The sequence below is a fragment of the Myodes glareolus genome, chromosome 10, assembly GCF_982192425.1.
Source record: "Myodes glareolus chromosome 10, mMyoGla1.1, whole genome shotgun sequence".
Taxonomy (NCBI): domain Eukaryota; kingdom Metazoa; phylum Chordata; class Mammalia; order Rodentia; family Cricetidae; genus Myodes; species Myodes glareolus.
Genome location: NC_142035.1, coordinates 45,925,135 through 46,064,161, shown reverse-complemented (window position 1 = coordinate 46,064,161; position 139,027 = coordinate 45,925,135). Strand labels below are relative to the sequence as shown.

Genomic DNA, 139,027 nt, shown 5'->3' with positions numbered 1-139,027 from the left:
TTGGATTGTTTCTTGCCAGTTTTCCTTAACTTGTATTATTCTGTCTACCTTTTGCCTCTGGTCTTTTACTGTTCTCTTACTTCTGTAAATCTTAAAACTTACTCTGTAATGTTTTACATTACAGAGTACATGTAATGTTTTACATGTAATGTAAAATACATTACAGCTGGATGGCTGGCCTCTGATGTCCTCCTCCTTCTCTGGCTACCTCTCCTCTCAGATTTCACCTTCTATATAATCTTTCTGCCTGCCAGCCCTACCTATCTTTTCTCCCGCCTCGCTATTGGCCATTCAGAGCTTTATGAGACCCTCAGGTGTTCTAGATAGACAAAGTATCACAGCTTCACAGAGTTAAACAAATGCAACATAAACAAAAGCAACACACCTTAACATACTATTCCCCAACAGGGTTAAAGATGTGTGCTACCTGGCCTGGCTGCACTTGAATTCTGGGGATTCAAACTCAGTTCCTCATACTTAAGCAGCAAACTCTTTACCTATTGAGCCATCTCATCAGCCCTGGAGTAAGACTTTTAGGTTTGATTTTTTATTTTATTTTGAGACAGAGTTTCTCTACGTAGCCCTGGTTGTCCTGTAACTCAGTACATAGACCAGGCTGGCCTTGAATTTATGAGATTGATTGTTTTGCCTCCCAAGTGCTGGGATTGGGAGGTGTGCACCACCATGTCTGACTTGAAGTTACTTTTTAAATATTTTCTTGACTATTTTATTATTTTTATGTGTATGGATGCTTCACTGAGTTGTATGTCTGTGCACCACATGCAAGCACAATTCATGGAGGACAGGAAAGGGATTGGAGTTCCTGAAACTGGGGTTAAAGATGTCTGTGAGCCACCATGAGGGTGATGGGGATTGAACCTGGGTCCTCTGGAAGAGCAGTTAGTGCTCTTAATTGCTGAGGCATTTCTATAGCCCCTGAAAAACAATTTTTATCACCTTTTTCAGCCCACTAGAATTAATTTCCTTCAATAACTGGTCCCTTCTGAGGCAACTTTCAAATAATTGTGTGTAGGAGGGCTTTGCTTGCATGTTTGTCTGTGCAGCGGGTGTGTGCCTGGAGCACACAGTGGTCAGAAAAGGACACCAGGCTGCAGATAATTCCTTTTTGATTCCTGATTAAGGTGCTATGTCTACAGTAGGCGCTCAAATTACATACATACATATAGCTTCATGGAAAGAGGTGGCATTCAAGGTGAATTCATATGTAATTGTAAATCAAAGACTCGAGATAAAAGCCAAGGTTAGATTAATGCCATGACTGATTATAGTTAAAAATGTGTAAAGGATCTAGTTGTATGATAGAGTGAACTTCAAAGTTCCTGCTCTGCTTTGATGGTTAATGTTTAAGTTGAGCTGTTTTAACAAAGAGATATTTTGCTCCAAAAGTACTTTCTAGTGCTCAGTTTCAGTGATCTGGGGCTTGGTAGGCAAGCAAATGCAGTCCATTCTGCCAATACTCGATATGCCATTACAGACTCTGTACCTGCCTCCTTTGGTTTTTCTAGATTGCAAAATCAGTCTCTGCACAATGAGAGATTAATGTCTTTGATGCCAATCTGATAAGACTGTTGGAGACAGAAGGCTTTCCTGCCCCTTGCTGGGGGAGAGCTCCAGAAGTGCCAGCACAGCAACACAGTAGGAGACCTCATGATCAATGTTTAGAGCAAACAAGAGGCTTGGCCTAACACCAGCACCACTCCATGGCTCTTTGGGTGAATTCCCCATTAAATGGGGAATGTTTTACCATTTTCTGATGTTCCTCCCAGTTCAACACAGGCAAACCAACAATGTACCACATTTACAGAATAAACAAAAAGTACTGATCAACCGGGCGGTGGTGGCACACACCTTTAATTCCAGCACTCAGGGAAGCAGAGGCAGGCGGATCTCTGTGAGTTCGAGGCCAGCCTGGTCTACAAGAGCTAGTTCCAGGACAGCTAGGGCTGTTGCACAGAGAAACCCTGTCTTGAAAAAAAAAGTACTTATCACCTTAAAAAGATGTAGAAAATTGTCTACTAAAACTCAGCATTCTGCTGGGCAGTGGTGGTACACAGCTTTAACCCCAGCACTCAGGTGGCAGAAGCAGGCGGATCTCTGTGAGTTCAAGACCAGTTTGAGGCCAGCCTGATCTACAAATTGAGTTTCAGGATAGTCAGGGTGGTTATACAGAGAAACCCTATCTGAAAAACAAAAACCCCAAAACCTTAGCATCCTTTTATGGTAAAAGCTCTCAAGAAGGTAAGCACAAGGGTTGGAGAGGTGGCTCAGAGGTTAGGAGCACTGCCTGCTCTTCCAAAGGTCCTGAGTTCAATTCCCAGCAACCACATGGTGGCTCACAACCATCTGTAATGAGATCTGGTGCTCTCTTCTGGCATGCAGGCATACATGCAGACAGAATACTGAGAATACTGTATATATAATAAATAAATCAATAAATCTTTTAAAAAAAAAGAAGGTAAGCACAGAAGGAATATACCTTTGAATAATAAAGACCATACCTTTTGTCTCTGGCCTTTTACTGTTCTCTTACTTCTGTAAATCTTAAAACTTACTCTGGGGGCTGGAGAGATGGCTCAGCGGTTAAGAGCACTGGCTGCTCTTCCAGAGGTCCTGAGTTCGATTCCCAACACACCCACATGGCAATTCACAACTGTCTGTAACTCCATTTCCAGGGCATCTGACTCTCACACAAATAAACATAAAATATGAATAATAATAATAATAATAATAAAGTAAATAAATAAAGTTACTCTGTAGATAGCTGGATGACTAGCCTCTGATGTCCTCCTCCTATACATCAATATCAAAACATTATCTCATATGGTCTATGAGATTGTTTATACTTTTTAAATTTATTTTTATATGTATGGGTATTTTGCCTGCATGTCCCTGGTGCCTAAGTCCAGAAGAGAGTGTCATATTTCTTGAGATTGGAGTTAGACAGCTGTAAGTCATGTGGTTGATGGAAATGAAACCCAGGCTCACTGGAAATACAACTAATGCTCTTAACTGCTAAGCCATCTCTCCAGTCCCGGAGGAATTTATTCTTGAGCCACAAATGAGTGGCCACGGCCCATGAACACAGATTTAGGTCACCCCAAATTCCACGTTCCATCGCGGAGGCAGTTTTAGGAAGTTTTTATAGTAACGTAACAAACATTAGTCAAAGCACTATTCAGACACAGTGGTGGAAACACTAGGAAGGTGGGTTATGGCAAGTCAGGAAACCTCACCAGAGGCCTCAGATGCCCGCTGATGACACTCTTAGCTTTTTCAGTTGGTGGAAACCAGAATTTGGTTAATATGTTCCAAAGGGTTTTACCTGCTAGTCACAGGATGTTAGGTCAGACACAGAAGTGGGCAAGGAATGCCTATTTAGGTAAACTGTAATTAGGCTCTGGACCTGCAACATTCCAAACTCTCGACAATCCTTGAAGTCCTAATTAGTTAATCAGCCTTGCAGAAGGTTCAGTGGGAGGTCAGCTTCTTTCTGGGAACCTTCATTCACACATCACACACTGGTGAATACCATACTCTAGGAGGAAACGTTGGAAGGCGTCCCGCTATGATTGAGGAGAAAGTCAATCTGCCCGTCTCCCCATTTCTCAACAGCGCAGTACGGAGAGGTTTGGGGCAGTTAGGCAAGGAGGAGAGATGGGAAGACGGCATCCACTTTAGAGAGGAAGAAATCACTCTGTGTGCAGATGCCATGACCTTAGTATAGAAACAACACAACAGCCACTCCCCCGAACTACCAGAATCAAACTAAGTCAAGTTTCAGGGGACAAAACCAACACTCAAGTGAGACCCTGCCTTCCAACAGCACTGCATAATAAAAACGGCAGACACCAGAGCAGGTGGCCTGGCTTGCCCTTGGGCTGCTCATGTGGCCACACCCAACACCTGCTTCGAGGGTAAGGCGTGCCAGCCTCAACTGTGCCAGGCCATAAACCCTCCTAGGCTGCTGGTGATTCCGCTGCTGCCATTTTCAGCGTCAGAAGCCACCAGCCTCAGGGAAGCAGATTCTGTGAGTCTAGAAAAAACCTCCTCTAAGGATTAGCTCAGACTGGAGCGTTTACAGACAGCTTTCTCAAGTTACTGAAAAGGATGGAAGAATGGGCTTGTCAGACTCACGGATGAGGAAAGCCAGCACCTTCGATAATCAGGACTTAAGTCAAGTTTGCGAAAGGCCTTTCCTGCCTCTCTTGGAGGGGAGAAACTGACCAGGCTGCTTTGTCCTCATCTTGGAACTGTGTTGGTTTCTCATGCTTCATGTGTTGGTTTTCTCAGAACCTTTCTGCACTGTTTCCCTGCCCTGGCCTTCTGGAAAGCTTCCTCACCTCCTCCCCCATTGGTTTTGGTTAGAGTGATGGTAGCTGCAGAGGGCTCCATCTCCCGGATTGTCGCGCCATCCTACCCGGCAGCCTAAGGTGAAGACGTGGGATAGGAGGTAGCTCAGGGACAATGAAATCCCAGGATCCTGTTACACTGCAAGCTGACGGAGCGCAGGTCCCAATGCTGCATTCTGACCGCTCCCAAGAGGTACTCTGCTGGGTCGGAGCACCATTCCCAAGCGGTACTCTGCTGGGTCGGAGCAAGCTCCTGCGATGGTCTGGATGAGAAAGGCCCCCGCATGCTCGTGGATTTGTGACTGGTCAGCAGTTGGTGGAAACTGTTTAGGTAGGACTAGGAGGTCCACCTCTAGGCCATTCCCAGTTAGCTCTTTTCCTCTGCCCTGTACTTGTAGCTCAGATGTAAGCACTCAGGTACTCAGTGCCACGCCTCCCTGCTGTCATGCTCCTTGCCATGATGGTCATGTTTAACCCTCTGAAACTCAGCAAGACCCCAGTAAACTCTTATATAAGGGTCTCTTCACAGCCACAGAAAAAGAACACAGCTTCTAAGTAGCAAGGGGCAAGACAAGAGTAAAACAGAGGGGTGGAAACAGAAAGGACAAGCTTCAGGAGGTCACAAATGCTGCTGTCACACACCTCACCTCCAAGGTCTTCTCTGCAAGGTTCTGTCTATGCCTTTTAGAACTGGGGCACACTGGCCAGGCGGTGATGGTGCATGCCTTTAATCCCAGCACTTGGGAGGCAGAGGTGGGCGGATCTCTGTCAGTTCGAGGCCAACCTGATCTACAGAGTTTCAGGACAGGCTCCAAAGCTACAGAGAAACCCTGTCTCAAAAATCAAATGAACAAAAACCCAACAACAACAACAACAAAAACTGGGGCAAAGGCCCAGGCGCAGCCACATACAGACAAAGGATTACTTTACACCCTCCTTACATCCACCTAGGAAAGCAGCCCTGCCTCTGGGGCAGCTGTCACGGAACGGGCCCCTCAGAAGGGAAGGACGGCAGATGAGTTCTCTGGTGGGCCCTGCCTTCTGACAGAATGGCCTTCACTTTTCCCAGCAGCAGCTTTATTTAGAGGATGCTGATGTACTTAGCTCTGTGCATGAGTCCCTCCAACTCTGCCAATGTATCCCTAAGGAAATGTATCCCATGTAATAAAGTAAGTAAAGCTCAAGGTAATATGTCCAACACCTCATAGGTAGGAGTACCCTTTCCTCCAATGCATTAAACCATAAACCACATACCTTTGGGACACGAATCCTCAGGATAAGATTAAGATAACAAGTCAATAAGCTAAATGATTGGCAAGTGACACTTCAAAGGCAAAAAGTCACATTGTGGAGTTGCCCCAATACCGGGTTCCTTTGTTGTACACCAGACGCTCTTCTGAGCTAGATGGTCAGCATAGATGCTGGACCCATGGGTCAAAGCAAAAGGTTCCAGGTGGAGGTCTGACTCATCACCACTGCCAATTGCCTGCATGGCGGCGTGCACAGGACCACATGGGGAAGCCTGAATTAAGCAGAACCAGCTCACCTACCCAAACTACAAAGGAAAATGGGCTGTCTACATTTTTGACTCTTCATATATATACACGAAGACAAATCGTTATTGGAGGGAAATTTGTAGTTTGGGTAAAGAAATAACCAAGCAGTGGGGACTACTAGAGTGAACTGGGAAATCCTGCTCAGTTAGAGCTACCTTCCCCTGTTCCAACGTGCTCACCAATTTCCTTTTTAAAAGAAATCAAACGTAACATCACATAACTCTTTTTAAACAAAATGCAAGCCGTTAGTTTGCAACCTCTGTTCCTCAGGGACCACCCATCTTTTTTTGTTGTACCTCCAGGAAGAATGGAAGTGGCCAATTCATGTCTGATAAACCGGCCACGTGTGGCACTTGCCACCACAATGGCAATGTTTGGGTCTGGTCTTCACCACATGCAGAACACTAGGAGTAACTGAGGCAGTGTCTGCTTTGCGTCTCCTGGAAAGTGTAATAGTGGTCGCAGTGACTTGTGCCGTTCAGTCTAGTCAACAGCCTAAGACAGCAGGCTGCTTTCGGGCAAACGTTCATTTGATAAACGGCCTTGGTCGCTACTGCTCCTACTGTGAGGACTGTGCACGAAGTCTCAGCAAACAGCTTGAGGACTGCTTACCAGAGGCTGGAGAGATGGCTGTGAATAGGAACATGTAGCACTCTTCCAGAGGACCTGAGTTTGGGTCCCATATCAGCACCCATATTAGTAGCTTAATAACATGCACTTCCAGCTCCAGGGGATCTGGCCTTTGTGGGCACTCATACACGTGCCAAATTCTCAAGCATATGCAGTAAGTTTTTTTTTTCAATCTTAAAGTTTAACATCGTCTAGACCTTTTCTATAAAGCACCAAAAAATACAATTATAGTCAATGCATATAAGTCTGATTTTGGCTTAGTAAGAGATATTTGTGTATCTCTCATTAATGAGGCCATTAAAATGAGATGAGTAGTGTGACGTGGGGTACCGGAGGAGGGTTCTAGCTCCAGGCAGTAGTCTTAGGATGGTCTGATTATGTACCTACACAATATAGACTAGTCTACCTTTGACACAGTAAGAGGAGGGTGTGGCTGATGTAGAGTGTTAGCAACAGTGAGGCCTCCAGACCGGGCATTGGGAGAAATGTGGCAGACTTCCTTGGATATATAAAGCTGTGTGTAATAAAAACAGACAGAAAGGGATCCAGGACCATACAACTGGGTCTGGTTTTGGTTTGTTTTCTTTTTTTGAGGCAGGATCTCACTATATAGCCTTAAATATACTAGAACTCACTAAGTAGACCAGGTTGGCTTTGAACTCAGAGTGTATCTGTCTCTGCCTCTAGAGTGCTGGAATTAAAGGTGTGTGCCAACTACCATGCCCACCAGGGGCATGTGTTTCTATGCTCACAACTGTCTGGAAAGTAACACAAGGAACTTATGTGGGCAACATGGAGATGAACCCCAACAGACCTTACCCTTGAATTCTATGCCCTTCTATCATTTCTTTTTCTTTGTAGCATCAACCCTATAATTCCACCAAGATCTTTGGTACGGCTGAGCAGCCAGTTGTTTCCTTCTAAGTGTGTAAGTCCACTGGCGAGCTCTAGCCCCATGGCTCTGACAATACTGTCCAAACACTGACTCTAACATTTCTGCCTCCAGACAAAACCCAATCCGACTCCCAGACATACAGCTTTGCAACTGTGTCCCCTCTCCATAACTCTCCTTGGATGCTGAGTAGACATCTAGTTTCAACATATCCAAAACTTACCTCCCCCCCCCCCAAACTCCCCTATTCATAGTCTTGCAAATCTTAGTTGATGACAGTCAACTTCTAGCTGCCCAGGTCCATAACCTCAGAGGAAAAAACTGATTGGAAAGCAGAGTCTGACTCATACAGCCAGTTACCCAAAAACAAAGGAACTCCTGGGTACTGGGATTAAATGCACCAAATCATTAGAATGTTTTTCTAAAACATGCCTAAAGAAAATCATTTTAAGTCTAGAATTTGAATTATGACGCTTTAGTATTTTTTAAAAATGTCACTTTTTGCAAGCTGAAAACCAACTTTGACCTAATTCATTTGCAGGGATCTTGGCCAAGTCTTGTAATACTGAGCAGAATGATGTCATAGTACCAGGTGCCAGCAGTAGGGTTATAAACTCCAAGCACACGTATCTACAGTTTTACTAAGAAGCAGCCCAGGTCTTGTCCTTAAAGACGGGTTACGCCTCTTGATCTACGAAAGCAGGCTCACCCGAGTTTTGTGGAGGGTAACCTACGGAGAAACCAGAGGTATTTTGGTTTTGCTTTTTATTTGAGCGGTCTCATTTGGCAGCCCTGGTTGTCCTAAAACTCCACGCATAGACCAGTTTGGCCTTGAACTCAGAGATCCGCCTGCCTCTGCCTCCCAAGTGTTAAGAACAGGGCAAGTGCCACCATATCCAGTGAAGCTTACATTTTGAAAACCTACTTTGCAGTTTAAAAATTCTGGGTTGCTGTCAGTTTTTTTTAAAAGCCCATTACAGGCTGGGCGGTGGTGGCACACACCTTTAATCCCAGCACTTGGGAGGCAGAGGCAGGCAGATCTCTGTGAGTTCGAGGCCAGCCTAATCTACAAGAGCTAGTTCCAGGACAGGCTCCAAGAAAAACCAAAAAAAAAAAAAAAAAAAAAAGATCACAGTCTTCTCAGAATATGAAGGTAGAGAGCATAGGGATGAGACAGATACTTTAATTTTATCATGATGTGCAGGTAGAGGAGAGTGTGAGGGGTAAGATAGATATTTTAAAAATAAATTACTTAGTAATAAGAAACTATACATAATACATTTTCCATATGCTACAAAAACTGACGAAGAAGGCAAAAGGGAGGCTCACCCCAAGGGTAGCACTTTTCACTACGGAACAGTCTGCCTTCCCAGACAATCAGCCGCACAGTCTGACATGATGCATACGCAGGTGGAAAAACTTGTCAAGCTTTGCCAGGCCAGCAGATGGAAACATAATGTGTCCTAATTAGCTAATTACAAAGCATGAAAGTTTTGGAAAAGGACTCATACAATCCGGCCATTGTCTTGTAAAACATCTGCAAACTGTAGACTTCCTCAGCCCTCAGCCATAGTTCCTGCTTGACATCTAAGTGGGTGCCTGGTCTCTTCAGAAGGCTGAGGTGACTGCTAGTCATCAAAGTCTGGAATGTCATCGTAGGAGTAACCCCGGTAGCCTTTTGATGCATAGTAGGCAATGCGCAAGTGATAAAATCCTGGCAGGAACACCAAAATGCCAATGATGAGGACAGGAACAGCTCGGTCTGCCCCCTGGTGGCAGAAGGAAAATATTATTACCAAACAAGTTACGCCTTCGTATCTCTTCCTGCAGATCATAAATTGTCACCCCCTCTTTTCTCTTATCCGTGTTGGGGATTGAATTAAGACCCTTAGTCATATTAGGCAAGCACTACACTCCCAATTTCCTTTTAATTACAAATTAACCAACAAATTCAAAATTATAAAAAAAAAAACTTTTTAAGTTTAAGGCTTATTTCTTTCTGCGGTTTCAAACTCTGCATGTGAATGAGCACGCGAGCGCACACCTGTGTTTGGTGTCTACAGTGCACATAATACGCATGTGCACCAGAGGTTGACCTCAAACAACTTCCTCAAGGCTCTTCTTTTTCTTTTTGGTTTTTTGAGACAGGGTTTCTCAGTATAGCTTTGGAGCTGTCCTGGAACTCACTCTATAGACCAGGCTGGCCTTGAACTCAGAGATTCACCTGCCTCTACCTCCCTAACGCTGGGATTAAAGGCATGAACCACCACCAACTGGCTTTTTGTTTGTTTGTTTTTCGACTTGGAGCCTGTCCTGGAACTAGCTCAAACTCAGAGATCCAACTGCCTCTGCCTCCTGAGTACTGGGATTAAAGACATGCTCCACCACCACCTTGTTTTTCTTTTTAAAAGATGAAGGTTGCTTTCACAAACCACCACATTCCACTACGTGGTCCCCATAGACTTGTTGCCATATCATAATGTGAAGTGTACTAGTCCAACTTCAAAAGTCCCAACAGTCTTTCACAGTCTCAACAGTCTAAAAGCCTCCCAGCTCTTCTGAGACTGACAGTCGTGACTCTACCATCCCTTGGAACTGTGAGTCCTGAACTACATGCTTTCTTTTATAAGTTACCTTGGTCATGGTGTCTTATCACAGCAATTAAAAATAACTAGGGCATGTATTTTGCTTGTATGTATGTATGTATGTATGTATGTGCACCACAAGCGTGCCTAATCCCAAGAGGCCAGTGGATGTCCTAGAACTGGAGTTATAGACAGCTGTGAGCAGTCATGTGGGTGCTGGGAATTGAACCCAATCTCCGGGGAGAATAGTCAGTGCTTTTAACCACAGAGCTATCCCTTCAGCCCCAAGATTTATTTTTAATTATGTTCCACATTTATGTTCAATTTATTTTTAATTAAGTTACTAAGAGTAGTCGCTGGAAGTGGTCAGAAGTTCCAAGTCCTCCTGGAGCTAGATTTACAGGCAGTTGTGAGCCACCCAATTTTGAAGCCATCTTTCCAGCTCCTCTGCCTTATTTTTGAGACAGAGTCTCATCTCTCACTGAAGTTGGAGCTCACCAATTTGGCTAGAATGGTTTTAACCAGCCAGCTCTGGGGATATGCCACCTCCACCCTGCAGTGCTGGGTGACAGAAGCATGCCAACACATCTGGCTTTTTCTATGAGTGCTAGGAACCAGAGCTCAGAGCCTGAAGAACTTTCTTGATGAGCAACTTCCCTATCACTTTTGAAAACTGTAAACACAACACACTCTTGTCCTCTAATACCACTAATATTAAGTAATATTAAATTAATATTACATAAGCTGCACACACCTCTAATCCTAGCACCCTGGAGGCAGAGGTAGGAGGATCTCTAAGTTCAAAGCCAGTCTGGTCTACACAGTGAGTTCTAGGTCTGCTAGGGCTGTGTAGAAAAACCATTTAAAAAAAACAAAAAAACAAAAATACCCCCAAACCTTGCTTAAGCTATAATAGCATGTAACATTCCCTGAAATACAAGTCCTACAATTTTATTTAACTGTCATCTGAGCAACTGGATGATGCTTAATTTTTGCTTTTTGAACTATAAAACACCAGTAGGGACTACATTTTTTTTTTCTAGGGTGTGAAAGAACGGACTCACATTGTGATCAGAATACCTGCTTAGGATAATGTAAGACACAGAGTACATAAACATAACCCAAGGGGAAGAACTACCAAGCACCACTTAGGCTTTGAATACTGAAACTCAACAGAACTCTGACCAAACCAATGGAAAAAGGAACCCAATTACAAGGTATGGTGGCCACACTCTGACACAAGACTCACTGCTTCTCCCCAGATACTGCTGCAAAACCACGATGGCATGCTGCTCTAGCTACAGCCTTGTACTAGTCTGGAAGCCCGAAGCCAGGCACAGCTGCACTATTCTAAACTGTATGAGAAGCTGTACCTTAAAGGAATTATGGAAACATTTGCTTAAAGGGGAAAGGAAAACAAAAGAAAACCAGGCCTCATGATCTTAGTGGAATCCAAATCTGGAACATAAAGCGTGCTCTGGCTCACAGGGGAGACCCATGCCATAGACTCACACGCCCACTAGCTTACCCCTTTGCTGATGTAGCCGGAAAGCAGGAGAGAGCCTATGATTATGAGGAAGGTGCCAATCAAAAACAGCACGGTGGCTAGTGCAATGGCCTTATAAGGGATCTTAGGAGGACTTTTCTTGAACTGAAAGAGAGAATAAAAACAATAAACAAAAACGACAAAGAACATTATGAAAATACCAGGCCCAATGTACTTTAAAGCAGAGAGGGTAATTAAGAAGCAAAGTGGATACTTCAAGAGTTTTAAGTATGTCCTAAGTAAGTCTTAAGTCAGTGCAACAAAGCAGGGACATGAGTAGGTGATGCTCCTGGTATTCCAGACCCCTCATTACAACCAAGGAAAGCCCTTTAAGGCTACTGTCACCTAGATGCTGGACACGTATTACTCAGTACATGTGCACGGAAGCTGACACACACTAACCTGTGGGGATTTCAGAGTGGGCACCGTGCTCTGCAGAATGAAAAGTGACTTCTGCAGCTGAAGGGAACTTAGCCGCACAGTCAGGCAAGTTCAGAAACAGAACTTCAACTTTTCTTTCTTTCTCTCTCTTCTTCTTCTTCTTTTTTTTTTTTTTAAAGATTCACTTTGTTTTTAATTATGTGTCTGTGTGGAGGTCTGTACATGTGAGTGCAGATGCCTGTGCAAGCCAAAGGAATTGGATCCTCCAAGAGCTGGAGTTACAGGCAGTATAAGCCACTGGACATGAATGGTGGGAACCAAACTAGGGTTCTCTGCAAGAGTACTTGTAGACAGGAGAGATGGCTCCAGGGTCAAGGCATTTGCCTTCCAGATGACCTGAGTTCCCAGCACTCACATGGTGACTCACAACTCCAAGTCTAGATGACCCAACACCCTCTTCTGGGCTCTTCAGATACTCTATATTCCTTGTACACAGACACGCGTTTGCTTCCTAGTACCCACATGTAACTCTAGTTACATGATCCAATGCCTGCTTTTGGCTGCCTTTGGGCACCAGGCACACACATGGTGCACATGAAAGCAAAACCCTCCAACACATTAAACACAAATATAAAATATTAAGAACACTCGAACAGTACATGCTCTTAACTGCTGAGCCACCTCTCTGGCCCCAATTTCAGCTTTCTCAAAGCACTGCATTCTGAGTAAATTCAGGTCAAGGTCAGAAACAGATTATGGCTAAAATACAGCACAAACACATACAAAAATGTCACAACGAAACCCATTATTATGTACAAATAATATATACTACTAGAAACAATTTTAAAAGGGTTTAGAGGCAAGCGTTCTAAGGTTTGGCTCATTACTAAATCTGATGTTAAGTGTTTGGAAGCACCTCAGAGCTATTCTTACCTTTTCTTCAAATAAGTCCAAAAATAATTGATTTATTTACATTTAAAAGAATGGATTCTTTCTTGCTACTTCACCCTTGGCTCAAACTTCACCCTGGATTAACTGATAGTGACCTGAGTTTACTCAGAATGCAGCGCTCTGAGAAAGCTGAAATTGGGGCCAGAGAGGTGGCTCAGTAGTTAACAGCACATACTGTTCTGGTGTTTTTAATATGAATACTAGAATATTCTATCCTAAGGGAAAGTGGGGAAAAGGAGATGCTATCCTACTTGCGGTCAGGAGAGGACACAAACTTATTTACTTGCTGTCTGCCATAAAGAGTATCTGTAACTAACTGCACCCCATGACATAAGGAAAGAAGATACTTTCTGGATAAACAGAATAAAAGTTGTAGCTACACGGCTTTAGCACTTCAAGTGAAACTGGAAATGGGTAACCCTGTAACTGTTTAAAATGGCCCTGCCAAGACCCCTTCTCCAAGCTGGGGCTGGGAGGGTCTTAGAAAAGAAATAAGCTTGCTTTTAGCTAATCCCGATAACAGATACACAGTTACACAGTTACGTGATTTGTTTGTTGGTTTACTTCCGATTGTGTTACCTGAAGGTCAATGTAGCCATCGTCTGTGCTGGAAAGTCTTGAATATTTTACTTTACTGCTGGGGATTCCAGTCGCCAGGTTGGTACGGGATGGCATCATAACACGGTGGCACAGCTAGTCTGAAAAAAAGACTGTCACTGTCATAGGAATAAAAGTACATGACGGGCAAGGGCATCAGATACTGTGAACTGGAGTTCTGGAATGCTATGTTCTATATCACATACATGGCAACTTAGGCTCCACTGCCCTTACAACAACCTGATACCTCGTAGACACGCTAAGCATACTTCCTCTATGTATCTGGCTTGTCTTCACAGAATGACACCGAATGATGCATTTCACAAAGCATCATACCTGTTACTTTGCCACCAATGTTTCCAAATTCTTCCTAAGTCACACTGAGGTGAGTGAAGACTTGAATTCACATTTTCAACTCCTCCCTTGCAGTACTGCCTGCCCCTTAACTTTCCTCAGGTGCTTATTTTCAAGTTAACTTTTTTTTTTACATGTAAATAACTTTTAATAACAGTTTGAAATTTATAATTTTCTTTTAACTTTCAATTACTGCATTGTTTTAGCCCTGGGACTTTCTTCCTTGGAGTAATAATTAACAAATAAAAACAATTATTTCTCAGGAAGTGAAAACAATGCAAAACAAAATATTTGCATACAAATGAGAAAATATGAAATCAACATACTTAGAAGAAAGTTGTTTTAAATAACTCATAGATAGGACAACCTTAAAGATAGAACATTATAGAGAAAGATCTAGAATTATTCATTGTTTAAAAGTGTAGAGAATATTAAAATGTTTTAAGTAGAACACAATTTTGATCATCTTTTTATTTCTTATAAATCATAATCATCCCCTATTTCTTAGAGATCATGTAAGTATGTTTTGTTAACTTTTTGCTCGCTATGAGAGGGGAGGATAAGCAATGGTATACACTCACATCTGCGCTTTGTCTACTCTAGACGTGATGCCTTCCTAAGAGCAAGTGATGCGAAAAATCCTATCAACGTGGGTAACTTACTGGCTACCAATACCACACCAGAAACTTCAGAGCCACCTGCCTCTCTGCTCCCATCCCAAGCATGAAACAAGTGATTTTACTTTCCACATCATGCAGCCCCTGAAAAAAATGGATTTTAAAAAAATCTGTTTTACTCAAACTATTCAAACCAGACAGCAGTAATAAAATCATAACTACTGTATCATTTGAGAGTAGGTAAGGTTTAAAAACAATTACGTTTAAATTTTAAAAAATTTGAAATTTGAGCTCAGTACTGCTGTAGGTGACTGTAATACTGGCTCCTTGGGAGGACAGGTGTGAATTATGAACTTGGAGGACGGTCTGTGCTGCATAGTGAGACCATATGCTCTCCCCTACCACGACGGAAATTTGCAGATTCTTTACAAAGTCATAAAATTATGTAAACATAACGGTATTTTAATTGCAAAAATAAATGTAAAAGCTTATATCATTAAGAAGAAAATTAAGCTGGGTGGTGGTGGCCCACGCCTTTAATCCCAGCACTCAGGAGGCAGAGGCAGTTGGAGGCCAGCTTGCTCTACAGAGCTAGTTCCAGGACAGGCTCCAAAGCTACACAGAGAAACCCTGTCTTGAAAAACAAAACAACACACAAAGAAGAAAACTAAGTATTTTGAAAGCCATGCCTCCACTGGTGTGGTATTTTGCACATCATCTCCATAAAGGCATGTGATATTCATTTGATCTTGGTGAAATAGTGTAATAGACACTGCTATTACAGTCGAGCTAAAGTAACTAGCATGCAAAAACTGGTGCCAAATGGTCTGCCTTTTTGTTAATTACATTCTAGCTCAAAGCCGAGTATTAAAAAGCGGCAACGCGTTTCTAAAATTGTTAGATCAAGTTGCGTTAAGTACCAAGATTTTTTGGTTGTCATCCAATAACATGCTTAATTCCTTAAACCTGAAAGGTCAAGCTACCAATAAATGAGTTTTGAGGCAAAAAACCACGCCTGATTTGTATTACAATCCACAAACTTACGTGCTCTGCCATTATAAACTTGCATCAAAACAAAAATGTTGACGGAGTATGAACGAGAAGGGAAGATCTGTGCTTTTTTTTAGCCAAGGATTCTAGGAGGGAGTTATCACATGCCAAATGAAAATTTCTAAAAACTACCAGCCCAAGTTTCTACTATGCTTTTACCGGTTCCACCGCAAACTTCGCCATCCCCCCCCACACTCCCAAGCACCTGCGCGTGGCGCTGTGGGCAGCCTCCCGCCGGCCTCCGCCGTCGCCACCCACGGTCAGGACCCACGCGAACTTAGCACTGACAAAAACTGGCTCCCAAGAGCAGCTTCGGTAGCGGGGCGAGGCCTCGCGGCTGGCTTCCGGGAGCGCGCTCCCGCCCCCTATCCGCTAGGCGCACTAGCACCGCTTGCCCAACAGCCAACGGCGGTCAGAGCGCCAGCCCACCGGAAGAAGTGGACGAACAGGCGCCCCGGAAGTGGCGCCACCAGGAAGCCACGTCATCACACCCAGCGGCGCAAGGTTGCAGTTTCTCCATGTAGCGTTGACTGTCCTAGGACTCACTGTTAACCAGGCCGGCCTCGAATTCTGAGTTTCCCCTACTTCTGCCTTCCGAGTGTTGGGAATACCCAGCGGGCCAGCAGTTTGGTCTTGTGCTGGTGACCCGGTCCGGCCACCTTCATATGGTTGGTGGACATATACCTAGATAGAGCCCCTCCTACCGGGATGGAACCCACAGCAAGGCTGTTAATGTGGACCCAGCTGACTCATCATGCCCAAGTCTGTGCATAGCTGAGGCCCGGGACCCGGAGGGGCGGGAAAGGAACTGACCAGGAATCTTCCCCTGCCCTGTTCAGTCTTTGGCTGAGTCTAGTCTGTACCCACGGGAGTTCTCTTAGCCCCAAATTCTTTTGCATGTTTCCCTAACCCCGCCCAGATTAGAGTTCTAACTATCCTCAAGGAACAGTGACCAGTCTTCATTAAGCATGCCCATCACCCCAGAGTTCTGTTAAGTGGGGTTTATCTGCAGCCAATTTCCTTCTCTATGAGTTGGCACAAAGCTTTGAATAATAGTAGCTACTGGGTGTGAGCTCTAACCAATAACCTCCTAGAATTAGCAAAATTGTATCCGCTACAAACCACCAAACACCAAGTACAATGGGAAAATTAATTTGAGACCTGGAGATAGCTCAAGTGTGGCCCTCCCATAAACCCAGACAAGACTTGCTCTGCAAGCCCTGGGTTTTCCTACATTAACCCAGGTTTTCTACATGCATGCCCACATAAAAATTGGAACAGGATAGTGGGGTAACTTGGATTATCAGTACAGAGTGAAGGCACTTGTCTCCAAGCCTGAAGAACTGCACTCAGCCCTGGAAGCTACTTGGTAGTGGGTGTACCAACGCCTATAAATTGTCTCTGCACTCTTAAACATGAGCCTCCCTCCACATAGTAAATACAAAACATTCAAGTACTCTTTAGTATGTAGCATGTCATGACTTTTCTTCAAGCCCACATGGCCTTTTAAACCCTTCTTGCTTAGATTAAGTATCCACAAGATTTAAATTAGGCTTTTGAGATGGGGTCTATGTAGTCCTGGCCAGCCCAGGAAAAGATCCACCTGCCCCTTGCCTCTTGTGCTGGGATCAAAGTATTTTAAAAGCTCCAACTCAAACAAGACTACTCATACTAGAAAATTTCTTGTATAACCTAATCACAGACTAAGGCTAAACATCTATTGTCATCTCCATGATGCATTAACTCCAGGCTACTTTAAAATGAAAAAACAAAACAAAACAAAAACAAAAAACCCCAAAAAGCCATTTACATAAAAGGGTAACTTTGACTGAGTTCAGACTTCATGGTTCAAGACACTGTTGACTTTTGAAATTCAGTTAACTTTATTTAAATTGAAAAACATTTCCTGAAACTGTATTTAGCGTCAAGATCATTTATAAAAATCACCAGTATTTCTAATGCAAAAAGTTTATGTAAAAAGAACCAGTTTTTACTTTGGAGTTTATTCTTTAAACAAATTGTGGAGAAGAGAAAGAAAAAGTAGGTTATTTACAGAAGATATCTACATATGTACTCAGGTACAAACTCGGTGACAGAAAAGACTTTAAAATATGCTGGCATCTCAGAAGCAGTTCTCAAAGGGGATTAGTTTTCTCAGATTCTGGCAATGCCTAAGATCCTTCTTCATCTTCGATCTTGGGAGCCAAATAATATTTTAAGTGTCCCATGTCAGAAATTTTGTATTCTACAACTGAAAGACAGGAAAAGTTAATTACTGAGGAGTATTATAAATACCACACTACAAAACAATGCTCAAAGTTAATAGCTTACCAAGAGGTACATCTGCAGACATACTGAGTGTTACTGTAGGAGACAGTGGTGTGGCTTTTGTGAAAAAGTTCAGATACCTCAGTGCAAAAGTTAGCTGAACCGGCTCATTCATGTCTATAGTAACCTAGAGGAGAAAGCAAAACAGGCTCACTATAGACAACATCAAGAAACTCATACTAAATTAATTCATAATATACAGCACAAAGCAAAACCTTTAGTTTTGGAAGGTTTTTAATGAAAACTTAGGAGACTTAGGAAAAGAAACGCATTTAGCTTGTTTCTCCTGTAGAACCATATCCCAAGCAAGCAAAACAAGGGCAGCTTATCCAGACTGCAAATACTAATCTCGTCTAAAGAATATATAGAGAAGAAAAAAATGAAATGGTAGCTAACCAGTAAACCACTTGACTGGTATGAGTACGAGCAAAGTTCTGGGTTCAATGTCCAACACTCAACTCCCAGACCCAAAAGTAACCCGGGCTGGAGAGCTGGCTTAGGGGTTAATACTCAATGTTCTCCCAGAAGACCTAAGTTTGGTTCCCAGCATCCACATCCAGTAGCTCACAACCAAATTCAATGACTCCAGACCCAAGGGATCTGATACCCTTTTCTGACCTCATGGGCTCACACTGACACACAAGCACATCTAAAAAGAAAAAAAAAAAAAGAAAAAAAGACCAACAGGTTGAATGCAGGCTAAGGGACATGTCCACCAGTTTCCATTGTATCAGCATCAATTTTATTCAAGTCCAATTCAAACTAATGAACATACAAATACTGAAAAAATCTTTAATTTCCTTTCTTGTAGTAATGCTTATACGTCAAACAAAATACTTAGGAATTAAATGTGCTGAGATCTGAGGTTGACAGGGAAGTAGAAATAATTCAGCACAGATTAAGGTTAAGAACCAGACTATGGATTGTATGTATGTATGTATGTATATACATATTCCAATTCTTAGTTATACATTTATTTTAAATCCATGCAGAGGACAAGATAATAATTGTGTCAAGCACTCTGAGATTTCATCATATTTAGCCCTAAAAATAATTTAGTTCAGACTTCTGTCTGCAATTACGAGTCCTGTTGCCTGTGCCTCAGTGGAAGTTGACATTCACCTCTGCTCAGCCTGCTTCTGCACCATTAAACGGGCTAGCACATGAATCTCCAACTCATAAGCTACTACTAGAAGACCTACATGATCCCTACAGACTTTCACAACGCCAACCATTTTCTTCTGTTCACATGTTGACCCTCACATATTTGTCAGTCATTTCTAGGAAGCAGAAAACAGGGAGTTCAAAGACAGCCTGGCCAACTCAGATTCCATCTCAGAAAAGCTAGGGCTGGAGAGCTGGCTCAACAGGTAAGCTTGTATTTCCCTTTCAGACATTAATTATGCAACAACTCTTGCTACTTACAGCTTCCTCCTCTTTATCAACGTTACTTGTTTGTGACAACTTAATGTGTCCATTTCCAAGTTCTCCACTTGCAGAAAACGTCACCCCATTCTTTGCACAGGATATTACCACAGCATCTCCAATATGGCTAAGGTCTCGGCATATGCGCGCAAATTCACCAGAAGGCATCTTCACTACACAGCTGTACTCCTGTTCCTGTAAATCCCAAAGTTAAAGGTCAGTAATGACAAGCGTGAAGGCTGCTTCACTTTCTCTTGAGCATCTTAACCAGAACTCAGAATGCAAGACTTCTGATTTCTTTAAAACTCAATTTTAGACTGTCAGAGTTTAGTGAAATTGTGCCATTCATTCCAAATCCCACAACCCCACTGTGGAACATGCATCAGCGACTATCACAGCTTGGGAAAACACACCATCAAACACGAGATACTCTGCCAGCACCCAGGAGGCAGAGGCAGGCAGATCTCTGTAGAGTTAGAGGCCATCTACTCTACAGAGTGAGTTCCAGGACAGCCAGGGCTACACAGAAACCCTGTCTTGAAAAACCAAAACAAGATACTCACAGGGATTCCAAGTTGCTCAACATCTAAGTCCATTAACTTCATTTCATAGTCTGAAACTTTCTCTTGATCTAACAAAGGAAAGCAAATGTTACTGAAGCACGTTTACATCTATGATGTAAAATTTATAACCATAATAATTCTGATGTTTAGTTTCAAGAAACAGAACATCACACTTTGTTTTCTGTAACTGAGTTTTAAAGGTGTTAACTTACTTGGTGCTTCAAATACAAGCGCTAAAGTATCAGCGTTATCTTCAGCCCTCAGTGTAATTATGTCTTCATTACCAGCACATTTGAGTATTTTGGACATGCTAGAAAGCAAAGACACAAGCTTATCAACATGTGCTCAACAACTACGTTCTTAAAGGCAATTATAAGATGTTATCATTACACACCCACACCGATGGAGAAACAGTTAAACAGACTAAGGTACCCCAAATACCTTCGGAGTGAAGTAAACTATTGGGAGTTGTGACCCTTAAAACCCACTAACTGGCAATACGCGAGGAAACATTTTTTGAGCAAGGTGTCCTTGGCTTCCAATGTACTGAAGAGTGTGCCCTACCACGTCTGGCCTTTTCATAAATCTTTAAAGAATGTAAAGAAATGATTGTTAACTCATGTATCTATAGCAAAACTAAGTCACACATAGCCATTGAACACGCACACAGGTGGCAGTAATCCAAGGAGCTGAGGCAAAGTTAAAAACTAAGATTGGTAAATTTTCCCACAAATGATGCGCAGTAAAATTCTAGAATCCAAGACGGTCTATTGTCCCTCTAAGTGGACATTTTCACTAGCACACGTTTAATAGGCAGCTAAAATTAGCCAGGATCAGGCTGTGCCACTAAAAAGCTGCTGGCATTTAATGAGCAGATCTCTGAAGCGGGCATTTTCCCGCCGCCACCCGTTTTGTGGCTTTGGCGGGGAAATCGCGGGTTCGCGCGGCCGCCAGCGCGGGCTTTTCAGAACGCGCGCTTCGCTGGGCTCCGCCCCCGGCTCCACAGACCAATCAGAAGGCGCGAATCACCACGCCAGCCAATGAGGGCACGAGGCCGGAGCCCCGCCAAGACCCGAGGCGGGAGGGCTAGGGCCCAGCTCCCGCCACCCGCTCACCTGGTTAGGTTTACGCCCATGGCCAGGTTGCGGTCGCAGCGGTACGTGTCGAAGCCTTCGGAGCGTAGAGTGAGCTGCACCAAGGAGACGTGCGACGAGTCCATGCTCTGCAGGTTCACGCCGCCCGAGCTGATGTCCCAGCAGGCCTCGTTGATGAGGTCTTTAAGAGCCTCCAACACCTTCTTCAGGATGGAACCCTGGACCAGGCGAGCCTCGAACATCGTGGCGGAGTGACGACAACTAGATGCTAGCTAGAGACTGACAGAAGCGAGGTCTGGCCGCCGAGGTCTCCCGGTTCGCGATGCAGAAGTAGTAGCGAAGATCCAGAGGGAACAACTGGAGCCCGCTGTGCCCGCAACCGTTTAATACTGCCGCATCCTATGCGCGCGCTCTTCCCGTGCTCGAGGGTCACGACGTCACCGCGCTGCTCCACCCACCTCCCCTTCCGGACCAATCGTATCTGTGAATCGCGCAGGTCCGCCCAGCTGCGCACGCAGAGGCGGGGCTGCGGCGTACGAGCGTGGGTGGCGTGGGGCATCATGGGATCCGCATAAAATGTCGTCAAGGCCCGGCTTTGTGGCGTAGGCTTGGTTGCTTTTTCTTTCCTGCGATGTTTCCGCGCCACCGTAATGAAAATCACGTACGAAACGAGCTATGCGCGGCGGCCCGCCTGAAACCGAAGACTATACCTACTTAAAACACTACTGAACGCGTTCCTTTTCCTACTACGTAAGCGAAAACGCTGCAAAATATCGAGTAATAAAGAGGCCACCGCATCTTAACCCTGATTTCCTAACACTTCACAGTGTGCGTCGCTCGTAACTTTTCTCCCTAGAGATTAAGGAATACCTTCTTACCGTGAACACTTCTGTAAAAACCCACAAAGTATTACTATCTCTCAAGATATATAACCCATAGGTGCCACCTACTTTATTAAGTTTGCTCTTATTTTCTTAACTGTTGGTGTTATTAGTGTTTTTATTTTAATTTTAGGCTGGAGATGAAACCAGCCTAAACCTTATCTAAGCCGGGGATGAACCCAAGGTCTCGACAAAACATTTCGAGTTAGACGCTAAGCACCAATAACCTCATTTTAAAAATCTTTTCCCTTTCATGAAAACGTCAGCTATTACGGGTGGAGCGTCTTTCACTGTTCCTGGGCTGCTGCATTTTGTTCTACTGAAATTTCTTTTTCCTATTGATTATAAGGATGGGGAAAACTGAATGCAGACAATGGACACCAGCTACAAACGGATATAAGGCTAATTGTTTTCCTATTTCTAATTTTTTTTATTTTTGGTGATGGATAAAATATATTTGATGCTTAGTGTAAAATGTTAGTGTGAAACGCCACAGCTTCTATTTCAAATGCTTCTTCTAACTGTATAGAAATTCACTGAGTTGTTATAGATTTTTGGTGTGTGATGTTTTTATTTATTTGCAAGTTTTTAAAATAATAAGGCTTATAAAATTTCAAAAACTTTAATATTTTAGCTGATAAGAATGGTTTACAACTGTAATTCCAGCACACGGGAAGACTGAGGGTGGCTGGTTGTGGATTTTAAAGTTGGCTTTGACCATCTACCAAGACTGACACAAAGGGGAGAAAAGGAATATTTTACATTTTACATATGATAGTATTAATCAGGTATCTTGTTTGTGTATCATTTCCTTGTTTACAGCATTTCTCTTTAGGTCAGTCTTGTCTGTTTTTGCTTTTCCTCTCAGAGATCTAGTCAGAAAACTGCATAAGACCTCTTTATCATTGAGCTACAACCCCAATCTGTTAACAGTCTCTGTAATGTATTGAGGCATGCCTCAAACTCACTCTCTTGTCCAGGCCAGACTTGAACTCACAATCCAATGCCATAGACTCTGGCCTAATTTTTTAGTTGTCTTTAATATCTTAACGTGGCTTGTAGAATTCTGATGTGGGAGAATTGTCTGTACTCTGTCAATCATATTTTAATAAAACGCTGACTGGGTCAACTGTTCCTACTGGAGATTGCTCAGGTGGTCTCCCTTGGTCAAAGATGATTTTTCTTAAATCAGAATGAATCCACAGCCTCTCATTTTCTGTGGAAATAAAAGCAAAATCTCTTCTCCAGAGTAACATACCTTTTGACTTCAAAATATTGACTTCAAAATACCTATCTTGGGTTAGTTCAGCAGCATTTATAAACAAAAGTCTTTTAGCAGCTGTTTCTCCTTCCTCAGCATTCAAACAATTCAAAGAGAGCATAATAACATACAGTATCAAGATTCTCTGTGTATTTTCCATCTTTATTTTAACCTCTATTTCTTTTATTTTTACTTTTACTTTTTGAGACAGGTTCTCTGTATATCTTTGTCCTGGAATAACAGTGTAGACCAGGCTGACCTTGAACTCACAGAGATCCTTCTGTCTCTGTCTCCCCAGTACTGGGCTCAAAGGTGTGTGCTACCTACCACACCTTGAACTCAGAGATCTGTCTGTCTCTGTCTCCCAGGCATTGGGATTAAAGGTGTGTACCACCACACCCTATATCTTTCTTTTTTTCTTTTTTCTTTTTAATGACTTTAACCTTTTAGCCTGCATATATTTTTAAAACACTGTAAACCATTTAGAGGTTTTCTTTGTCTTTGAATCTCTCTTTACTGTATATCTCTCTTTTTTTGACCACATGAGTCTTTAAGGAGAGGACTAAAACTGTGGTTTTTACGATTGGAATTAGCCCATTCCTTAGCTTTACAGCCTCATGGCTGAGGTACCAACTGCAGCCATTTTTATTGCCACAACTCTATGGCGTTTCAAGGTCCTTGCTAGCAAGGAAGCTGCAGCATTCTGCTCACAGACCACATTCATTCAGACTGCCTGCCTCAAAGAGTCAGAGTTTGCCCTGGCAGGACAGCCCAGAAAGCCAGCATTTTAAAACAGCGCAGCTTTTTTCCTGCTACGACTGACTACCGAAAAACATGCATTCAGCTTTTCATCAACACAGTTTAAGTGTTTCGTGGCAGGACCTCTTAATGAGCTGCAGGGTTTTGTAGCTAAAGCTGAGTCAGGAAGCCTCTCTTAGATGAGAGCATTTGCTTGCCTCTAGCAAGCAGAGCAGACTCGAGAAATTGTTGCTACCAAGAAAACATGATTTACTCTATTCTTTCCCAAGCTTTGTCAAGCTTTTTGTGGATTCAGTTATCCATGTCTGGGCGCCATATGTAACATGAAGGCTGGCTTGTTGGGGTTTCTGACCCGCCCAGTACCCCAACAAGCTGGCAAGTCTCAAAGAGAAATCACACACAGGACTCCATAAGGTTATAAACTGATTGGCCCATTAGGTCAGGCTACTTATTAGTCCTTGTAACTTATATTAATCCATTATCATTATCTATGTTAGCCATACAGCTCAGTACCTTTCTCAGTTTGACAGCTTACATGTTGTCTCTTCAGTGGTCTGCGCAGGAGTGGCAGAGGAACCTCCCTGCTTCCCAGAATTCTCCTGTTCTCATTGTATCACCTCTACTTCCTGTCTGGGTTTCCCGCCTATACTGCCTGCCTGGCCAATCAGCATTTTATTAAAATATGATTGACAGAATACAGACAATTCTCCCACATCATTTCCCTCTTTTTTTTTTAAACAAAGGAAAATATCCATAGTCCATTTGTTGGGAAAGTGGGCGTTGTATTTCACGCTACTTCCTGCTGGTTTGGCGTGCTGATAATCTTATGGGGACCTAAAGAAAATTTAGAATTATCATCAAGTCCTGACTGGAGTATCCTGTGAGTCTTGATCATCTCAAGCAGCAGTCTTGAACCTGTTCTGGATGAAGAACTCTGTCATCTGTCTTTCATTGAATATATGTATGTCTGTATATGTCTATATGATTACTGTTTAAGTTTTCCACAATGAACAATGAGTTTTTCTTGCAGTGACATTTGAAGTTTCCAGGAAGAAGATGGGGCCCCATAACAACTCCACCTGGTTGATATGACGTCATGATACTGATAGCGCTACTACTAGACCTGTTTTGGGTACCAGCTGCACAAGCACATTCCAAGATGTGCTGAAATGGTGCACATCTTGTGCAACATTCTGGCCAGACCTCCACAAAATACTCAGAGACTATTTGCAATTTTAAAAGACATTGATCTTGAAATTTAACCATCATTTTACTTTCACAGGATCCCCAGAAAGAACGTCGCCCCCATGACAGCTGGAAGTAATTCTAGAGAACGACGTCCCCTCTCCCAGTAAAGTTTGTCCTTGGGTTTAGGGACATCATTTAGGGGTTGGTTATAATTAGTATACGGGGGAGGAATTTTATAAGCGTGGGAATCTTTAAAAAAAAAAGAGGGATAATTGGATTATGGGATAATAGATGTGTACTTGTGAGCTATTGTTTTTAGACAAACATATTGGTATCGATTCTTATATATTGATACAAAGTTAAATTATGTTGACTATTTTATGCATGCATGCTTCTACCTCTGTTTAAAACATTTTTATGTATTGGTATATATATATATTGTATTAATATATGTATATTTACCATATTGCATTGTACACTTCTACTTCTGATTAAGATACTTATATATTGTTTATGTATTGATATATATAGTTACCATATTGCAATGTATACTTGCATATTGTTTATATTTGGAGGTCACATTGTTCTCATTTATTGCACAGTTGTTTATTATCTCAGTCTTTAAGTTAGATAGATATTGAGAATTATATATATCAACAGTCATCTAAGTTTGTCATTTATAATTAGACTAATCAGGTTCTTTAGATACATAGAGATTATATTCAGTATAGATAGATAATCTTCAACCTCTTCAAAGAGCTGTAGAAAATGGCCTTTAATCTAATTCAGAGTTCTGTGGTAGGGAGACACAATCGCTCCTGGCAACACTGGTCTATTCCCAAGAGAATGTTGAGCACAAAAGACACTCCACCTGGAGCCTTTCTTCTTGGCAGAACTGGCCTTTGGGTAAAGAAATGCTCATACCTCAACTACTGACAGAGTTACAGAATATCCGTAAATGGATAAAACAGGACTGTCATATCCTGCCAAGACAGGGTAAGATAGTTTTGAAGTTTCTTGCCTTTGAAAATGGTATGTCAGTTACATCAGGCCTTAGCCAAAGTTGGTTGCTTCAATGCTGCAAACGTGACTTTGGGTGTTTGCCCAGGTAGCCAGTTGTCTCTGTGATTTGTTACAGAATTCCTCAGATTTTTTTTTTTAAACCATATGTCGGGATCATTCAGACATGTCAGTTTTCCCTACTCTATTTACCCCCCTCCAGCAAATCTATTAGAAGTATCTGTTTTATTGGATTTGGGATATGTTCAGTTTGATTCCCCCCCTTTTATTTTATTTATTTATTTATTTATTTATTTATTTATTTTTAGTGAGGTAGGGTCTCTCTATGTTCCCTGACTGTACTGGAGCTTGCTAGGTAGACCAGGCTAATAATTTTATCTATCTATCTATCTATCTATCTATCTATCTATCTATCTATCTATCTATCTAATATGTGTGGATATTTGCCTTCATGCATGTTTGTGAACTTTGTGTTTGCTTGCTTGCTTGGTACCCTTGGGGCCAGAAGACAGCGTTGGATCTCCTGGGACAGGAGTTAGAGATGGTTGAGATGGTTGTGAGTTGTCTTGTCTTGTGGTTGCTGGGAACTGAACCTGGGTCTTCTTTTTTCCTTTGAGACAGGGTTTTTCTGTAGCTTTGAAGCTTGTCCTCGAACTCACAGAGGTCTGCATGTCTCTGCCTCCCAAGTGCTGGGATTAAAGATGTGTGCCACTACTGCCTGGCTTCGAACCTAGGTCTTATGGAAGAGCAGACAGTGCTCTTAACCACTGAGCCATCTCTCTGACCCAGGATTTATGTCAAAACATGGGAGCTATGGATATATAGTGAGAGAGTGCTTGCCTAAGCTGTACAGGCCCTAGCAGGATCCACAGTGTCACAAGAGAGACAGAGAGGTGTTTGCACAATTTGTTTACATTCTTACATCCAGAATTTCTCACTCTGTTGATGCCACTACTGTTTTTAATGCATTACGCTGCAACAACTCAAGTAAAACAACTTCTAAATCCCTGCCATCCATTTGTAAGTTTTTAAAAAAATTACTTACTATGTACACAGTGTTCCACTTGCATGTATGTTTGCAGGCCAGAAATAGGCACCAGATCCCATTATAGATGGTTGTGAGCCACCATATGGTTGCTGGGAATTGAACTCAGGACCCCTGGAAGAGCTGCCAGTGCTCTTAACCGCTGAGCCATCTGTTCAGGCCCATGTGTAAGTTTTGATATTTGGTATAATGAATTGTTTTATTAACCCTTATTTATATGTGGTGTATGCATGCCGCAGCTCATGGATGGAGGTCAGAGGAAGACTTTGAAGAGGCAGCTCAGTTCTTCCACCATGTGGCTCCAAGGATAGAACTCAGGTTGCCAGAGTTAGGGGTAAGTGCCTCTACCTGCTAAGCCTAAGCCATCTTGGCAACCTGAATTATTCCTTCCCATATCAAAACATAATGTAGGGTGGGGTTTGAAGCTTAATATTACTTTGTGTGTGTGGTTAGGATGTTGGGTTAAATCTCCAGCACCACAAACAAAAATAAAACCCTATAATATAGTTACATATATCTGTGAGGGTTTTCTTTTCTTGAGTTTCTTAAAATCTCATTTGCTTTGCTAACTGTAGAATGTGTTCTGTCCTACCTACCATGGTATTGCTTTGCTGACAACAGCTGTGCATTTTCTGTTTCTCTGTCTCAGTGCAAGCTAAGCAGAAGCCCTGCCACTGAACTCACCCCATTCCCTGAAGGTATTTTAGATGGCACATGAACTCCATTGGCATGCTACCTGCAGTGTCCATGAATTAGTTGAAAACAAATACTTAGAAATAGCTATGCTGTATTTGAAAAAGGCCTGTCTAAGGAGGTAGCGTTTTACCAGAGATGCTGGCTGTTTTAAAAGAAGAAAGAGCATAATAGGCTGAGATAATAGAATGATTAAAGTGGCAGACATTAGGACTGGGGATGTAACTCAGTGGGAGAGTGCTGGCCGAGAGACCAACAGATAACCAGAAGAGAGACATGCCGGGAAAATGTACAATCAGTAGCTGGTGATGGAACTCAAAGGCTGAGGTGGCTAGAACATAATGAGCCATTGAAGATGATGCAAGTGAGAGAGGCAAGGTGGATTATGAGGTCTGTGTCGGTCCTTTGTAGTAAGTCCAAGGAAACGTTAAGACACACCCCTCCACTTTCAATACAAGGTCTCACCGTGGAAGTCAGACTACTTGGAACTTGCTACATAGCCTCACTGCTCATAGTCTAGCCTCAAACTTAGGACCCTTCTACAACATGTCTTTGAAATGATTCAATTTGCATTTTCAAGGGGTCTCTTTAACATCTAGGAAAGGTATAAATGAATTATGCACGCTTTTCTCTGATGCCTGGTTAAACTTGTAGAATAGATCTGTGGGCTTTTCCCGAAACCATTCCTCAAATTCCAGATGAGGAAATCACATTTAAGCTAAGCGTGGTGACAAAAGTTGGTAAGATGTAGAGAAGAGCAATTATTAGATACTGGTTATTGATTTATTTTGTGAAAGCACTGCTTGTACTGCTTGTTGTCAAACGTAATTTCACCTTGCTACCTAGAACAGAGGGACCTGGGCAAGGGCCAAAACAATTGAAAAGTCCCAGCCCAAGACAGTCATTGCCCATAGCAACCTGACCACAAAAGCATATACCTGTCAACCCTAACATATGCATTTGAAAAGCAAAGGGCTAATAGCCACTCATACTTCTGGAAGAAGTCCTGCTTGCTTGCCTGCTCACCTCAGCCTATGGTTCTAGAATATAAAAATGAGAATGCAAACTCAACTCAGGACTGAAATCTTTTGTTTGTTTGTTTGTTTGGTTGGTTTATTTATTTATTTATTTATTCAAGACAGGGTTTCTCTGTGTAGTCCTGGCTGTCCTGGAATATGCTCTGAAGACCAGGCTGACCTTGAACTCAGAGATCTGCGTACCTCTGTCTCCAAAAGCTGGGATTAAAAGAGGACACTACTACTGTCCAAAGAGGATCAGGAGTCTGAAGTCATCCCTGGCTACATGACAAGTTTGCAGCCAGCCTGAGCTACATGAAACCTTACCCCGCCCCCCCCTAAAAAAAAAACCAAACAAACCAAAAAACAAAACTGAGAATAGTGTGGGGACTGTCAAATTTAAGTTCAAATGAATGTAAATTCACTAAGAAAAATACTTTGATAAATTCTTATGAGATCTTGCTTCTGTTTTTCTAAACAAATATTCGATAAGACATGAAGAATGACATGACTTTTAAACTAATATTCCTGCCAGTCAGTGGTGGCACACACCAGGACAGGCTCCAAAGCTACAAAGAAACCCTGTTTCAAAAACCAAAAAGAAACAAAACAAAACAAAAAAAAGAGGGAGTTGCTGTGGTCATGTGTCTCTTCACAGCAATAGAAAGCCCAGCTAAGACAGAGGGAAGACTAATAAGCAGGGGAGAAAAAAAAAAGAAACCAGTAATTGAGGAAGCATAAGAGAATGTGAAGGAACCAAATTCTATGTCTGGGGATAGAGTCTTTTTTTTTCTTTTTTTTTTTTCTTTTTTTTTTTTTCTAGATGGGGTTTCTCTATGCAGTCCTGACTGTTTTGGAACTCATTCTGTAGACCATGCTGCCCTCGAGTTTGCAGAGATCTACCTGCCTCTGCCTCCCAAGTGCTGGGATTGAAGGATGAAGGTGTGAGGAAGAGGAAGATTTTTTTCCTTTTGATATTTTGTGCAATTAAAGAAAGGTATTAAAACTGACATAAAGTGCCAGTAGCATGACTTCTAAAACTGTCTGAGTAATGAATTCTTGCTCCCCACAATGCTGATTTTAGGTGTGAGTTCAGTTAACCTCACAAGTGAGTTCAATTCACTACTTGGTGTGATCCAGATAGGTCTGATGATGATAACGGAGAACTTTGTTCAGGTAAAATTCTAAGGCATTATCTAGTTGAATACATGTTTCATAACTCCATAACTCTGACTTATGTTAATTGTTTTCAGGGTCTTGGTTTATTTTATTTGATGTGTATGGGTATTTTATCTCCATGTATGTCTGTGTACTATGTGTGCTACTGGTGCTGTCAGAAGCCGGAAGAGGATATTGTATGCCCTAGGACTGGAGTCAAAGACATTGTGACCTGCCATGTGAATGCTGAGAGCCAAACCTCTGCAAGAGCAACAAGTGCTCTTAACCTTTGAGCCATCTCTAGCCCTGTATTTTGGTTTTTGAGACAGGGTCTCTCACGTATTCTAGACTGGACTTGAACTCACTATATAGATGAAGATGCCTTCAGACTTTTGATTCTCCTGTCTCTACCTTTCTCATACTGGTATTACAGATGTGTACCCTCATTACACCCAGTTTGTGGGGTGCTAGGGACTGAACTCCAGCTGTGTGGGTGTCATGCAAGCACTCTACCAACTGAGCTTCATCCCAGCCCTCTAACCTTCTTATATTAGACTGGGCTTGAAATGCAAAAACTGAGTTTGGGGCTGGAGAGATGGCTCAGAGGTTAAGAGAACTGACTGCTGTTCCGGAGGTCCTGAGTTCAATTCCCAGCAACCACATGATGGCTCACACCCATCTGTAATGAGATTTGGTGCTCAGAACACTATATACATAATAAATAAATTTAAAATAAAAAAAACCTGAGTTTGATCAATGCAACACCCTTCAACTACATGATTGGTACCCAAAAGGAGTGGATCTGGATAATAACACCTTTACTTGTCCCAAAGATGCAGTTGCTCTGAACTGATGCTCTAGTCCTTTAGATGCTCTGATAAATAAAGCAGTGACAAATGGTGTTGGTCCAACTGGTTCTCACACAGACTTCGAAGCATTTACAAACATTTTAAAATTATCATTGATATGTTGATTTTTAGAGACAAGAAAGAGCAGCTTTGGTGGTCTGAAGGCAGTGGTACTTTTTATCTGACAAAACAAAACCAAACCCCAAAACCAACAAAAACAACCAGCTGAACAAGAACACCTAAGTATTTGTGCAAAGTTGTTAAAAAGGAAACAAAATTCATAGTTCAGGGGTTCTGAAGTTTGTCTAAGTGTTATACTGCCACTTTGACTCCATTCTTCTTCTTCCTCTTCTTCCTCCCCTCCCCCTTCTTCTTTCAAGACAGGGTTTCTTGTGTAACAGACCTCCTGTCCTGGACCTCACTCTGTAGACCAGGCTGGCCTATGAACTCACTTGAGATCTGCCTGCCTCTGCCTCCCAAGTGCTGGGATTAAAAGTGTGTGCCACCACTGCTTGGCTCACTTGAATCATTTTAACAGGAACTGAAATATACTCACAGAGACCAGTATCATTTATTTATTTATGTCTTTTTCAGATACGTTTTGAAAACTCACTGTTCAGATCGAAATCGCTAAGAAGAAACTGGACCTCCCTGTTGCAAAGACCTCTTACTGTTAGATTATAGTATGTTTTAGGACTGGGATCCCCTGATTTTCACCAGGGCAATGCTGGAGCAATACCAGTGTTACTGAGTTCAGGCAGCTAATGGGAACAGTGGCTACAGTGTGATTTTTGGTAATAGACTGGGTTTTAGTTCTTACTATTTTGTAGCTGCCAGCTAAATACAAGTTTAAAATCTATTCATCAACTGCTTAGGCTATGTCAGGCATGTAGGGAAGCCATAGAAACGGTCCAAAAATCAGTTACGGGAGTAGCTTACTCGTAGAATATGTTAACATAAGCTAGGCCTGAATTCTGTCTTCAGCACAAAGCAAGACATAGCCTTAAAACAAGAAATTTGTAATACTTTGTGTAATGGTTAAGTAAAACGGTGCTGTTCTCTAGCGTGGCAGCAGTGGGCAGTGGGCACTAGACCATGCCGCAGGTCCCTGAAGGCAGCTGGTCCCGGGCAGGGAGCCCCAGAGTGGCCCACGGGCCATGAGTGGCAGTGGATCCCAGGCAGGGAGTCGCGTGGCGGGTGAGAGACCGAGAGGGATAGGCACGCCACACAGAGAAAGTGGGTATTTATTTATTTAGTGGGTTATGGAAAGGAAGGGGAGAGGGAGAAGGGGGGGAGGGGAGGAGAGAGAGAGAGAGAGAGAGAGAGAGAGAGAGAGAGAGAGAGAGAGAGAGAGAGAGAGAGATGGGGGGAAGGAGAGGAGCCACAGCAGCAGCTACCTCTTTGGGAGAGAGAAGGAGAGGCTCAGACTGGAAGCTGAAGAAAGATCGGTCTGCCTCTGTGGTGGACAGGGAAGGCAGTAGGCGGGGCTTGTCTTGTCTTTTTTTTTCTTTTTGGCAGGGTCTCATTGTGTAGCCCTGGCGCAGGCTACATAGATCAGATCCACTTGTCTCTTCACTTGTGCTGGAAAGAAAAAAGGCATATGATTTGAACGAGACAAACCAGCCAAAGCGATTTCTGAGCTCGGTGCCTAGACAGAATCAGTGCTCACTAATTTACTAACCAAGGCTTGGCAAGGCAACGTGAGCTGAAGTCTGGGTTTCACCTCTGCTATGAAGCCCTCTGTTCAGAGGTCCACCTGGTCTCTCCATCTGGACTCCAGGCTGAGAGCAGCAAGTGATGGCCAGTCTAGACCGCCGGGAGGCGCTGTCGTCTCCCAGTAACCGGCTACATCCTGCGCGGGCACACGCGGTAGGACGCAATTGCCCACCGCTCCGTTTTGCTCGCTTATCCCGCCCCCTCCCTGTCTTGTCCAATGAGCTTCATTTTCGCCTCGCACCCACCCCCTTCCTTCCCGCTGCCCCGCCCCCTAGCGTCTAGGCTCCCGGGTCGAGATGGCGGCGGTGCGCGTGCGCTCTGGCTCACATCTTCCCGGGAGGAGGAGCGAGCGGCCTCTGGGGAGGCAGCGGCTCCGCTCTCCGGGCAAGGGCGGCGGCGGCGGCGGTGTTGGGCGGGGCCGGGCTTGGGGCTAGCGGCGCGGCTGCAGGAACTGTGCGAGGCATTGCGGGGCTGCGAGGTGCTCGGGCCCGCGGAGAGGCCGTGCGCGCTGAGTCTACCTCCGCGGCCATCGCGCTGCTCGTCCTGGGTGACGTTGTGTCTTGGTCCCCAGCATGACCGAGCTACGGCAGAGGACTGTCCGCGAGGACGCACCGCCGGAGGACAAGGTAGAGGCGTCGTTGAGTGCGGGGGGCGCGCCGGCAGCCTCGTCCTATTACCTTTGTAGCGGCCCTCGGCACCGGGCCTGGGCTGCGCAGAGGGTCGGCGGGCGTCCTTCGCTCGTGGGGTAGCCGTCCGCGGGCGCGGGGAGTAGCGCGTGAGCTCTGGGGTAGGGGGGCCCACGCTTTCCCTAGGCCTTCCCGGTGTGGAGACACTGGACACCCCATAGACCTTGCCTGGGGCCCGGTGAGTGCGAGGTAGAGTCACCGCTCGCTTTAAAAATGCTGTCGTTAACTGGGGAGTGGGGGAGACTCAGCCATAACATTTGTTCCCTGGGAGATTAAAACCCTTTTTTGAACATGATTAAAACATTAAATCTGTTGGGGTCTATCGAGGAGGCGTCTTGATTCATGCGGTGTGCCGTCCGGTTAATGAGCAGGTGTGTGCTCCCAATGGTGGGTTTGTTTACTGCGCCAAGTGTGGGCATTGATGGGGTAAGGGAGGAAGGTAAGGAGGAGGCCATTTTGGCAGGGACACAACCAATGTGGGGAGCTTGAAAGTGCAAGGTTTGTGTGAAGTTGGGAAAGGTGGAGAGTGGTTATGTTACTGTGGACATTGTGTGGCAGCCTTTGCGCTTCTCAGCTTTTGCAGTGGTCAGGATCGGTGATGTGTAGAACAGACTGAGGGCTCCTGGACCAGAATGATGGAGACTGGTGAACTCAGGGATTGCCAGCTGGTGACCTGCAGAGATGCTTTCTTAGGCCCACAAGCTGATACGAAAATAAGGGTTCTTCTGACGGTTTCTAGCCTGTCTTCTATATTGCAGCATCTGCCGTTTTTTCTCTGATTAATAGTTGACACAGTTTAATATCTTTTTGCTTATTCTAGATAGGCTTTCTCTGTGTTGTAGCCCTGGCTGGCCTGGAACTCGCTCAGTAGGTCAGACTAGGCTCGAACCTAGAAATCCTGCCTTCCGAGTGCTGGGATGAAAGGTGTGGGCCATCATGCCCGGCTTAGTATCACCTCCCCTTTCCGGTTTTTTTTTTTTTCCATCAAACCTACAACGTCCACTTTTGTCCTCTGCACTTTTGTTTGGTTTTAGACAGAATCTCCCCATGAAGCCCTGCTTGCTGGCTTGAACGTCATCCATCTTTCCTACCTGTGCTAGGCATGAACCAGCCAGCCAGCTTGTACCTTTTGACTGTTTAAATTGGTTAGAGAGGACATCAGGAAGGAAATAGGCATAAGCTTTAGTGACAGTATGCCAACAGTGATTTTACCAGGAAGAATGTTTCAGATGAAAGATAAAGGGCGTTGATAACTTTGTTACTACTGTAGACAGTGGTCATCAGAGGAGAGCTCTATTCTATCCCTTTGGAGAAAGTTTAGGGCTGAGGTCCAAATTTCCAAGTATCTTGCAAAGACAGAACTTACAAATCTCTAATCCTCCCACTTGAGTATGGTAGATTGGCCCTGGGTCCTTGCTGGTGAGTTTGAAGGCTACACTGTGAGCCCCTGTCTAGTCAGTGGGGGTTCTGGACCCAGGAGGTGGGAGAAGTGGGAGAAGAAAGGGCGGAGTGTTGTGCTGCACCCTTCGGTCCCAGCAAAGGCAGAGGCAGGTGGAGCTCTTGAGTCCTCTGAGTGAGGCCAGCCTGGTCTATGGAGTAAGTTCCAAACAGCCAGGGCTATATAGAGAAACTTTGTTTTTTTTGGGGGGTGGGGAGCCTAACACTGCCCCTCCCCAAACCCCCGTTAACTATAATAACTACATAAAACGTTGGTGATGTTAGCGGGTGAAACAGTTTTTATACTCACTGCCCAGTTTTTTGTCTCCATTCCCCAAGCATTAAGTGTCGGTTGATTCTTCCATTCACATCCTTATTTTACATAGAGAAGGTCTGAGGAGCTGTCCAGCCTTAGTAATTACAAGTGCTTTTAAAGCACGTGTGTCGTGCAGGAGGCTTGTGGTTGTGAAGTCTGCTAGGTGTATGATCCCTAAAATATAGCAGTTATGCATTCTGTTCAAAAGATTGTTGTAGGCAATTAGCTCATGCAGGGTAATGATTGTTTATTATATCTAAATCATATATGGGATTTTAATAAAGTAAAATATATAAAAATTATTTTAATAGAATAAAATGAGATTTTAAAAATAAAAAATATTTCTAATAAAAAGTACATTAGGAAACATTTTAAGATACATTATTTTCTTTTGATGAATATATATAGTGAATTTTTTTTTTTTTGAGACAGGGTTTCTCAAACCCTGTGTAACAGGATGTCCTGAAACTTGCTTTGTAGACCAGACTGATCTTGAACTCACAGAAATCCACCTACCTCTGCCTCTGGAGTGTTGGGATTAGAGGCATGCACCACCACTGCCTGGCTTAAAAGATTTGTTTTTATTTATGTTTCTGTGCCTTTTTAAGGAAATGAATTGTGGAATTTGAACTCTGTTACTTCATATTGCAAGAATTCAAAGAACAGTTTTCAGGTCAGTTTTTTAAGGAGCAATCTTGAAAGATTCCTCTAAATGTTGCAGTTGCTAAACTGTGTTTGCAAATCTGTCTTGTTAATAGACAATCACCACTATCAAAATAATCTGGAGAATGTGTTTATAAAGGTCAGGAGGTATTTTGATATATTTAGCATCCTAGAATGGAATTCTCAAAGCCAGTTGCTAATAAAGGAAATGTTCTCTGGGATCTAGAGTCCCAAAGCAGTTGCCAAGCTAAGACCCCTGGACGTTAGCTTTAGCAGAGTTCTGTGCTGCCCGGTCATGTTTTCTCAGCATAGTTTAGGAAGCAAAAGGATGAAACCTGGACCGAAATACTGAAAACGATTGGTTTGTCATTTCAGGAGACTGTTGTTATGGACTTAAACGGAAGGCTCTGGGTTTTTGCTCGACTTAGATGCAAAATCATCTTGTAAAACGTAAAATATAAAAGCAAGTGAGGTTTTAGTGTATGTGTGAATGTGGGGGTAGAACTTTTTTTTTTTTTTTAAAGAAAAAATACTGCACTCCCTCATGGTCTAGTGGTTATTAGGATTTACACTTTCACCTCTGTTGCCTGGGTTCTATTCCTGGGCAGAAAAGCCTCTCCAGGCTGGGTGGTGGCGGCACAGGCCTTTAATCCCAGCACTGGGGAGGTAGAGGCAGGCAGATCTCTGTGAGTTTGAGGCCAACCTGGTCTACACAGTGAGTTCCAGGACAGCCAGGGCTGTTACACAGAGGAACCCTGTCTGGAGAAACAAAACAAAAGAAGAACAAACAAACAATAACGAGAGAGAGAGAGAGAGAGAGAGAGAGAGAGAGAGAGAGAGAGAGGATAATTCTCAGTCATTGCTTCTCTGATGTATATATTTTGAAGTCCAGCCCTGAGAGTAGCCACTGGGGCATCTTTGAGTGGAACTCCCTGTTTGGCTTGGCCACCACAGAACTCCATTCAGGGCAGTGTGTGAGGCTTAGAGCAAGTGCTGTCCAGGCATGACGAAGCATCAGAACTATGTGGTCTAGCATCGTCAGTCATCAATGTCAGCAGGTCCCAGAACATTCTCTCTTCAGTCAACTGTGTACATTGCCTGTGACTCTGATATACTTCATGACTCTGGCTGAGGTTGATGTCAGTATATGTGGTCATGTCTATAATTTAGTTCCAGTGGTGTACTCATGCTCACAGGTGGGACTGGAACCCAAGGCCTTGCACATGCTAGGTAGATTGTCTACCAACTTACCTATTTATGTCATAGACTCTATTCCTATTTGTTTTTCAGTGATATTTTTTCCTGATTTAAACAATTGTTTTTGTTTTTGGTTGTGCATGGTGTTAAACCCAGGCCATAATGGTTGCTACTTCAAATATTCTATATTGCTAACCCTTAAAAAAATTAAAAATTATTGTGTGTGTGTGTGTATGTATTCTATACCCCTAGCCCTTAAAAATTCTCTCTCTCTCTCTCTCTCTCTGTGTGTGTGTGTGTGTGTGTGTGTGTGTGTGTAGGTTGGGGGAAAGTTTTGTGAATCAGTGCTCTCATTCCACTTCTCTTTGTGTTTGAACTCAGGTCACCATCTCTCAGGTCAGGTTCTCGGTGTTTTGAGACAGGATCTCATGGAATTCAAGCTAGCCCCGTACCCTTGATCCTTCTGCTTCTGCTTCCTGAGTGCTGAGATTATGGGCATGTGTCGCTGTCCCCAGATGGAAAACTCGAAGTGAATCTTTGTTGTACATTTCACAGTACAAATAATCATTCTTTGGACTGTTTGAAAGCATCTCGTCCATGTGTGTAGTTTTCATAATTGCTTGCCTTTCTGGTGTTGTGTAGCCTGAGCAGACTCCTTTAGAGCTTGTTTACCTGCTCCTGTGCTGTGACAGCTCTAGTCCCCCACTGGTGCAAGAGGCTATGGGGTTAAAAAAATACAGCCACTCCTCCAGTTTGGAAGGACTGGGCTCTTGACTATTAAGTTTGCCAGAGTCTTGTTAAATGAATACTGATTTGTTCCTGGCATTAAGCAGAGTTTCTACTTTCCAAGTCTTGCTCTGTAGTAGCTGTTTGTGGGGAAGTGGTTACACCCCACCCCCACCCTCAATTAGCTACCTTATTTGTGCCTGTCGCTGATCTTTGACCTCGTGTTTATCCAACAGTAGGGATGGCATTGGATCCACAGAGCTGCATGACCTCAAAAAGAAAGTTAAATTTTATCGTGTTATTTTAAGTGGCAGTACTTGCTGGGTCAGGATTTGAGGGAGGGGTTACTGTGAGGCTCCTTCCTCCTGCCTGATTCCCCAGAGACATACCCCCTTCCATGGTAAGCTGTAGAGCTCCTGAGGGCTGGCACCTGTGGAAAGGCCATGACCTGTCTTGCCAAGATCAGATATCCTTTTGATTTGGTACCTGTGGCATCAACCTCTTCGCAATAGGGTCTCTCCAGAGTCATCTCGAGTGTTCCTGAAGACTTGAGAATTTGAAAAAGTCTTTGGGTCCTGGGATCCACGGATTGTTTTTGAATCTCTGATATGGAAAGATGCCTGTCATGGACTCTTCCCCACCCCCACTTAGTGACTCTTAGAGCTGTGTCTTCCCCCTCTTGTTTCCTAATTAGTCTTGTGGTTTCACACACACACGTACGCACACTAAATTATTCTAAATTATTAGAAAGAAATCTGTTAGTCTTGTGTATCTCTTCTGTTCCTCTGCACAATTCAGGACTCAGGCTCTAACCAAGCGTTTCCTGGATTTCTTACCTGCTGCCCTGGCGCATTTCCAGTAGTTTGGGACTTGAAGCCTTTACCTTTGTAAACTCCCACTGAGTCTCGCCTCGCTCTTCAGGATGGGCTCTCAATGCCTGCTGTTCTAGTCCAGCTGCGCTCGGCATCTTCTAGGCCTTCTGAAGTTACCCTGTGAATTATGGAACAAAGGCATAGACTCCTTCCTGTCTCCCTGCTGGGTGCCTCTGTGTCACTGATCTTGGTCCTTGGTTCCAACCTCTGAAGTATCTTTTGTTGTCATCTTCTGCCACTTTGTCTTGTTTAAATCCCACTTTCTCACTGGAAATGATCCAGGCCGATACTGTAGAAACAAATGAATGTGCACATGTCAGAATAAAATCTGTGAGCACATGAGAGACCCAAACATGGTTCAGCCCCTGTGCAGTAGCTGTGACTGAACCAGTGGCCATGAGTAATTTGACAGCTTTCCTCTTTGTGCTCGTGGAAGCCAGTGCCCTTAAGGTTCTTTGTAAACAGTGTTTCAAATGTATTCATGGCTGTGAAGAAACAGATGAAGGTAAAGATACTGTAGAAGCACCAAAAAGAATGACAGAAAAGCTCTTAATTCTGCTGATTAGGTACCACTGTTAATATTCTGATATATTATGTCATTTCATTTTGAACATTTTACACATTCTTGCATTCTGTGTATACAGCTGCTTTATGACCCATGGTTTCCCCATTTTTCTAAAAATAGGATTTGAATATTGGGATTTTTAGCTCAGTATTTTTTTTTTTAAGATTTAGCTAACTTGTTTATTTTTGTGTGTGGTTGCTTTGTCTGCGTGTATGTATCTGAGTACCATGTGTGGGACTGACACCTGCAGAGGCCCAAATGGGGGTCAGTTTCCTTGGAACTGGAGCTACAGAAGGCTGTGAGCGATCATGTCAGCTCTGGGAACTGGACTTTACAAATAGTTTTTATTATATATTTATTTGTGTGTATGTGGCAGAGGTCAGTTTATGGAACTTGAACCTTGTTTTTTTTTTCTTTTGTTTTGTTTTTTCCCTTTCTCTTTGTGTGGGTTCTGGAGACTTAATTTAGGCCACTAGGCTTGGTGGCTGGCGCCGTTCCTTTATGAGCTGTCTTGCTGGCTTTTTTTTTTTTTTTTTTTTGAGACAGGGTTTCCCTGTAGCTTTGGAGCCTATCCTGGTACTAGCTCTTGTAGACCAGTCTGGTCTCGAACTCACAGAAATCCACCTACCTCTGCCTCCTAAGTGCTGGGATTAAAGGCGTGCGCCAAAACCGCCCGTGTTTTGTTTTTGTTTTTGTTTTTTTAACTTAAAAAGATTATTATTTTTATGTGCATGTACCTAAATAAATTTGTGTAGGAATTTGCAGAAGCCAGAAGAGGGTGTTGGATGCCCTGAAACTTGAGTTATAGGAGGTTATGAGCTGCTATGTAGGTGCTGGGAACCACACTCAGTCTTCTAGAGCAGGATGTACTCTGACCACTTAACCATTTCGCCAGTGCCAGCACCCATCATTTTAATAGCGATAGGCCATTGTGCTGTGTGCCGAGCTTTAGTCTGTTAAACTAGTGAATAATTTAAATTGTTTTTAAATATTTGGCTATTGTAAGTCATGATGTATGAGAGCTGTGATTAAAAAAAATACAGCACTAAACTCTTATTCTTGCATGATCTCCATGGCAGATTCTTTTGTTTAGAATTACTGACCCAGAAAAGGATGTCCATTGTTTAAGCTTTGATACAATTGAATGCATTTCCTTCTACAGGAAGTTCGTAGTTTGCACAATGTGTTTGTAATCTTTCCTTCACTTGTTTCTTGATTTTAGCCTAGCAAGGACAGTGCAGACTTGGGGGTTGGCTGGCCTGGTTTGTACTGTAGTGCTGTGCTAATTTGCCATCTGAACAGTGGACTGGGAATGGTGGCTTATTAACTGTTCTGATGCATTCTTTCCTTCTCCACATGAAACATACTTTAGAACAAGCTACCCATTTTCTCCAGAGAAATTTTTACCTGACTCTGGGTATATAGGTAAATAAAGTAGATATACAAATCAAACATTTAACCAAGTTCATAAGTTTATTTTAGGGACAGGGACATCCCTAATAGCTTAACCATCAATTTGCTAGCTATATGAGCACAAGGAACTGAGTTTGGTACCCAGAACCCATCTAAACAAGCTAGACATGGTGGCACATCTTGTAATCTAGAGCTGTGGAGGCAGACAGATGACTCTGGAGCCAGCCAACCTAGCTTACTCATCAAGTTCCAGGCTTTCGACTGACCTGTCTCAAAAACAAAGCAAATGGTTCCTTAGTAATGACACTTGAAGTTGACCTCTGGCCTTCACATATGTATATATACACATGCAAATATATATAAGCCACCACACTAACACATGTATATATGCATGCACATACAAATTTTATTTATTTTTTACATTTATGTAGGGCTTGAGCAATGGTATATATATGATCATAGATCACTTGCTGAAATCAGTTCTTTCTTTCCATCGTGTGTTTTTCAGGGACTCAAACTCACACTATCAGACTTGGTAGCAAACACCTTTATCCACTGAGCCACTTCCTCAGCTCCAATAGTTTTCTTTAAAGTTTCTATATGTATAATTTTTGTTCATTAAACACAAAAGCACATGTATCTGAGTTGGATGCTCTTATTTTTTTTTTATTGTTTTTCTTGAGCTTTATATTTTTCTCCATTCCCCTCCTTTCCTCCCCCTCCTCTTCTGCCCTCTCCCGTGATCCCCAAACTCCCAATTTACTCAGGAGATCTTGTCTTTTTCTACTTCCCATGTAGATTAGATCCATGTAAGTCTCTCTTAGGGTCCTCATTGTTGTCCAGGTTCTCTGAGATTGAATTGTAGGCTGATTTTCTTTGCTTTATGTCTAAAAGCCACTTATGAGTGAGCACATATGATATTTGTCTTTCTGGGTGTGGGTTACCTCACTCAGTAAGATGTTTTCTAGATCATCCATTTGCCCGCAAATTTCAAGATGTCATTTCTTCCGCTGTGCAGTACTCCGTTGTGTAAATGTACCACATTTTCCTTATCCATTCTTCAGTCGAGGGGCGTTTGGGTTGTTTCCAGGTTCTGGCTATGACAAATAATGCTGCTATGATATGTACACATGTCCTTGTAGTACGATTGAGTATCCTTTGGGTATAAATATACCCAAAAGTGTATAGATGGGTCTTGAGGTAGGTTGTTTCCTAATTTTCTGAGAAATCGCCATACTGATTTCCAAAGCTGCTGTACAAGTTTGTACGCCCACCAGCAATGGAGCAGTGTTCTCTTTAGCCAACATTCTCTCCAGCATAAATTGTCACCAGTGTTTTGATCTTGGCCATTCTTACAGGTGTAAGATGGAATCTCAGAGTTGTTTTTCATTTCTCTGATGGCTAAGGATGTTGGGATGCTCTTATTTTTATAGAGCTAAATCTTACAAAAAGTATTGTTAAGACAGATGTGGTGATACGCTTTTAATCCCAGCACTCAGGAGTAGGAAGCAGGCAGATCTGTGAATTTGAGGTTAGCCAGGTCTACATAGTGAGTTCCAGGATAGCAGGAGCTACGTAGCAGAGAGATCCTATCTTAAAAAACAAACAAAATATTATTACTTTGTGTGTGTGTGTGTGTGTGTGTGTGTGCGCGCGTGCATGTGTGTGTAGGGAGCGTGGTGCATGTGTGGGTGTCAGAGGACAGCTTTCAGGGTTGAGTCTTTGATCATGTGGGTCTGGGAGATCAAATTCAGGTTGTCAGACTTGGTAACAGTTGTCTGTATCTGCTGTCTTAGTTTTGTACCTTACTTTCTTTTAGGTTTTATTTTTGTGGGGCCTGGAGTGATGACTCAGCATACTACTCTTACAGAGAACCCAGGTTTCGTTCTAGCACCACTATGAAGTGCCTTACAACTGTTTATAATTCCAACTACTATGGATCCGAGGCCTCTGGCACACACCTACACATAGATACATCTAAGCAAAGTTAAAAAACGATAATAGGAGATCTTTTTTTTTAATTGATTTTTATTGAGCTCTATATTTTTCTCTGCTCCCCTCCCTGTCTCTCCCCTCCCCAGCTTCAATCCTCCCTGAAGGTTCTCATGCTCCCAATTTATTTAGGAGATCTTGTCTTTTTCTACTTTCTACTTCCCATGTAGATTAGATCTATGTAAGTCTCTCTTAGTGTTCGCATTGTTGTCTGGGATTGTGGTTTGTAGGCTGGCTTTCTTTGCTTTATGTTTAAAAACCACTTATGAGTGAATGCATGTGATAATTGTCTTTCTGTGTCTGGGTTACCTCACTCAAAATGATGTTTTCTAGATCCAAACATTTTCCTGCAAAATTCAAGCTGTCATTCTTTTTTCTGCTGTGTAGTACTCCATTGTGTAAATGTATCACATTTTCCTTATCCATTCTTTGATCGAGGGGCATTTAGGTTGTTCTCAGGTTCTGGCTATGACAAACAAAGCTGCTGTGAACATAGTTGAGCACATGTCCTTGTGGCATGATTGAGCATCCTTTGGAAATATACCCAAAAGTGGTATTACTGGGTCTTGAGGAAGGTTGTTTCCTAATTTTCTGAGAAATCGCCACACTGACATCCAAAGGGGTTGTACCAGCTTGCACTCCCACCAGCAATGCAGAAGTGTTCCCTTTTCCCCACAACCTCTCCAGCATAAGTTGTCATCAGTGTTTTTGATCTTGGCCATTCTTACAGGTGTAGGATGGAATCTCAGAGTTGTTTTGATTTGCATTTCTCTGATGACTAAGGATGTTGAACATTTCCTTAAGTGTCTTTTATCCATTTTAGCTTCTTCTGTTGAGAGTTCTCTGTTTAGGTCTGTACTCCATTTGTTTTTTTTTTTACTGGATTATGTGTTCTTTTGGTGTCCAATTTCTTGAGTTGTTTGTATATTTTGGAGATCAGACCTCTTCTAATGTGGGGTTAGTGAAGATCTTTTCTCGTTCTGTAGACTGTTGTTTTATCTTGTTGACCGTGTCCTTTGCTTTACAGTTTCAGGAGGTTCCATTTATTAATTGTTTCTCTCAGTGTCTGTGCTGCTGGGGTTCTATTTAGGAAGTGGTCTCCTGTGCCAATGCGTTCAAATGTACTTCCCACTTTCTCTTCTATAAGGTTCAGTGTGGCTGGCTTTATGTTGAGGTCTTTGATCCATTTGTACTTGAGTTTTGTGCATGGTGATAGATATGGGTCTATTTTCATTCTCTACATGTTGATATCCAGTTTTGCCACAACCACTTGTTAAATATGCTTTCTTTTTTCCATTTGATATCTTTTGCTTCTTTATCAAAGATCAGGTGTTCGGAGATGTGTGGATTGATATCCAGGTCTTTTATTCGATTCCATTGATCCTCCTGTCTGTTCTTATGCTAATACCAGGCTTTTTTCAGTACTGTAGCTCTGTAGTAGAGTTTGAAGTCAGGGATTGTGATGCCTCCAGAAGTTCTTTTATTGTACAGGGTTGTTTTGGCTATCCTGGGTTTTTTGCTTTTCCAAATGAAGTTGAGTAGCATTCTTTCGAGGTCTTTGAAGAATTTTACTGGGCATTGCGTTGAATCTGTAATTAGGGCTCTCTTACTGTCATTAAATATCATGACCAAAAGCAACTGGGGAGGATTTATTTCTGCTTGCAACTCTGGTCACATTCCATAACTGAGGGAAACCAAGCAGGAAATCAGACAGAGCAGGAATCTGGAGGCCGGAGCTGATGAAGAGGCCTTGAAGAAATTTTTCCTTCTGGCTTGTTTGGCCTGCTTTTGTGTATAGTACCCAGGACTTCCAGCCCGGGAGATCCTTGTTTACAGTGAGCCGGGCTCTTCTGCTTCAGTCAGCAATCACGAAAATGCACACAGGCTTACCCACAGGCCAATCTGACGGAGGCATTTTCTTTTTTCTTCTCTCTCCCTCTCCCTCCCTTTTCTTCTTCCCTTCCCTTCCCTCCCTCCCTCCCTCCCTCCCTCCCTCCCTCCCTCCCTCCCTCCCTCCAGACAGAGTTCTTTGTGTAGCCCTGGCTGTCCTGGAACTAGTTCTGTAGACCAGGCTGATCTGGAGCTCACAGGGATCCTCTGCTTCTGTTGGGATTGATTAAAGGCGTGCACCACCACTGCCTGGCAAGGGGGCATTTTCTTGATTGAGATTCCCTCTTCCAAAATGACCTAGCTTGTGTCAAGTTATCCTAACACTAGTCAGCACATTGAACCAAATAGTTGAGTAGGGAAAGTTTGTCTTTATAGGAAGTGGCAAAGGAGTGATAGAGTATTAAGGACTGTGGAACTATGTAGATCAGTAGTCAGGCCCTGGGTTCAATCTCCATTATTACCAAAACAATAATGGAGCGGTCTCAGCCTGGATTGAATTAATGGAATGAGATAGTAATTGTGCTCTCATAGAGGTAGCCAGATATACTCTGTAGCTTCTGATGGGGGAGTGTTCTTAGAAAAGTCCTACTTGCCAGTGATCAGAGCTTTTTGTTGTAAAGACTAATTGACAGGAAATTGAAGGACAGAAGAACATGCTGTAAAGCCCGACTGGACTAATGGCCTGGGTGCTTCTGTAAATAAATGCTCAGAAATGCACTGCTTCCCCCATGAAAACAGGAATAAGACAAGGTTGTCCACTCTCTCCATATCTAGTCAGTGTAGTTCTTGAGGTCCTAGCTAGAGCAATAAGACACCAAAAGGAGATCAAGAGGATACAAATTGGAAAAGAAGAAGTCAAACTCTCCATGTTTGCTAATGATATGATAGTTTACATAAGCAACCCCAAAAATTCTACCAAGGAACTTCTACAGCCCATAAACACTTTCAGTAATGTAGCAGGATACTAGATTAACTCAAAAAAACCCACGCCTAGAGTTCTTGAGGCTTGCATACTGTGGAAGCGGAGCGTCCTGGGCCAGTGTGAAATGATGTCCACAGAGCCCAGCCTCCTCTGTCAAACTCTCAGGACCCTCCAGCCATTTCCGTATCATCTTCCCCTGCTCCTGTGGATATCACTGTCCACCTCTCCACTGAGTGGCATCTCCTGCCGTCTTCTTAGCACATGGTCTCAGGTTTGCCTCCTAGATTTCTGCAGCCGCCATGTGTGTGTTGGACTAACAGGCCTGGCTTTCTTGCAGACTCGGTCATGGACTCCTTTCAGATGGCTGGACCCAGTATCAGGAGGTTGAGGTTGGTGCTAAATCAGCTGTGGAGATTAACAACTGCTTGGGCAGTGAGAACCAGGCCTGGGATTTAGGGAGGAGTTAGTGAGGAAAGTGGTGTGAAGCACAGAGAAAATTGGCCTGTCAGTGTTTTATTTTAGCGCTGAAGTACCAGGTAAATATGTGTTAATGCTTCATTAACACATCGAGTATTTTATTTAAAAGTGCTTAGGAGTTAAGAAATAAATAAAATCAAGCAGTTCAAATATTCGGTGTTTGGATATGCCGCAGAATAGTAATTAAAAACCCAAGTTGATAAAAATGTAATTTTGTACATTCTTCCTGGGTAGGTTAGTAGGTAAAATATAAATATTATTTTTAATTAAAATTTACCAAAATGTCCCACATTAACTGAGTTTATTAAATATAAATTCAAAACATAGAATTAAATGAAATGCCCTCTTAAGATATGCATCAGTGGTGACATTGACTTCGGTATTTTTGTTCACTCCATGAGGAGGGAATGGTGGGACCACTAAACCGCCACTCTTCCTCTTAGCCTGACATTGCTCCGGGCTCCCCTGTTGTGTGCTAACTTTGAGGACATTGAGGTCATGCTGACTGGCCCTTAGTTGCTAGTAATCTGGTTTATGTCTCCAAGACAGGATTTCCCATTTGTCTATCATTGATGCTCTTTAGTCTCATATCCTTTTTAGAAAGTCCTTGAACCCTATTGAGAGTTAGTCTTCAAACAGAACCTTTGCTTTATTGGTTGGTTTTCTTCTGAGGATTATTCAGGGAAGTAGGCTTCTAAAAGAGTACACTTGGTACAGGTGAGCCTCACAGTGAATACAGGCAACGGGAAAAGCTGTTCTTCAGAGTGTATCATGCAGGGGTGTGGTGCGGTGCTGAAGGTGACACCCAGGGCCTTGCACATGCTACCCGAGTGCTCTTCCACTGAACTATACCCTCAAACCCAAGATTTTCATTGTTAAAAGGATGTCTTCTGTCTGCCTCGTCACTCTTGTTGGCCCCAACACTTGGATTTTCATGTGTGTGTGTCAGCTTCCATGTACATGTGATTTGGGAATAAAAGCTTTACAAAACAATACTTCACTGGCTGTCCTGGAACTCTCTCTGTAGACCAGGCTGGCTTCGAACTCAGAGATCTGCCTGTCTCTGCCTCCTGAGTGCTATGATTAAAGGTGTCACCACGTCCTTGCTACAAAACAGTAATCTGTCTGTGAACATGTCAAAGTTTGCTGCTCTTTGATTTTATCATATCTATTCTTTCTGTAAATCTTTGTTGAACAGACGTGCAGAAATGTCCACACACGGTAATTTCACAGTGACTTTTCATAAATTAAGCACATACCTTAATCAGATCAACCAGAACATCCCTGGTCCCTGGGGAGGGGGCTCCTGTGTGATGTCTTCTGTTCACTCACTTCTCTCCTGGAAGCCACCTGCCTTCTGGCATGTGTGGATGTGTGGCTAGTTGTGACCCACTAAATTAATTTCAAGACCTAGTGAGTTTCAACGTGCTACTTGAAAAAAATATAGCCATATTTTATCTAATTATTCTTGAAATAGAAATTTTCTTTTTTGTAGATGAAAAAGATGAAGTCCAAGATGACTTGATTTCTCCCAGGATCATGGCTTGTGCTGTTTGTCTTGTTCCCATGTCGTCTTCTTCCTGAGATGAAGAGTGTCTTGTTTAGAAGGTCAGTTGTAGCTGCTTTGTTTTATGCTCAGCTTGTCCTCTTAATGTGCTTACAGAATGGATGCTCATTAGGAAGAGAGTTTTAGTGAGTTGCCAATATTAGCACTCTGAGCATGAGTCAGGTCCATGTGCATGTTGTTTTGGAAGCTTTCTTGACATTTGTCCTCTGGTCTCAGGATAGCAGGAAACTACAAGGCCATAGCTGGCTTCCTTACATCACGTGTCTGTGGTGTTTTTGGCAGTGCTTACCCGTGCTGCATTGTATGACTTCACTGTAGCCTTGGTTCTGAACACAAGACAAATGCATTTTGCAGTGTGCATACTGTTGCATCATGCATTATGATTTGACATTCTGCTTGAAATGTTTCAATGCAGATTTCAGACTATCATATGTTATGTACTGGTGTGTTTCTGTTGTTGTTGCTTTGTTTTTGTTTGTTTGTTTTTTTTCTCCCTGTACACATAGTTTTCTGCTCGTGTAGAAACATAATGGCTCAGGTTAAGAGGGGATACTGCTTGTGCAGAGGACCTGAGTTCAGTTGCCAGCTGTTGGGTGGGTTATAACTACATAGTAATTCCAACTGTAAGGGAATCCAGTACCCTCTGTTGCCTCTGTGGGCATTGCACCCACATGGTGCATACTGCCTCCCCTCATCTACCCATAGTTGAAAATAAAATCTTAACAAAAAAGAGACATGATGATTTAATTGTGGGAAACAAAGAATTTTAAACACCTTCTGTGTTTTAACAAAAGACTTATTTTTAATTATGTATGTGAGTGTGTGTGTATGTGTCTGTCTGTCTGTATATGGGTATGTACATGTGAATGCAGGTGTTCCCAGCAGAGGCACAGGATCTTCAGGAGCCGTAGTTAAAGATGGTTGTGACCCACCAGACAAGGTTGCTGGGAACTGAATTCAGGTCCTCTGGAAGAGTCTTGAGGTGCATCATTAGGTTGTTTGAGAACTCACTAGTTTTTAAATATGAGCTCTCATTTAGAATGGCTGCAAGAGACAAAGCTGGAAATTTATCCAAGATCGGATCCTAAGGGAGTTTGAAAGGATTTAGACATAATACTTGGAGACTATGCTACTCTGCAAGAGGTCTAGGGTGGAGGAGCATGTTAGTACCTTTCCTATTCCTGTGATAAAACACCATGATCAAGACCACTTACAGTAGAAAGAATTTATTTGGGCTTACAGTTTCCAGAGGGCTAGAGGCCATGATGGTGGAGTGAAGGCGTCACTGCTGGAGCAGCAGCTGAGAGCTTGCACCTTGAGCTGCAAAAAGGAGGCAGAAGAGTGAACTAGGAATGGAGTTTTTAAACTCCCAAAGCCTGCCCCCTAGTGACTTACTTCCTCCAGAAAAGCCACTTCCTAATCATATCCAAACCTCACCAACTTGGACCAAGTATTCAAATGCCCGGACCTAGGGGAACATCTTATTCAAACCACCTCAGGGAGGGATGAGGTTAGCTGTTCTTCCCTTGCTGCAGAGTCAGAGTGGGGAAGAGTGGGTTCAAGGCTGGAGGAATGTAGCTAGTTGGGCTGTTGACGTTATCAGAGGAGGGTGATGATACTAGCTTCAATTCAGGAGTCACAGAGGTAATAAGATAAAGTGTAGCCAAGTCTTTAATCCCTACACTCAGGAGGGAGAGGCAGGTGGATCTCTGTGAGTTCAAGGCCAGCCTGGTCTACAAGAGCTAGTTCCAGGGCAGCTAGGACTGTTTCACAGAGAAACCCTGTCTCGAAAAAACAAACAAACAAAAGACCAACAATAAAAAAAGATGAAGTGTAGCTGAAACCAGTTTGGGAGGTAGCTCTTACAAGTTTAGTGATAGGTGTAAGGATTGTGGGAGAAGTCACATTTTACACTAGGAAATTCAAGGTGAACACCACCATTTGCTAAGATAAATTGCACGGTAGGAGGAGGGGGTTGTAAAGGAACTGGTAGATTTGGTTTTGGACACGTGGAAAATTTTAGGTACCTGTAGAGACCTCTGAGAGGTGTTTGGACATAAATGACTGGAATATAGCTTAGTGGTATAGAAAGCTTGTGTAGCATGTACAAAGCTCTGGGTTTGGTCTCCAGTAATCTCCCTCCCCACTACCACAATCCCCCCCCCCCCCCCGCCAAAGGAGAAGGACAGTGAGGCCTGATTTGAGTGAGATTACTTAGAGCATGTCCAGTGGTAGAACAACTTCCCGAGGGATCCCCAAATTAAGGGACAAGCTGAGAAAGAACTGCTGAAGAAAAGGCTGGCTGAGATAGCCTGGCCAGAGAGGCAGATGGCAGACCAGGAAACTGTGCTGCTTGGAAGCCAGAATTTTTTTTTTTCTTTTTAATAGCAATATCAGAAGCTGCTGAGCTGAGGATGGAGCATTCAGAGGATTCAGTGATGGTTCTGTTGATGACGGAGCTGCTTAGTGGACCGGGCTTAGATGAAGTTGTCTTGCTGCGGTCTGAGGAATGGTGCAGCCAGGGACTGCTTTTCCCTAAGGTTTTCTGTGGAGTAGGGAAGAAATTGCATTAATTGGATGACCTTTTAGAAGTTGTGTATTGTTGAGCCTGCTTAGATGGCTGGGAGGAAGTGGTGAGAAGAGGGAGGAGGGTAAGCAGTGGGGTGAGGTAGTGGGCCAGGCAAGCGCCTGGCAACCGCCCAGTGTAGCTTTCCGGGAGCCCTAATGGGGTACATGGTCATCAGTGCTGTGTCCTCTGCAAACATCCCTTACCCCTTTGAAATAGTTTTACCTGGATTGATGAAATGGTTTACAGCCAATTAGGTTTTTAAAAGTTGAATCTGCACACCCTCCCCTGCCTTGATGTTTTCTCTGAGTGCTTTTGCTGGTAAGGAGAGCCTGTAATGACTTTCATCTCGAGAAGCTGAGTGTACTTTCTGTAGGTCTCAGCATTGATTGAGACTTTTAGGAGGCAGGGCATGCTGTGGTGGGGGTGTCTCTGTAGGGCTCAGAAATGATACCCCAACGTGTGTTTTTAACTAAGTCTCAGAACCAGCATCTTTTGGTGCTTCTCTCCCGTGGTCACTCCTAACTCTCCTGACACCCAGAGGAATGCTCTTTAATGTTCTGGAATGGCCAGCAGAGTTGCAGTTATAACTTTTCTTTTCCCAGATTCCTCAGCAGCGAGCTGCTGAACCACATCACAGGAAGAAGGACTTGACTCCATGCAGGATAGACTTGGTCAGTTAGCACCAGCTCTCATTTCCCTCAGAACTGCCAGCGTGCTCATGAAGAGTGTAGATAGTAAGCTTCTGTTCCCTGGGGTCATGAGTGTTCACTGCCCTGTGATTGCCCCTCCCTCGGGAGGTAAAATCTATGTGCCGCTTTTCCTGTTGATCTGTGTAGGGCAGGGAGGAAGTTCTCTTTGCTTCCACAGGTCCAAACTCATAGTAAACTCGTCTTTGACCTTTTCTTCAGACATATGAACTTGTCAAATGGGATTAGTATTGAAAAGGGCTATAAGTATTTCTTTGTTCTCCCTAACAGTCATCCCTGCCGCCGCCCATACAGTACACATGTAAGCGGTCATCTTTCTGTCCTGTAAGAGCTCAGATGGAAATCTACTGGACTTTCCCATAGAGGACATGGGGATCCTGACATTCCTTAAGCACCCTCTGTCTAGCAGTTTCTCTCCTAGGGTCTTGTCTCATAAATGGGGGAGTTGATTGCCCTGGCAGCTGGCCAAGGCTTCTTTAAGATGGTAGGGCTAGGTCTTTGCCCCAGGCAGAGGCTTGCAGTTTGGCAGTTTGTGAGTTGTGGAGTCACTTCAGTCGTGAACCTATGGATTGGGACCCAGAGAGAGGGGAGTGAGTTCCAGTTACCTGGGTCCCCAGTCCACAGGGACTTCTGTCTTCCTGGGCCCCAGTCACACTTCTTTTAAAAGGTCAGAATGCCACATGAGGAGCATCAAAAGGTTGCTGCTTTTGTGAGCCCAAGGCAGTCCTTCATGAAATTCTGAGAATTGAGTGGGAATGAGAAGAAAGTAGGGTGTAAGTCAACAACAGCGGTTCCACCCAGAAAGCAGTAGCAGGCATGAGTTAGCATAGGCTGTTGCGGGCTGAGTGAGGTTCCACCACAGCAAAATCCAGACCTTGACATGGGGCTTCCTTGCTCATCCACTGGCGCTCTGCTTCCTTCTGCCATCTCTTTCTGTTGGAGCCAGACTTCTGTGCTGTTCTGAGACTTGTGTGCTCTTGGGCTGGGGGTGAAGAGTCTGGAAGGCTGGGCAGGGGCACTTTTTGAGTAATAGCTTCTCCAACAATGACAGTGTCTTTTTGCTTGGCTCTTGGTGTCCAGGACTCTCCCTGCGTCCTCACTCTAAGTGCTGCCGCTGCTCCCTGAAGGGTCTGTGTGAATCTAGAGGGGCAGAGCTGTTTCCTGTTTACATCAGTATCCCCTCTCCCCTGGGACTGGCTCAGGAACTGTGGGAGGATGGGTGGAGGCTGAGGGGCTGCTCTGCTTATCCTCTGCTCTGGGCTCTGGGGAGTAGAAAGGAGGAAGGCTCTTGGGAAGGAGGAGGGGCCCCGGGAGCAACCTGTTCCTCATACACTGACCTGTGCCCATCCAGGAAGGAGGCAGGAGTGGGTTCCAAGAGCACTGAGTAGCAATGGAGGCAGGCTAGGTGTTGTCCATGTGAGATGGGAGTTGGTGAGGGTGCTGTAGAATAGAATAAGGTCTTGAATGTGGGTTCAAGAGGAACACTAAGATGTATTGTTGGGGGCATTGAGTTTATTTAAAGAGTTACTAATTCATGGACAGACAGAAAACAGCATTGCATGGGCTCTGAGGAGAGCTCAGGCCCCAGCACCAGACAAAAACAACGTGGTGGGCCTGAGCAGACCAGTACCATCAGTGGTCCTCTCAGATACCCCACAAGCATGTTACTAAGACGCTGACTCCTAGTTACAAGACTCCCGGGTGTCAGGATCTCATCTAGGATTTGACACATTAAGGGCATTGCTATCACATATCCTGCTTCCCATTCCCTGCCTCCTGCCCGGGACTCTGACAACCTGGCTGCAGCTTGTGCTAGGAAACCACCCATTCTTAGGAATGTATGAGAGACCCAGGGCCTAGAAAAATGGCTCAGTGGTTAAGAGCGTTCACTGCTCTTCCAGAAGAACTAGGTTCATTTCTCAGCACCCACATGGTGGTTCATAGCCATCTGTAACTCCATTTCCAGAGAATCCAACTGTAGCGCAATGCCTGCTCTATGTGCTAAGTTTTGGTTCACGAGGCGGGCAAGGGGCTGGAGCTTGAAACACACATACAGCCACGTGCAGAGACACAGGTCATCCTTGAAACAAGAACGCCAAGAATGCTCCCTTGAGTCAAGAATGCCCCTTTATTGTGTTCCAGGGCAGGTTATATAGGATCTCCTTGGCTAATGGCCACGCCTTAACTCTCAGCTGCAAGCCCACCAGAAACCACTCCCCTGTCTTGTGCTCAGAGCAGCTGCAAACACAGGAAAACAAGTTGTTTGCTCAGAGCAGCTGCAAGCATAGGAAAATAAGTTGTTTACAGGAAATTCAGGGTCTGGGGGTCCGCAGTCCCCAACATCCAACAGCCTCTTCTGGTCTCCAAGGGCATTAAGCATGCATATTATGTACATAATGTATGCAGAGAACAAAACACTTATATGTATAAAATAAAATAACAAATCTGTAGAGGAGGAGACCCTCATTTCTGTATTGTGTACATTCCAGTGGAGAGTGAGCACATACATGTATTGTTGCTTTAACAGGTGGCCTGCATGTGTTAGAGACTGCACACTGGCTTAAGGAATCTTAATTTTTGTGTGTGTGTGTGTGGGGGGGCTGCCTATATGAAATAAGGAAACCCTGCAGGCAAATGCTGCATTCAAATAATTTGTTAGTTCTCCAGCCCAATGTTTTTCTCTCAACCCTTCCTCCTTTGTGTGATGTCCAGATTGGCTGGGTGTTTAAGGTTCTCTTGCTTCTGAACTGTGTGTTTTGGGTGTGGGAGAGACTGACAGGGTAGCCATAGCAGACTCCCTCCCAGCAACGTGTGAGGTAAGGGAGTCTTTTCCCTATTGTAAAACCAGAGAATGAGATGCCTGCTAAGTGTGACGAACATGAGCCCAACCTTGCTTCCCAGACTGAAGCTGCCACCTCCTGTGGAAGGTTTTTCTGGGCTTCTGTCTTTCTTGGTATCGCCTGGAGTGCAGCACTTTTGAATTTTTAGTTTTTAAATTATATTTATTTACTTATTGGGGGTGGGGGCATATGTGGAAGCCAGAGGACAACTTTTATGGAAGTCAATTCTCTCCTCCCACCTTGTAGGTCCCAGAGATTGAACTCAGGTCATCAGCTTGACAGCAGCTGTCTTTACTCTCTAAGCCTTCTTCCTGGCTCCACATCTGATTTAAACAAAACAAAACAAGAAGCAACCAACCCAAAACGTTAAAAATCTTCATGTGTGTGCTACATGTGTGTTGGTCCCTGGTGAGGCCAGAAGAGGGCATCAGACCTCTTGGAGCTGGAGACCCTGGGTCCTCAGGAAGAGCAGCCAGCTCTCTTCACTGCAGAGCAACTTCTCCTGGCCCCTCCCTCTCATTTTTCTCTGCAAAATGTGCTGCTTTTATTCTGGGCCAGGATTTGGCTACAGGTCCCTGCCTTCTGCCCACTGGGGAGTTGCTGTGGGCACTCCACTTCTCTGGTGTCCACACGAGCAGCTGCTTTCTTGAGTGGGAGGCCTTTGCCTGTGGGTTGAGGAGAGGCTAGAAAACCTGCAGGCTCTAGGCTCTCACAAGTTTCTGTTCCCTTGGTGAATTTGGTCCTGAGCTCCATGCTTGGGTGTGAGTGTGAGTAGCTGGAGAGGTGCCAACTTCAGGGCTCCCAGTTGTTGCATAGGAACGTGGTGTCAGGAATGGTTGTTGGCCTTTCATCTAGCAAGTACTTCTAGGTGGGCCCAAGGTGTTTCCAGAGAGATCCTGAGGTTGCTCATTGGAGGCAGGTGAGAACCAGGGAGCCTTCCTGCAGGCTTGTTCCTTCTAGACCTACTCCATTTCTTAGTCCCTCATCCTAGTCACCCGGGGTCTTGGGACTAACACAGTCGAAGAACTTTATCTCCTTTTACTGACTTGTATTTCAGAATGCCTCTTCTTCTTCTTTTAAGGGGAAGTAGAATCAGGTTTGGGAAAGTGTAGTATCAGGCTTGAAGTTCATAAAAGGCCCATGGAGACTTATTCTGTTGTGTTTTTTTTTAAGATTTATTTATTTATTATGTATACAATATTCAATATTCTGTCTGTGTATATGCCTGCAGGCCAGAAGAGGGCACCAGACCTCATTACAGATGGTTGTGAGCCACCATGTGGTTGCTGGGAATTGAACTCAGGACCTTTGGAAGAGCAGGCAATGCTCCTAATCGCTCAGCCATCTCTCCAGCCCCGACTTATTCTGTTTTTGAGACAGTTTTACTATGTATTCTTGACTGACTTGAAGTTCCCTGTAAGCCCAGGCAGGCCTCAGTCTCAGAGCAGACTCCCTGCCTCATCCTCCTGGGCTGAGATCTCAGGATTGCAGGCAGGTAGGTGCTGCTCTGCCTGGCCAGAGAGGTTCTTATCATCCTCTGCTTGCTTCTCCAGCTCTACCTCTGTTTTTGTCCTTTTCTGCCTGGGGACCCAGCAGTCTTTGTGAGTCTCCTTGACAACAGGATAGATAAGCTAAAAATAACCTTATGCTGGGCTTTCTCTGGTGCTTGGCTCAGTTCCTGGGCCTTCTAGATGCTCCTAGAGTATGTCAGTGAGTGGCTTACAGGGTGGGGGTGCTCATGTTTGGAAGCCTGAGGTCCAGGAATCAGAACTAGATAATACCACATGGCATTGTTATCTTGTCCTCCTTACTAGTCGGTGGCCAGTGCTGTGGGAGTGTAAATGTTGAAGAGTGGAAACTGACGTTGGTGCCAGGACTTGGCATCCTCGGAGGGGACCAGTAATGGAGTTAGTGTCTCTGTGACAGTGGAGTAGGACATAATCCTGGTGGGGTTTGCTTCTCTCTCTTCAGGGAATACTATACTAGACTGGAGGCTATAGATCAGTGGTGGTTAGGTAGTGTGCCTGCCTAGCATGTGCAAGGCCCTCGGTTTAATCTCCATGCTGTAAAATAAAGCAAAACAGCACACAAAAAGGAACTCGCAAGGATGAGGAGGACCTTTCCTGAGCCCCTTTCATAAAATGGAAATAAAGGATTCAGAGCCATCTGGGTCAGTGGTGACAAGCTGTGGCTTCTCCTCACTGTGTCCGTAGGTCCTTTACCAGAGCCAGCAGCTGTCTCTTCATGTCAACAGTCCGTGCTAGCCAAGGACCCCATGTCAGGGCTGACCACAGTTGTAAACGGCTTAGCTGTAGCTGTCTTTCTTAGGGCAGTGGCTGGGTCTCTCTGTCACACCTGGGATTAATCCCCCTTCCTTCCCTCCCCTACCCATGGCATTTTACTGTGGACCAGGCACGAGGAAATGAGAACAAGATGTCAGGGTCCAATGTTTCAAAGTTGCCTGGGAAACAGTTTTATAAAAGAAGCCTCACTGTGAGCAGGAGGGTCCCAGGGTGAGGGAGAGAACATGTCTGTGGCAGAGTTCTTAAATAAAAAGGGTACATTTTTAAACATTCTGCAAACTAATAAGACAGAAAGCTCAGAAGAAAAAAACTTACCAGTAGCTTGATAAACATTTCACAAAAGATATAACACTGGTCAATAATCATGAAATTATGTATGGGAGAGAGTAAAATTTATTTAACTTTTAAAAAGTGATGGTTTTTGTGTCATATTTCACAAGGTTTTGAAGGGTAAGATGGTTTTGAAAAATCTCTTGCCTGTTAAAAATAATCTGTCAGTTATTCTAGGCCTTAGTCAAAGTTGGTTGCTCCAACGCCGCAAACACGTCTTTGGTGATTGCCCAGGTAGCCAGTTGTCTCTGTGATTTGTTGCATGTTTTGGAAGTTCTTTGATTGCACTTCATAATTACTCAGGTAACATTATTTCCCTTCTTGGATCTTCTATGGGGTTGAAGACTAGATAAATGTAGCTACTTTGCTCTCATGACTTGGCCAAGTTATTTATTATACAAGACTTAAGCTAGTTAGAATAGGATATTTGTACTTATCGTATATAATTTTGTAGGTTTGTATTTACTGTATATAATTTCATAGTAGGCTTAGAACTCTCTTACTTAAGCAAAAGGGGGAGAAGCTTCTGCTCCTTCAGCCAATAGCCGCTGAAAATACCAGCCCACTGGGGCGTGGTATATTTCTCTTTTAAAAAGAGCCGCAAGTCTCGGCTTGGCCTCTCTTGGTTCTGGCGCTTGTTTCCGGCTCCTGCTCCAGCGACTAGGCTCCTTTCCTGACGGTTTATGTGTATGTAAATTTTACCCCCCAAAATAAATACCCCTTTAAAACCTAACTGGTGTGGGATTTATTTGGCTGACCAGATTGTTCTTGAACTCAAAGAGATCTGCCTTCCTCTGCCTTCCAAGTGCTAGGATAAAAGGTATGTGTCACCACACCTTGAACTCACAGAGATCCATATGCCTCTGCTCCCAAGTGTTTGGATTAAAGGTGTGTGCCACCAAACCCAACTACTCTCTTTTTTTATTTTAAGGACTTCAATCTTTTCTCTCCCAAGCCTGCACAAATTTTTAAACACACTGTAAACCGTTTAGAGTTTTTTTTTTCATCTGAATCTATCTTTACTGTGTATCTCTCTTTTTCTGATCACATGAGTCTTTAATTTGCTAAGTGATATGGCTAGGATTAAAGCTGCGGCTTTGACAGCTGGATCCACCCCATTCCTTAGCTTTCTGAGAGTCTAGCCTCATGGCAGAGGTACTGGCCAGAGCCATGTTTATTGCCACAACTCTATGGCATTTCAAGGTCCCTGCTACCATCAAAGAGCATACAGTCAGCTTTTCATCTGTCATTTTTAGTTTTTTTTTTTTAATTTCTTGGTGAAGAATAAAATGAATTCCAGACTGAAAGAAAATATAGTGGAGTAAGCATGTTGAAGTTAGAAGAGGTGGGTTAGTATGGGACATTGGGCCAAACAGGCTTCCCAGAGCCCATTTCTTATTTGTAGACAGGGCTGACTGTGTCTCCTTTCCTCCCAGTCTGCTCTGAATCTCACACTGTGTTGGGTTGGGGACAGTCCACAGATTGCTAAGAGGTGCTGTTCAGTTCTAAGGGATCTGATTCCCCCACTCTTCTCACAGCACCTGGTCCAGTTGCTCCCAAGAAAGAAAAGATCTGGGAAACAAGATGGTTTGTAGGAGCAGAATAGTCTGTTGCTGGTGCTGGGGTAGCGTTTGTGGCTGGTGTGCTTTTGTTCCTCCTCTCAGGCAGGGGACAGGTCAGTTCTGCAGGCGTTTCCTGGAGGATAATTCTGTACGGCAGCGCTGCGAGTTCCATTGCAGAGTTTGCTGATGGCCAGCCTCGTGTGTGAGGCGGAGGGAGGTACCCCAGTTCTGGCTAGAGCATTGACTTGAATGGACCAGAACGTGGGGCTTCTACTCTGGTTGTGGCAGCTCTCACAGTGTATTCTTGTGAGGGCCAGAAGTCTCCTGGGCTTTGGGGCATGGCGGTATTTACTAGTCTCTGGGGACAAAAAACCACAACTTTGGCTTCTTCTGGCCACTCTGGAACTTATGGGAGTCCACAGCATGCCATGGCACAATAGGGGCTGCTCTCAGGTTCAAGTGCTGCTGGAGAGGGGTCTTCAGAAGTGGATAGCTGTTTCTGGGTGCTTGTACCCTGACAGGGATGAGCCTGGGATACTTAGATAATGGCAGGCTCACGGGCAGGCCCTCAGGAAGTTAGTCACAGTCTCCTCCTTTTTGCATTCTCGGGATACAAGTGAGCTATGTCTGTCTTCTCCTCCCCTCCCCCATGGTGTGCATGGCACAGATGCCCCTTCTCATGTCAGAACACTGTCAGGATTACTGCGTGCCACCTGCTCTGTCACCTCACTGTCCAGGTGCTCTTTGAGCTCTTTTCCCGTGGGCCTTCCATGATGACCACACACTTCTTAGTAGTTAACCCAGCATTTTTGACCTTTGCTCTTCTGTTTTTGCCATGTAGGAATCGGAGTCAGAAGCGAAGATAGATGGAGAGACTGCATCAGACAGTGAGAGCCGAGCAGAAGCAGCTCCCCCACCAGCCTCCATAGATGATACCCCAGAGGTCCTTAACAGGGCTCTTTCCAACTTGTCTTCAAGGTAACCGACTTAGTGGTGCACCGAGCCAATTGCATGAAAGGCTGAGGTTGAGGTTTTTAGGGTTTCTGGTTTAAGATTATTTTCTCTCCACATATATCCGCTGTAAACATTTCTTTCAGTTCTCCAGGGAGAACTAAGAAGTGTTTCAGCTCAAGTGAATCAGGGGTAAAACTCCTGACTCAAGAAAACCAGTCCCCTAAATACCAGCTGCGTGTATGAGAAGCACAAATCATAAGACTCCAGAGCATTCTCTGAAAGTGTTTGTGTGCCTTCTGTGGGTAAGGACATCATGGATCTGGGTTCAAAGCCCAGTTTTCCATTAGCTTGCTGCAGGATCTGTCCCCCCCCCCCCAATTTATTTGTATACAGTGTTCTACTTGTAGGCAAGAACAAGGCACCAGATCCCATTACAGATGGTGTGAGCCACCATGTGGTTGCTGGGAATTGAACTCAGAACCTCTGGAAGAGCAGCCAGTGCTCTTAACCTTTGAGCCATCTCTCCAGCCCCCTGTTTCCATTTCTAAGCATAATATGTACAAATATTATATGCTGATTTAAAAATGCCAGTTGAAATAAAACCTATTTAGACTGTTGTGTTGAGGGTTAAGTGGGTTAATACATAAAGTTCTATAGATATGCCTGTTGCATGTTTGTGATAGTTGGTACTCTCTTTGTCTAAGACAATTGCTATCATTATGATTTCAGGGCCATGCCATGTAGAAGCCAGCTGTAGAAAAAAAATGATTTTAGCCTTAGAAATGGCTATGAAAGCCATCCATGTAGACACAGGAGCAAAGGACATTGTCTTATCCGCTGACTCTCCCCACACTACCCTCAGACTTTGAGGTGTGTGCTAGTGTGACTTCTGAACCAGCTGAGTTTGGCTGTGAGCTGGCATCCTGCCCTCCCCAGCTGCGCCTCTGCTGAGGGGAAGGAGCTGCTCCGAGAGGATTACTACCTGCAGGGTCCTCCAGTCTCACTCCTTTAGGCTTGTGTTCTGGTTCTCCCTGGGCTCCTGATGGGACTTTCTTTCTCGCCTAGATGGAAGAACTGGTGGGTGAGAGGCATCCTGACTTTGGCCATGATTGCATTTTTCTTCATTATCATATACCTGGGACCAATGGTGTTGATGATGATTGTAAGTACCGGTGACAAGCCATGGTAGTGCTGCATTCAGCTTTACCTCTGGGGTGGGCCATCTGCAGTGCCTGCTGCCAATTGTGCCTTGTGTAGGCTTGGTTCTGGGAATCCTCGGAGCCCCAAGTTTCTCAGAAGCTTGTGTCATGGAGCACTGTAGCCCCCCCATTTCTCGTGTGCTGGCTGTAGGGTCACTGGCATGAAGGGCCTTGGCTGCTGGTTTGTGTGAGATTCCGGTTTTGTTTCTTGTTTTCCTGGGGCTTTACGCACAGACTCAGAACTTTCATTAAGAAGTTGCAGTCCACAGGAGTTCAATCTTCCTGCCTGTTTTAGTTTGGCTTTCTGTTGCTATGATAAACACCATAACCAAAGGCAACTTGGGGAGGAAAGGGTTTACATGTCCTGATCAGCCTATCATGAAGGAAGCCAGGGCAGAAAACTGGAGCTAGGAGCTAAAGCAGAGACAATGAGGAACACTGCTTGGTGGCTTGCTCCCCATGACTTGCACAGTCTGCTTTTTTATACATCCTAGGGTCACCTGCCCAGTGATGGCACCACCCTCAGCGGACAGGAAAATGCTCCACAGGCTTGTCTACAGGCCAGTCCAGTAGAGGCGTTTTTCTCAGTTGAGCTTCGCTCTTCTCAGATGTCGCTGGTTTGTGTCAGGTGGACAAAATGTAGTCAACACAACCATTCCAGACAGTTCTAGATGTGACAGCTGGATGCTGAGCAAAGCAGTGGAGGCCCCCAATGTATATATCCAAGCTCAAAGTAGGAAGAGGATTGATTGAGTCCTAGAAGGTTCTAGAATAAAAGGTTAATGAGGACACTAGGACTGTACATTTTACTATGAGAAATTGTGAAGTAGAGGTCTATATTACCCTGGGGTGGTCTGAGAGAAAGGGGGGGGGGAAGCAGAATCAGTGTAAGACGGAAACAGCTCTTAAGTGCCATGACTGGGCTGAAGGCCTGTGAAGACCCTAGGAAGAGCTCTCCCTTTTCTGTTTTTCAGGTGATGTGTGTTCAGATTAAGTGTTTCCATGAGATAATCACTATTGGCTACAATGTATACCACTCCTATGACCTGCCCTGGTTCAGGACCCTCAGCTGGTAAGCTTCTTGGTCCATGGGGCACCTTGCCTGATGTGGGTCATATGATTTATGGTAGTACTTAGAGAGTGATGGTGGAGACAGCCATTGCCACAGAATTGCACGGTATCTTTGAGCCTGTGTCTTTCATAGACTGGATTGTATGGCTGTCTCAGGAGTCTTCAGTAGCTGGTGTCTTCCCTAGAAGAAACATGTGTGTGTGCCTGAGTCTACCTCAGTAGTAGGAGTCCTTAGTTCCTGCAGCCAGGGATGACATTTTGCGTCCCCACCTGAGATCAGCGTAGTTTTATGCTGCAACCCAGCACCTCACTGGACTCATTGGGAGCTGGGAGCTGGCAGGTTCTGGTGTCACTGTTGCTGTCTCTGGAACTTGATTTCCTCATCAGTACAATGGATCATTGAGGCTTCATCTGTTGGAACGCTTCTTCCTCTGAGGAACTCAGGGTGCCAGCACGGTTATGATTTGAGCTCCTTCAGAGACTGTTTTTTTTTTCTTCATCTCCTAAAAAGGCTTGGCTGCCTAACAGAAAAGCTAAGTAAAGAACTGTAGCATGTATGATTTCTGAGCCCCTTCTGGACACACCTGCTGTTGGCTCCCCTGTTCTCAGGTGGTGCTATTTTAGCAGAGCTGGGAAGACTCACTGACTGTGCTGTTTTGTGGCTTAATGGACTGATGGTACTGATTTGTGCGTGAGAAACGTGGTAATGACCAAGGAAGCTGACTTGCTCAGCCATGGGTACACTCTTCCATGTGTTTGACATCACTCAACAGTACAAGCTGACCCTCAGCCTCCATCTGCCCTTGGGATTGCTCTCTGGGTCAGATGTTCTCTTTGTGGCTGTTCTGCAGTTAGCCAGCTGTGTTTTGAATTTTGTTACATACTCTGGAGGCCCGACCCTTGCTAGGGTCACTTTGCAAAGAAAATTTTTCCACACAATGGAAAATAAACCCAGTGTGGGGGTTTTTCATAATTAAGAGATGGGAAAGAGAAGATCTTTGGTTTCTTCTGTTGAGAGCTTGGGCTGATGCAGCATGATCCCGTATCCAGAAGCATAAGGGAGCTGTTGGTTGTGGCTTCCCCTCTTGTTCCTCCAGTTGAAGAGAGGATGCAAACAAATAATAGTTAATGCTAGGTGAAGGGTCTGCGTCACAGCCAGGCTTCCAAAGGAGGCTGTGTCTGGAGACGGAGCCCAGTTGCCTAATGAAGTCATTAGCTACTGCTTGCTATAGAAAATATGATGTGGTAATGGATATCAGGTTAGGCCTCATCTATCTACCTACCTATCTATCTGTCCGTTCATTCATCCATCCAACCATCCATCCACCCATCTATCCATCCTCTGTCTGTCTGTCTGTCTGTCTATCTATCTATCTATCTGTCATCTACTTAAAATGGTGTTGGAGCAACAAATGAAAACAGTGGATAGATGGAAGGGTGTTCCAAGCAAGGAAGAGATAAAGCAGAACAGACAGTGACAAGGTCAAGTGACAGAAATAGAGAGATCCTGTGTGAATAGTGGGAGTGACCCTAGGGAGGTGGGCTGAGGCACCCTTTGGAGGGTCCCAAGATTGGGTGTGGGAACACTACAAAGAGGGTGGGTGATGACAGACTTCCAGGTTTGTAATAAAGGGAGAATAAAATAAAATGTGCCATAAGTTTCTAGATCAGATCTCAAGGTGGTGGGCTGTTCTCCTTTCGGGGCTTTCTGACAGCCCATGGAGGAGGGGTGCACGCAGTTCCCTGGCACTGCGTTCTCGTCATTTCCAGGTACTTTCTTCTGTGTGTAAACTACTTCTTCTATGGTGAGACAGTGACGGATTACTTCTTCACTCTGGTCCAAAGAGAGGAGCCCTTGCGAATTCTCAGTAAATACCACCGGTTCATTTCCTTTACCCTGTATCTCACAGGTATGTATCGTGTGCTTCCCCAGTTCTCCTCTGGGCATGTGTTCCTTTGTTTCATTTGTACGAGTTGGTTAAAATTTTGTGATGTCAACTGACCACACTAGGAAGCAGGCTTACGACTTTGATTACGTTGGCTGTAAGCTAATTTTCCCTGTGGGCTTTGAAATCTCTCTACTGCTTAAGTTAGTCAATAGACCACTTAACTCAGCTAAAGAAAAAGAGAAAGAAATGCAGTGTGAGTCATTTTATCCTCTCTCCTGTCTCTAACTAGGGTTCTGCATGTTTGTGCTGAGTCTAGTTAAGAAGCATTACCGACTGCAGTTCTACATGGTAAGGGGAGTGGGAGTGGGAGGGGAGAGTATGAATATTCATTTTATGTGTGTGTGTGAGAGAGATTGAAGTTGATTTCTTGGTTTACTTGAAGATCTGCAGAAACTAACCAGCTGAGTTTGTTGGACTGATGATCTGTGGAAACTCATTAGGCCTTTTGATGTTTCTGTAACAAATCAAAACTTGATATGGCTTGTTCTGTATTCATCTAGAACCTAGAGCAGGAAGACAAGAGTCCTGCCGTCCTTCATCTACCTAGACCAGACTCTCAGCTTACACTTTCAGAGGTCTTTCCTCTGAAGGTGGGCTCTAGGGAGGGCCATACTGCAGCCGTAGAGGCACTGCTGCAGAGCCTCCATCTCATTCATTGTTGGTGCTGGCCATTTCTTGCCTTGGCCTGAGACAGTCTCTGTGAACAGGAAAATGAAATGTCCCAGGCTCAAGAGCGGGAAAGGACTCATTCACTAGTACCAGGCAGACCCTGCTGGTTTCTGTTGTTTGATTGGGTATGACTATGTAACTTAGACTGGTCCCACATTTACAGTCCTCCTGCCTCTGAAGCGCTCAGATTTCAGGCGTGCCTCACCCGTGTCTGACTTAGTCACTGGGAGGGGCTGTGCTGCTCCAGAGACTCGTTCTGTGCTTCTCCCTGCCCGTGAGCAGGTGTTACAGCAGGGCTTCCCTGGTTCTCGGTAGTTTCCCATTTGTCCCTTCCCGTTCTTTGAAGCTGCTTTGGCAATACACTTGGTAAGTAGAGTTCATTCCTTTCTCTTGCAGTTTGGCTGGACCCATGTGACCTTGCTTATTGTCGTAACCCAATCACATCTTGTTATCCATAACTTGTTTGAAGGAATGATATGGTAAGTAGTGACACCGGGACACTTTTTCCCTTCAGGGTTGGGGGTTCTCATACACAGGTAGGCTAAGGATCTCTGCCTCCGTTTCTAAGCTTCCCACCATGAGCACATCAGGATTTTCTGTAGGCGGTTTACAAAGTATAGGTGATTCCCATAGGTCTGGAGTGGCACCTAATTTAATTTCTAGTCCATTCCGAGGTGAGGTAGATGCTGTTGTTCAGAACTGGACTCTGAAATGCTCTAATCTAGATTGGCAGGTTCATTGAAAGTTAAAGAACCAAAGGTCAAAAACTGTGGCAGCAGACTTGATAATGTAGGCTAAATAATCATGATTTATTTCCTACAGCCTATAAACAAGGAAGGTAATGAATATACACATGGAGGTAGATTTTTCTCTCCTATCAGTCAGCTCCCAAATAACCACACGGAAAGCTCAGTTGATGGCTTAGGCCTGTTTCTAGCTCTTACAACTTAAATTAACCCATTTTCATCTATTTACTTCCTGCCTCCTGGCTTACTTACCTTTACTCTGTGCTGCCCATGCTGCTTTCCTGCTTCCTCCGTGCCTGCCTCATCTCTCCACCTTCTTCTTCTTGGCATTTTCTCCGCCCTGAAAATCTTGCCTAGCTATTAGCTGTTCTGGCTTTTTATTAAACCAATCAGTGTGACACATCTTCACAGTGTACAAAAAGATTATTTCACAGCAAACACATGTGAATAGGTCAGTAATTACAAGGAGCTTTGAAAACTGATAGTTCCCCATGTGGCAGAAGAAACAGGACCAGACAGGTCAAGAACTGATAGTTACCTGACCCCACTGAAGATCATACAGAGGGAGAAGGAGATGGGAAACTGATTTCCTTTATGATGAAAAATAAATAACATGCTGGAGAATTGTCTCTGGCAGTGGGTGGGTCAGAAGAACGGTATGCTTCTGTGTGATCTGATTTAAGGGCGTGGGAACTTGTCTGTTGTTATTCACAGGCTGACTGGAGAAGCTAGGTGCCCTCAGTGGGATGGTCAGGACACAGTGTACTGAGAGAGATAGTAAATGCTGTGGGTGACAAGCTCACAAGCTTCATCTCAGAATGTACTCACCTCTAAAAACAAGTGTAATGGCCCACCAGCTCCTTCCCTGTCTGGGTTTTTGTTAGGTATTTTTTAAGAGTGCTAAATTCAGGGCTAAGCATACCATGAGGATCATTTGTGGCTATTATTAGCATTTCTAATGAAGGCCTCATCTTAGTTCTGTAGAATAGAGATGGCTGGAAGCCTCGATGAAGGAAATACTGAGGAGGTGAAGAGCCCATCACTTTCAGCTCCCTCAGAGCAAGCCAGGAAATACCACAATTTCCATATAGCATATTACACTGTGTGAACAGAGGAGCTTAGAACAGCATCAGAGTGCTACTAAGGGGTAGACTGGACCAGTTCTGTTAGGAAGGACATATCAGCAGGGGAGGAATAAGGAAGAAGCGTATCTCTGAACCCTGAACTTGTTATAACCAGGAAACAGAGAGAGCAAGAGAGAGTGAGAGAGTGCTAATTTGAAATAACAAGTCTTTTTGAAACCTCAAAGCCTGCCCCCAGTGATACACCACCTCCAACAAGGTCACACCCCTAATCCTTCTGGAATAGTTCTACCAGCTGACAACCAAGTGTTCAAATCTGTGAGCCTTTGGGGGTCATTCTCAGATCACCACAGTCCACTCCTTGGCTCCTGTAGGCTTGTGACCATATCTTTGTGTAAAATGTATTTATTTGAACTTCAAAAGTCTTCATAATCTTCAGACTCAATAGCTTCACAGTACAAAATCTCTGAGATTCAAGGCAATTTCTTAATTATAATGCCTTGTAAAATAAAAAAAAACAAATTATATACTTTCAGCATACAGTGGCACAACAGTTGTATTACTATTCCAAGGAAAGAAATGGAGTGTAGTGAGGAAATACTGGACCAAAGGCAAGACCAAACCCAGCATGGCAAATTCCAAATCCTGTAGCTCCATGTCACGTGTCAAAGGTGGAGCTGTCTCCTCCCCGCGTTGCCGACTACAGCACACTTCTTTTCTTGGGCTTGTTCTACTTATTGTGTGCAGCTCTCCTTGCCTGGGTTCCCACAGTTTTGGCACCTCCAACATTCTGGGGTCTACAGTACAATCCAGGCCCTACTTTGACAGCTTCGTACAACGGGGACTATTATGGGTCTTCATTCAGGGACTCTCCTGCCACATGTCTGTCCTCAGTAGCTTCCCTTAACCTAGGGAGAAGATTCCAAAACCCCTTTGCTTCTGTATCTTTCATGAATAAAGCCAGAATCACTTGGTTGATGCTGAGGATGGAACCCAACCTCCTTGAATATCATTTGCATAAGCTTTGATTGTTGTTGCTCTAAGGAACAGGTAATTCCTTAGGCAAAACTTTTCACAAGTTGTGGGTTTAGCTGGGTGATCTCTTACCTTGAGGGCAGCACTCACTTTATCCATTTCTCCTCATCTCTCTCAGCACAAACCTTGGCTCCAACATTAAATTTCTTGGTTCTTTTTTTCTTCTCAAACTGAACATTTTCCATTTCTTTTTACCCCACTTCTCCTTTCCATTGAACATCTGCAGTAGAGTGATCACTAGTAACCACAGCAGAGTCAACTTTAGGCTATCCATCGAAGTCTCCTCTGCCAATGAAATTAGTCCAAAACTCCTCAATTTAGCCTCTGGCAAATTCTTAGGATGGGGCAAAAGTAGCCACATTCTTTGTGAAACTATCACAAGACCAGTCTCAAGCTCAGTTGCTAATACTGTTCTCTGAAACCTCTTGAGCTGAGCATCCACGGTCCACTCAGCACTACTAAGCGCCTATTAGGATGGCCAAGTTAGCCCTATTACAGTGTTCAACTACTTTCCTCGTTCACAGTCCTAAAGTTCCACATTCCTCCACAAACAGCGTGAATAGGCCTGTTACAACAATAGCCCACTCCCTGGTCTTTTGTTGGTCTTAGTTGCTTTTCTGTTGCCATGACCAAAACATGAAAGAAAACATTGTATTTGGGGAGAGTCCATGACAGAGATAGAGACACAGATGAACACACACACACACACACACACACACACACACACACATACACACACACAGAAATGGGGGGCGCTTAGACTTTTGAAGCCTCAAAGCCTGCTTCCAGTGACATACCTCTTCCACCAAGGCTACACCTAATCTTTCTCAAACAGTTCCACCAACTGATGACCAAGCAGTCACATAAATGGGCCTGTGGGGGCCATTCTCATTCAAACACATAGAGAATATTAGTGCTAGTAATTAACATGGGAAATTCAAGTATGACGTATATGATGTGTATTACTTAAAAACTAAAGATAATTATTAGGCAGAAAAAGATTTTAGGTTGCTGTTTTGGGGAGTAGTATAAAGAGTGGGGAAATAAGCAATGCCCCCACCGTGAGCAGTTTCTTATCTTGCTCATGTACTACTTTGTAGTGAAAGAGATTCAGATGGCATTTATAAAATGCTGTCTTCATTTGTTCAGTCATTCAGTCATGTGCCAGGTGCTAGAGACAACACTGGTGTGTGTTCTTCCACTGCTTTTCTTAGAGATGGTGTCTCTGTAGCCTGAGCCAGCCTTGAACCTAGAGCAGTCCTTTTTATCCTCTCCAGGTGGTGGTAGAGGCTTGTACAGCCATACCTGATTTACTTTCTTTTTAAATTTGTATTTATAGATAATCAACTAAGCTTAGTAATGTATTTTATTATGTTTTCATGTGTATACAGTATATTTTCATTACTCACCCCTTATTGCCCTCTCTTACTTCCTTTCCATTTCACTGATTCCTTTCCTCTTCCCATATTTATTTTCTTTCTTCTCAACCTAAATCTTAAAGAGTTACAAATACACCATGAGTTATTTTGGTGTACTGAATTATTACTGACATTCTTTGGTAGACTTCTGAGATCATCTTGGTAGAGTTACTTCTCTCTCGGATTTTTTTTCTAGGTTCATTGTTCCCATTTCATGTGTCATCTGTAATGATATTATGGCCTATATGTTTGGCTTTTTCTTTGGTCGGACCCCGCTCATTAAGGTAAGTGGGTCACCTTGATATGGGTTGTCCCGGTGGGTGGTAATGCTTTCTGTATGGCTTGTCAGTGGATTAGAGAAGAAATCTTGTTGGTGTGTATCTACTCAGTCCTGTCTTTTGTCACTCCAGGGATATGTAAGAGAAAAAAAAGCTCAAAGAGACATAGGCAAATACTTATTTCCAAAAACCTACCAAATAAAATATTTTTATGTAGACATACTTTGGGGGCTCCAGTCTTTGATTATTATTATTAATGTGTATTTTTATAATACAATAAATGTGTAAGTCACTAATGAACTAGAAAGAAAACTAATCTGAAGAACATAGGATAGGAAACAAGAAAAAACATTTTTGGGGAGAATTTTGAAAGTGATATGATTAATTGAAGAGGGATTTTATGTAGCAATACTTCCTGTTTGTATGGTTTTGAGATGGTCTTACTGTGTAGCCCTGGTTGGTCTAGAACTCACTGTGTAGACCAGGCTGACTTCAAAGAAATCCTTCTGCCTCTGCCTCCTTAGACCTGTGATTAAAGGTTTGTGCCATCACACCTGGCTGGAAATACTTTTCCTAAGTAACCAAGCAACAACTGAAGTTACAAACTTATCGTTTGCTGACAGTGTGTTTCTGTCTGCAGCTCTCCCCGAAGAAGACCTGGGAAGGCTTCATTGGGGGCTTCTTTGCCACTGTGGTGTTTGGCCTTCTGGTAGGTGATAACTACTGTCTGGATGGGGAGGGTACAGGGCCTGACACTGTCTTCAGAGGCCTGTGCAGGAGTGGAGAATATGTCTTGTCTTTCCAAACCAGAGACTCTTTCCTGCCCAGTGCTGGCCTTGCTCAAAAGAACACATTTTGTAACTGGCATGGCAGCTTCCAGTTTTCAGGTAGTTGTGTAGGGCCCATGCATACCCTGTATGTCCTCTTATGCCCAGGCACCAGGTAGTAAACTAAGACTGGGGTGGCGACTGGCAGCTTGGATTAAGGGGTGAGGTAAGAAGTGTTGCTTCCTCTCAAGGTTTTCTTCTGCATATGACTTGTTCAGGAGTACAATCTTCTAGCCGTTTGAAGACACTGTTCCCTGCTGCTGATTCTCAGTCCTTCCCTTTTCTAGTGTTGGCTGGCTGTCACTGTACCCTCCCCACCACACCCCAACCATGGCTTCTCTGTAGCACTGACTTTAGAGATTCTTAGCACAATGGGACTGGGCTCCACAGGTGGGAAGAACTGTCCTACAGCTCTTTGCTCAGATCTTTCCTGCGTTTTTTTTCAAGGTTTGTGTTTGGACATACATGTGTGAGTCCCCAGTGAGACATATGAACCTTTTTATTTTTATTACCTTTTTATTTTTATGTTTATTACCTTTTTATTCAGGTAAAAATATACATGTAGTAAAACACAAGACTTTCTTTGAGCCCATGGCATCCAGTGAGCAAGGTGGGAGGAACTCTGAGAATCATGGTGCTGGCCATTCAGGCTGGATGTCTACAGCTGATGTTCCTGCTTGCCCCTCTGCTCTCCATCCCTAGCTCTCCTATGTGATGTCTGGGTACAGATGCTTCGTCTGTCCTGTGGAGTACAACAATGACACCAACAGCTTCACGGTGGACTGTGAGCCATCTGACCTCTTCCGCCTACAGGAGTACAACATCCCTGGAGTGGTCCAGTCGATAGTGGGCTGGGTATGTGCCACTTAAATGCTGGGTGGCTGCAGGGAGGGGTTCCCTCCAGAGATACTAGCTCCCTCTCCTCCCAGAGCTCTGAGCTCTGGGTCAGGATCAAGATAGAGGAGACCTTTCCCCAACTTCATGTCACTTAGAGGAGTGGTTCTCCTGCTGTGTGGGTTCCTAGAGGACCCTGAGATCTTTTTAAAGGGGTCTGTGAAGTCCCCTGGCTGCTTTCTAAATAATATGCACCTCTTTCTCTGGGTTGACATCTTCTGATGATACAGAATTAGTGGTGAAAATTTGTGACACTTGGGTATGAGTGAAAACTACAGCCCTGCCTGGACCAGCTCCTGATTGCTTGCTTCATGCTATACCTTCCTGGCAAATGTAGACAAGACAGTTGCTCTTGTGTGTGCCCTTGATGGAATTCTAAAATTAGTAACTTCATTAAAATATTTCCGATCCTCGACACCATTTTAATATTCTCTGTACTGAAATGGAAAATACACAGAAAGTATTTCTGCCAAGTACTGAAGCATAGTGTGTCCTAAGGAAAGAAAGGTGCACAGTTGTGTGCGTCGTGAGCTCAGCTAGCTGCTGAGTTCTTGGCAGGGAGTTTTCATTTGAAGAGACTTGGGTGTAATGGGACATTTTTCTTGAGAAGAGTGAAGTAAGCCTGTTACTTCAAAGAAACTGACTGATAGTTGTTACCAATGATAAAAATCCACATTTCAGGTGAAAATGAGAATTTTGAAAACATGCACCTGTCATTGTGAACATGGTGGCTTTCTGGCACTTCAAAACTGTCTGACCTCACATAACAGAATGTGCTCACATTTGCCTAACAGTTGCATAACAGTAACCTGGTGTTTCTTAGATGTTGGTATATGGTGTTCACAGTCATGTCTGGGTACATTGTAGACCAATGGATTTATGTGAAAAAGCACAAAAAACTCATTAGGAAGACTTCAGATTCCACACTGTACCTAACTTTTTTTTGGCTTTTGTTTTTGTGAGGCAGGATCTCACTATGAACTTGAAATCCTTCTGCCTCCTTGTGAGTGCTGGGATTGTAGGTGTGTGCCACCACCTGGCTCTCAGCTATTTTTCTTCTCTTCCTATGTGTATGGTTGCATGAATGTATGTATATTTTTAGGTGTCTGCATTCATACATATGTGTGTGGAGGCCTATGGTTGATGACAGAAATCTTTCTCAATTGTTCTTCTACCTTATTCTTTTGAGGCAGGGCTTCTTGAGTTAATCATGAATTTAGCACTATGCCTTCTTGCTAGCCAGTTTACTCTGGGATCCTCTTCAGAGTTTGGAGTTATAGCTGGTTGCCATGCACACCCAACATTTCCATGAGTTCTGGGGCTCTGAACTCTGGTCCTCTTGTTTGTAGGGCAAGTACTTTAACTGGTGAACATCTCCCCAGCCTTCCCCTAAGCTTTAAGAAACCATACCTGTCAAGTTCTAGTGAAAAGTTAAAGAATGCCCACAATTCTCTAAGAAGACTGCTGAAATACACATCTTTTTAAAATTATATTCTCTGTAAGGCTAAGGCTGGATTTCTTCATATATTGCCTGCAAAACATCATAGGAAGTTGATTACTTCTTTTGTTTGTTTGAGACAAGTTCTTATGTAGTATAGACTGGCCCTAAAGTCTCTGTAGCTAATGGTACCTTTGAACTCCTCATCCTACTGCTTCTGCCTCCCAGTGCTGGGATTATAGGCGTGTACCACCTCAAGGCCAGAATAGTTTACTGTCTACCATTGGGCCATATGTTAGAGACTTTAACTAGGGCTGTATGTGTGTGCAGTGCCAGTGGAGGCCAGAAGAGGGCGAGAGATCTGTTGTGGAATTTTTGATCACACCATGAACCCTGAGATTATGTTAATTAAATAAAGTCAACATTGAGGCTGAGCCAGCAAATAGTTGACAGGAAGTAGTCCTAGAGAGTAAGAGAGAGTCAGGAAAACGAATAGAGCAACACACAGGAAGCAGTAGAGAAGGATTTTGAGTTTGGCAGCCTTTTTGGTTTGAGATTGTGGAAGAGAAGCTCTCTCTTTTTTGAAGTTGTCTAAAGAGGAGGGTCAGTTGGTTGGTTGCTCCTCGACTTCTCTGAGCTAGCAGGTTTTCATCCCAGCATCTGACTCCAGAGTCTTTATTGATAGAATCATAAGATTGAGATTTGGTTTAAAAATAAAACAGATCTCCTTGAACTAGAGTTATGGGTGGTTGTAGGACTACCATGTGTTCTAGAAACTGAACCCAGATTCTTGCAGAAACAGCAGGTGCTCTTAGCTACTGAACCATCTCTCCAGCCCTTCAGTCTTCTGATTAATTGAAAAAGAGATACCTAGTTTTGTTAACTTGTTCCATTAATTGTAAAAAGCCAGACTTGACCATTGCTTGACTTGAATTTCACTCTCTTCAGAAAACAGTGAGGATGTACCCTTTCCAGATCCACAGCATCGCTCTCTCCACCTTTGCCTCTCTCATCGGTCCATTTGGAGGATTCTTCGCAAGTGGATTCAAACGAGCCTTTAAAATCAAAGTAGGGAAACGCCCCCCTCTATCCCTCACCCCTCACTTCCTGTTGCCTGTCCATGTTCCCTTCTCTGCCCTGCTCCGTCAGCATTTACCTCTCCACCATACCAGCTCATGCACCTTGTCACTTAGCGTCTGCTCTTCTTGACCCATGCGCTGGACTTGAGGGTCAGTAAGCGGAAGTAAAGTCAGTTTTTAGTTTGTTAGTTTTTTTCAACAAAAGAACATTTTGTAATTTATAGTTGTATTCTGTGACTACCTGAGCATTTGATTCTATACCTCTTTCCATCACCTTTTCTACCCAGCAGGGCTCTGGTTATGGGGTGGATCTTTTAGTCTGGGATTTGGTTGTTGTGAGGCCAGGCTCACCCTTCTTTTCTCTGCCTCCAACAGGACTTTGCCAATACCATTCCTGGTCATGGAGGCATCATGGATCGCTTTGACTGCCAGTACCTGATGGCCACCTTTGTCAATGTGTACATTGCCAGCTTTATCAGGTACGGTTACCCCCACCCGAACCAGATGAGCAGATTTCTTTTTTTTGTTTTTTGTTTTTCTCAAGACAGGGTTTCTCTGTGTAGCCTTGGCTGTTCTCTCTATAGACCAGGCTGACCTCAAACTCGGAGGTCCACCTTCCTCGGCCACCTGAGTGCTGAGATTAAAGGTGTGCACCACCATGCCTGACTGGATTTTTAAAGTATGATGATATCCTCAAATTAGTCTCCTAAGTTCAGTAAAATCCATCCTAAGCTTGAATGTGGTTTTTAGATGTTTATGTTTATGGATTGTCTGAGGTCTCTTCCCTCTACTAATAGTGAATTTACAGATCAGAGTTCCACTTGGATAACTGGGCCTGCAAAGTGACTGCCCCTGCTCAATCATGCTTCATGTTCTGTTGTAGGGGCCCAAACCCGAGCAAACTGATTCAGCAGTTTCTGACGTTGCGACCAGATCAGCAGCTCCACATCTTCAACACACTCAAGTCTCACCTGACTGACAAGGGGATTCTGACCTCTGCCTTGGAAGATGAGTAGTGTCCACCCAGGGCCAGGAGAGCCGGAGCAGGACTGAATGAGAGGGGCAGGTCACCAAGGCCAGCCCAAATGCTGTGACTTAGATAATGAAAAGCTAGAACTCACTGTCTTTTTTCCCTCCCTTTTACATTTGTGAGTTTTGTGTTTTAAAAATCTGTATATACAGTCTGTTTATAGTGTGGACTGTGAGTAAGTTATGGCTTTGAGTTGCAAAGAAGTCACAGGGGAGAACCATTTGGGTTTCTTAAATACAGGTATTGAACAACATGAAAGACAGTGTTGCCCAGCTCAGGGGGTCTGCTTGGTGGTTCTAACCCCCACTCGTCTAGTTTCCGATCTATCTGAGAGGTCATCCATTCATCTAACTAGTAGAGAGACTCTCCCACCTGGCACAGCTTCATGGCCTCATTGCTTTCGCTTGACACCTTTCATTGGGGCTTCTCCAGGCATCCCTGCCTGGGAGCCGTGGAGGGCTGCCCTCTGTAGACTTGAGGAGGGAGAGCCGTGGAGGGCTGCCCTCTGTAGATTTGAGCGGGAGGCTTACTGATCCAAGCCATACCCTACAGAGGGCACAGGAGCTTTGCTCCTGGTTTGCTTTAACCATACAGGCTGAAAGAAGATTTCAGGCTTCATTTTTCTCAGAAAGCGTGAAGAATTGATGAAGTCTGGAAAGAGAACCCCACACTGTCGTATTTCAGGTATATGCAGTAGAATGCACTGTCACCGCCTTCCCCACCACGCAGGCTCCAAGGACTTCCAGAGGAGGTCCTGCACACCGTGTCTTTCAGAGCTGAGGCCCTCACATTTGCACTGTGGGTTTGCTGCTGCTGAATTCGTCTGGGGACTCGTGAGGGGTGGGGCGCAGAGGGCTTTGGTTCACATACCCCTTGCTGGAAGCCCACTTGCGTTGCTGCTGTGTTGTGTACATAGTACTCTTGAGGTGAGTGTGTGTCTGTGTCTTTAGAAGTCTCTTGTTTCCTTCGTGGTTTCAGTCATATCCGGACTTCTTCACAGAGTACCTGAGTTCTGCTCAGTACTACGGCGAGGCTAATCTCAAGACTCATTGTACATTTTATGAAATGTGACCAGTGTAGATGTAGTTTATATGTTACTGGGGACCTCTTGCTGTTGTTTGTGTAAGCTGTGATTGTTCTTTTCCTTCCTAAGCATAAGCTGAAATTGCTAAGTCGAGAGGCTGGTTCTTTGTCAGGAGCAGGTGGCAGAGAAAGAACTTGTCCCCAAGCATGTTAACACCATGGCCGTGGTGTACCCACTGCTGAGGAGGGCACCATGGTTTGCTTTAAGCACATTGGTCTGTGCCTGTTTGTTTTCAAATTAGCCTTTCTATCTCCTCCAATAAACAGACAGCTTTCAGAGTGTCTGTCATGCGCTACTATGCGCCCCACAGGGAAGTGGGGTTGGAGTGGCTTTTTGGCTCTGAGCTTTGACTTCCACGTCAGCCTTGTGGCTTTTCTTTCTCGGCTTCCAGGGCTGCATTGAACCCCCTGATGCCTTGGGTTTGGGTTGTGTGGCCCTGGCTGGGAAGCTTTGCTCTCAGGGTTCTCCTTTTCTCACTTACCCTGGAAGTTCACCAATTCTGTAACTCTCCAGAGAAGTTCCTGTCACTAGGGCCCCTGTTGCTATTGAGTCATGTCTTGGGCACCCAAAAAGGAAATACACTAGGTGTATTTTACAATTGCTTTTAGGGTGAGTCAGTGTCTTCTTAAGATTTTTCAGTGGTACTTAGGAACGAGACTGTACTTTTCTGACTGAAAAATGACCTTGGATCACCAGACTAGATAGAGAAGGGCACTCCGATCCTCAGCAGCCAAGACTCACTCTTGAGCAGCAGCAGTTGAGGCTTGAGGAAGTAGTTGCTGGTGCCTAAAACACTGAAGGTCAGTGCTCACTAGAGCTGCCAGCCAGAGGTCTTTATTCTTTTCTGAGTTCCTGGGAAACAGGAGAATTTCCCAGTCAAGTAGCCAGGAGAGCAGTGCCACCGTGTGTCTGTCCAGCATGTTTGTCCCATTAAATAGGCAGGATCTGAGAGACTACTTTAACACGCACCGTGCAGGTCTCGGTGGCTCACATAACTTGCTTTACACTCATTTTGTCAGAAATAAAATTTTTGTGCCTTTCCTTGTCATTAATTTAGTGCTTGTCACTTTCATGCATGGCTTTATGTTTCCACTCTGTGATTGTAAGTATTGTGCGGTTTTCATTTAGAGGGTTGGTTTTCTGTTTGTGTGCCATCTATTCCTAGCAGCCTTCTGAGGCCCCTCAAATGAGAGCCAGGGGTCAACCAGAATACTGCATCTCACAGTTTGTTTGCGGGACAGGAATGCCTAGTCCTTGGCGTCCCCACACCTGAAGTTCTTCAGTGTTCCTTCTCTTAGGTCCCGGGGGCCTGAGCAAGGCCTGAGCCAGTGCTTAGTTGACTATTAGCTTGTAACTGGTGATAGTGGGGTCGCAGAACCCAGGCTGACAGAACAAGCCAGGGTGGCTCCCTGGTGAGTTTGTTCACGATTGTTCCCAGGAAATGGAGGCTTCCCTTTGTGTGTTATCCCCACCCTCTTAACCACCTCAGTGTGAAAAACAAAGTTCATGTTGGTATTTTACTTCTGAAAGTGAAGTCCTGTAAGGAAATTGGAGAGTGTACACACACACACACACACACACACACACACACACACACACACACACACAGCCTATTTCACAATCTCAGCCTTTTAGTGTGTGCTTTCTAACCCATTTAAAATGTATTTATTCTTATTGTGCTGTAGTAAACATGAATTGGTCTTCAGAGGTATTGAATCTAACATGTAATCTTACATAGGTGGACTGTGAAACTATTTTTATGATTATTTTGCCCCTGCTTGCTTTTCCCTTATAACCTGGCCTATATTACACAAGAAAAGTCGAGCAGTGTATTTCAGAAGAATCAACAAAGACATTATGGGCTAATTGCTGGATTGGCAAGAGCCAGATTTGAATGTGTCCCTGAGTTTACTGAGCCCATGGCAAGCTGAGGTCAGTCCCTGTTGAGAAGCTGGGTGGAGGAGTGACGTAAGGACTTAGGACAGGGTATCTCACACACAAGACTGTATGGCAGTCACTTTTCTTGTGAAGTCAGCCTGAGGTAGTTCTTCAGGGGAGACTTTTCCTCACTCCCAAAGTGGACTAACACAGCTAAATCTTCTTGTTAGGAACATCTGAGGCCATGTTGTCCTTGTCTCTCAGAGTATATCGTGTCTGTGCCCACTGTTCCTGCTCACTGGCTCGTGGGGAAGAGGGTGGTTTTTTTTGCCCAGGTCAGGATGAGGAGGGAGACCTGAGTGAGGGTGGGGCAGGGTAACTCTGACACAAGGTAGTCAGCTATGGGTGGACTCTGTCTGGAGCACAGGGTACAGTGGGTGCCCAGAAGAGGGGAGGCTAATTCTTGGGCAGCGCTTCAGACTCTCCCTTGTCTTGGGCAAATGAAACTTCCTTTCCCATTATCACACTAGTCAGCTGTTCAGCATCCTGTCTGTAAAGAGATTATTAGCGTCCACTTCCTGATTCAGTTTCCCTGGGTGAGGGGGGACTTACGGAGGGTAGAGAAGGGTCCTTATTTCAGGGCTGTGCTAGGCCCATCTGCAGCATCCTAGCCAGTCCTCACTCACGTTATTCCAGGGTGAGTCCATGCTTCGGAGCATTCCTAGCTGCTGACCTGTTCTGTTAGAGTGTGGTTCACCTTCTGCCTCCTCTAGCCTTCCTCTCTTCAAGTTGACTGGCAGGGACCCTACCTGGGCCCTGGGTTCTCCTGTGGGTGGAGACTGTTACCGTTGGGTTGCTGCTTCACTGGGCAGGCCACACTGTTGTTTTCAAAGGTCAAAAGACCATGATGTTGGGAGCAGTTTAGAGGTGTGCTTTGAATGCTGAAGTGTTGGGGTTTTAGGACATGGGAATGGTTTTTGAGACTAGAAGGGCAGAATATGCAAAAGCTAGAGTTTGATGACTAGTGGTCTTCAAATCCATTGGCTGTCTGAAGACTCTGTCCCCGCCCTTCCTCTCCGTCAGTGCCTGTCTGCCCGGCTCTTTATCTTGTTCTCCAGCTGGTGAAATGCAGCAGTGTGTTGTTAACAAATTGCAGTCATATAGTGCTCAGTATGTGCCAGGCACAGTGCTAAGGGCTTGCATGCGTTACCTCCTTTGATCCAGAAGACGCCCTGGCTAGGTGTTCTCCCATCTTAAAGATGGGAGAACTGAAGCTCTGTGTTAGAAATTGAGAACAATGTGAAGAAGACAGACTTGAGGCTCAGCGCTCCATCTGGCCAGGTTACAGGGTGCTGGCGGTCTTCACTTCCAACCAGCTGGCTGTGAGGATGCTTGTGCGGATCTCCTGAGCTGATGCATGTGTTTAGCAAAGTGACTGGCACATAGTCAGCACTCAATAAACAGTAGTTGCTTTTTTTATTTTGTTTAAACTGAGCTCAGTGAGTGGTTCGGCCCACACTGATGGGCTGCTGGGTATTCAGCTCCCACGTTCCCACTGCTTGCACGTAGTTTGCTGTTTGTGTCCTATAAAGTGACCACACTGGCCTCCCAAGAGGAGCACTTCAGCCGTCCAGTGGGAGAGCCCCGTGCAGCAGCTTGCTGTTTTCCATGGTATCGAGGCCACCTTGACTGAGGGACAATGTGAGGCTGCTTCCTCTTTTCCTGTGGCTGAGATTGCTCACAGGAAGGGTATTTGCTCTGACCTGGGGGTGCCTCCACCCCGGGCAGCAAGAGCCTGTCTTGCTCTGGACCCCACTTCCCCAACCAAGGCCTGCACTCTTGTACAGTTCAGGGATCCATGGTTCTCTCTACAAGTGTGCATTTTCAGGAATAGACAGGATGGAGAGAACAATTCTGCTGCTGAGTACACCAGCCAGAAGCCTAAATGCCCTGCCTGTGCTCTTGACACCACAAGCATTCCACTCTGCGTTTCTTTTAAAAGAACAGGTTATAGCAGGTGACCATTGAGGCCAGGTGATGTGTTTCAGTCTGTTCTAGATTAACAAAGGATCACATATCACATAATTATTAATCATGAATGGAGAAATGTTTAATCAGTTTTCTGAGTGGACATGGGGAGTTGGGGAAGGAGAGAGAGAGAGAGAGAGAGAGAGAGAGAGAGAGAGAGAGAGAGAGAAAGAGAGTATGTGGGTGTGTGTCTTAGACAAGCCTTCCCTTTGATTGAATGGCATTGGCTAACATGGCCCAGGAGATTCTCAGACCACACGAGTAGGAACCTCTGTTCTGACTGTGGAATATCCCAGGGTGTTAATGGGACCTGCAGGCCTGTTGCTAGAATCCAGAGCCTGGAGCTTCTCTTGCTCTTCTGGACTTGTGTTTGCCGGTCCTGGCCCTTCCTCCTTCACTGTGCCATCTGATGGACCGGGCAGTCCTTTATCTGGAGAGAGAAGTCCAGTGCTAACAGAGGTCCTGGGGACCTGCTTTCCTAGACCGTGGCCATGCCCAGCTCTAGCTCTTGAAGGACTTTGAATGAGTACAGCATTCAGAAGGACTCACCACACGGCCATCTACCCCAAGGGAAATTGTTCTCAGCCACCTCTGCCCCCTTACTAGAATTCCTTTCTCACCCGTTAGGTTTGTGTGTTGGTTTTTCTGGCTTTTATCAAAGGAACACTGATGTAGAGAAAGGATAAGAGTGTTTTTGCAGTGAGCTGAATGTGCACACGTGTTTGAGTTCTTTGTATGAAGTTTCTCTCATTTCTTGGTTTGTATGAAGTTTCTCTCATTTCTTGGTTTCTGTCTTGGGACACACTGAGCAGGTGTCGAAGGCTGAATAACAAAGCGAACGAGTGGAGGCCCTGGGAGGCAGCGACTCTTTGTCCAGTTTAAGGACTCCAGAGAAGTCACAGGTACAGCAACAGGACCGAGAGCAGGGGAGGGGGTGGGAGTCACACAACCAAAGGTGGACTCGGGCCAGTTCAGTGCTTCTTGGTGGCTGTAGGTATCAGAAGTCACCTCAGAAAATCTATCCTGGGATTCTTGGGCTCATTGGCCCCTTCTAGAGTCTGAGCTGAAGTTAACACTTTCCTGACAGCAGTGGGGATCACAGTGGCAGACGGCACAGAGCACCCTAGTTTCTTAGCCTCTTTTATTGTGTGGAGGGACCTGCTGCATCCAGTTGTCCTACACTGCCTGGCTGCTTTCCTGTCCTCAGACTAAGGGGCCTGGGACACAGCATTTGGCTGTGTGGCATCCATGTGACAATCCTTAGTTTTCTTAGATAGATATGTACGTGTGTGTTCCTGTTGGGTCACTTCTCTAAGCCAGGCTTTACTAAATCAGTGTTCTCACCATGCCCTGCCCTTCTCTCTGCACTTAGGATTGTATAGAACACATGTAGATTCTTCTCAGTGCAGTGTAAGAATGTGATATATTGTATATTGGAAAGTATTTACCTTATTTATATACCTGAATGTTCCTATTAAACAAATAAACATATCTTAAATTCTAGATTGTGTGTGGTTTTTGATGGGAGAAACCCTTTAAAAATTATTTTATGCATATGGATGTTTTGCCTGCATGTGTGTGTGTGTGTGTGTGTGTGTGTGTGTGTGTACCACACATGTGCCTGTTACCTACAGAAACCAAAAGAAGATAGATCCCCACCACTAAAATTACACATGGTTTTGGATTACCATATGGGGGCTGGGAATCAAACCTGGGTTCTCTAGAAGAGCAGCCAGTGCTCTTCATCTCTGAGCCATTTGTCTGTTCCCAAGAGGTTGGTTTCTGTGTTTTGTTTTTAAGACAGTCTTACTATGCAGCCTGGGCTGACACTGGATGTAATATCCTCTCACTTCTGCCTCTGAACAGGGGTCACACATATCACTGTCAGTCAGGAAGTGTATGCTCTTTTTGGTTTTTGTTTTCATTGCATGTATGTGTATGTGTGTGTGATACGCTTGCATGTGTGGGCACGTGTGTGGAGGCCCCCAGGTTGATGTTGCGTGTCTTCCTCTCTTTGTTTGCACTCCACCTTATATACTGAGACAAGGTCTCACGCTTTTCGATTGTTTGGTAGGTTCCCTGTCTTTGTTTCCTAGAGTATGGGATTACAGACAGGCTGTCATGCCCATTGAATTTTTATGTGATTCTGGGGCTCTTCACTCAAGTTTATACAACAAGCATTTTACTTGCTGAGCCATTTCCCCAACACTGGGGGAGTGTTGATTTTTTTAATATATTAAAACTTTAAAATTAGATTCATTCATTTTTTTTTTATGGGTGGATGTTTCCCCTCCTTGTATGTGTGTGCAATACTTGCACGCTTGGTGTCCAGAGAGGTCAGAACACGGCATTGTATCCCCTAGAACTGTAGTTCCAGTGGTTGTAAGACAACATGTGGGTGCTGGTTATCAAACCCAGGTCCTCTGGAAGAGCAGCAAGTGCTCTCAACCGCTGAGCCACCTCCCCAACATCCAAGAAGTTTTGAAGACCGAAGGTGGAACAGGAGTATGGTGACCTGGTGTGCTTACTTCCTGCAACTGGGGGTGAACACTGTGTCTAGCCAGTGTTATCTACCAAGGTCCTGCTCACCACCCTCGCTCCTAGAGACATCTCTGCCCTTGGTCTTTGTGCCAGCTCTTCTGGCAATCTTCCCGTCTTTTTGGGTACTTCTCAGCCTTTTTGCTTTCTAAGTGGCTCATCACTTGTCTATCTCATGGATGGGCACTCTGCCCAAGCTTCTCCGCTCCCCTCTAGTTTCCTAGGTGTTCTGTCATTCTGAGGGCCTCAGCCACCACGTTCCCCGTAGCTCCCGGGGCCTGTGCTTGCAGGTACTGCCTTCCATGACCAAACCCAAACTCATGGCCTTTTCTAACATGTTCTTATACTCACCATCTCTGCTCTTTAAGCCAGTAATATGAGTGACCTCATCAATAGTTGGATTAGCCAGTCTGCCTTCTGGCAGGAGCATGTTGAGTCAGGAGGAGACACAGGCAGCAATTGCAGCCCCAGCAACAACTGTACTCTGGGCAAAATGAGGTGCTGAGGGAGAGGGAGTTTTGACCTGTGTTGTTTGATCCAATGTTTCCAGATGGTCATCTAGCAGCTGCTAGATGACAAACATACCGCAGAGGGACAAGGGCGGGGGCAGGGAAACAGAGGAAGGAACGACAGCAATGTTGGAAGGAATACAGTGATAGACCAACAGAATCAGCCTTAAGATTAAATGCAACATGGGAGAGAAAAAGAAGAGCGAGGGATGGCTGTGAGATTGTCCTTGGCCACCAGAAGAATGGCGCCACCAGTTTTGAGCTGTAGAAGCTATGGAGCAAGGAGAGTGAAGATGAAGAGTTTGGTGTGGGCATACTTAGGAACGAGGATGATCCTCACGGGGATGTCTGGTCCAGGGGCATGGTCTTTTCAGCACTGAGAGAGTCTGGAGACTGGATAAAATCGCCAACAGGAAGTGTTGAGGTCTGTCTAAAGTACTATTTTCATGTAGTGCTGGTTTCTTCCCATCAGCTCAGACAATCCTGTGTTCAGGCCCAGTCAGGCTTGGTCCTGCCCGGCACAGAAGTAGCTGCTAATTTCCACCTGGGGAGGGACCGGGTTCTAGAAGTGCAGTGTTTTCGCCCTGAGGAGGAAGAGTGACACAGCCTTCAGTTTTCTGGGAAGGAGAAGAAGGGAAGCAACACAAGAGTCGTCCATGTTTGATGATTCAGAGCAGCCCGGGGGAAGGGGACCCTTACGGAAGGACTCAGTCATGGCATTCTGAGTCACAGCCCATGTCTCCCCATAGTTACCAAAAGACATTGATCGCCAGTTCTGGAATCAACCTAAATTCAAGGAATTCCCAAATAGAAAGCAAAAAACCAAAACCAAAACCCTAACCCTTTCTGAATGGTAGCAACAGTTGTGGGAGTGAAAGCGCATCGTCGGGTAGAGGAGTTCCAGGACGAATTCCATCTTCCTATGACCAGTAATAGGAACTCTCTCTGCAGCAGGAGGGAACTCTGGTCTTGACCGCACAATCCCCATTGCTCTTAGGTTCACAGTACCCTCAAGGTTGTGTGTGTGAAGACAGAGATTCTCAAACTTGGCTGCATATTAAAAATATCACAGAGTTTCCAAAAGTCCTGGTACCCAGATAACTGAGACCAGTTAAGTCAGAGATGCTGAGAATCAGACTTGTCCATCATTCTCTTGGAAAAAGCTCGCTTTGTGCTTCCAATGTACGGCAATGGATGGATGAGAGTGGTTGACTCTCCCTGCAGTGAATGCTGTCTTCTGACATCCTCCACAGTGGCTGGCCGGCTCTGCTGGAACATCGTCTAGTGTAGCCGTGCTCTTTGAGCCACTGGTGGCCCATAGTATAGAGTGATGTTTATCTCTGGTACCTCTGCTCAGTCCTGCCGCCTCAGACTCGAGTTTTTTGGCAGAGCAAATGTCTGTAACATTTTCCACCTGTTTCCTTTAGCTTCCTGGTCTTCTTGTCCCAAGTTTCTCATCTTTATTCTTCATAAAACAGACTGGTCCACAAGTCCCCCAACTGCAGTGCTGGCCAGTGTCGTCTGGATATATGTTTACTCTTTTGGGGTTCCCTATCAGTTCCTGTAGTTGTGTGTGTGTGTGTGGTGTATGCATTAGAGGAAATATGCATGGGTTGTGTGTGCGTGTGTGTGGGGTGTATGCATTGGAAGGGACATGCATGGGTTTCTGTGTGCCCTGAAGATCCTCAGAGCTGCTTACTGAGAGGCAGCTGTTCCCTCCTGTACCTTCAAGGGTCCGTTCACTTCCCGCCTACCATGGTGGTCACTCCATATGGAGTAGCCAGGCAGGAGCCCCATGGATGACAGGCGCAGTCTCCCGTGGATGCCACTGGTTACAAGAGAGCATGGCTGGTCCCTTCCTCAGGGGCAGCTGTTAGCCCTGTTGATTAGTTCAGGCTTCTAGAGCAGTTACAAGAACAGCATGAAGAACACCCTACATCTTTTAACCAAATTGCCCAAATGTTATTTTTTTGTCATATTTTTTGTGTTTCCTCATGCACTCTTTACATTTTTTTCCTGAACCATTTGAAATTGTGGGCATATTGCCCTTTTACTGATTTATTCAACTTTCATGTTATCCTAGTGTGTCCTTCATACTGAAATATGAATTTCTCTTTTGAAAAGTTAGAAGTGTCCCTGGGTGGGAGTGGATGGTTTACACATATAATCCTAGCAATTGGAAGACTGTGGCAGGGGAGTTACAAACTTAAGCCTAGCCTGAGCTACATAGTAGGACTGTTTTTAAAGAAAAAAAATGATTTTATTGCAAGCAATAAAATCCAGAAACACAAGATTCTCATTTTAAAGTAGAAGTGTTGCATCTTACAGAACTTTCCTATTACTGCACCATTCTTGTTGCTGTTAAAAAAAAACAAAAACCAATTTCCAGATCCCAAATAGTAAATGCACAACTAGTAAGCCTAAATAATTAGGGCAGCCCTAATTATTTTTCTAAAGTTTCACTTGTAGTAGTTTAAGAATTATGTATTTTTAGTGTGTTTGTGTATGTGTCTGGGTGTGTCTGGATGTATCTTTGTGTGTCTGCTTTTGTGTATGTGTGTTTTTGTGAGTCTGATTCTGTGTTGGTGTGTGTCTGTGTCTACATGTTGGTGTGTCTTTCTGTGCCTTTGAGTGTGTGTCTGTATGACTATGTGTGTCTATACATGAACGTGTTTATCATGCTTTTTTTTTTAAAAAAAGAATCTGGTTTTTTTTTTGCCTTTTGTTTTTTAAAGAGAGAAAGAAAGTTGTGGAGTTGGAAGGATGGGAAGTTGGGAAAGATCTGGGAGGAGATGAGGGGGAGCCATGATCAGAATGTATTGAAGGATTTTTGAAGAGTAACTCTTAATAGAAGCCATCTTGTAGAGACTCCTGTCTTCCAAAGGAAGGCAGTCTCTGAAGCAACACCTTTGTCTTACAGGGTGAAGTCTAGAGAAGACTCTGTTTGTTTTGTTCGTTAGATAAAGAGGAGAGGTCTGGGGGTGTCATGAATCTCCCTGGGAAGGGGAAATAGAATAAATTTTGTGGATGAACTGGTGGTGGGTGAAGATGGGGACAGGAGGAATCTGGTGGGGAGGGTGAGATGGAGGTAGAGAATACAGGGAGAGATGACTGACTAGGTGGGCATTTAGGGGGTGGTATGGAAACCTAGTGTACTGGAAACTTCCTGGAACCTACGAGGGTGACCCTAGTGAGGACTCCTCATAATGGAGGAATTGGAGCCTGCAACAGCCATTTTCTATGACCAGGCTAGGCTCCCAGTGCAACTGAGACACCAACCCAGCCACAAAACCTGGGACCCACATAAGTCCTTGCTTGAAAGGTCTGCTGGGGCTGGGGGGAGGGCAAGAGGGGAAGAGGGTAGGTGGGAGGAATGAGGGGGAAGGGAGGCTGTTGTTGGGGTATATTGTATAAGAGAAGAATAAATTTTTAAAAAAAGTATGAAAATACGTGTTTTTAATAAAAAAGAACAACTAGCATTCTAGATTGATTAATGATGATGAAAACTGGGCTCACTTTCTTCATGGTAATTAAAACCGAATCCCGACCCTACTGAGACTCAGAGAGACTATAGAGTTGTCTCCAGTACTCACCTGCTCTAGACAGCTCCTTCTCACTTCTTAGCATATTAAGCCCCTGTTTGATCCTTGCTGCAAAAACCACCTGAAAGACCAGTTTCCTGAGGAAAGTGGAAGGCAAAAGTTAAAACCTGATGCTGCAGAAGGAAAACAAAACAAAGCAATGCATGGGGCCGTGAATGGGGGCTGTGGAGACGACAGAGCCATGGGACAGCTGTGGTGCTTGCTTGTAACCAGCCACTTGGGAGGGAGAGAACGGCAGAGGGTCCTCAGTTTGCGCTCATCACTGGTTGCACCAGAGACCCTTTTTCTAAAAAACCAAGGACCGTTAGACACCCACTTTCCTGTAGAAGTAATATTCCTTTAGGATTTTAATGAACCAAATTTCTGTCTTCTTCTCTGTTACCAGGAGACATCAAAACCTTGTTTGGGGACTATACTTTTAGAGGCCTGCCCAGTAGTTCCCATGGAAGGTAGTTCGTGTGTATATGTCTTTTTCTGGAAAGTTGCCATCTCCCTTTCTCCCTAAAACACTGTGACCACCTCTAGTCCCTTATTTATAAATTTGAGATGACCTAAAACTTTTTATCATAGAGATTTCTTTAAAGTCGCATAGTTTACAAGTTGGCCCCAATAAGGCAGGTGTCTTCAAATGGCAAACCATTTACGCATTTCCACAGAAAGCGGTTAGTTCTGATTTCAATGGTTTGAGGTTTGAATACTTTTATTTTGTTGATAGTAAAATTTTGTTCACATGTTAAATGATTTCCTGATTATTCAGACAGAAATAAGGAAAGCAGGAACAGTTGTCAAAAGGAACCACCCAACTTAAAGAGGCACAACTTTCACACTGTGATAAGGGGAGGAATTCCAGCATGGGCTTCAAAGTGCCTGGATGCACAAGCCGTCTGTCTGTCTACCTAGCTACTTGGCTTATCTATTTGTAATAGTTACTTTTCTGTTTGTTGGATAAAAACCATGACAAAAGCAACTTACAGAAGAAGTTTATTTGTACTTATGGTTACAGAGAGATAAGAAGAGTCCAGGGTGGAGCAGAGACAGCAGGAGGCAGGCAGCTGGAGCAGAAGCTAAAGGCTCCCAAGTATAAAAACAGAGAGAGGGAATTGGTAATGGTATGGGACTTTGAAACCTTAAAGCCCACCTCAGTGGCATACTCCTTCAAACAACACCACCAACTGGGGACAAATATTTAAACACCTGAGCCCATGGTAGGCATTCTCTTTCAGGCCACCGTACTCTCTACCTATTTGTCTGTCTGTCTGTCCATCCGTCCATCTATCTATTATCTATCTATCTTCTATTTATCACCTACCTACCTACCTACTATCTACCTAAATACCCACACATCTATCCATCTACCTATTTATCATCCATCTACCTTACCTACTATCTACCTACCTATCATCTATCTATTTACCTACCTGTTTACCTAAAAATGTATCTGATTCTTAAAAGGGGAGAAGAAACCCGGAAACCCACGTAAAGAACCAGAACAACCCTGCTATGGTGAAGTGGCAGTGTTACACTATTGTACTTGTTTAATGATGTGGGTGAGTGTTTTACAGCAATAAAGGAATTGTCATTTTATTTTGCACAGAGTTCTTGCTACACAGAAGAATTCCTGGGAAACGGCCAACTTTAATCCTGATTATTCGCAAAGGAGAAGCACTCTAGGCAGCACTATCTCTGAGCTATATTCTCTCTTCTATATGTGTACTCTTATCTGGGGCAATTTTGAGGGGCCCCATAATAGGTTGGAGAACAAGAAATGCTCTCCCTGCTCCCTCTCTGACTGCTCCATATCGCCTTTGACGGAAACACCACTGATCCTGTCCTTTGCAGTTTGAGAGACCTTAGTAAAACACAGTACCTATTTAGAAACATGTATGTATAGACATATATGCACGTAGCAACAACTAATGGAAAAAGAGGTCGTGAGTTTGTAAGAGAGAAGTGAAATGTGTCTGGGAGGGTTTAGGGGAAGGAAAAGGAAGAGGGTAACGTATAAATATCTTAAAAAAAAAGGCAACCCCTTTTCCCCCTCAAAATCAAACCAAACCAAACAAAAACCCAAATCAGTCAACCAAACCAAACCAAAAAAAAAAAAAAAAAAAAAAAAAAAAAACCCGCAATACCCATTGCATCTCGGCAGTGCTGCCGTAGGCCCAGCAGAGGGCAGTGGTGGATCAGGGACTAGACTCAAGTGCTCTAGCACAGGACACAATTGAGTAGGATCCTGGCCCCAAACTTCACTGGCTTTTCCTCCTTGAAGAAAATCGCTCAACCACTCAGCCTCCTCTGTATGAAGCAGACATAACTGAGAAAATATGCAAAGCCCTTGTCCAGCTCCATTCCTAGCATCTAATAACCGTTGTGGCCAGAAGCTTCTGCTTGTAATGCCATCACTGTGGTCTGAGAAGTGAATTTCTCTCTGTGCGAAAGAAAGAAAGGGCGTCAGTATTCCAGGGAAATCGGGGTTGGATGCTGCAGCTGCGCGCGCCAAGAAGTTCAGTCGTGGAAACAAAGAGGGAAGCAGGTTCGAACTACTAGAGTTGACTTAGCTCGTGTGCCCTGGGGCCCCCTGGGACTGAAAGTACATGGAGATGTCGTTGGCTGACCATTTCATGGCTTTGTCCAGAGTTCCAGCCAGCGCTCGACCTCCCTCCGCAGACGTCCTAAGCCATCTGGAGAGGCGGAGGGATTCCGTTTCAGTTTGTCTGGCACCGGGCAGGTCAGCTATCGCGTCTGAGCTGTAGTTTTCTCACCGTATAACGAGCAGCGCAGGGTCCTCCTGTCGAAGTGACTTTTTCTCGCTGTGTAAGGCAGTGGTTCTCAACCTTGCTCATGCTGCTGCCCTTTAATACAGTTCCCCGTGCTGTGGCGTAAATATCTGATATGCAGGATAGCTGAAGTGTGACGCCAAAGTGGGTTGAGAACCACTGGGTCATGAAATGCAGTGTCCCCCCTGTATTAGTTGCAATTTTTGTTGCTGTGACCAAATACCTGCAGAAGCCATGTAAGGGAGGGGAGGGCTGTTTGGGCTCATAGCTTTGAGGGATACAGCCCAACATGATGGGGTAGACATGGCAGCTGCAGTGTGGCCACCTGCTTCCTGATGTGCTAAGACAGGAGACAGCAGAAGCAGAGACCAGAGGAAGTGTGAGATAGACCCTCAAGGGTCCATTCCCACGGCCTGCATGGAAGCACCATGTCCCAGAAGTTATCTAACCTTTTTACTATCAGTTAGGGACCAGGTACTCAAAACAGAACCCGTGGAGGACATTCCCCATTCAAGCCATAGCACCACTCCATGCAATGGTAAGGATTGAAGGAGCATCTGCTTGTAAAAGCTTACATAACCTCTGGCACACAGCAGATTTTCATAAACACTAGCTGTAGTCAATTTCATAAACCTAGCCGGCGGCAGGTGGTGGCTCATACCCGTTTATGGTATTTAGGAAGCTGAGACAAGAGGAGCCCGCTGTGTTCCAGGGTAGCTTGATGATGCTGAGCTCCAGGCCAGCCTGGGCTACATAGTGAGAGTCTGTCTCAAATATCCGAAAGCCAAAACCACTGCCTCTAGCGAAGCGCTGGTATTTCCCTTTCATTCCTTTGGTTCACGTGGAGAACTTGGCTTTTGCTTCATTTCTTTCTTTCTTTCTTTTTTTTTTTTTATCAAATAATGTATTTTTATTTGATGTGCCCTGGTGTTTTGCCTGCATGGATGTTTGTGTGAGTGTTAGATCTTGGAGTTATAGTTATTAGCTGCTATGTAGGTGCTGGGAATTGAACCCAGGTCCTCTGGAAGAGCAGTCAGTGCTTTTAATTGCTGAGCCATCTCTCCAGCCCCCTTAGTTTCTTTCATTTCAATGTCCCCTACAGGCTCAGCTTTTTGTCTTCTTCTCTCCTATCTACCCAGTCAGGGCTTCTGTCACCCAGTCAGGGTTTCTGGGTAGTCCGGTCTGGCTTGAATGCATCATCTTTTTGCTCTAGCATAGTAAGTATGGAATTGCAGCCGTGCACCCCACACTGTCATTAGCCTTCCCTGTCACCTTTGAGAAGGTCCTGTTGTGGGCAGGGAGTAAGCCCCAGTCTGGACCAGTGGGCTCCCAAGCAGCACTCCCATACGACAATACAGAACTCTTCGTAGTGGTCACTCTGTGTTGTAGGACCTTTGACCAAAGACTTTCTTTGTGTCCATTATGTGCTATCATAGATACAGAGGTGCCAAGGAAATGATAAAAAAGTCAAACGACTCCAAGACAGTAAGAAGAGGCTTCTAAAATGGGACATTTGTACTGTGGAATCCTGTAAAGATTTTTCACTTGTATTGGTTTAATAAAATGCTGATTGACCAGTAGTCAGGCAGGAAGGATAAGCAGGGCTAGCAGAATAGGAGAATTCTGGGAAGAGGAAAGGCTCAGTCTGCAGTTGTCACCCAGACACAGAGGATGCAAGATGAGACTGCCTCACTGATAAAAGGTACCAAGCTATGTGGCTAACACATACAAGAATTATGGGTTAATTTAAGATGTAAAAGTTAATAAGAAGCCTGAACTAGCAGGCCAACCAGTTTATAGTTAACATAGACCTCTGTATGTTTCTTTGGGACTGAACCGCTACGGGATCAGGCAGTACAGAAACCTCTGCCAACAAATGGTGCCAACATGGACAACTACAACCACATAAAACCTGAGAGAGCTTGGGAGTAATTCTAGACACAAAAGTGTTAAGCATGGCTTCTTGGTAGCAGCATTTTCTCAGTTGAGCTCTGTTTGCTAGAGGCAAGTGCATCTCATTTAAGAGAAGCTTCCTGACTCAGCTTTAGCTGTAAAAACCTTGCAGCTATTTCAAGAGACCCCATCATCAAGTGCTTAAATTGTATTTATGAATAGCCTACAGCATGTTTCTTGGTGATGGTAGGGACCTTGAAATTCAGAGACCTCTGGGGGCTGGAGAGATGGCTCAGCGGTTAAGAACATTGCCTGCTCTTCCAAAGGTCCAAAATTCAATTCCCAGCAACCACATGGTGGCTCACAACCATCTGTAATGAGATCTGGTGCCCTCTTCTGGCCTGCAGGCATACATGCAGACAGAATACTGAGAATACTGTACACATAATAAATAAATCTTTAAAAAAAATTCAGAGAACTCAAGAAACTAAACATCAAACTACCAAATAATCCAATTAAAAATAGGGTACAGGTCTAAACAGAGAATTCTCAACAGAAGAATCTCAAAAGGTCAAAAGACACTTAAAGAAATGCTCAACATCCTTAGCCGTCAGAGAAATACAAATCAAAACAACTCTGAGATATCATCTTGCTTTGATCAGAATGTCTAAGATAAAAAACACTAATAACAGCTTATGCTGGAGAGGATATAGAGTAAGGAGAACACTCCTCCGTTGCTGGTGGGAGTGCAAACTTGTACAGGTGCTATGGAAATCAGTATGGCAATTTCTCAGAAAATTAAGACTCTACCTCAAGACCCAGCAACACCACTTTGGGGCATGTACCCAAAAGAAGCATACTCACACCACAAGGACATTTGCTCAACTATATTTGTAATGATCTGCTCTGTCCCTTTAAGAGACAAGGCATGCCCACTCCTTACCCATCAGCTGAGGCAAGCTGATCTTCAGCTTCCAGCCTGAGTCTTTTCTCTCTCTCTCTCTCTCTCTCTCTCTCTCTCTCTCTCTCTCTCTCATTCTCTTCTCTCTTCTCTCTCTCTCCCTCCCCCCTCTCTCTCCTCTTTCTCTCTCTCTCAAAGGTAGCTTCTGTCTCTCCCTTCTCCCCACTTCTCTCCTTTCTCCCCTCTGTTTCTCTCTCTCTGCCTCTCTCTCTGCTCTTCTCCCCTTTTCCTCCATAACCCACTAAATAAATATCCAACCTCACTCTGCATGGTGTGCCTAGCCATCTGTCTCTCTTCCACCGGGTGGCTCCCTGCCCAGGACCAGCCACCTTTGAAGACCTGTGATGACTTGTGACCTGGTCTCGTGGCATGCCCATCATCTGTCTTTCCTCATGGGACTGGCTGCCCCTTCAAGGTTTCTCACCCATCACACCTCTCTTTGCCTGAGCTTCACTGCTTCTTGTGGACTGCTACAGCTACTTGGGGAACTGCACTGTCCCTGCCTGGGTCTGGCTGCTCTCAGGACCCGCTGCCCACTGCCTGCCGCCATTTCGGGGACCTGTGGTGTGGTCTCATGGCCTGCTGCCCACTGCAGCCATTCAGGGATCTGCAGCGTTTTACCATTACAATATTCATAGCAGCATTATTTGTAATACCAGAACCTGGAAACAACCTAGATGCCCTTCAACCGAAGAATGGATAAAGAAAATGTGGTATGTCAGGGACCAGCCTCAATAAAAATACCTCTTGCCAGGGCAGAGGCATGGAGATTTAGAAACTATTAGTAAAGAATATGAAGATACAAAAGAAAATAATAAAACAGAGAAATATATAAGATAGTATCGGGAGGGAATTCCAGTGAGTACTGAAATTTGCCCACATTTAATTTCCAAGTGCTTAAAATTCCCCTGATTTCTAAAGGTAGGAGCAAGACAAAAAAAAACTATATTAATGTGATACAAGGAAATGAACACACCAATTGAAGGTCGCAGGCTACACCTGCCATTAAACATTCTGTTGCTAGAACAAGACAAGTTACATTCACACCCTAGACCAAACATTCTGTAGGAAAACCACTCCCTGGGAACTGGAACTTAGTTGGATCCTTCTTAGACTTCTGTTTGAGGTAGGAACACATCTTCTCTGTTCCTGAAGAACAAGGGCTGGCTATTAGCCGTACCTGTTGACCTTGAGCAAGCAGAACTCTCTGACCCACTTCTAGGTGGGACCTTTGTTTGAGGTAGAAGCACAATCGTCTCGAAGGAACTAGAGGTAAATTCCAACTCTGACCTTTGGTCAACGTGGAAATAGGCTCATAGTTTTGGGCCTTCATAGTGGTACAGTTACTCAGTGGTTAAAAACGATGACATCTTGAAATTTTCAGGCAAATGGTCAGAACTAGAAAAAGCCATCCTGAGTGAGGCAACCCAGATCCAGAAAGACAAATATAGTAGGTACCCACTCATAAGTGGCTATCAAACATATACCAAAGGATAACTAGTCTGCAGTCCACAACCCTAGAGAAGCTAGAATCCTCATCCAGAAACAGATGGAAGCAGATACAGAAATCCAGAGTACAATCGAAGAGAGGAATGGACGATAATATGAACAAAGGGGCCAAGACCATGATGGGGAAACCCACAGAATAAGTTGACCTGAGCTAGTGGGAGCTCACTGACTCTGGACAGAAAACTGGGGAACCTGCATAGGACCAAACTAGGCCACCTGAATGCAGGTATCAATGGTTGGCTTAGGCAGTATGTGGGGTTACTGGCAATGGAGCCAGGATCTACTCATAAGGCATGAGCTGGAGCCCATTCTCTATGGAGAGATACCTTGCTCAGCCTAGGCATGGAGGTGGGGTGGGGTGGGGGTGACTTGGTCCTGCCTCAGTGAGGTAATGGGGCAGACTTAGCTGACTTCCCAGGGGAGGCCTTATCCCCTCTGAGGTGCAGATGAGGGGTGGAGTGGGGGAAAGGTGAAGGGAGGGGGAGGAGAGGAAGGAGAGGGAACTGGGACTGGAATGTAAAAAAAAAAAAAGTTTTAAAAAAGTATGACCTGACCTATCAATCAAAACAGAAAACCAACTCCACGTGCTCCTTAGTAACCAAGCTTGTCTTTCTCTTGACCCTATAAAAAAGAGGCCTCAAACAATGGCTGGGGCCTTGGGTGTCCTCACCCATGTGTCCTGGTGCTCCCTTGCAGAGTCGTCTGATCTCTCAGTTGCTTTGCTTTAAATAAAGTCTCCTGCTGCTTTTGCAAATCTGTATGGACTTTTATTTCAGTTCCTTAAGTAAGAGGTCAAGAATATGGAAGCATATTATTGGGATAAAATACCCTGATGGAAGTGACTTAAGAGAGAAGGGACTTATTCTGGCCTGCGGTTCAAGGATACAGTCCTTCCGGGTTGGGAGGTAAAGGTGCTGGAGCTTGAAGCAGCTGGCCAGTCACATTCACCATCAGGGACAGAGAAAGGTGAGTGTGTCCTAGAGGTCCCTTCCCGTCCTCCACTCACACAGTTCAGAGCTCCATCCAATAATGGTCCAGTCCCATGGGTGAGAATTCCCACTCAGTTAATACAAGAAAACACCCCAAGTCCAAATCAGAGGCTGGCTTCCTGTTGATTCTAGGTTCTGTCAGGTTGGCAACACTACTCAGCCAAGTGATTGAGCAATGAGAAGCCTGGTGGGAGGAAGAAACAAGGCTCTCCTGTGAGTCACCAGCTGAATCCTGTCATCAACACACTGAGGTTGGGAAATTTCAGTCGGTGATGATGCTGATTCTGTGTCCTGGGGGGAAGGGAGGGTAGATGTTTCTGAGAACACAACCTGAGGCATTTAGGGAAAGGGAGAAGCTGCTGTGTAGAATCTAGCCTAACTGTTCGCTGGGTTTAGAGGTGGTTTCTCTGCCCTTCCCTCCCCTCCCCCTCCCCTTCCCTTGCCTTGCTGTATACCCTGGATAAGGTGGGTATGAGGAGCCTTGGTCCTCAGGCAGTGACAGGAGTCAATGGCCTGGAACTGTCCTTTCACTTAGGAAAATAATAAGCAGAGACAAATAAGTCATCCCTTGGCTCTTATTAATCAGAAGAATAGCTGGTCAAATAGACCATCATAGGACTGGGATGTAGTTTAGTAGTAGAATGTTTGCCCCGCATACCTGAGGACCTGAACTGATAAAGTAATAATTGTCACCCATTCCAGCACTGTGTGGGAAGGTTTATTAGTAGGTTCAGTGCTATTTTGAAAACTCTCTGCAATGAACCTTACTCTGTGACTAAGAGTCTATTAGCACCGTTTTGTTTACTCCCTATAGCACCTCTGAAAGTGAAATGTGACATTATGACATTGAGTCAGAGGGTTTAGTTGTTCACTACCCCAAGACAGTCCTCTGGCCTGGCCCTTCAATCGAATATCACTTGTCAGCTAGGGGTGGTGGCTCACGCCTCTGATCCCAGTGCCTGAGAGTCAAGGAAGAAGGATTGCTATGAATTTGAAGCCAGCCTGGGCAACAGGGTGAGAGCCTGTCCCAAAAACGAAACACTCAAAAGCAATGGTTGATAATTCTTTTTTTTCCCCAGAGATCACTTACAAAATTGGTTCCCTTCCTGCGTGGATTGAGTTGAGATTGACAGGCTTGGCCGCAAGAGCCTTTGCCCGCTGGGCAATCTCACCTGTCAGGAATAATTGCTTTTTTCACTGCCCACACTGTCGCTCAGGTTGTTTAAAGCCTGAGGCTAGTTAAAATTCTGGCTGATGTGATTGTAATGATTCTGACATGATTGAGTACTGTTTGAAGTTGAAGTATGATTGATTTTTTTTTTTTTGTATTTTTTAGGGCTGTGTGATTAAGGAGAATCCTTGGTAGCTATGCCCCAGGGCATTATCTCATCAGTGCTATCTCCCTGCAGAAAAAAAAAAAAAGAGACTGCAAATAGAACAAACCCAATGGCTGTCTTTTGTAAAGTCACCTGAGGCACTGGAGAAACACCTGCCCGTGTGACAACCGCATCATGGATTGTGAAATGAAAAGAAAGAAATCACAGGGGAATTAGAAAATGCTTCAAGATGAAGGAGAACAAGAACAAGGAGCGAAGTCAACCTAAGTTAAATGGAAAGAAGAGAGCAACAAACATTAGAGAGGAAAATGGAGGCTAAAAGAACACCGGGAGAGCCAGGCGGTGGTGGTACATGCCTTTAATCTCAGTACTCAGGAGTCAGAGGCAGGCGGATCTCTGTGAGTTCGAAGCCAGCCTGGTCTACAAGAGCTAGTTCCAGGACAGCCTCCAAAGCCACAGAGAAACCGTGTCTTGAAAAACCAAAAAAAAAAAAAAAAAAAAAAAAAAAAGACTACTGCATGTCAGCAAGTTAAATAACAAAGTAGAGGGGGCTGGAGAGATGGCTCAGAGGTTAAGTGCATTGCCTGCTCTTCCAAAGGTCCTGAGTTCAATTCCCAGCAACCACATGGTGGCTCACAACCATCTGAAATGGGGTCTGGTGCCCTCTTCTGGCCTGCAGGCATACACACAGACAGAATATTGTATACATAATAAATAAATAAATATTTAAAAAAAATAACAAAGTAGATAGATTCATGGGAAAACTCTCAGACTATTGGAACTTACCCCAGAGGAAATAGAGAATCTGAAAAGACTTGCAACAAATAAAAATTTAACTAGTAACTCTCCTTCCCATGCTGGAAAAGACCTAGATTAAAACCCTAGCCTTCCACAAAATAGAAGACAGAGCATTTCCCAGCTCATTCTGTGAGGTCATTTTTGTGCTTCTCTAAAACCAGAAAAATCAGTATGAGAAAAGAAAACTATCAGCCAATAGCTCTTATGAAAATAGATACAAAAATACTTAACCAAAGTGCTAGCAACTTAAATTGAGTATCATACAAAAAGGCTGTGCAGTCATGGATTGCTTAACAGTGGGGGATACTTCTGAGAAATTCATTGTTAGATGATTTTATCATTGTGTGAGCATATTCAAGGTTCAGGGTTCAAAACAACAGCAAAACTCAATTGTGTGTGTGTGTGTGTGTGTGTCTGTGTATACATATATAAAGACAGGGTTTCTCTGTGTAGCCATGGCTGTTCTGGATCGAACTGTACTTTTGTGTACCAGAAGTGAACTGTCAGAAAAGATATTTTTTAAAAGTCCTACTTAAAACAGTAAAAATAGGTTTTTTTTTGTGTGAGAGGCTTGTACACTGAAAGCAACAAGTATTGATGAAACTCCAAAAGATGTAAATAAATAGGAAGACATCCCATATTTATGGATTAGGAAACAGTCCTGTTCAGATGTCTGCACTGTCCAAAGTTGTTTTGTTTTTTGGTTTGTTTTTGTTTTTTTTCAGATTCAATGCAATCTCTAGCAAATTCTCAATAGCATCTTTTTTTTTTTGTTGTTGTTGTTGTTGCTTTGAAACAGGGTTTCTCTGTAGCTTTGGAGCTTGTCCTGGAACTAGCTCTTATAGACCAGACTGGCCTCGAACTCACAGAGATCCACCTGCCTCTGCCTCCCGAGTGCTGGGATTAAAGGCATGTGCCACCACTGCCTGGCCTCAATAGCATTTTTAACAGAAAGATTTTAAAAACTAAAATAATGTCTATGGGATATAGATAAGCTGACTAGAAAATGAAAAATGAAATAGGGTCTTTATTGCTCCGTCTGGTGAGGAGACCTTGGAAAGAACTTGACAATACCAACCTTGGACTGCTATGTGGAACTCAGCCATCAGCGTCTCTCTCCCTACTATTTGGCCAATCTCAGAGTAACAAAGGCTGCTATAATGTTAGATAGGAGCTCTGAGCACAATCCTGAGGAGGAAAACATATAACTTTTAGGCACGGACATGGGAGTTCACTAGCAGAGATTGAGAGGCAGAAGTGAAATTTATTGAGTTTGGAAAGCATGTTAGAACCAGGGCCAAGGGAGAAGACCCACTGGGAAGCACTTAGGTTCTTGGGTTTATTTTTCAATGATTGTTGCATGATGTTTTACTCTTTTGACTTTTTGGGGGGACCCACCACCAAACCCCCAATAAATGATACATGGAGGCTTAGTCTTTTTTTAATTGTTTTTATTGAGTTATATACTTTCACTCCTCTCCCTTCCTCTCCCCTCCCTTTCTACCCTCTCCCATGGTCCCCATGCTCCCAATTTACTTAGGAGATCTTGTCTTTTTCTACTTCCCATGTAGATTAGATCTATGTAAATCTCTCTTAATGTCCGCATTGCTGTCTAGGTTCTCTAGAAATGTGAATTGTAGGCTGGTTTTCTTTGCTTTATGTCTAAAAGCTACTTATGAGTGAGTACATATGATATTTGTCTTTCTGGGTTTGGGTTGCCTCACTCAATATAATGTTTTCTAGATTCATCCATTTGCCTGCAATTTTCAACATGTCATTATTTTTTCTGCTGTTCTCTATTGTGTAAATGTACCACATTTTCCTTATCCACTCTTTGGTTGAGGGGCGTTTGGGTTGTTTCCAGGTTCTAGCTATGACAAACAAAGCTGCTGTGAACATAGTTGAGCACATGTCCTTGTGGCACGATTGAGAATCCTTTGGGTATATACCCAAAAGTGGTATTACTGGATCTTGAGGAAGGTTGTTTCCTAATTTTCTGAGAAATCGCCCCACTGACATCCAAAGGGGTTGTACCAGCTTGCACTCCCACCAGCAATGCAGAAGTGTTCCCTTTCCCCTACAACCTCTCCAGCATAAGTTGTCATCAGTGTTTTTGATCTTGGCCATTCTTACAGGTGTAGGATGGAATCTCAGAGTTGTTTTGATTTGCATTTCTCTGATGACTAAGGATGTTGAACATTTCCTTAAGTGTCTTTTATCCATTTTAGCTTCTTCTGTTGAGAGTTCTCTGTTTAGGTCTGTACTCCATTTTTTTTTTTAATTGGATTATGTGTTCTTTTGGTGTCCAATTTCTTGAGTTGTTTGTATATTTTGGAGATCAGACCTCTTCTATTGTGGGGTTAGTGAAGATCTTTTCTCATTCTGTAGACTGTTGTTTTGTCTTGTTGACTGTGTCCTTTGCTTTTCAGTTTCAGGAGGTCCCATTTATTGTTTCTCTCAGTGTCTGTGCTGCTGGGGTTCTATTTAGGAAATGATTCCCTCTGCCAGTGCATTCAAAAGTACTTCCCACTTTCTCCTCTATGAGGTTCAGTGTGGTTGACTTTATGTTGAGGTCTTTGATCCATTTGGGCTTCAGTTTTGTGCATGGTGATAGATATGGATCTATTTTTATTCTTCTACATGTCGATATCCAGTTATGCCAGCACCATTTGCTGAATATGCTTTCTTTTTTCCATTTTATGTTTTTTGCTTTTTTTGTCAAAAAGTGTTCAGAGATGCGGATTGATATCTGGGTCTTCGATTCGGTTCCATTGGTCCTCCTGTCTGTTTTTATGCCAAAACCAGGCTGTTTTCAGTACTGTAGCTCTGTAGTAGAGTTTGAAGTCAGGGATTGTGATGACAGAGGCTTATTCTTAATTATAAATGCCTGGCCTTAGCTTGGCTTGTTGCTAGCCCGCTTTTCTTAAATTATCCTGACTACCTTTGGACTGTGGCCTTTATCTTTCTTTATTTCTGTATACCTTTCCATACTTCTTTCTCCATGGCTTCTGTGTAGCTCAGTGGCTGGCCCCTGATGTCTTCTTCTCCTTGTTCTCTTGCTCCTCTTATTCCTCGTTTCTCCTCCTATTTATATTCTCTGCCTGCCAGTCCTGCCTATGCTTGCTTCTCCCTCTTCTCCCTTACTATTGGCTGTTCAGCTCTTTATTAGATAGATCATTAGGTGTTTTAGACAAAGAATTACAGCTTCATACAGTTAAATGCAGCATAAACAAAGGCAACACGCTTTAAAATGGTAGTCCCCAGAAATGCTTATGGAAAAAGAGCATACCCACCCTCTTCTCTCATCTCTGTCTCTTTCAAGGATGACTGGCCTCAAACATAGTCTGCTAAAGCAGTGGTTCTCAACCTGTGGGTCAGGACCCTTTGAGGGGAGTCAAATGAGCTTCTCAAAGAGGCCACCTAAATCATATTTACATTATGATTCAAAATTAGCTATGAAGTATCAATGAAAATAATTTTATGGTTGGGGGGTCACCACAACATGACCTATATTCAGGGTCGCAGCCTTAGGACAATTGAGAACTACTGCTCTAAACTGTACCCACAGGCTTTGTAACTTCATTCTTAAATACTCCATTGATAACAGGAGTCAGCTGTAAGAACAAATTCTTATGTCTGGAGCAAGCGTAAAGGGATTTTTATAGAAAACCTAGTGCTTGCAAAAAATCACTGAACAAACCAGAGAACAGCCCGTCAGTTGAACTCTATTGCCACTTCGCAGAAATTGGCATCCGAGAGAATGTCTGTCTCCCATAAGCAGGCAACTGTTATCCAAATACCTAGCTGTGGGACAAACACCCCTACTGAGATGAGCAGGCCTTTGCTGAAATGGTGCAAGCCACCTGGAGGGCTCGTCCTGCACCTCAATTCAAACCAAGTTAGGGCTCAGCACTGGTACATCACTGATGTAGAAAAACCATCTCTCCAGAGGTGTGTTGGCCAGTAGAAACAAGTTTCAGAAGTAGGATTTATCGTGAATCAGGGTCCCATGCCTCATAGACTAGGAAAAGGAGTCTTCAAATTCCCTTTGCAGAGAAGGGCAGAAGCAGCCATTGACATGCAGGAGATATTGTAGCCCTCTAGAATGGAGGCTAATGGTGGCTTGGAGCAGGCTGGCTCAGCTACAGAGAGGCAAAGATTCCCTGGACGTATTTTAGATAGAGAGCCCATGGAACTTGCCAAGGAACTGGATGAGGGTGGTGAAGTAAAGAGGTATCAAGAACCAATGTTAGTGAGGTGTGATGTGCATACCTCCAATCCTAGCATCCGGGAAACAGAAGCAAGAGGACTACATTGTTAGCCAGGCAGTAGTGGCGCACGCCTTTAGTCCCAGCACTCGGGAGGCAGAGGCAGGAAGATATCTGTGAGTTCGAGGCCAGCCTGGCATACAAGAGCTAGTTCCAGGACAGCCAGGGTTGTTATACAGAGAAACCCTGTCTTGAAAAAAAGAGACAATCTTGTTGCAGGAATTTTGATCACACTCGGAGACTTTTAAATAACATTTACCTTGAGTCAGGTACAGAGCTAGTGACTAGCTGACCTGAATTGGCCATAGAGAAGCCAGCAATTTGGATCGAAAAGATGTCCAGGAAGGAAAGGGCAAGGACTTGGGTTTGACTCTTCCTTTTGGTTTTGGAATGACTGAAGAGATATGTCACTTGCTGGCTAAAAAGCAAGGTCAGCTGGTTGCTTCTCAGCTTCTCTGATCTAGCAGGTTTTCACCCCCACATCTGACTGCTGCATTTTTGTTGCTAAGTAGAACAACAGAGACTTACTTTAAACCTACATAAGGCGGCCTTGACCAGAAAGCCCTCCAAGCTGCGACCTGAGTGACTGGTGGGGTGTTGACTGTGGGACTGTGAGGCTGTGGGGCCACAGACAATTAAAGTAGCATTAGATCCACGTGCAGCTGGTAAGCTGACAGAAAAACAGCACTGTCTTAAATCCAAGACCAGCAAGTTCCAGGCCAGCTGGGCTACAAGGCATTTCATGAGAACCAACCAAATAAACAGAAAACTCAAGTCAGAAAACACTGCTAAGTTGTTTCCTAGCCCCTGGCAGGTGAATAGGGCACCATTTTTTTCCTTACAAAGTTCTTGTGCTTCATTGAGGGTTGTTCTGGAGGTAGGGATGGTCTACAAGGGTGTGAGCCAAGCTGGGTGAAGGCGGTGAGGATGTTGGAGAGGAAGGATACAGGAGGAGGGGAGGATGCTTGCTTCTCCCTTTTTTCTCCCTACTTTGGAGATCATAGCTGCTTCCAACAGAGGCTTAATCTGGGGCTGAGAGTGTTTGGTGGGGTTGATAGCTTTGTTGCGTTTTTTTTTTTCTGTAACCTGTTTCAACATCATCTTTTCCGGTATTTGGTATATTTAGAGTGGTGGAAGTCATACGTTTTACTCTGCTCTCTGAGTGGAATTTGCATATTTTAGATTCCTCTGTGAATAATCACTTCTTTGTCTACTCTGGAGGCTGAAGAAGGAAAGCTGAATCTAAAGGCAAACAAATAAACAAAATAACAACACCAACAGTAATAGAAAGATCTAAAGACAGAATCAACTCACCTAGTAAGCCCTGGCTTGCCTGATGAGGCTGAGGGTGTAAGTGGTTTGTGTGAAGGGATGCTTGGAAGAGACCACAGAGGCTGCAGGGAGACAAGACAGTGGAGTGTAGGATGCAGCAGTTTGTGAGGCTGTAGGGAGCCTTCAGAGTTGCCAGCCCTTCCTCCAATCAGCTTCTGTTCTGGGGACACGGAATCTTTGGCATACCCTACCCACTGCACTGAGAGCATCCAAGGGACCAGAGAAAGTTCTTGGGTGCTTAGTCACAAGTGCTCATAACTGGAAGCCAGTGAAGGCACAGGAATGGTTAGCTCCTGGTTCTGCCACTGACTGTTACTACGGCCGCTTTCTGGTATGATGGAGGCTGTCAGATTAGGGCAACGCCCACAGAGCACACAGCTGTGGTACCAGGCTTGGCACAGTGAGTAACATTGTTGACTGTGGTGTTTTCATGGCTTGAGATCCTTACAGCTTATAAACAGTAGAAGGATTTCCACAAGTGACAAGGTGTGGCAGGAACACATGCGTAAGGTATCTGGATAATTGGTTTTAACCCAAGGGTGCTTGGTTCACATGAACGCAGACTGGAGTTCTGTGGTGCAGATCTTGTGTTGCACAGGGTGTCTGGGGCTGGCGATGTGGGGGTGGCAATGCAGTCTTCTCTGTTAGCTAAGCCTTTCTTCCTGCAGGAAGCCTCGTCTGCAGAGTGTGCCCGTGGACTTGCGCAGTGGCCACGTGTTAAATGGACATGCTGAAAAGGAGGCAAGGATTTAGAAAAGAACGATTTATAATCATCATATTTCATCAGGACAATTGTCGGGCATATTAAAGGCACTGCATTAGTGTTTAGAGTCACAATCAGTTCTAGACGCTGCCACAAGGCTTCCTAAATACACCTTGGTCTTTCTGAGGTCCTTTAACTATTAGCCCGAAAAAGACTGCGTGGAAAACCACAGGAATCATTTTTTGCTTAAACAAATTGACAGAAAGCATCCCTTAAACAAATTTACAAAACAGTGTTCTGGGAAGCATCACTCTATGTCACCAAAAGGACAGAAGGCACTGAGAAGCAGAGAAAACTGCAGTATGAACCAGCGTCGGAGTAGAAGCGAAGCAGGGCCGGCTTCGGAGCCCCTGTGAGTCAGTGTGCAGCTGTCACAGTTTGAGTCAGCTTCATGTGGTCTGTAGGAAAGCTGCCATCTGAGCCTTAGCTGTGGGTACCTCACAGGGATGGTCGGCGAAAGGCAGCAACAGGGAAAGCTCAACGCAGGTCTTTGTCGGTAGAAAAGAAACCATGAGAAAATGTCAGAATGATTGGACACCATTCCCTCTCTGTTTGTCTCAGCTCCACACCACCCAGACAGCCCTGAAGCCAGGCTCCTCTCCTGCCATCCGGGTTGTGATAAGAATATAACAAATAACACTTGTGCCAGGCCCTCAGGAGGCAGAGGTAGGTAGATTTCTCTGAGTTCAAGATCAGCCTGGTATAAAAAGTAAGTTCCAGGACAGCCAAAGCTATACAGTTTTTTTTTTTGAGTTATACAGTTGAATCATACAGTTATACTCTATCTCAAAAACACAAAACCCAAACAAAACAAAAAAGTCTCTTGTGGAACACACACCTTTTACCTCTACTTTATTGCACGAATCATTCGCTTCTCATCTGGTCTCTTCTCATCCTGTCTCTTGCTACCACCTTCATAGACCCCTGTCATCACACTCCTAGACCAGGAACCAGCCTAACTAGCTCACTGCTTCTAGCCTTGTATTTATCTATCGCTCAAATCCTGTCCCGCCTCTAAGAAAGACAAGAATAGAGAGTACTTTAGTAAGCTGGACTCATCTTGGTTTGAGCTATGTGCACATCCCTCTTTGAATAATACCCTCGGCAGCCTGAGAGCCTTCCTTGCATGTACTCTGCACACACGTCTGTCTCTGAGCAATGCATTTAGCACCTTGTTAGAGACCTGGAACCCCCATTCACATAGAATACCCAGGTACTACCCACTCCAAATAATGGAAGTAAATTTCTTCTCCTTTAACGATAATTAAGTTGGACATCTTCAAGCTGGAGAGTTAGCTTAATGGTTAAGACTTGTTCTTGCAGAGGACCCAGGTTTGAATCCTAGCATCTATGTGTTACGGTCCACTGTCTATCCACTGTCTGTAATTCAAGTCTCATAGGACCAGATACCCTCTCTTGACCTCTGAGGGCACTAGGCACATATATGTAGTGTACATATAACATGCAGGCACAACACTCATTAGACATAAAATAAAAAAAATCAATCTATCTAAATTTTTTAAATTGGACATTTTCTATTCAAACATTTCCAGGATATCTGGGTAGGAAATGGGGCCAATTCAGCCTAGACTGGCTTTGGATTAATGCACAGATTGTCCTCTGAGTGAACTTTAAGGGAGAATCCCCTATTTACCAACTTATGCCTATGCATAACTGAGTGTGCATGTGATTAAAATGCGGTACATTATGGGAGGCTGCATAATTTAATCCATCAATCAAGATAAAGAACCACACATGCCGAGCTGGAGAGACAGTGCAGTGACTAAGAGCCCTTGCTGCTCTTCTGTAGGACCAGAGCTCCCAGTACCCATGTGTCAGCACACAGCTGCCTTGTAGCTCCAGCTCCGGCCTTTGCAGGCACTGTACACATTCCTATGCTGAAATTGAAATATATTTATTAAGGAAAAGAGACACATGTTACATCATTTAGCAATCAAGTTCTTCCTTCTCTTGAACCCCATGAAAGCCCCAAACCACAGCCGGGATCCATTATACTGTCTCAGGCATGTGGCCCATGGCTCTCGCACAGTATGTGCTGACCTGTCCTTCCCGCTTTGCTTTGAATCAAGTCTCTTGGCTACATTGTGAATTTATGTCTACTCATTTCAATGCTTTAACTATGACGCCAAGAACCTGGAAACCTCCAGTCTGAACCCCGACACTGGTAATGCTTCTGCTTGAACCCTCCAGCCAAAGCTGGAATCTTTACTCTGCTGCCAAGGTCTGGTTTCATTTCCTCTTGTTCCCTTCACTTGCTCAAAGTAGACCACCCTGGCCTCCTGTGAGCTCTTGCACACGCTTTTCTCTTTCATGCACTGTTCACTTGCACAAGCTGTTCTCTTGTGTGCTCTGTCCTCTTGCGTTCTCTGTTCTCTTGCATATTCTATTCACTTGCATGCTCTGTTCTTTTGTCTGCTCCGTTTTCTTGTGTCCTCTGTTCTCTTGCACGTTCTATTCACTCTTTGTTCTCTGTGTGTTCTGTTCTCTGGCATACTCTACTCTCTTGTGTGTGTGCCTTTAGCCCATATCTACCTGGCTGCTGCTTCTCTGTAAGCTCCACCCTTCTCAGCAGGCTGCCCATCCAACTGTGCCCGCACTGGCATTCCTGCTCTTCCCTCTCCTCCTTCCCAGCTGTATTTCCTTAGCATTTGGTGCTCACACGCTGCACATTTTACTTCGCTTTTGGTTTGTTGTCTGTGTATCTCTAAAAGGTAAGGCACCTGAAGAGTATCCGTTTCCTAGGTACTTGGGTCATGTGTATCAGGCAAATGTGTGAGTCCGTGTAACGAGTGGGATCTGGAAATGCTCCCTGTGACCTGTCAGCAGCAATGCCCACAGGCCACTTCCCTCACGAATTTCCAGGTATACAGAGGATCAAGTGATCCGGTTTGCATCTTGGTCTTAGTCTCTGACTGCTGTGTGCACACACAGATTCCTTTGAACCCTCTAGGCCAAAGTTTCCAACAAAATAATGGATTCAAATCAAATGATGGAAGTTTCCTAAATTCTAAATTCAGTTCCCTAAATCTTTAAAATTTTTCTTTACTACCTTCAATTGGATTACATCAGAGCTGGGCCAGGGATGCTCTCTGGGGAGTCCCAGTTCCAGCTGCTTAGAATAGTCACCAACCCCCAAATTCTAACTCAGCATTCCAGGACATGCCATTTGCATCCTATGACAAATGCCTGTAATTTTCTTCCTTGACTTTTTTTTTTTTTTTTCCCAGTGATGGGCAGGCTGGAAGTGCTAGGAAGTGTGCCAGGGACTGGCTTCCAGCCAGCGATGCATTAAGTTGGTAGATAAAGGGAAGGGCAGTGGGAGGAGGAGATGACTAAAAAAAATAGCTATGTATAAAAATGCCATAGTACAACACTTTGTGCACTAACTTAAAAAGACCATTGTCTTACAGGCTGAAAAAAAGGTTGGTTGATAAATAGCTCAGATCCTGTCTCACGCTGGGCTATCTTTCAAGTGTAGTCTGTGTTGTCTTCGTTACTGTTCACATTGCTATGACAAATACCTGACCAAACAAACAGCTAGGGGGAAAATGAGCTCACTTCACTTAGAGTCCCAAGGGGAATCTACGCCATCATGGGCATCGGGGAACGGCATGGCAGCAGGAGCCTGAGGCAGGTTGGTCATACTGAATTGGCCATCATGGGGTTCGGGCAAAGGCTCGGCAGCATAAGCAGAGCTGGTTGGTCTTATTGAGTCGGCAGTTAGGAAGCAGACAGAGAACAGAGAATGGGGCTGGCCTATGTGACACCAAGGCCCATCCCCAATGACAAACTTCCTTTAGCAGGACTCCAGCTCCTCAAGGTTCCATAGCTTTTCTAACAGCGCCATGGGCTGGAGACCAAATGTTCAAACACATGAGCCTATGGAGAACACTTTACATTCAAACTTTAACATATGCTGTCTCCTAGAGTTCTCCAGCAAGACGGGCCCCAGTTGCCCTGAGCGGCGTCATGCACCTTCCTGTCATCCTAGATAACTCTCCTACCTCTCCTCAGTACTCTCTGGGATTATTTCCCTAATAATTTGCTTATATGCAAATCCCTGTCTTAGGCTAATCTTCAGCTCTCTGCCGTCACCTGCACAGTAACCCACTGAGTACCTCATGCTTTTTCTGGCTGGAGTCATGTCTCTCTGGGATAGATTACGGTAGAGGCCTGTTGTATCAGCTTTTCCTGGGGACCAATGAACACACGTCCACTCATCCTGGAGAGAACACTAACAGTATACCAAAGTAACAACTTCATCCAAGTCTAGCTTGGTGAACCAATGTGCATATTGGCTGTATTTGCAGGATTTGGGGTGAAATGTTATTTAAAATGTAGGATCCCGGGTTTTCCCCTTCTCCTTGAGGTGCAAATCGCAAGGACTGTTTTGGCTAGCCAACTAAGCTTCCTGCCAATTTCTGTGCTGCTTTAGCCTGGTGATTTAGCCTAGGGCTTTGTTTTATCTTTGGTATGGCAATTTCCCACCTGCCCAGGAGAGTTCCTACAGGTGCCAGTTTCTCTCTCCGCTTGACCCACTGTCTGTCGCTGCTCTCCACCCCTGCCTGGGAAGGAATTCCTACACAGCGCCAGACTCCTCGTGTTGTGCTTTGCCATCTGGCTGGGAGGGAATTCCTCTTCTGGGGCAAAGGTATATTAACTTTGCAGAAAGCTAAATAAAGTGGCATTCAGCTATCTCTTGACGAACGACCCTGGTGTCTTTGTGTGTGTGTCTTTTGTTCAATCCCCAGGCCTTTACCCCAAGCTTGTGGCCGGTATGGAGGCGCGCGAACCGTACCGGGAGAGGGTGATGCAGAACCGGGTGGTTACATAAAAGAGTGTGGGTAACCCCCAAACAACCACGTCACTGAGAAGTCTCCCACCAGCTTGGTTGATGTCTCTCCTATAGCCGAAACATTAAATCCTCATTTGAGGATTTAATGCCCCCCTCTACTCCTTCCTCCTGTGAAAACATATCAACAGGCTTATCTGGAGGGTTGAACAAGAATTGTCATAGGTGCTCTGAAGATGATGATGATTGGCGTGGTCAAAGGACATCTCATTCTACAACATAGCCCCATTCTCCCATTGCTTGCTAGGCATGTCCTTCTATAGATGCTTTCCTCCACTCCACTCCTTTTTTCCCGCTTCCCTATCCTAAACCAAATCTGTTATGCAGAGCAATTTAATTATTCTAGATCATCATCGTCTCTGTCCCTAAGCTGTTCCCATGGAAATTGTCACTGTCTCCTGTCAAGGTACTTAATAAGCAAAATAATAGATCTTGTCTGTGTATTGCTTATATGAGTTTGAATGTTGCTCAGCCTACAAGCGGGTGAGAAAAATGCATTTTCCTTGTCGTATCAGACTTCACGAGCACAGGATCCACTATTGGGAAGTGCTTTTCAATCAGGGTAGGCACACTCTGTTGGCCATATGAATGATGACCTAGCAGAGATAGAGACAAGTAATATAAGCAAATATATTAGTATCCTTTAGTATTCTTTCTCCTTGGGTGCCTTCTAAAGATAACTTAAGGACTTTGGATCCTATTAATCTGGAAATTGGCATATTGGGTTGATGAGATGACTTAAGTCTGAAGTCCCGAGTTCCATCCCTAGGGCCCAGTTGGTGGGAGGAGAGAACTTCTGCCTGAAAGCTGTTTTCCGACCTCTGCACATGTAATATGCTGTGAGCATGCACAAGTGGGCACACACTGAATAAGTCAATGTAATGATAAGCATGTAAAAGAAGGCATTTGATAAGATTTTCTTTTTAAAAAAAATTGGCATAGAGCGTCAAGTTGCCAACTAACTCAAGTAGATACTTGAACTTAGAATTTTCTTAACTCTACTGCGCACAGATGTTAACCTCTGTGTCCTTGGCTAGATAAACAGTATTGATTGCCTGGGAATGTTGAATTGCCTGCCAGGGGGCCAGTTGAGTTTGCAGGTATGTGCATGTTCTACAAGCCCATGAGGCATCATGTTCTTTGGAGCCTGGAGAACTGTAATGTGCTGCCCTCTCCCTGTGTTCCACCAAGAGCCTCCAATGAACTCAGGGGCTGTTGGCCCTGTGTGGAACTGAGCACAAGTCGGACAGGTTTGACTCTCTCCCCAGTTGTGGGGGGTTAGTGGTTTTTGTTTTTGTCAATTTGACACAAGTTAGAGTAATCTAGGAAGAGGGACCATCATTTGAGGAATTACCTTCATCAGATTGGCCTGTAGGCAAGTCTAGGATATTTCTTTTTGATTGATGATTGATGTGGGAGGACAAAGTCCACTTCAGACAGTGCCCCATGGGCAAGTGGGCTAGGGCTGTATAGAAAAAGCAAACTGAGCAAGCCAGTGAGCAGAGTTCCTTCGTGCTTCAGGTCCTGCCTCTGGTATCGTGCCTTGAGGTCTGCTTGACTTCCCTCAGAGATGAACCATGAGGTGGAAGCGGACGGCAAAGAGGAAGCCTCTTCTCTCCACGTTGCTTTAGCTAAGGTTTCTGACAGCAGCAGCAGGAAGCAGACGAGGACACCAGTTCTCATCGCCCCTGGTTACCTCAGACTGACTCAAAACACACTCAGCGGATGGTACTCCAGTCATTAGAGTCCACCCTGGGATACAGGTAGGTAGTCACGGAGTCACTTCAGAGCTTGACCATCGTATTCCAGAGAACATTCCTGTCTTAGTCACTGTACTATTGCTAAGAGGAACGCCATGACCAAGGCAGCTTGTAATGGGAACAGCTCAAGCAAATAAGAGTATACAGTAAGGGAATGCACCATTCGGCATCATTTGTCATGTGAAAAGAGCCAAGGATACTCCTTCCTGGCCTTTTCTTGCCGTTCCCATAGAGATAGTGGGGACATGCCCAGACAGTCCCCTCATGTCCTTGCTTCTAAGGGCATTCACTTATCATAGTTCATGCAATTCTTTCTAGAAGGCTGCCTGGTGGGAAGAACATTCTGCGCTCTGCCCCATCCATCATTCCCAACTTTCTTACCCAGGCTCCCGTGTGAACCCATGGGGTCTGTGGTGGGTTGAATGGGAAAGAGCTCCATAAACTCCTGTATTTGAATGCGTAATCACCAGGAAGTAGAACTGTTTGGGAAGCATTAGGAGGTGTGGCCTTGTTGGAGGAGGTGTGCCACTGGGAGCGGGCTTTGTCTGAGGTTTCAAAAGTCCACGTCAAGCTCAGCCCCACTTTCTTTGCCTGCTGCCATCAGTTCAGGATGTAAGTTCCAGCTGCTTTAGCACCAGGCCTACCTGTCACCAGGCTCCTGGCTGCCTGGCTAGCTTATACCCCAAAATAACAACATATAAATTGTATTAATTTAAACACTGCCTGGCCCATTAGTTCTAACCTCTTATTGGATTCAACCCATTTCTAATAATCTGTATGTCACCATGAGGTCGTGGCTTACCGGGAAAGATTCAGCATGTCTGACCTGGTGGCTTGCTCCATGGCGGCTGGCTCCATGGCGACTCTCCCTGACCCTGCTTTCTTCCTCCCAGAATTCAGTTCTGTCTACCCCGCCTACCTATGTTCTGACCTATCAAGTCAAACAGTTTCTTTATTAATTAATGAATGAAAGCAACACACAGATAGAAGACACTTCTATACCAGTTCTCCACCGTGATGATGATGGACTAACTCTCTGAAGTTGTAAGCAAGCCTCCGATTAAAAGTTTTCTTCTGTAAGTTGGCTTGGTCATGGTGTCTCTTCACAGCAGCAGAGCAGAAACTAAGTCAGGGCCATTGTCATTCAAGCCACCACAGAGGTCTTGTGGGAGAAGTACTCCCAAGGGATTGTAAAGTGGAAAGTACAGTCGTCACCCCATTTCTTTATTTGAGAGGTTGCTGAGGATGGAACCCAGGGCCTTGCATCTGCTAGGCAAGTGTTCAACCATTGATCTCCATACATAGCTTGTTAACAAGTTATATAGGCAGATGTAAACTATAAATAAAATAGCGAGTAGCTGTCATACACATGCTCTTGCTACACATCTACACGACTCATATAAAACCATGCATGTGTACATGTGGGGAGAGTAGAATGACTATATTCATAATAGGGAGGGAATGATGTGGAATCTAGGGACCAAGCTATTTGTGTTTCCCACTGTTTTACTTTAGTCATGATGTTCTTGCTTTGTTTTGTTTGGAGACAAAGTCTCAAAGGTGGTCTAGAATCAGCTATATATTCCCAGGGCAGCTTTGGACACACTGTCCTCCGTATTCACATTTCCAAGTGCTGGGATTGAAGGTGTGTGCCACCATGTTCCACCAACTATGTCCTTTATGAATAGAAAGGTAGATCAAGAAAATCAACAAAGTCTTCCCTCTGACTTTCATCCCTCCTGATCCAGGCGGCCAGAAGCAAAGCTCTTCCCTCTCCCAGCTGCCCTTTTCTTCCACCTCATAAGGGGCTCCGTGGCTTCATGATGCCCACCAATGCACTTCGCTGCAGCTGCAGTGGTGGTCAAAGAGTCGATCACTATTGAGCAGGCCTGAGACTTAGGTCCTTGCCTGATTCTCTATCCCTCTGAGAAGCTTCAGAGTTCCCTTTAAGTCCCATTAGCCCCACCCTGATGCTCTTGGGGGCAGATCTTGAACCTCGTTCTGCATCTCAGGGGATTATTCTTAGTTCAGGGTCTCCCCAGTTAGCTACATCATTGCCGCATTCCACATCTAAGGGCCCCACAAGTACTTACACCTTCTGTAACAAAGCAAGTCGCTGAGACTGTGTAGGAGAGGAGGAAGAAAATCAAAGCAGCAGAAATCAGTAACAACTTGCAGAGTCCCCATCATACTCCAACCATCAACTAGCTTCAGGGCAAAATACTGCTATGAAGCATTTTCCCAGCAAGATGCTCTAGTGTCTCCCTACACCATCACAGAGTGAACATGGTCTTGAAACAGAAGACAACAGGCATGCCTAGTTTAATAGTTTTCTCTCCCACTGTTATTTAAATCACCCTTAATAAGGGGGCTCTCAGATGTATAATTCATAGCAAAGTAAAGCCTGCTTCCAGTTGTATAAGCTGCCCTGAGGTGGGCGTGGGAAATGCACGAATGAGATGTCTGACTGAGTTTCAGCAGTGATTCTAGCAACCACAGTGAACCAGGGCAAATTGTACTAATAGCCTATGGGCATTGGGAATAAGAGAACACAGTGGGCAGAGTTTCCTAGCAAGATTACAAAGAGAGACTTCCAACCTAATGGGGCATTTTAATTTCAAAAATTACATTAGTCTACTTTGTGTATGGGCATGCACGCAACCCTGTGTGTGCATGTGTGTGTGTGTGTGTGTGTGTGTGTGTGTGTCTAAATCAGAGGATGACTTGGAGGAGTCGGTTCTCGCCTTCCACCGTGTGTATCTCAGGGACTGAACTCAGGTCATCAGCATTGTGGGAAACGCTTCAACCCATTTTGTGGGCCCACAACTTAAGTTTTGGATAATCTGTTGGTACAGGTCATTATAACCTGACTCCTTTCTCTTTCACTCACCAATTACCATCTATAGAAGATGCTGTCAGGTGGAGGATGCTGTCAGGGTTCCATTTGACAGGGAGCTGGGAGAAACTTTGTTTTAGATCTGCACAAGGACCCGGTGTATCAGTCAGCACAGATGGCACTCAACTAATGTGGGCATTGGCTTCTAGCAGTTCACTGTGCGGACCTTTCCTTGGTTAGAGTCCTTGCTCAGGAACCTCTGCCTTCACACCCCTCACCCCACAGCCACAGTGAAGGACTAACTGATCTGATGCTACAAAGGGCCAGTCCTCTCGCCCTAAGGGGAGTCTCACCTAACAGCAGCCACACCAGCACGACCAGATACGAATGAAGCAGAATATGACACAGAGCGAGATGTCAGAATGGTGGCTTCTGCCAGCCTTGTCCCTGTTGGCAGTCGTGTGAAGTAGCCATGACCCCTTTACATGTGCAATTTATGGATTCTCCAGCACTTCACACGACTGTCTCAGAGGTACACAGATCGTGAGTGCTGGAGGAGCCTCAGTCATTTCTCCCACAGGTCCTGTGTGGGGCTGCACTGTGTTCCACTCCACTTTCTACCGCTGTGGCGGAGACTGTGATCCAACTAACTTGGAAGGAAAGGGCTTGTTTGGTGTTTTAGTTACTGTTCTGTTGCACCAAAAACGGTGACCAAGGTAAATTGTAAAATAAAGCATTTAACTGGGGGCCTGCCTACAGTTTTAGAGGGTTAATCTATGACCATCATGGCGGGGAGCATGGCAGGAAGCAGGCAGGAATAGCGCTGAAGTAATAGCTGAGTGATCACATCTGATACACAAGTCGCAGGCAGAGGGAAAGAGTGAGGTTGAGTCTGGAATGCGCTTTTGAAACCTCAAAGTCCACACCTAGTGATTCATCTCTTCCAACAAGGCGCCCCCTAAAATTCCCTAAACAGTCAACCATGTGGGACCCAGACATTCAAAATATGGTCCTATGCGAGCCATTCTCATTGAAACCACCACATGTGTCTTGTGTCTTGTGTCTTGATCACAGTCAGTATTGAGGGAAGGCAGGAGGAGGAACGTAAGCTGGAGCAGAGGCAGGAACTTCAGAGGAGAGCTGTTTACCGACTTGCTCCATGGCTTGTTTAGCCTGCTTTTTTATATGATCAAAGCCCACCTGCCCAGTGGTGGTACTGCCCATAGTGGGCTGGATCCTCCCACATCAAACAGTCAAGAAAAAGCCCCATCGACTTGCCTATAGGCCTTCTGATGGAGGCAAATCCTAACTAAGGGTTCCTCTTGCCAGGGGACTCTAGTTTGTATCAGATTAACAACAACAAAAACCTATCTAGCACAAATGATGTCCCTCCAAACTGTGTTGAAGCTTTAATACTTGGAACTTAAGAATATGGCTTTACGGGGCAGGAGAAATGGCTCTTCCAGAGGACCTGGATTCAATTCCCAACACCCACATGGCAGCTCACTGAAGGACCCCAACTCGTCTTAACCACAGTTATGCCGTTCTGCAAAGGTTTTCAGATAGCAAGCTTAATTAAGGGCCTCCGGAGTTCAGGGCCTCCGGAATGCTGAGCAGATAACAAGCTCCATTAAAGGCCTCCGGAATTCAGTGCCTCCAGAATGCTGAGCAAAGACACCTGAGGTTAGAGCAAAGACAGCCTTATCTGGCTGCAAAACAGGGAATTTATGAACTGGCCATAGAAAACAAAGAAAGAGAGGATTGCGAGGCCTGAGTCACGTATAAAGCGGGGCTCGTCACGAGTCAGGGGCTGTGCAATCAGACATCTGGTCGCCAGCCAGGAAAGGGGGAGGCAGGATAAGAGAAACAGTAAACCGTTGAGTAGTCCCCTCATTGTTATTTAGGTTAAGAATTTACCACCCTGCATCTTGCTTTTGTAAACCTCGCTTTTTGCTCTCCTATAAAAACCCCTCACCCCCAACCTGCAGGCGCGCAAGTCCTCCAAGAGACTTGTTCGCCCCAGGTACCTGCGTATCCACTATCCAATAAACCTCTTGCTGTTTGCATCCGGCTGCGTGCTTTCGACTGATCTTTGGGCACGGGAGTCTCTCCCGGAGGAAGACGCCCACGGGAGTCTTTCACTCACAACTGTCTGAAATTCCAGTCCCAGGAGACCCACACCCATGGCAAAACACCAATGCACATTAAAAAAAAAGAATGTGGCTTTATTGAAAATAGGATAATTGCATATATAGTTAAATAGGATAGTGTCATTCTGGAATATGGGACCATTAATCTGATATGATGAGCAACCTTGTTAGAAGAGGAAAGAGACAAAGAGGGAGATCAGAGAATAGGGTGAGACCCCTGTAACCAAGGAATAAAAGGATGGGAAGCTAGCAGAAGCAGGATGCATTCTTCCAAAGCTTTCAGAGAGTGTGCAGCCTACTGAACCTCAGTTTCAGGCTTCTAGCTCCAAACTATGAATATTGTTCTGTTATTTTAAGCCACCAGTTGATGATCTGTTGTTATGAATATAAGCCCCTCCCACATGTCTACCTTGGTGGATTATTCTAACCACATTATTCTAAGGTAAGGGCATTGCCTGGTCCCATTTCTCTTTCCCTCAAAGGAGGAAACTAAGTCTGGCCTCAATTCTGTGTGCACAAAATAAAACTTGAATAAAACTGTCTGTCTCCATCTGGACTCAAGTGCTTGGTTTAGAATGGCAAGCAGGAGAGGTTCTGAATCATGAAGGGCTCTACTGCAGAGTGTTGTATAGCCCTTAGCCCAGCTCATGAAAACCCAGGAGAATGCAATAAACCAGACTCTTGGAGGAGCCCCAGCCTGCTATATAAACATCCCTGGGCCATGGTGCAGTTGCCACCCCAGCCCCTGTCTTTTCTTTCTTTTCTTCCTGTCCAGAACTGTTCCTGAGTGACAAATTCTTTGTAGATTCCTTGTTTTATTTGGTGGTTATTGCTATGCTGCCTCTGCCATTTCTGCTACACGAAGAGACGAGCAGCCCAGGCATGGCCTCTCCACAGCTCACACATCCTCCTCCCCACAATGGCAGCATCACTTTATTTGGGTCCCATGTTTGCGTTAGAATCGTCATCCTCCTTCTGGTTCAGAGCCCAGATGGTCATCTCACTTGAAGCCATTTCCAGAGGCAAACATAGCCACACAAGGCATTCACTGTGGACTCATGCGAGTCAATATAAAATTATCATCCCTGTTTTGTTTTGTTTTTTGAGATAGGGTTTCTCTGTGACTTTGGAGCCTGTCCTGGAACTAGCTCTTGTAGAGTAGACCAGGCTGGCCTTGAACTCACAAAGACCCGCCTGGCTCTGCCTCCCGAGTGCTGGGATTAAAGGCGTGCACCACCACCTCCCCGGCTGTTTTTCTTGAGACTGACTTTCAGTGTGTAGTCCCAGCTAGGCTGGAGCCCACTATGTAGAGAAGACTGGCCTCAAACTCACAGAGAGATCTACATGCTTCTGTCTCTGCCGTGCTAGGATTCGAAATGGGCACCCCACACATGGCTTCAATCATTGCTTAATTCATCAAAGCATAGTCTCCCAAGACAACATTCAAAGCTAGTGAGAATGAAGCTTTTCTTTTCCTTGTTTTTTTTTTTTTTTAGGTTTTAATATCTTATTCAAGTTTTATTTTAAGTGATGTTAATTACATCATGTGAAGGGGAGGAGCTATTTCCATAAAAATGGAAGATTCTATAATGTACCCATTAAATTACTAAAATACAGAGTGGTGAGGCTTTAATAGAGGTCACACAGGTGTGTACGTGCACACAGCAGTTACGGTCTTGGGACACCAGGGTTGGTTAGGAAGTCACAATTTCACCTGTGGACTAGATACAGCTTTACAGAGGGCCCCACACATTCCCAGCTTCCACCTGTGGCCTGACATCTCTCGAGGGCGCCTTCCAGCCCTCATCTACAGCTAAAAGGACCCTTTCTGGAATGGGGTTTTCTGCTGTACCTCTAAAATGGCAAACACCCTAAAGCCAAGTCATCCTTAGTCTGGAGATCTAATGCAGTATCTATCAATTCTTGCATCCCCAACATGCATTAAAAGGTACACTAAATTCTGCAGGTAGCTATGCTGCAAGATAGTTTAAAATTAACGATTGTACCATGTTCATTTATGCTTGAAATTCCAGGCGTAGATCAAGCTTGTGGCTTTCTGTATTGACGTTCTTGCCATCCCGCGGAGCTGACAGCGTCAGTTTGACCTGGCTTTAGGGCATGAGTGTACCCTAAGTTGATTAGGCTGGAGTTGTTTGGTCACTTTGGCCCAAAAGCGGGCATCAGGGTCGACCTGATACTTGGCTGCTATTTCAAAGTGAGCGTTACTGTTTCCTGCTACCCAGGAGAGAGGGACAGCGACCTCCAACTTCTTGTTCACCTTCTGGTAAATGGAGCCACCAAACTCTGTCCCGTTGTTCACCATAGTATGAACCTGGAATCTACCCGTCTTGTAGCCAACTGTGAGGTTGCTTTGGGTCACTCGGCACTTCAAGGTTTCAAAATTCGTCGGGTACCCAGCCAGTCAGCCCTCATAGCCAAAGGGCCCAGTGAGGTCAAAGTCCGTATCTCAGGCCAGGCTGATATGATCCCTCCTGCACCCTGTCTTGTTTTTAGCACTCCCCACTCCCGCCCAGTGTTAGGTGAGAAGGAAGAATCAATGGTCAGCTTTGGTCCAGACACGAGCTGCTCTTGCACGGTGATCTCGGGGCCCATGGTGTCGTCTGTGTCCCACTTCTCTATAAAGGTCAAACTGGACTCTGTATGTGGTTTCCAGGCTGCCGTTCACTTTGGTGGTCCCTGTGTTGACTGAGCTTGCAAATTCCAGTCTGGTCTCAGATTTCGTTTTCAAGTCAAGTTTTATTTAGAAAAAGCCATAGCCCCTTGGTGACGACGTCTTTGGCAGGCTTGCCAAGATCGGCATATGTGGGAGGCAGAGCCATGTTCTCAGAGGAAGGGAACGGTGGGATCGGGGCAGCTATAGCGGGGGCTGCGGCTTGGCATCTCAGAAGTTTTCCTTTAAATAGCTGTGATTTTTTTAGAAACAGAATTCTTCCAGGTCTTTGTAAGATAAAATAATAAATCTTACTGATGACCCATCTTTTGCTTCATCATTCTTCCAACGATGACACTCAATTATGAGTCTGCGTTCCAGTCTTTCATTGAGCGTCTAAGTAGATTTCTTCCTAAGCAACTAGCACAACACGTTATTTTCTTCCTGGAAATCCAGAGGAATCATTAATTCAACAAGCGCAAGGCCCTTGATATGGTTCTAAGTCCACGCCAACAAACCACGGCAGCTTTGACAGCATGACTTTTTAGAAATTTCCTAAAATACGAGTTAGCCAGAAATACGGTGTGGAATCCTGAAGTTCTGATTAGAACACCCAACAGTGCTAACAAGTCGAAAGCTGCACATAAAGGCAGAATTCTAGGCCACTCCCAGATGCACCAGCTCTGGGTGGGGACTGAGGACATCATTGCTCAAATGACTGTGTGGTGCAGTTTGCAAATGAGTTTCTGCCACTGTCAGACAGAAGGCCACTTTTCATTAGCGTAATACCTTCCTGGGGAGCCAGAGACTGTGGGTTAAGAACACAATGCAGTGTGGGACAGACAGGCAAAAGTAGAGGGAAAGAGCTAGTGACTTCTTGCTAATGTGACTGGGGGGAGGGGCTGGACTGTCATCCACAGGCCTGCTCTGATTAGCTGCTGGTTGCGAGGTTGGAGAGTGATGGGCAGCCCGTGGGAGGGGCGAAGCTCGTGGTCATAACCTTTAGAACAGTGATCTTAGGAGAGATGTCCAGGCGAGAACTAAACAGAGCGTGCCTGCTGTTATTTCATTTCTATTTGAAACCTGGCTAATATTGGCTGGTTCAACAGACACTGACATCCTGGCTGGGACGTAGGTAATAAGGGTTCATGGCCTGTGCATGAGGCCCTAAGGAGAGAGCGTGTGCTTCCAAGATGGTGAGGTTGCCCGTGGCATCCTCTCTGTGGTGTCTGTGTGCCTCCAAATAGATTTATTGATTACACACTCCCAGTGAATGAACAACTTTTGAAAGGTCACAGGGAAGAAGTCACACATAGTTAAGTGACAAAGTAAGAAGATCAGAAGCTGGAGAAATGCTTAAGAGAATTGCTGCTCTTGCAGAGAATCTGAGTTTGATTTTTAGCACCAACATGGCAGCTTTCAATGGTTTATAACTCCACTACCTGGGACCCAAAGTCCCCTTCTCACTTCTGTGGACACCAGGTACACATGTAACGCAGACACACATTCAAACAAAAGCACTTAGCACTTATACACATAAAATACTATATAAAATAATTTTAAAAAGAAGGATAGAAGAAAATGGAAAGCTAATATTCTCCATTTCCAGTAGTTATAAATTGTAAAGCATAAAATAAAGACAATATAATCACATTTGCCCAGGTACTAGTTTCTAAAACTCAAAATTAAGCCAGGCATGGTGGTAGAGAGATTATGAGTTCAAGGCTAGTCTAGGCTACACAGGAAGGACCTGTCTTAAAAAAAAAACACAACAACAACGAAACAAAAAGCAAAAAACAAAAACAGAAACAAAAACCTGGGGAGAGGATGTGTGGCAAACATCCTTTGGCAAACCGCCTGTGCATGTTCTGTATCTTCCCAGTTTCCAGCAAAGCCGCCTATGTAAAGTGCACACGCTCACCAACCAACCAAAGACAGCTTTTCAATTTTGTTTCCTGCTCTTCTTTTAATTACCTTTATTCCATCAGAATAAGAAAACCATTAACAGGGTCTTATATAGGTCTCTACCATTTTCTCTTAAGGAAACCTGGGAAAGATTTTGTACGGATTATGAAATGTTGCAAAAGTCCTCACATAGCAGGGATAATAAAAAATAAAAGAAATGTTGTAAAAGTCTAAATAAAGCTTGAAATGACTTTTAAAACCAGATGATGAGGGCAGGGGTGTAGCTCAGTTGTAGAGCATTCACTAGTGTGTGCAAGGCACTCGGTTCTCAGAGCCACAGAAAGAAAACTTTGTGACATGAAACTGATGAGAAAGTGTGAATATCTCTCTCTCTCTCTCTCTCTCTCTCTCTCTCTCTCTCTCTCTTCTCGTCCCCCTTCTTCCCTCTCCCCTTTCCCCTTCCCTTCCATAACCCACTAAATAAATACCCGCTTTCTCTGCATGGCGTGCCTGTCTGTCTCTGTCTTTCCTGCCATGGCTCCTCATGAACCTGGCTGACCTGCCTACCCCCCATGCGCTCCCTGCCTGGGACCTGCTACCCCTGTGGCCCGTGGCCCATTGTCCACTGCTGCCCCTTGGGGAATGGTGCCATTTTATTTTTACCATCACATGGACCACACATTGTGTGAAATAGTGCTAATCTGTACAGGGTCAGATGATATCATTTGATTTAGAAGGATCCCTCAGACCTTCTGAAGCTTTACTGTCTCTCTAACTCCAAGGTGCCAGGAGCACCTTGTCACTCTGGAGTTCACGAGACATGGTTTTTATAGGCCCCAGGATCCCTGGGCATGAACACAGCCTTCTCTATGTCTTCTGCTCCCTGGAGTAACATTGTTTGTCCAAACGCATCCTAAATTCTGCTTTCCAGTGCTTCTGTCTCAGACTGCTAGTGTCGTGATTATATCAGTGAGTCCCTACATCTGGCTTTCTTGTCTGTCTGTCTGTCTGTCTGCCTTTTGTAGCACCAGATATGTACTCCAACACTGAGCTAGAACCCAAGGCAAGACTTTTATGTATGCTTGAAAATGTTTATAACAATATCTTTCATAAATTAACGAGAACAATCTGAATCAAGGTGAGAATGATATTTCAACGTTACGATAGAAAGTAAATGTCTTTTGGAATGAAATATGTGTAGCGAAATTGAAATACAAGGGGGGGTCACCTCCCGACTCTCTTCTTTTAATACTCTATTTTATTTTTAAATTATGTGTGTCTCTGTGTGGCATATGCAGGTGAGTGCAGTGAATGCTGTTGTGCCTAGAGTCCAGAAGAGGGCATCACATCTCTTGGAGGTGAAGTTATAGGCTGCTCTGAATTGCTTGACATGGGTACTGGGAACTGAACTCAGGTCCTCTGGAAGAGTAATAAGTCATCTCTATAGCCCCTTGTTATACCTTTGAAAAATTGGGTGGGGGGAGGTTAAACCTAGCATGTAAATGGTAAATTAAGACCAGATATTGTGGTGCACATTTGTAATCCTGGCTCTTGGGGAAGTGGAGGAAGGAGGATTAGTTTTCATTCCCTGTACTCTTCCACGACCCCACTCCCCCAAGAAAGAAAAAGACAAAAGTAGGTGAGTGAATTCACATCACACTTCGTGCATGGACGACTATGACAGGATGATGATGCATCTCATGCCAGGGGAAATAAGACGGTCACAGAAAGACGAGCAAAACACAATGCCATTACACTCACGTGGGTGTCTAGTTCAGTCACCTCCATGCAATAATGTGACTAGTAGTGACATTAGTAGACTGTGACTACCCACTTGGGGTGGAGTAAGGAGGCGAATGGCGCTGTTGTTTAATATACATGGAGCTCTGGATTTGTAAGATTTAAATGTTGAGAGGTCTGTCGGACAGCAGTATGAATATACTTAGTATCACTGAACCATAATTTTAAAATGATGAAGATGATCAATTTTATGTGAAGTATTAAAAAATCCATACGGGAAGAAGTCACCTACGGGACAGAGAATTATTGAACTGTTTTCAAAGCCTCCGCAGGAAGTGCTCAGTAGATTTTGAAATGAAACACTCTGATATATAGACAGCACTGGCTAGTCTGAATCAAGGAACTTGAGGTGCAGATTTCACCAATAAATCTTGCATAACTCGTAGTGGGAGAAATGAAAAAAAAATGAATGTTCCAACCCAGGGCAGCACATTTAGTGAAGCACTTACTCTGTACTTTTTAAAATTGAACTTTTCAATTTTAATTACTAAATTTTATATGTATTTCATGTATTTTCTCTTCTTGTGTATGAGTCTGTGTGTGTGGGGAGGGCGTATGTGTTAGATCTACAAGCCTAAAGAGACAGGACTCTAATGGTTCAGCAGACGGGACTGTGTTTCTAGGACACACAGTGAAGGAGCAGACTCTCTTTCTCAGGGGAGGCGGAGTGATCTGCCAGAGGAAGAGATAGCTATGACCGTTTGTAGGGATAGGAATGTCTGCAGTACATGTTTTCCCCACTGCAGTCCAGCCAGCCCCCTCCTGGAGTTGCCTAACCAAGAAAGACAACCTATCATTCCAAACCCTGAAGGGGTAGAGAAATGTAGAGTGAGGGTGGAGATTCTTCTTAGCTGTTTCCTGCTGAGGAGCATCCTTATTGGAGGTGGGTGGTCTTAGTTCTACCCCTTTCACTGCCCGGTGAACCAGCTTCCAGCAGCGTGGCTCGAAGGGAAATCCACGGAGTTGGCGTACTGTGACTTTTTATCTGAGGGGGTTAAGGGAAAAGACACTCACATAGTCTCTTGATGGTTTCCTTCTTTATTCTTCTTCTGTATTCTCTATCCAGAAATGTACCCTCGGTCTCTCTTGATGTTTTCCTTCTAATTCCCTTAATGTTTTTTTTCTAATGCTCTCATTTTTGATTTTTTTCCTTCTAACTCTATTTTTATTCTTCCTTATTCTCTCTCTTAATTTTTTCTCTACAGCTTATATACCCCAGGAAAATCTTTTAGGTAGTATAAAAATTACAATGTTGTTACTATGTTTTTCAAGTGAATATATATCATGAATATAGGTATAAACATGCTTTTCATCTTCCTTACATGATTAAAACAAAATTGTCCCAAGAATTCACATACATTTGTATCTAAGTAACTTGTTATAGATGAACAGAGTGTAAACAAGCAGGCTATTTTCCGGAGCCCCTTCTTTTACTGGCAGGCTGCATATTGCAGTTACAAAGAAAGAATCAATTCCTTTATTACTTATCTTGGAAGATAATCTTATAAGGAATCTTAAAGGAATCACAAACCTAAAGTTTTATACATGAAAAACAGGCAGTCAGCTCTACTTTAAATCTTTAGGGCACCTACCCACTCATGAACAGTTTTTTCTATCAGGAGCTTGAGGGCAGAAATGGGTACAAGGAATTAATCATCTTCTTTTATCACCAATCAATCTTAGCAAGGAAAGTATGTCAGCTAGTAACAATTGGGCTGCTTTGTACTTTTGACTCTAAAACAATGAATCTATAACTCAGCTAGGTGTCCTTATAAACTTTAGATTGTTTTCTAGTTTCTTCATCTCAAAGATATTATCAAAATATCTAATCTAACCTGAAGTTATTTTTAAAAAAAGGTTTATTTATTTATTTATTATGTATAAAGTGTTCTGCCTGCCTGCAGGCCAGAAGAGGGCACCAGATCTCACTGTGAGCCACGATGTGGCTTCTCGGAATTGAACTCAGGACTTGCAGAAGAGTACCAGTGTTCTTAACCTCTGAGTCATCTCTTCAGCCCCCACTAACCTGAAGTTATTTTAAGGCTTTGTTTTAGCTACAATGCACACTGAAACCTGTGAATGCATTATTCATTAATTCATTCATTTCATTCATTCATTTAATTAAGATTAAAAGAATTCATGCCAATCTGGCTCCTGAGACTCAATTGTTTTCTTAGTTATTAACCTGAACTGCGATCTATGCAGCCCCTTAGATGAAACTCATAGGCCCTAGCTGTGTAACATTTTCTTGCATATGTTTTTAGTCATTAAAACTCTACTTAAACTAACATTATTATTATCGATTAGATGGTACAGCTTAAGAAACAATCTTCATAATAATTCACAGGTAAAAGCGCCCAGTATAACAGGATGTTTCTATGAGATGAACACACTACATTACAGGCACTGGGGATCTCTCCACACCCATTCACACCATGCCAGATACCAGAGAAAGGTGTCAGCAGCAAACACATAAAGGCACAGTAGAAGAGAAAGACATTCTGGAGTCTGTGGTCTGCACAGACTTGTCTATGGAGAGGCCTCGTCTATCCGAGATCCATCCATCAGCGATTCGCCTCCTGGTGGGCTGACACCTCAAACTCCAGTTGCCACCTGCTGCTCCTCTGACAGGGCTACCTCACACTCCCTTGATGAGGGGTCCTGTGGTGACAGGGGCAGAGCTGTAGCTTGATCAACCGGGATGGATCATGTGACTGCTGTCCTGCGTTCCTGGACACATTTGAAAAGTAATTTTTCTTTCAGGGCTGTAAGCAGATGTTTTGGTTTCAGTGTAAAACCGAGAGATTGCCCAGGAAGGCGGAGGAAGGGGTAGGGTAGACGTAGGAGAGACGGAGTGAGCCAGTGAGAGGAAGTGGGGATAGAGCTGGTTGAGGTGACAAGGACTGGTCCCATTGCCAAAGGTGCTGCGCCAAAATGAGCCAGCAGCAGCATCGGGAAGCCACAGAGTCTTGAAGGAAGGGAACGGAAGAACATAGAGTACTAGTGTAGAGAGTTGTATCTGGCCTGGGGTGAAAGGGATGAAGGTCCACTGTAGCCAGAGATTCTCCACAGCGTCTAAAAATACTTTGCAAATGTATCAGTAACAACTGGAGCTGTCGTACGGTGAGAGCCATGGGGAGAGCTTACCGAGGACATTTTGTTCGGGTATAGGGGAAGTTCAGTAAATGCAATATTTAAAAGACAGTGTGAAACTTAAGTATGGGGATAGCAAGCAGGAAAGTGATTAAGGGGAGGAGCCAGAGTGGGAAGGACCCCGCGGCCCATACATAGGAGGAGGCTTATGGTTGGATTTCTGTCTGGTCCCCGTGTCTTTGGGCCCATCTCAAACCAGTTAGGATTCTGGTGCAGAAGCAGCATCATTTGTGGAGGAAGGCGCAAATCCAAGCCTCAACAGTAGTCACATCGAGTTTTGGGCTACCGCAGAAGCCGAAGAATCGAGTCGGTCTTGAAGGATGTTGAGTTGATCTGAGATTTCTCTACTGTTTTTTGAGAGCTGAGGAGACAGAGAGGTTGACTAATATAAAGAAGGCGTCGGTCCAGCTCTTTCAGTTCTGCGTCCTGAAAACAGTGACCCAAGTGGTGAAACAGGGATGAGCTGGGTGGCTCATGACCCATTAGTCCCCCTTTCAGAGGTCACCCAAACAGTTCTCAGGGATTTGGGGGCACTGGTCTCTCTTTAATTGTTTCCAGCTGACGGAGTGGGCTATGTAGAAGGGGTAGCAGCTAGATCACCTCAGAGGAGGGTCCATCCAAGGGGCTACAATAAAACGTGACAGATGGTGACGATCCAGAGCAAAAGTCAGGAAGAGATAGCTGCACAACTTTGTGGGGGACATTAAGGAACAAAGTTAATGAGGAAAGTTTTAAAATCAATGTTAAGGCAAGTTAATACAAGGCTAAACATAAAGTTAGCATAAATACAGTTGTGTAACTAGCTGGACCATGTATCAGAGTTCTGTAGAAGGATAAGGTAACTATAGTTTACATCAGACTCCATCATAAGGAACAAGCTCCTGGAAGCTTTGTAAAAAGAAGTCAGATAAATTGGCATCTAATTGACTATTTAAAAGAAAAATAGAATCCTATTGAATCAATTTTGTAGGATTGTCTAGCAAAGTTCCGAAGACACCCTTTGGATAGTCTGCACACCTTTCCAAAACGGTGAGCATGATGACAGAGTTTCTGGAAGCCCCTTTAATCAGGGAACACGGGTGATTAGGATGTGGACCTCACAGGTCCACAAGGAGGGATCTCAGTTGAAGAACTGCATCCATTCGGTAGGCCTCTGGGGGCATTTTTTGATTGCTAACTGATGGAGGGAAGCCCAACCACTGTGGGTAGTGGCACCGCTGAGCAGTGGGTCTGGACTGTATAAAAAAGGTAACTGGATAAGCCGTGGGGAATAAGCCAGTTAACAGCACCCCTTTGTGATTTTTGCTTCAAGCTCCTGCCTTGAGTTCCTGCCTTGGTTTTCCTGGATAATGGACTGAAACTCATAAGATGAAATAAACGCTTTCCAACGCAAGCTGCTTTTGGCCATGGTGTTTATCACAGCAATAGAGAGTGAACTGGGGAACCATGTTCCATCTGAGAGAATCATCCATGAGAGCAAACTGGGGAACCATGTTCCATCTGAGAGAGTCATCCATGAGAGCACCATGGCCGTATTCTGGGGTGGCAGCAGTCACCCCAAGCACCAGCCTTCTTTGGAACACCTTGCAGAGCCCAAACGCAGAAAATGACCAACAGGCCATACCCTGACCATATTTGTTTAATTGATCACGTGACCTGCTTGCCCCTTGTCTCAGTTCTATTTTAAATTTAAAGTTCTGTTACACTCGGAAGACAGAGAGGCCCCTTTATCTGGTCTCCCTGATACGACCACATCCGACACATTTCTTTGTCTCTTGCCGTTATTTGTCTTTTTGACTGACTCACTGAGACAGATAGTCAAACTGAGTCTTTTGGAGGCTGCTGGAGCTGAGAACGTTGCACGCAAACTTATTTTACATTTTGAGCAAAAAGGAATCGAACTAACTTTACACGAGTTCTTATTTATAAGCCAGCTTTAGTTAACCGCTCTTGGGTGAGAGGCTTTACTATGTAAGCATATCACAGAACATATATCTCACGATAGCATACATGTACACTGAGACACGGGGTAGGAGGCTTTACTGTGTAAGCATATCACAGAACATATATCTCACGATAACACACATGTACACTGAGACATGGGGTAGCAGGCTTTACTATGTAAGCATATCACAGAACATATATCTCACGATAGCATACATGTACACTGAGACACGGGGTAGGAGGCTTTACTGTGTAAGCATATCACAGAACATATATCTCACGATAACACACATGTACACTGATGTACAGGATGGAAGGCTTTATTTACTATGCAAGCACACCACAGACATCTTTCTCACGAGAGCACACAAGTTCATTGACACACCAAGATGAAATAACTATTATGTTAATATTTAATCATAAGACAAATTTTAGGAATCTAAGTTATGATGAAATAAAGATGACCTGTTAATTTGGTCAAACGCACAAACCTGCTATTTGTAGTTAAATAAAACCTTTTATATTATAGCCCCAAGCAAGATTATCAAATCATAGTCATAGGCTAACAGACTAGTGGATAGCACAAGAATATGTGAAATTGATGATTCTCATGAACACAAACTAAAGAATACATAATTCCATTCATCAGAGTCCAGTATCAGTAAAACAAGGCTGAAATCAGGCGGTTCTTCTTTATGTTACAACTAATTTTCATCTACGAGTGAGTGGGTGCCGCCTTGTACCTCTACGTACCTCACTCTCTATAGTCCATCCATTGCCTTCAAATTTCATGATGCCAGTGTTTTTGGTTTTTGTTAGGCTTTTTGGTTTGGTTTTTTGTTTCTTGTTTTTTTCAAGACAGTTTAGCTTTGGAGCCTTTTCAATAACTATCTATTGTAGACACTGGGTCTGCCTCCCAAGAATGGGATTAAAGGTATGCACCACCAAAAAAAAAAAAAAAAAACCAAGGCTGAAATCAAACATCTCTCCTTATTAAGCTGTTTTATTTATTTATTTATTTATTTATTTATTTATTTATTTATTTATTTATTATGTAGTGTTCTGCCTGCATGTATGCCTGCAGGCCAACAGAGGGCACCAGATCTCATTTTAGATGGTTGTAAGCCATCATGTGGTTGCTGGAAATTGAACTCTGGACCTCTGGAAGAGCAGACAGTACTCAACCTCTGAGCCGTCTCTCCAGTCCCCTTACTAAACTGTTATAGGGGCCTGTGAAAGCCTGAAGGGTGAAGCTTCTTAGGCAGACTTTGGCTAATACTTGAACATCTTTCCCTGTTTTAGGAGCTAATTATCAGAAAGAGTGGAGTCCTAATAAATGTTGGAAAGTCCTGTTTTGTGGTAAGTAGAGCCTGAAGTTCTATAGGAAGTCAATCTTTATGTTGGTACAGAATTGTTCTGCTTGGAGGTTACAGAGAACAGAGGGAGAGAACGATGCAGAAGGTCAGAGAAGCAGAGAGGAGTATTGAGCCGAAAACTCAGAGTCCCAAGAGTTACTTATCTTTAGCTCTGATGCACCTATAAAGATTCTACAGTTTCAACACAATGCCCATCAAAATCCCAGCAAAATTCTTCAAAGACCTCGAAAGAACGGTACTCAACTTCATATGGAAAAGCAAAAAACCCTGGATAGCCAAAACAACCCTGTACAAGAACTTCTGGAGGTATCACAATCCCTGACTTCAAACTCTACTACAGAGCTACAGTACTGAAAACAGCCTGGTATTGGTCTAAGAACAGACAAGAGGACCAGTGGAACCGAATAGAAGACCCGGATATCAATCCACATATCTTCGAACACCTGATTTTTGACAAAGAAGCAAAAAACATAAAATGGAAAAAAGAAAGCATATTTAACAAGTGGTGCTGGCATAACTGGATATCGACATGTAGAGAATGAAAAGAGACCCATATCTATCACCATGCACAAAACTCAAGTACAAATGGATCAAAGACCTCAACATAAAGCCAACCACACTGAACCTTATAGAAGAGAAAGTGGGAAGTACACTTGAACGCATTGGCACAGGGAACCACTTCCTAAATAGAACCCCAGCAGCACAGACACTGAGAGAAACAATTAATAAATGGGACCTCCTGAAACTGAAAAGCTTCTGTAAAGCAAAGGACATGGTCTACAAGACAAAACGACAGCCTACAGAATGGGAAAAGATCTTCACTAACCCTACATCAGACAGAGGTCTGATCTCCAAAATATACAAACAACTCAAGAAATTGGTCACCAGAAGAACACATAATCCAATTAAAAAGATGGAGACCTAAGCAGAGAACTCTCAACAGAGGAACTAAAATGGCTGAAAGACACTTAAGGAAATGTTCAACATCCTTAGTCATCAGAGAAATGCAAATCAAAACAACTCTGAGATTCCATCTTACACCTGTTAATAATGGCTAAGATCAAAAACACTGATGACAACTTACGCTGGAGAGGTTGTGGGGAAAAGGGAACACTTCTGCATTGCTGGTGGGAATGCAAGCTGGCACAACCCCTTTGGATGTCAGTGTGGTGATCTCTCAGAAAATTAGGAAACAACCTTCCTCAAGACCCAGTAATACCACTTTTGGGTATATATCCAAAGGATGCTCAATCATGCCACAAGGACATGTGCTCAGCTATGTTCATAGCAGCTTTGTTTGTCATAGCCAGAACCTGGAAACAACCTAAATGCCCCTCGACTGAAGAATGGATAAGGAAAATGTGGTACATTTACACAATGGAGTACTACACAGCAGAAAAAATGACAACAGCTTGAATTTTGCAGGCAAATGGATGGAGCTAGAAAACATCATTTTGAGTGAGGTAACCCAGACCCAGAAAGACAATTATCTCATGTACTCACTCATAAGTGACTTTTAGACATAAAGCCAAGAAAGTCAGCCTACAAACCACAATCCCAGAGAACTTAGACAACAATGAGGAACTAAGAGAGACTTACATAGATCTAATCTACATGGAAAGTAGAAAGTAGAAGAAGACAAGATCTAAGTAAATTGGGGGCATGGGGACCTTGTGCGAGGGTTGAAAGGGGGAGGGGACTGGCAGGGAGGGGAGGGGAGCAGAGAAAAATGTAGAGCTCAATAAACATCAATTTTAAAATTCTTATTAATTTTCTGTTCTTTAGTCCCTACTCTATCCAGTTTTCTCTCTCTTCTCTCTGGTTTTCAAAACTCTGAATTCTTTTTTTTAAAGTAAAGTAACAGCTTTATCATCTTTCTTCTTAGCTACTTTAGCATTCCAATCAAAGTAGGCTGCCCATTCATGATCTTTACTTTCATTACCCAGAATTTCAGTTGCTCTCGTGAAACATAAAACTGAACTATTTGGGAATATTGCTTACTTAAAAATATTTGTGAGCTAAGTTATCATAATTATCAAACGTACTACGAGCTGGAGTGCCAATTGGTGGGTTGTTCCCCGTTGAGTGTCTTTCATTTTTCCTGGAAGTTGCAACCTCCTTTTATCAGCTGGAGGAGTTTGTGCTCAGGTCAGATCCAGGCAGTGAATGACAGCCCCCCCCCCCCCCTGCCGTGGCTCTCTCCTTCAGACTGGCTCCTTGCACTGTAGCCCTGGTTCATCCTGCACATTTGCGGAAATGTGAGGGCTTTAAGGCACTGGGTGTCAGCCTCTTTTGTGTATCTACCTGGTTGAACCAATAAGATTCCTTGTAGTCTAGGTATGCTGTCTTGGGCTTTCCGACGAGGCCATTGCACATCTTGGGAAGTCCCCTCTGAGATCCTCCCCCCGTTGGGCTGAAGAGAATAAATGCCTCTTCAGCATACTTACAATCAAGCCCTCAGAACATTTCTAAACTAAAAGAATCGACTTTTGATGGACAGGAGAGGATCCAGACAGAAAAAGACAATCAGATATTGCAGGGGTGGCAGGAAAAAAATGTCCAAATGCTAGGAAATAAATATAAATGCAACACATGCACGAGAGAGAGAAAGAGAGAGAGAGAGAGAGAGAGAGAGAGAGAGAGAGAGAGAGAGAGAGAGATTTTCCAATAAGTCAAAAGAAATCAATGGATATTGACCAAATCAGAAGAAGGGCCAGGCCCCAGAAAGAACTCACCAACTTCTGCCTGAGAGAGCAACACAGACAACCGAGTACTTCTGAAGGGCCCATGCTGACACAGTGTCACTCTGGGTGACTCACCTGGTGCAAGATCATCCTTGGCACCACACTTCAGACCCTAAAACTGTTGACAGAAACATAACTACTTTCATTTCAAAGGGAATAAAGGAATTTAATCTGAGTCAAATATGAGTGTTCATGTCCCAAGAACATGGGAACATGGGCTCAGTTAACCTGAATAGCATGTTCCCACTTGGAATTGGTTATGTAGACCTTTATAGTCACAGAACAAAAGAATAAATCCAAATGTGTAAAACCTTACACTGGAGAAAGCCTTTTGTGTTTGAGACAGGTTTTTTTTTTCTTTTTTTCTTTTTTAGCTTTGGAGCCTGTTTTGGAACTAGCTCTTATAGACCAGGCTGGCCTCGAACTCACAGAGATCCAACTGCTTCTGCCTCCCAAGTACTGAGATTAAAGGTGTGTGCCACTATGACCCAATTGGGAAAAAGCCTTCTCAACCTTCTGCTCAAACTGGACTAAAGACCTCAATTTAGAACCAGGAACACTGAAGCCACCAAAACAAAGCACTTCAGGATATGGGTATACACAGGGTTTTCTTTTTCTAACCTGTTTTATTACCATATATGAATTACATAGAGCACTGTGTTTGATTATGACAGCTTCATACATGTCTATAATGAGTTTTGAGCACATTCACACCTTGTTATCCCCTCTTGTCCCCTCCCACTCTTACTGATCCCCTTCCTTTTCCCAACTGTTTCCTCTTCTACTTTATTTACTTTTTTTTCTGGCTGAGTACATTTAGTTAGGCTTGATCGCAGGAGCATGGGCACTTTTAACAGCAGCGACACCGCTGGGGAAAATGTCCTTTTCTCTCCGTACCAAACACTAGCTGTGTATAAATGTTCTGGGAGAGTTAGGGTCCCATCAGTCCCTCCCTGCTCACGACAGACAACTTTTCTGTAGATCTTGTGCAGTAAATCATAGCTGCTGTGAGCTCAAGAGTGCAAGAGGCAGCCAATTCCAGAGGTCAGTGCTCCACAGCGTTGCCTGCCTTCCTCTGGCCCTTCCATTTCTTCTGCTCCTCTTCTGTGATGTTCCAGGAGCCTCGCGGTAGCTGATATATAAATGCACCCTTTATAGCAGAGCACCCAAAAGTCCCAGGTGCTCTACACTTGGATCAGCTATTGAGTCTCTGCGGTCATGGCTGAATCTGCAAACAGGCTTCCCTAGCCGAAGCTGACAGCAGCAGGGATCTATGGGCAGCAGGACAGGTTTTCAGAAGGCAGTTTGATGGGTACATCATTCCCATTTATCAAAACCACATCAGTAGTTTTACCACTAGGGTCTATGAGCTCCTGCATTAGCAAATTTATGACACCTGGCCTGGCTCCCTTCTTGCGGAATGTGCCTCAGATTGAAGCAGAAGACACTGGTTACCCCATAGGAGCCTTGCCATTCTTCCATCAGTCTTCAGCAACAATGTCTTACCATCTGGTTCTGGTGGGAAGCCAATAGCAGTGGCTGGCAATTGGGGTAGACCAAGAACTTTCTGACCAGGCTCCAATAGCACAGGGAATAGCACCGAGAATCGGCAAATGGGATTATGTGAAATTTAAAAGACTTCCATATCGGAAACAGTCAATCAAATGAAGAGACTCCCTACAGAATGGGGGGACACCTTTGCCAGCTGCCAGGCTTCAGAAAAGAGGCTATTATCTTCACTATACCAGACCTGCAAAAGTCAAACTGTGGTGATGTTTTGTTTTTGATCTAACAAATAAAGCTTGCCTGAAGATCAGAGTGCAAATTAGCCACATTAGTCAGCCATATAGGCAAGAGAGTGGTGGCACATACCTTTAATCCAAGAAGCCACACTAGTTAGCCACAGAGGCCATGAGGTTGTGGTGCACACCTTTAATTCCAGAGGAATACAAGGCGGGATGAGACAGGAACACACTCTCCTTTCAGCCTGAAGATTCCATAGAGGTAAGAGCTCTCTAGTGGTTGGTTGCTTTGCTTCTTTGATCTTTCAGCTTTCCCCCCAATATCTGGCTTTGGAATTTTATTATTAAAACCAACTAGAATTCATGCTATATCTGGTGCCCAACTTTTGGGGTACAAATTCACAAAAAATGCTGTTTGCCTGTGGCTTTGTAGCCACAGTCATAGGCTGGAGCTACACACGGCGGGAGTCTTCACCCTACTGGCTAGGTTTTTCTTTCTGCTCTCCTGGTGGGCTTCCCAGAACCCCCTTCTTGGACTATGGTCAAACTAGGAAGCTGCCTCGAAATGCAATCAGGTTTTTTACAACAAGCTTCACCTCTTCAGAAGCAGCAGCGGCAGATTTGGTGAGAAACTTGGGAACTCTTAAGTAGTTAAAAGGGAGAGGTTTTTCCACATGAAAAAAAAAAGGAAGACACAATTATGATAGAGAAAGTTAGATCTCTGTATGATTAGTAATGCATGATTTAAAAATGAAACAATTAGTCTCTGCTTCAGGTCCTGTTTCTAGGTTTGTGCCCTGAGTCCTGCCTTGATTTCCCTTTGTGATGGGCTACAGTTGTAAGCTGAAATAAAACCCTTTTCACTCCAACAAAAAGGAACAATTAAATGAAGGGATAATCAACTTAAGTGGGATTGACATACTGTTAATTATCACTTTGGTAATCCTTGTTGTTGTTTTGATAATTCTTAGTTTATCTCTTAAAAAGTTGTTTGATTTGACTGCTAGGGTAGAGACCTTAGAAAAGCTTTAATAAAGCAGATCATAGAGATATTCAGATCCAGACAGAGGAATTTAATGAAGAACCAATTTTAGCATCACATTATAAGGTTAGAGAGGAACTGCTAAGGTTTTCAAACAAACAACCTTAATATATCCAGTAACCTTACAGGAATTGCCCAATGATGGAAGCTCTGTAAGAGCTAATTGGACTCCTGTGCCAATGTTAGATTTAAGGGGAGTCAAGGAAGCGATAGTCTCATATGGCATGCATTCACCTTTTGTGAAACAAATATTCAACTTGTGGCCAGTTTGTAATAGAATTACCACTAAAGACTGGAGAGACTTGGTTAAAGCTGTTTTAGAGCCTGGTCCACAATTACAGTGGAATACCTGGTTCAGAGAAGAAACTAAGACTATAGAACAACCGAGTAAGGCTAGAGGTATGGAAATCTTTCAAGATCAACATCTTGGAGAAGGAGTTTATGCTACTCTAGAAGGTCAATCTGTATATTTCCATGTAGCAGATGTATGCCATGCAGGAGGTTTATGCCATGCAGGAGGTTTATGCCATGCAGCAAGTTTGAAGGGTTGGGACAGAACTGGAGAAGCAGGAAAAAATTAGTCATGTATTAAAGTTATACACGTCTCAAAGGAAGCCTTCATGAATTTCTTACAAAGATTGATGTCAGCAATAAACAGAATGATACCAAATTCAGAAGCCAGACAAATAATAATTGGATCTCTGGCTTTTGAAAACGCCATAGATATCTCTATGCATAAGGATAATTAGTCCATTAAAGGCAAGATCAAGACCTCTTGGAGGAATGGATCCAAGATACAATCAATATTGAATCTCATGACCATAATGATACTTAGATAGGAGAGATGATTTCCAGAGGTTTGAAGAAAAATCAAAATGTCAAGTGTTTTAATTGTGGCAAACAAGGTCACTTTAAAAAAGGATTGAAAGCAAGGCATTCCTAGAAACAATGTTTTTTTCTAAGCATAATCCAAACAGAACACCCCTCCCTTCTCGATTGTGCAGAAAGTGTGGCAAAGGCAGGCATTTGGGCTAATGAATGTAGATTAACAAGAGATACTCAAGGTAACCCTTTGCCATTGGGAAACCCCTTGAGGGGCCTCTCACAGGCCCCTATGCCATATCGGGTCCAGTTGTTTCCTGCCATCATAGAGGAAACTCCTTCCCAGAGCAATTAAGGCACCTAATGCCTATTGTAAGGAACCATACTGATCTGGATAACAGAACAGCTATAGAAGAGAGAGCAAAAATTCAGGAGCAACCATAAAGCAAGTATTTTGGCAAACTTCTATAAATGAACAAAGACCAAAATTAAGAATACAAATAAATGACATTGTTATTGAAGTTCTGGTAGACACAGTTGTGGGTGTAACAATCATCTCACCAGAATCTTGGCATTCAAATTGGCCTCTATAGGAGGTAAATGTTCAACTTTTAGGGATTGGAGCTTAATCTCAGGTAAAACAGAGAGTGAGATGGGTCAAATTTATAGGTCCGGAAGAACAGAGAGGAATATTAAAGCCATATGTGGCTAACATAGCAATAAATTTGTGGGGATGTGCTTTGTTGCAGCAATGAAATACTCAAATTAACATTCCCCCAATCTTAGAAACAAACCATAAATTAACACATGTTACTAGGAAAAATACTACAAGATATTATAAAGAACAGTCACCAACCATTCAGGTTGTGCAAGAACAGGGCATCACAGCTGCTGGTCTTCCAAAGGCACCAACAGCCCCACCTTTAAAATGGTTGACAGACAAATCTGTATGAACTGCACAATAGCCTTTAACAACAGAGGCACTGCAGGCTTTTTTAATAGCTTGTATAGGAGCAACTAAATGCTCAACATATTGAAGAATCAAGAACCCTTGGAATTCTCTTGTAATAGTTGTTAAAGAGAAATCTGGAAAATGGAGAATGGTAACAGACCTAATAAGAGCTGTTAATAAGGTGATTCAGCCAATGGGCTCTCTACAATCTGGAGTTCCTTTGCCTTCTCTATTGCCTAAAGAATGGCCTCTTATAGTTATGATTTAAAAGATTGTTTCTTTACTATACCTTTACAAGAAAAAGACAGAAAAATTTGCCTTCATAGTGTCTACTTATAATATTTCTCAGCCTGCTAAGAGATATCAGTGGGAGATTGGACCACAGGGAATGTTAAATAACCCCACTCTGTGCCAATGTTTTGTAGTCAGCCATTGGAAATAATACATAAGCAATTTCCTCAATCTATAGTTTATCATTACATGAGAGATATCTTATTAGCTGATTCAAACACAGATACTTTAGAAAGTATGTTTGAAGAAGTAAAGAAAATCTTGTCTTGTTTGGGATTACAAATTTATCCTGAAAAAATACCAAAATGGGATTCTATTAATTATTTAGGCTATGAAATAGGTTCACTAAAAATTAGACCTCAAAAGATGCAGGTTAGAAGAGATCGATTGCAGACTCTTAATAATTTCAAAGATTGCTAGGAGGCATTTCCAATCTATGACCCATTCTTGGAATAAAGCACAATGAACTGATTAATTTAAACAAACCTTTAGATGGTTATAAGGGCTTAAATAGTCCCAGGAAATTATCATCTGAAGCTGAAAGAGAATTGACTTTGATGGAAAAGAATTAAAAGAAGGCACATATGGATTTGAAGCTTAACTGTATTCTGGTCATATTGCCCTCTAAGCATTATCCTACAAGAATTTTTGTGCAGAGGGAAGATACTATCTTAGAATGGATCTTTTTACCACCTAAACTGAGTAAAAAATCAAAAATTTATGTGAAAAAGGTTTCTGAGTTAATTCTAAAAGGAAAATTGAGACTTCAATTAGCAGGAATAGTCCCAGCAGAAATTATAGTACCTTTTAATAATAATGAAATTGACAAATTATGGGCAGAAAGTGAACCCTGGAAAAGAGCTTGTCATAATTTTTTGGGAGAGATTAACAATAACTATTCCAAAAACTGGAGAATTCAACTTATAAAGAGAGCTAGGTGGATTCTTCCTCACATTGTATGGGAAACACCAATAACTGGAGCACCTACATTCTATACTGATGCAAATAAAAGGAGAGGCAGGTCACAAATAAGAAAATTTAAGTAAAGTGGAACAAAGCCCTTGAGATTCTGTCCAAAAGTCAGAATTTTATGCTATTCTCAAGGTACTAAGGGATTTTAAAGGAACTTCTCAAGATAGTTACCAATTCACAATATGCAGAAAGAGTTGTTTTGCATATTGAAGCTGCTGAATTTATACCAGATGACACAGAATTGACTTTATTACTTATTCAGTTACAAGATATAATCAGAATAGGAATCATTTCAAATACACAACATACATCCAATCTCATATTGGTCTGCCAGGTCCTCTAGCACAAGGTAATGCAGAAATCGATCAATTATTGATTGGAAATGTGCTGGAGGGCTCAGAATTTTATAAAAACATCACATCAATAACAAAGGTTTAAAAGAAGAATTTTCTATCACAGGGCAACAAGTCAAAGAAATTAAAAAAAATGCCGTTCTTGTTCTTTATACAGCCAAACATCACTACTTTCAGGAAGTAACCCAAAAGGTATTCAAAGGAATAAAATCTGGCAGATAGATGTGTTCCATTTTGTAGAATTTGGAAAACTAAAATTTGTACTCCACACCATTGATACCTATTCAAGTTTTCAGTGGGCAATTGTTTTGAACTCAGAAAAGGCTGATTGGTTTAACTTTGGTAGGTCAGCTGAATCAAGAAATTTATCCTTAAACTTCCTTAGGTTTTATGACTCAGTGAAATACAGGTTTAAAAAGTATATTATTAGGATTTTCTAAATTTTGTTGTTACCTGTTGTAATGTTTTCCTTTTCCTTTCTAATTTTACTAATTTAGGTCTTTTTCGTTTGACTTGTTTTGCTAATTTATTTGTTTAGAAATTTTCCAGTCTTATTTATCCTTTCAAAGAATGAATTCTTTGTTTCTCTTAGTCTTTTTTTTTAAATTTTTTTGTCTGTTTCCATTTTATTACTTTTCTGCCCCATATTTCTATTTATTTAAGTGTTTTTAATTTTAAATAGTCCAATCACTGTTTCCCCTTCTTCTTCTCCTCCGAGGCCCTCCCCACATTCTCCCCTCTCCCTGTCCCCCATCCTCCTCTTTTTTCTTCAGAAAAGGGCAGGCCTTCCGTGTATATCAGTCAGCTGTGGCATATCAAGTCTGCCCCAGTCTTAATTATTTATTCCTGGCTATTGCTTTTGGGTTTGGCTTGTTCTTGTTTTTTCAAAACCTCCATTAAGTACATCATTAGGATTTTTTCCACTTTGTTTTGTTTAGACAGGAACTCACTATTTAGTTCCTGCTGGCCTGGAATGTAGTTAATTTGTTTTTTAATAAATAAAGCTTGCCTGAAGTTCAGAGAGTAAAACAGCCTCACTGATCAGCCTTACAGACTAGGCAGTGGTGACACACAGCTTTAATCCCAGTAGCCATGCTAGTTTGCAATAGAAACTGGGTGGTAGTGGTGCGTGCATTTAATCCTAGCCCTAGGGAGGAATATAAGACAGAAGGAGACAGCTCTCATGCACAGTCTCATTCTGAGATTCCTGGAGGCAGGATCGCCATTTTGAACTGAGATAGAGGTAAGAGCCAGTGGCTGGCTGTTTTGCTTTTCTGACCTTTAGGTTGAACCCCAGTTTCTGTCTCTGGGTTTTTATTAATTGTGCCACACTGAAACTTGTTATATAGACCAGGCTGGCTTCACACTCACAGAGATCCACCTGTCTCTGCCTTATGAGTGATAGTATTAAAGGTGTGTGCCACCACACCTGGGCTTCTTGATTTTTTAATGTGGGTGTACAGAGCTATAACCCCCCTTCTTAGGACTGCCTTCATTGTATCCTATCAATTTCTGTATATTGTGTTTTTATCTTCATTGTGTTCCAGGAATTTTGTATTTCCTTCTTGATTTCTTCAATGACCCTTTCATCATCCAAGACTGTGCTGTTTAATCTCCATGTTTTTCTGCACTTTCTGTAGTTTCTCTTGTTGCATATTTCTAGCTTTATTTGGTTGTAGTCAGAATACAGTAAGTCATTTCAAATTTTCCATGTTTGTTAAGACTTGCTTTGTGTCTCAATATGTGACTTATTTTCAAGAATGCTCCAAGGGATACTAAAGAGAATGTGTTTATATATAGAATATTCTTTAGATGTCTGTTAGGGTTATCTGTTCTTTGATGTCATTTAGCTCTAATATTTATCTATTTTTTTCTCAGAAAGCCTGTTCTTTAGTGAGAGTGGGGTATTGATGCAATCTACCTTTAATATGTTGGGATTAATCTTGCCTTATGTTTAGTGGTTGTTGTTTTATGAAATTGGACTCACTTGAGTTTGGTGTATGTGTATTTAGAATTGTAGTATGCTGTCAATTGATTGCTTCCTTGATCTGTATGAGGTGACCTTTGTACTGTCCTTACTACTACGTGTACTACGGTACTACGCCTGCTAGTGCGGAGCCTGCACTACAGGACCATTCCCGAGCTGGGCAAGGGCCTGGAGATTTAAACACACAAAGACACACAGACAGAGACATGGGTCATCCTTGAAATAAGAATGCCCCCTTTATTGTGTACCAGAGCCGCTTATATATGGATTCTTAACTGATAGCCACGCCTCAGCCAAACCCACCAGAAACCATTCCCCTGCCATCAGGAACTCCTGAGGATCTCGTGCTCAGAGTAGCTACAAACACAGGAAAAACAAATTTTTTGCTCAGAGCAGCTACAAGCATAACAGGTTGTTTACAGGAAATTCAGGGCCTGGGTCCACAACCCCCAACAACCTTTATATCTTTTGATTAGTTTTGGTTTGAAGTATATTTTGTCAGATATTGGATTGGTGATATTTGCTTGCTTTCTGGTTCTATTTTCTTGGAATTCCTTTCTCCATCCTTTCACTGTAAGGTAGTGTCTATATTCGAAGGTGAGATATTTCCTGTACATGGATCCTGTTTTCTAATCCAATCTGCTAATCTGTTTCTTTTGATTGGAAAATCAGAATCATTAACACTGTGAGTTATGACTAAAAGGTGTGTATTTATTCCTGCCATTTTGAAGTGTTTTTTTCTTTACCCTCCCATCCTCTTTGCTTAACAAGTGTCCCAATGAAAATTTTATCTCTGTATCCTTCTGCTTAGTTCAAATTGTTCCTTCCACTATTCTCTGTTTGTATGGTTTAGGCATCATAAATTCCTTTAGCAAGCTTTTACCAAACAAAATTTCTCCCTTTGCAAGGTATAACAGTCCAGTTGGCATCTCTGATCTTTCAGAACTTGAAATATAAATGCTCCAAGTCTTTTTAGAGTTTTGAAGTCAAAAGCCATACCATCTCAGGATCCATGAGGAGCTCATTTCTAGGTCCTTTAAACTTTCAGTTGGAAATTCAGTTGTGGTTTTAATGGGTCTATCTTTATATATGACTTGTTCCTTCTCTCTTACTCCTTTCAAACACTTTCTTTGTTCTGTATATTTAATGTTCTAACTATAATATTACGTGAGCAATTTCTTTTATGACCTGTCTGAGATTCTGAATGCCTCTAATACTGATACCTTTTACCCTAGATTTGAATTTTTTTTATTTTATTATGGAATTCTTCTTATCTACATAATTTTTTTTGTCTCACAATAAATACAAAGGTAAGTTTATTCTTTTTTTTTAGAAAGTAATTTTATTAAATTATAAAAGTTTCCATTTCCGCCCCCCCTCCCACCACCCTCCCACTCTCCCCACTCCCTCTCCTCCTCCCTCTCCATCCCTAAGAGCAGTCAGGGTTTCCTGCCCTGTGGGAAGTTCAAGTTCCTCCCCCCTCCCTCCAGGTCCAGGAAGGTGAGTGTCCAGACAGACCGGATCCCCAAAATCCAGTATATGCAGAGGAAACAAGTCCCCGTGTCATTGTCAATGGCTTTTCAGAAAGGCTCCGGGCCAGCCACATTCAGAGAATCCGGCCACATTCAGAGAATCTGGTTGGATCATGTCCTCGATCAGTCCCAGTCCAACTGGCCTTGGTAAACTCTCATTAGATCCGTTATCTACATAATTTAAAGATTTTGCCCTTTCATGGTTTCTGAAAGATCTCACATGTTTATTTTATGGGTTTAAAAGTTTGTTTTTTGTTCAATCCCTTTATCTTGTCTTGAAATGCCACCATTCTGTGCTCATGATCCATTCCATTGGTGAGGCTTTCCCCTGAGTTTTTTTTATTTGACTTACTGAGTCTTTGATATAATCTTATTTCAGTTTGGGTTTTCTTCATTGGTTTTTTTTTATAAATTTATTTATTTATTATGTATACAATATTCTGTCTGTGTGTATGGCTGCAGGCCAGAAGAGGGCACCAGACTCCATTACAGATGGTTGTGAGCCACCATATGGTTTCTGGGAATTGAACTCAGGACCTTTGGAAGAGCAGGCAATGCTCTTAACCTCTGAGCCATCTCTCCAGCCCCTCTTCATTGTTTTTTCTTTATTGAACTCTATTTCCATGTCT

General features: G+C 43.9%; 3 protein-coding genes, 2 long non-coding RNA genes and 1 pseudogene across 8 annotated transcripts; 2 read left to right on the top strand and 4 right to left on the bottom strand.

The window, feature by feature from the left end:
• Positions 1–8,611: 8,611 nt before the first annotated feature.
• Positions 8,612–15,892, bottom strand: Tmem230 (transmembrane protein 230). 2 transcript variants are annotated; one of them, XM_048455371.3, is made up of 5 exons: positions 15,735–15,882; positions 14,525–14,623; positions 13,491–13,609; positions 11,562–11,684; positions 8,612–9,217 (listed from the first exon to the last, which is right to left on the bottom strand). In XM_048455371.3, the coding sequence occupies exons 3-5, from the start codon at positions 13,587–13,589 to the stop codon at positions 9,077–9,079; spliced, it is 363 nt and encodes a 120-aa protein (XP_048311328.1). In that variant the 5' UTR covers positions 13,590–13,609; positions 14,525–14,623; positions 15,735–15,882; the 3' UTR covers positions 8,612–9,076. The 2 variants fall into 2 exon arrangements, with proteins under 2 accessions (XP_048311328.1, XP_048311327.1); XM_048455370.3 differs by lacking the exon at positions 14,525–14,623 and having other exon boundaries at positions 15,735–15,892.
• A 1,496-nt stretch (positions 15,893–17,388) lies between these two features.
• Positions 17,389–21,181, bottom strand: Pcna (proliferating cell nuclear antigen). The gene is made up of 6 exons (XM_048455379.3): positions 20,961–21,181; positions 20,058–20,155; positions 19,846–19,913; positions 19,283–19,477; positions 17,861–17,984; positions 17,389–17,780 (listed from the first exon to the last, which is right to left on the bottom strand). Exons 1-6 carry the CDS (start codon positions 21,179–21,181, stop codon positions 17,701–17,703), a joined length of 786 nt encoding a protein of 261 aa, XP_048311336.1. The 3' UTR covers positions 17,389–17,700.
• Positions 21,182–21,421: 240 nt separating this feature from the next.
• LOC146892660 (uncharacterized) lies at positions 21,422–29,257 on the top strand. Of its 3 annotated transcripts, none has more exons than XR_015004165.2 (3): positions 21,422–21,689; positions 27,333–27,427; positions 28,925–29,257. It is a non-coding gene; the product is annotated as an uncharacterized LOC146892660 (long non-coding RNA). The 3 variants fall into 3 exon arrangements; XR_015739070.1 differs by having other exon boundaries at positions 21,422–26,024; XR_015739069.1 differs by having other exon boundaries at positions 21,422–27,427.
• Positions 29,258–32,042: 2,785 nt separating this feature from the next.
• Positions 32,043–32,718, bottom strand: LOC125413749 (uncharacterized). The gene is made up of 2 exons (XR_007236023.3): positions 32,490–32,718; positions 32,043–32,389 (listed from the first exon to the last, which is right to left on the bottom strand). It is a non-coding gene; the product is annotated as an uncharacterized LOC125413749 (long non-coding RNA).
• A 234-nt stretch (positions 32,719–32,952) lies between these two features.
• Cds2 (CDP-diacylglycerol synthase 2) lies at positions 32,953–79,720 on the top strand. Its single transcript, XM_048455380.3, has 13 exons — positions 32,953–33,150; positions 58,400–58,536; positions 59,578–59,674; positions 60,686–60,783; positions 62,553–62,692; positions 62,961–63,019; positions 63,797–63,879; positions 67,878–67,965; positions 68,600–68,668; positions 69,489–69,641; positions 72,067–72,186; positions 72,573–72,676; positions 73,081–79,720. The coding sequence occupies exons 1-13, from the start codon at positions 33,097–33,099 to the stop codon at positions 73,211–73,213; spliced, it is 1,335 nt and encodes a 444-aa protein (XP_048311337.1). The 5' UTR covers positions 32,953–33,096; the 3' UTR covers positions 73,214–79,720.
• Positions 79,721–115,127: 35,407 nt separating this feature from the next.
• Positions 115,128–115,952, bottom strand: LOC125413903 (non-selective voltage-gated ion channel VDAC1-like; annotated as a pseudogene).
• Between the last annotated feature and the right edge of the window lie 23,075 nt (positions 115,953–139,027).

What these genes read in the sequence shown, in the direction of transcription:
- Pcna (XM_048455379.3), bottom strand. Translation starts at nt 21,181, where the DNA reads ATGTTCGAGGCTCGCCTGGTCCAGGGTTCCATCCTGAAGAAGGTGTTG. An exon ending in ATGGGCGTAAACCTAACCAG is followed by an intron (nt 20,156 to 20,960) that starts GTGAGCGGGTGG and finishes TTTGCTTTCTAG; the next exon opens with CATGTCCAAAATACTCAAAT. An exon ending in TTGAGCAACTTGGAATCCCT is followed by an intron (nt 19,478 to 19,845) that starts GTGAGTATCTTG and finishes TGGGATTTACAG; the next exon opens with GAACAGGAGTACAGCTGTGT.
- Cds2 (XM_048455380.3), top strand. Translation starts at nt 33,097, where the DNA reads ATGACCGAGCTACGGCAGAGGACTGTCCGCGAGGACGCACCGCCGGAG. An exon ending in ACGCACCGCCGGAGGACAAG is followed by an intron (nt 33,151 to 58,399) that starts GTAGAGGCGTCG and finishes TTTGCCATGTAG; the next exon opens with GAATCGGAGTCAGAAGCGAA. An exon ending in CTTTACCCTGTATCTCACAG is followed by an intron (nt 62,693 to 62,960) that starts GTATGTATCGTG and finishes GTCTCTAACTAG; the next exon opens with GGTTCTGCATGTTTGTGCTG.
- Tmem230 (XM_048455370.3), bottom strand. Translation starts at nt 13,589, where the DNA reads ATGATGCCATCCCGTACCAACCTGGCGACTGGAATCCCCAGCAGTAAA. An exon ending in ATGGCTACATTGACCTTCAG is followed by an intron (nt 11,685 to 13,490) that starts GTAACACAATCG and finishes TCTCTCTTTCAG; the next exon opens with TTCAAGAAAAGTCCTCCTAA. An exon ending in CCGGCTACATCAGCAAAGGG is followed by an intron (nt 9,218 to 11,561) that starts GTAAGCTAGTGG and finishes TTCTGCCACCAG; the next exon opens with GGGGCAGACCGAGCTGTTCC.